Source organism: Dreissena polymorpha, chromosome 3, assembly GCF_020536995.1.
Source record: "Dreissena polymorpha isolate Duluth1 chromosome 3, UMN_Dpol_1.0, whole genome shotgun sequence".
NCBI lineage: Eukaryota > Metazoa > Mollusca > Bivalvia > Myida > Dreissenidae > Dreissena > Dreissena polymorpha.
In genome coordinates this window covers 122440291-122557185 of record NC_068357.1, presented here as the reverse complement: position 1 = coordinate 122557185, position 116895 = coordinate 122440291, and the positions used below count along the sequence as shown (strand labels likewise).

General features: G+C 36.3%; 5 protein-coding genes and 1 non-coding gene across 13 annotated transcripts; 4 read left to right on the top strand and 2 right to left on the bottom strand.

Moving 5' to 3' along the window:
* Positions 1-9469: 9469 nt before the first annotated feature.
* On the bottom strand, positions 9470-18252 carry LOC127871277 (ribonuclease P/MRP protein subunit POP5-like). 3 transcript variants are annotated; one of them, XM_052414035.1, is made up of 5 exons: positions 18182-18252; positions 16296-16444; positions 14018-14155; positions 12844-12927; positions 9470-9971 (listed from the first exon to the last, which is right to left on the bottom strand). In XM_052414035.1, exons 1-5 carry the CDS (start codon positions 18217-18219, stop codon positions 9877-9879), a joined length of 504 nt encoding a protein of 167 aa, XP_052269995.1. In that variant the 5' UTR covers positions 18220-18252; the 3' UTR covers positions 9470-9876. The 3 variants fall into 3 exon arrangements, with proteins under 3 accessions (XP_052269995.1, XP_052269997.1, XP_052269996.1); XM_052414037.1 differs by lacking the exon at positions 18182-18252 and adding an exon at positions 17963-18035; XM_052414036.1 differs by lacking the exon at positions 18182-18252 and adding an exon at positions 17910-17935.
* Positions 18180-25557, top strand: LOC127871275 (ATP synthase subunit s, mitochondrial-like). 2 transcript variants are annotated; one of them, XM_052414033.1, is made up of 6 exons: positions 18180-18302; positions 19876-20029; positions 21528-21582; positions 23254-23474; positions 24013-24175; positions 24749-25557. In XM_052414033.1, the coding sequence occupies exons 1-6, from the start codon at positions 18285-18287 to the stop codon at positions 25065-25067; spliced, it is 930 nt and encodes a 309-aa protein (XP_052269993.1). In that variant the 5' UTR covers positions 18180-18284; the 3' UTR covers positions 25068-25557. The 2 variants fall into 2 exon arrangements, with proteins under 2 accessions (XP_052269993.1, XP_052269994.1); XM_052414034.1 differs by lacking the exon at positions 19876-20029 and having other exon boundaries at positions 18182-18302.
* A 5905-nt stretch (positions 25558-31462) lies between these two features.
* On the bottom strand, positions 31463-57229 carry LOC127871274 (leucine-rich repeat-containing protein 74B-like). Of its 3 annotated transcripts, none has more exons than XM_052414030.1 (10): positions 56762-57223; positions 45888-46069; positions 42034-42141; positions 39580-39673; positions 38383-38432; positions 37921-38002; positions 37021-37106; positions 36379-36573; positions 34626-34721; positions 31463-32682 (listed from the first exon to the last, which is right to left on the bottom strand). In XM_052414030.1, exons 1-10 carry the CDS (start codon positions 56826-56828, stop codon positions 32233-32235), a joined length of 1410 nt encoding a protein of 469 aa, XP_052269990.1. In that variant the 5' UTR covers positions 56829-57223; the 3' UTR covers positions 31463-32232. The 3 variants fall into 3 exon arrangements, with proteins under 3 accessions (XP_052269990.1, XP_052269991.1, XP_052269992.1); XM_052414031.1 differs by lacking the exon at positions 56762-57223 and adding an exon at positions 48069-48268; XM_052414032.1 differs by lacking the exon at positions 36379-36573 and having other exon boundaries at positions 56762-57229.
* A 4400-nt stretch (positions 57230-61629) lies between these two features.
* LOC127871273 (uncharacterized) lies at positions 61630-81159 on the top strand. 3 transcript variants are annotated; one of them, XM_052414029.1, is made up of 3 exons: positions 61630-61852; positions 72609-72718; positions 77259-81159. In XM_052414029.1, the coding sequence occupies exon 3, from the start codon at positions 77268-77270 to the stop codon at positions 78588-78590; it is 1323 nt and encodes a 440-aa protein (XP_052269989.1). In that variant the 5' UTR covers positions 61630-61852; positions 72609-72718; positions 77259-77267; the 3' UTR covers positions 78591-81159. The 3 variants fall into 3 exon arrangements, with proteins under 3 accessions (XP_052269989.1, XP_052269988.1, XP_052269987.1); XM_052414028.1 differs by lacking the exon at positions 61630-61852 and adding an exon at positions 62097-62284; XM_052414027.1 differs by lacking the exon at positions 61630-61852 and adding an exon at positions 63585-63748.
* Positions 81160-95624: 14465 nt separating this feature from the next.
* LOC127873606 (uncharacterized) lies at positions 95625-101216 on the top strand. Its single transcript, XM_052417480.1, has 4 exons — positions 95625-95744; positions 96486-96588; positions 97605-97738; positions 100809-101216. Exons 1-4 carry the CDS (start codon positions 95720-95722, stop codon positions 100991-100993), a joined length of 447 nt encoding a protein of 148 aa, XP_052273440.1. The 5' UTR covers positions 95625-95719; the 3' UTR covers positions 100994-101216.
* A 1661-nt stretch (positions 101217-102877) lies between these two features.
* Trnat-agu (transfer RNA threonine (anticodon AGU)) lies at positions 102878-102959 on the top strand. The gene has a single exon. It is a non-coding gene; the product is annotated as a tRNA-Thr (tRNA).
* The last annotated feature ends 13936 nt before the right edge of the window (positions 102960-116895 follow it).

The window sequence follows — 116895 nt, the reverse complement described above, 5'->3', positions numbered from 1 at the left end:
AAAGGTTGACGATACATTCAGTAGAGCTTATTTACACCAGTTGTAAACGAACCGTTTTCTGGTAAATTCCGCAGTGTACTAGTAACGAGTTAGCAGAGAGATTGGCTGGCCAGTCTTACAGATGTTCAAGTGATTGAAATCCTGGTGACAATTCATACAAACGATATCGTTGTCTGGGTTAAAAATATAGGATGGTACGTACTTTTTATGGCGGGAACTCGATGCTGAATGTTGCGCAAACGGGAAACTATCAGTGCTTCAGCTACCGCCAACGAGTAAGAATCTCAGAACCAAGTACACGTTCCTCTCTAACAGTTGTTCTAACAAAACAAAATCTGACAATAGTATAAAATAGTTATCTTTGTTCTGAAAGGGACCGGTTTTGTGCCTTTTAAAAAGCTAGTTGCCCGGACGGACAACCAAATTTTGAAATTTGCTTGTGCGGAACTTAATACACTTGACCCAGACGAACGGACAACCACTAATTAAATTATTTATATCCCTGATTTTTTACAAATTGATATTCGTTCACTATTGCTAGTAACAAAACGTGGTGTGTTTATGTCGGATGTGTGTGAAGAAAACTTAGTATGTTTAAGTTTAACAATAGTGTGAGGAATATAACGCATAGGTCTATGGCTGCGAACGAGGTTCATATGAATACGATAAGAATCCACATGCTATATGATTTGCAACCTAAAAACCAATATTCGCGAAGACTGTCATTTTAGAGAACACCCTTTGCCATGTATTGTTTATCGCATATTCTTTATCCATAAATTGTAATGAGGCAAGGATTTGACAATTCGTATTTGATTGGTTATTCGTTGCGTAAAAGTCGATCAAAATATTAAATTAACAGTTTTCCTTTAATCCCCCGCCGTCCGTCTGTCACAAAATTTTGAAATTTGGGTGGGATATCAATTCAAAGAATTTGCTTGTTAAAATAAATATTTACAATGATCTGCTCATGATCGAAACTACTAATAATAAACCAGGTTTTCAAAGAAGATGACACTCCTGATTATTATAATGGTGTATGGCGGGAGGGGTTAAGCAGCTGGTTTCCGGGCAATAACTTCAGTTTGCATATTTTTATATTTATTTCATTTGCAAATTTGTTATTCGTACTTAATTTATACTTTGTGTAAATACATCAAAGAATGTTTTCGTTATAAGAAATACGACCGTAGATAACACTGTTTAATAAATTGTATTACCAAATAGACAAAACTTACGTGCTCTTGCCGTGGATTGTATTTATTTGTAGTTATATTCACAAGCTAATCAGGGCTGGCACTTTCCGCTTTTAATGTTTTTTTCGTTTACAGAAAGTCCAGAAAGCACTGCACATGCTAATCTGGGATGACACTTTACGCACATGCATTAAACCCCTTTTTTCACAGAGCACGGCTCCTATAAAAAGTAAGGCCTCAAAAACATCAGTTTAGGATGGAGATATTGCGTTTAAATTGTGTGTATTTGTAGCTTACATGCTTATCAAGCTAGGTATTGCATTTTTGATCAGTGGGTTAAAGGTCACTACTGCTTTAGGAGAAATGTCTGTTCCTGCTCGATTGCTTTAACCCATTTATGCCTAGCGTCTAGAAAAAAGGCATTGGAAAACAGCGTAGACCCAGATGAGACGCCGCATCGGGGTCTGCACTGTTTTCTTAAAGGAATTTCTGTAAGAAATATTCTAAATATAGAAATAAATATACTAGACATCACTAATTTTGGAAATAAATCGATCCAATTTAGAAGGATGGGAGAGTCCACTAGGCATAAATGGGTTAAATCGGATTGAGGTATTAATATGCTGTAGTTGTGTTTGTAGTAGCCTACATGCAGAACTCGGATGGGATTTCACTTGGGGGCCATTTGGTACATAAAAAAGAAGAAAAAAAATCCGCTCAATAACTTGACTTTGGACGAGAAATTGTGCTGTAAGTTTGTGTAGCTTACATGCAGCCATCTGTTTGAAACCCAATTACGTTCAACTAAATTATTTGGTAAATACCTGAATATCTAGTTTCATGGAGTATGCATGTTTATGGTTTTAATTTTAAAACGGTAAGATTGAAGTTGATATATACAATTTAACTACAACAGATATTCATCATCTTAAATGTCTTTGTGGCCATACATAAGGTGACTGCTAGACAATGGTCATTATAATATAGCTTGTGAAAAATCAAGGGCTCTGTCGTGGGGCATCTCGTGTTAAACTTGTGAAAACCACGACGCGGGAAGTAATTGTTCGCTCTAAAGTTGTGAAGAAAAGGTTGTGTGGCCATGTGAAATATAATACATACATGTACTAGTATTCAGTTCATAATGAGAATTTGTAAACGAACAAAAAACTTATAGCTATCGTCAATGTGGTGGCATTGAAAGGTTGTCACGCACATTGAACGACCGTTCTTTACTTACTCACACTTATGCTTAAACAAAGCAATGCGACTCCTGGCCTTTGTAAATTGCAATGTTATGTTAAAATTTTATACATTTCTCTACGACTTCATTATTTTGGAAAGAATTCCTGGTTTGAAAACGGGTTTCTCATATTGTTGCGAAAATTGGTAATTCATTTTGTCTGTAGCGGATTTGTCATGTACTGTTTTAGGACAACATATATGATACACATACGCGAGGTGTTTGACATGCGGTTTAGCCGAACATTGAACTTTAACCCTTTGCATGCTGGGAAATTTGTCGTCTGCTAAAATGCCGTCTGCTGAATTGATAAAATTAGCATTTTCTTCGATTTTTTTTCAAAGAATACTATCAGAATAGCAAACAGTTTGGATCCTGATGAGACGCCACGTTCTGTGGCGTCTCATCTGGATCCAAACTGTTTGCAATGGCCTTAAATATTCGGTTCCCGCATTGTAAGGGTTAATCCGTGAATATTTTTTATCATAAATCTCCTTTTTTCCGCATGGCCTTTAACGCTGCTCAAATTATTGTTAGGTCATTCCTTTCATGGTTTACCTGGCGACAGCATGTTTTGGCAAATGATTTCTTTAAAAACACACAAAAACTGTAAGAATTTGCCGACCACTTACGTCCATATTATCTTTATAATAACCTATTTCTTACCACAATTTTCAATATGTTGTACCTTTCACGATTACATTCGTAGATAATCAGTATGTTTGTTTTGGAAACTTTGTTCACAGCTTAAAGCTCGAGTTCAGTTGTTGGAGACCACGTGTGTATCGAACTTTATTAGGTCCTTCCGGGACTGAGGTCGCATTGTGTGAAGACCAGCAGTGTGTCACTGTTCTTCTACCTGATTTGTTAACTAAACTCAAGAAAGTTTGGAAGAATTTTGAATTATAGCGTTGCTGTCCAGCAATTTAGTTTTTACTGTGATATTTAAGTTTGTATTGGTCTTATGCTTGTGGAGGGTAACCGGAGTGCCCAGATGAAACCCACATGTCCGGTGTGGTGACCACCTACCAAACTCACATGCGCCGGGAACGGGGATTGAACCCGGGTCGAATGGGCGAGAAGAGTGTTTACTAACCACTGCGTTAACCGATCAGCCATTGTTGGTAACCACTTTATTTAATCCGATTTTATAGTCAAATTCGTAATTATCGATTACTTAAAGTGACCATGCTACATTGTTGGTATGTATGTCGTCTGCAAAAGCCATATTAACGCTTTAATCACTAATACATTTTCTTCGCTAGGAAATCAAGCTTCCAAGCGCATTGTAAGTTCTTTTGGGGGACAAAACATTTATCCAGCGTCCGCAGGAATTATCCTAGGGGGGGGGTCAATGGGGTGTTTTCTCCATTAAAGAATATAAATTATAAGGTCAGGTAAGGATGCATCATGAAGAATATCTAGAATGTTACCAGTCGGGATTTGGAATTGATAAATTGACTGTATTGGGACCGATTATACATTTTTTCCATCTGCCTGATCATAGTGATATTTCTCATATAGAATTCTCATCAGTCATCACTGATCATCTGAAGACATTCATTATGTTTAACCCACATTATCTAATGTGATATGTAAGGCGTCATAGGAATCGTTAGGCCCCGTTTTAGGACGGGACCTGTGTATAAGTCATTATTTCGAAGATGTGTTTTATGTACTCATACTTATCTGCTTATAATAGGGATTGTCTTTCCATGCAGTTCCATAAAGGTACCTACGTCATCATGCAGTTTCTATACATTTGTGATAACGCTCCACATAATGGCCAAGTTTTAGTCCATGTTTAGAGCCCATCACACAAGCACTTCGAGCTGTTCAGTAAAGAAGATATAGACTACCAAAAACACGTCGATTATTTGACATCGATGTTCACCGATCATAGAGAAAATGCGGAATCGATTTTCGCGGAAGATATATTCTGTTCGGCATTAATAGCCAATATTAGTGTTACAATGACGACACCACGATAATGTGGCCGTCAAGTAGACCGAAAAAATGTTGGTGGAACAGTGAAAAATACTATTGACTGTTATATCAACTCCATATCCGAACTACATCAAAAATTTTGATCGATCATACTATAAAGATACAGCCCGAACCATCAACGAATTTTATCGAATCGATAATTTGAACAAGAGGCTATAACATGGTACAACATGCGCAAGAAGGAATCCATCGAATAAAATTAGTCTTTGTTTTGGTGACTTGGTGAAATAAATAAACACGTTTTTTGAGTGGGGCGATGATCACAATACTCAGTACTAACCCTGCCGCTTGTTCGGCGGAACGATCATTTAGCACGCTGAGACGAGTCAGGGCATGGCTACGACCCACCATGTCCGACGACAGGCTCTCAGGATTACCGGGTATGGATGATGAGCTATCAAAGGGTTTGGTTCAACACTGACAAGAATATGTTCATACAATTATCAAAAACATCGAGAAATTCAATTATACTTACGTCGCCTTCACTTCCTAATCAGGGACTGAATAAATGTTAATTGATTAAATTCTCCTCTTGATTTCGCACGGGTAATTCATGTTTAAACCAATGGTAAAAAGTAATTTGAGCAATAACCGCATTCATGATTTGTTTACATTTAAATGAGAATTGGTGTTCATGTGAAACTAACCAGGGGTCATGCTGACCCAAATTGTTCAAATCAGGAATCACAACTTTACGCGTTTAGATTTTCCCATATCCTACTAACTTGTCCGCTCACAAGGGGGGGGGGGGGGGGGGGGGGTCAGCTGACCCCATTTGCCCCATATGCGGAAACCCATGGTAGCTATAATTCGCAATGAACGTTGTTTAAGATCGCTAGTATTCGGTATGAACGTTGTTTCAGGTCGCTATTATTCCCCATGACCGTTGTTTAATCTGGCACGTATTCGGAATGACCGTTGTTTAAGATCGCTGGTATTCACTCTGACCGTTAACATCACTGGTATTCGGTATGATCGTTGTTTAAGATCTCTGGTATTCGGAACGATAGATGTTTAAGATCGCTAGTATTCGGCATGACAGTTGTTTTAAATTGCTAGTTTTCGGCATGACCCTTGTTTAATATCACAAGTACGCGGTATGCGGGGTATTTAAGATAGCTAGTATTCGGTATGATCGTTGTTTCAGATCGTTATTATTCGGTATGACCATTATTTCAGATCGCTATTACCGGTATTCGGTATGACCGTTGTGTAGTGACCAAAATGCAAGATCGCTTACGTTAGGTTGGACCATTTCCCGAGGTACCTTGTATGGACCATTTCCAATATAATTACTATTAGATATAGTTATGCGCTCTTTGAGGTCGCTAGTACATATTACGACAGGTTTAACATTAAGAAATAACAAACTGTATCAACTTGTCAAGAACTGTTTTGTGTGTTTTCTGTCACAGCCGGTACTAAATTATCACGTTAACATAAACACAAACGGTAAACAAAAATTGCTAATTGCCGAGTTAATTGCTCATACTGGCATCTGCATGCTGAACACCTGTGTCGATTTATACATATCCGAAGCACTATAATGTTTTAACAGAGTGTTGTTTCTTTTTCTGAAAGACGCAGGTAGCGGCGACCGGTTCAGAACCCTCTTCGATGTTGTGTTTTGCATATTCACTCGGAACTGCGACTTCGCATACTGGCCCAGTATAGGTTTAGGATCCACGTCGCCGGTCGAGTTTAATCGCAGAACTTCCGCTAAGATCACCGGCACTTTGGCATACGAGCGCTCCAACTCGGCATTCTTGGCTGGCTTCAAAATTTTAGTCTTAGCACTTATAGTCTCATTACGTTCCCGTACCGGATCCTCGTTCGTCTGCAGTTGTAATGGATTTTTCATTCTTACACGCGGAGTACGCAGGGAGCCGCGTGAGGCGAGCCCGGCGGTCCGGTGGGAAACCACCGTTTCCGCGCTTTCCGAACGTTTCAAGTTGATAGACAAACCTTGCGGTGATGACGGTCGAACAGTGTTCTCCAATTTTGGCAGCTTTGTCCGTTTATCTTGCCCAGACGGGTTGCGCATGTTCTGCGACGGGGTGTTCCTGACAAACGTCACTTCTCTCGTTGGTGGCGGATCTGTTATTTGACCGCCGTCCATATTATCGTCGTCGAAGATGGTTTTAGGAACGCCGCTGGTGTATATACGTCGGGGATCTAGTGACGTATTTAGGCTGGATCTGTGCCTGAAGATTTCGTCGGCGGTATGAACATCGCGCCGAATTTCCGACGCTGTGTACAGTGGTTCCGGAAACGCGCGCTGCCCAAGGAGCTTCACTTCTGTCATGGGCCGCTGTAGCCCATATTTGTAGCCATAGAACCCCGTTAACACGGCTTCTTTTGTAGACGCGTCTTGCGACCAAAAGAACATCTTTGGCGGTACATAGTGGTACTCCTCCGTCGGCATCTTTTGCCCAGCGACATTTAGTCCGTCAACGCTGTCTGCGTCGTTAATTATAACATTGTCACCGTTTCTCAGTTTACTCGCGGAACGCATCATGACTGATGTTCGTCCAGATTGTTTAATATTATCCTTTTTGTGACTAATCACTTCGTCAACGTTGTTCACGTCCTTATACTTCTTTCCTTGCTGGCGTAAACCTCTTGCGAACCGTTTTGCTGAAAGTATTCGCACCGCAATACGCGTGAGTTCACAATGTCGCTGCTTATCAATCTGCCTCAACGTTTTCTCTAAAATACGTGTTTCTACATTATTTTTCGCCTTTGCCTTTACGTAACTTATGTCCTGCCTTTCTACTTCTTCTGTGTCCATCGCGCTAATCTTTTTTATCGCCTAGGGAAATCTTTTTTGTTCAATACGTCGATAATCCGAATTAATTTATTTATGTTGAAACTTTTAAGAACGGATTAATTGATCGCAGACCCGTGGACAATGTAGATTATCTTAAACCCATTAGCACAACCTTAGTAAAAAATTCCCCCAAAGATTAATAAGGGTCTAGGACATATGTTGATGTCAATATGGCGAAGTCATGCGACATAATAAAACAATCTTCATTAAGCTTTTATTATGCGAATAAGATTTAGATTTCATTACGCTGCTAATACCTATTAGCATAATACCCTTAACATTAACATAAGACGAACAAAATCTGTACAAACTGATTGAAATCATTTTTAAATAGCAGTTGAAATATGTTAATAAAATACAGGATCATGTATATTTGGTCCATATACTGTATCAAGTCCTTCAATAGTGTACCACCGGCACCGACCACACGGTACATACTGTTTTAAGTATTGCAAGGCTTATCACGAGACCATGCAACAATACATACGCTACAGTGATTTTTTTTTTGCTTTACATTTTACAGCCTTTTCCTTTTGGATTGGTGAAAAAAAGCGCGATACCATGAAATTGGGGATAAGAAAGCATTATTAATATGATTATAAATAACAGCATTACAATTGTTTATAAGTGCATGTTTTACTGCATCTTTTGAAATTAATATTACAAAGTGTTATAGAATTGTATCGCTGAATAATAAACTCAATAAACCAATTATTGAGTTTATAGGAAAAGTTTGGCATCTCTTTTGGGAAATTTTGATACGATTTTGGGAACAAATTTTTTATTTTTGCAATTGCGAAAGACATTGTAATAAGTTGTTATTTTGGGTGAAAAAAAACTTTGCTAGAAGTGTACCTTATTTGAACAATTGCACAAGTATATCATGCCCTACGGCCAATTCTTCTAACAACAACTATCATTGGCGTCGCACTGAAGTGCGGCGACTCGTATGTAATACGTTTTTTTCGCTTATGAGAGGAGAAGTTATTTTACGGATCAATCTATATATTTTTGTTGTCAGAATATCTTGCATAGTGGTGATTTTTGTGTAAATTAGTGTAAATAAGTACTGCATTTGTGCCTATTACATTTACGACAACATTTATTGCCAATAATGCAAAGCTAATTCTTTTAATTAATAACTGATCACAGGGACTGGGCAATAATAAAAAATATCACAGGGACTCGGCAAATACGCGAACCGGTGAAACTTTCTGGTTTTGTATAAAAACAAAACATAATCAAAATATATTTATTTTGTGTTTTTTCTAACAATAGCGCAGACTTTTGCTGTTCGAGTTTTTGTTAACGCGTATTTACTTCAATTTTACAAGACGACAGCGATTACACCGTTTATTGCTTTATTGATAACCGTTACACTACAGTCACTTATTAATATCTTAGTTAGAAGCTGATTTTTCAAGCGGTTCCGTAGTGTAGTGGTAACACGCTCGCTTCACATGTGAGAGGCCCAAGGTTCGAGCCCCAGTAGAATTATTTTATTTGTGTTCTATGTGAACTTTTTGTTTTGATGTAGACATTTTATTTTAAATAAATATGCTGTTTTACTGTAATCATTTTTTGTTTTATTATGCCCATGAAATATATGTGTGAGAGGGTGGGGTGAGAGGTTCGTAAACACATTATAACTTTTACAGTGTTTTAATATCAATGAGTACTCAACCCCTATCGTAACTGAGCAACGTAAGAATAAGTTCAGAATCATCTCCCCTTGAAGTTGAGAAAAATATGAAATTACGCTTACAAGATGAAGCAGATTTTTTAAAACCTACACAGTTCTGTTCCATTAATGAAAACTGCACACGGATGCCAGTAAAAAAAGGAAACCAATGTAAATAAAATGAACTATGAAATATTTGGGGGTTACAACACAAAATCATAGATAATGGTTATTAGGGGGTTATAACACAACATCATATTTAATGGTTATTTGGGGTTATAACACAAAATCATAGATAATGGTTATACCAGTATCTTTTTCTATTTTGTTAAAAATAACCGGCAAATATATTAGTATTTACAGTAGAAAAAAATCGTTCCATGTAACTTCATTGAGTGCCTTTTACACTTAAATTCCCGACGCCACTTGATGCTTTGCATGAATACGTAACTTGTTTGGTACTCAAATAAAGCGTGAATGTATGCATGGATAAATTAAGTGTTCCTACAAACAAATGTTATCAAACGTTTAATTCACAAAAACATCATGATGAGGACAAGCTACACATATTCACAAAACTGCCTCTTGTAATACTAGCTTGTGAAAGTTTGTATAAAACATTTGACTTCAGCTGGTTCTGTTGGTTTCCTTTTTACATAAAAACGCAGCAAACAGAATACATCTTCTGACATCTGTCTGGTAATCCTTCCAGACATTGGCTAAAGATAGTAGGAACAAATGCCTTGTCCATAACAAGTACAATAGATAGACTCTCTCTTAAAAGTAAAAGCATACATGATCAGGTCTTGCGTTGGTATCCATATCATACAAGATATTGACCAGGCCCCATGTGCACACCTGATAGCCGGCTGACAATAAGTCTTTAATCCTACGGCTTCCATTACTAACTCCTGTACATGATTCACTGGGATGTAGTTGATCTTTCCAAGAGTCCGAGAGTTCTACCACTGTCTGCACAACTGTCTGTTAACATCTCTTGCACTTTCTTTCGCTCAACTGAAATAATAGACAGGGAATGTTTACCTGTGAAAAAGTCCACAACATTAAACAGAAATGGAAACAGCAGTTGAACTGCATTAAGCATTTATCAATTAGATGTTAAATTGCACTGAACATTTACCAAATAGTGGTTACACTCTTTATCAACATTTACCAAATAGTGGTTACGCTCCACTTAAGATTTACCAAATAGGGGTAACACTCCACTGAACATTTACAAAAAGCTGTTAAATTCAACTCCACATTTGTTGTTATTTAAATTGTGCAGGCAAAAGACGTAAAAATGTAGTTAACATATAATTTCCAATGTTTTGATAAAGGCATTATGCCGAAACGTCAATTTAAGGAGTATAATCAGAGAGATATAATTATTTAATATCCCTTTGGATAATTCAACTGAGTTCAACTCCACATTCAACAAATTTATGTAACACACAGAAAAACTAGCTGTTACACTTAGTTAAACATTTACCAAATAGATTTTACAATCCAGTGAATATTCAACAAGCGGGCACACTTCCAAAAAGCTGTCATATTGCAAGTAACATTTACCAAATGACGGACAAACTGTATTGGAACATTTACCAAAAATCTGATGCGCAGTAAGAACATTAAAACAAGAGGGCCAAGAAGGTCCTAGTTCGCTCCCCTGAGAGGAGTCGGTTCATTCAATCTTTACCTAATGTCAAACTTGACCTAGATATTGACCAGACAAACATCCTGGTCAAGTTTCATCATTATTGTACCAAAACTCTGGCGTAGGGAGTGTTTTTGCTTTTGTAAGATTTGAAATGGTGACCTATCATCAAACTTGACTGAGATCTTTCAGCAACTTTGATAAAGAATGCTTGAGAAATGTGAATGCTAGAGTGTTTACAAACCAAATGTAGACGGACGGACAGCGGACAAAGACCAATCCTAAAACCTCACCTGAGCAATCAGGTGAGCTAAAAAGTGTGTTTCACCGATCTGAGCCATTTTCCAACTTGTCCAAGAAATCAATAAAACCAATGTATTGACTAAGTTTCACGATGATTAGGCAAAATATGCGACATCCATAGTGTTCCATCACAAGGTTTCTCTCTATATAGTCACATAAGGAAAACTGCCCCATCCCCCTGGCAGCCATGTTTATTGACCCATCGGGACCATTTGCAAACTCATCTGAAATATATATAAAACCAATCTTTTCACGAAGTTTCATGATGATTGGGCAAATAATGTGACTTCTAGAGTGTTCACAAGCTTTTTTTTACTATATAAATATAAGAAAACTGCCCCCCCCCCCAGCAGCCATGTTATTCAACTGACCAGAACCATTTTCCAACTCAACTCTCGTATCAAGGAAACAAATGTTCTGACCAAATTACATGAAAATTGGGCAAAAAATGCGACTTCAAGAGTGTTCACATGTTTTCACTACATGTATATACATATAGAGAAAAATGCCCCGCCCACTGGCGGCCATATTTTTTCACCGATCTGGACCATTTTCAAACTCGTCCGAGAAATCAATAAAACCAATGTTTTGACCAACTTTCATGATGATTGGGCAAAAATTGTGACTTCCAGAGTGTTTACAAGGTTTCTCTATGGCAAAATAAGGAAAACTGCCCCGCCCACTGGCGGCCATGTTTTTCAACGGACCGGAACCACTTTTGAACTCAAACAACATATCATTAAGACAAACATTTTGACAAAGTTACATGAAGATTCGGCATGAAATGTGACTTCTACAGTTTTTACAAGTTTTTTCTTTTTTTTGACCTAGTTTTTAACCCGGCACGACCAAGTTTCAAACTCAACCGAGATTTCATTGGGACAAACCTTCTGACCAAGTTTCATGAAGATCGGACAATAAATGTGGCCTCTAGAGTGTTTACGAACAAATGTTAACGGAGGGACGACAGACAAAGACCGGTCACAAAAGCTCACCTGAGCAATCAGGTGAGCTAAAAACAGCTTTTACACTGAGACACTGAGAAATATTATGTAACATACACCATACAGCTGTTATGCCATGTTACTTATTTATATTATGAAGTTTCTTTTCCGCAAGAAACAAATAGTTATCACCAAATGAGATGTGTTCAGGGCAAACTGGGCTAAATTCATCTTTGTGTAATCCCAGATAAGCCTGTGTAGTTTGCACAGTCTAATCAGGTACAATACTTTCTGCTTTTATGGTACTTTTCCTTTAAAGGAGGTCTTTCAAAACAACAAGAGCACCGCATAACAGGTGCCACGCTTGGCTGCGAAAGCTTGTCAGAATGTTGTTTTTTTTTTAGAGGTCACAGTGACCTTGACCTTTGACCTAGTGACCCAAAATGGGTGTGGCGTGTAGAACTCATCAAGGTGCATCTACATATGAAGTTTCAAAGTTGTAGGTGGAAGCACTTTGATTTTCGAGGCAATGTTAAGGTTTTTGTTAAAGTTTTACATTAGAGGTCACAGTGACCTTGATCTTTGACCTAGTGACCCAAAAATGGGTGTGGCATGTAGAACTCATCAAGGTGCAACTACATATGAAGTTTCAAAGTTGTAGGTGGAAGCACTTAGATTTTAGAGCCTATGTTAAAGTTTGATTTAGAGGGTCACAGTGACCTTGACCTTTGACCTAGTGACCCAAAAATGGGTGTGGCATGTAGAACTCATCAAGGTGCATCTACATATGAAGTTTCAAAGTTGTAGGTGGAAGCACTTCGATTTTAGAGCCAATGTTAAGGTTTTAGCACGACGCCTACGGCTGACGTTGGACGAGCTGGCTATGACAATAGCTCGGGTTTTCTCCGAAAACAGCCTCGCTAAAAATCAAATGTAGGCTGCAATTGTCATGCCTAGTTTTACCACAACAAGGCTCATGTCTCACCTGGATTTCTGCATTCACTCATCAGTAAGGGCAGCTGAGACTTGTGGTACCTCACAATAAACTTCATACACGATCGTATAGTACCTGCAAATGTAGCAGTATGTATGATAAAGTAAAATGTGTGAACACGTAAAACCCATTTGTCGAAATAAAGAATTAATTACAATGTTGAATACGCAAAATTAATAAACTTGATCATCACTGTTAACACAGGACAACAATGCATAATTTTTTTAAATAACATATTACTTTCTTTTTAACTAATTGAAAATATGTCACATTGTGTATTTAGTTGAGTTAAAAACTATTTATTTAAGCTCGATATCATAGAAAGCCTAAGGCTTATTTAAACACTCTCGAGTCCGTTTCCTGGGACTAGAACCAGTACTTGGTGTCTTTGGGGGAGATATAATGAACGCTTTTTAATATCATTATATACTTTTTTAAGAGAAAAGGTAGAGGGGTAAATAATCATCACATGGCAAAAAAGGTACTACAGCATTACACCTCTCAACCAGTATTACCTGAGTTTTATTCATTTTTGCTGTGTGTTGTGGTGCTTGTTTAGCTGAGCCACACTGTTTGGCTATAAGTCACTTGCCATAAATAAATGATCTCATGCTATAAACACGTTTCTCTCCTGCAGGTGCATCAAAGTTCAACTTTGCTTATATTTATATGGAACACAAACAGGGTTTAGTGCATGTACATGAAGTGTCGTCCCATATTAGCCTGTGAAAGCCACACAAAGCTTATCAGAAACAACACTTACCACTTTTTATGGAATTTTTCATTTAACCCTTTCAGTGCGGGAACCGAATTTTAAAGGCCTTTGCAAACAGTTTGGATCCAGATGAGACGCCACAGAACATGGCGTCTCATCAGGATCCAAACTGTTTGCTATTCTGATAGTATTCTTTGAAAAAAATAGAAGAAAATGCAAGTTTTAGAAATTCTGCAGGCGACATTTTAGCAGACGACAAATTTCCCAGCATGCAAAGGGTTAAAGGAAATGCCTTCTGAGGTCTTCACATGCTTATCAGAATGACACTTCCCTTTACTGGATTTTCGTTTAGAAGAGGACGACTCTTTGCACATGCATAAAGCCCAATTTTCCACGACTGCGGCTTTTTTATTTTCACAATTCTGGGACAAACTGTTCTATGGTCTGTACCTGCCAGGTGTAGAGTATGGAGGAATACATCTACTTCCCCAATCTTCTTGACAAATGGCAGGCAGGACTGTATCTGTTTACACTGATCTCTTGAACAACGTACCATCACCAAGTTTGTGCTTGGATTCAGGTACTGAACTGAAATAAAGAACAAGTTCTATCAATGAAGGGTGACACATATGATATTATTTCATTTTTCTGTTTTTGATGATGATGACTATATGTCTATATAGTAACTATCCAGAAATATGTGGCACTGCAACACTGAGAGAATCAGAACAATACAGACAATTGATTTTGTTACCCTGCCAACTTGTCAAGGTTAAATCAAACAAGACTATTGCCAAGCAATATATGTCCCCTACCGGCTCCACCATTGTCAGAAATTCCACCATTGTCAGAATTTGTATATATATTCTTTTATATATTTGTTGCCATAGCAACCAGAATTTTTGATGTATGAACAAAATGAAATGACGTGCATAATGTCCATATTGCCATCTATCCATGTTTCAGGTTTCATGAAAAAATATGAAGAACTTTTAAAGTTATCGCAGGATCCAGAAAACCACCATTTTCAGCAGTATTTCTAGTCTATTTGTTGCCATAGCAACCAGAATTTTTGACGTAGGAACAAAATGAAATGACGTGCATAATGTCCATATTGCCATCTATCGATGTTTCAGGTTTCATGAAAAAATATTAAGAGCTTTTAAAGTTATCGCAGGATCCAGAAAAGTGTGACGGACAGAAAGACGGAGCGCAAGCCATAAGTCCCCTCCGGTGAAACCGGTAGGGGACAATAAAGAAGGTATGTAATTAAAGTAAAGAAGTGGTACATTTGCACTTAATAAGTGTGGGTTAAGCAACTGTTATGTAAAGAAATTTTGGAAATAAGAAAAAATGGATGTGTTTAAATGAGCTTTTTGGATTTTGTTAAGTAAGAAGCCTAATATTTCATGCAGAATTTAAAGAATATCCTTTTTTTGGTGTATGCAATATTATGGGTAAAAAACATGATATTTGTCCATTACTGGGATAAGAGTGGGCTCTTAGTACTGGAAAACAAGCTAGTATCCCAGGAAAAGTGTGAGTTGGTAATGTGACTGCGGTGATGTGTCTAAAATAATGTAGAAACCCCCCCCCCCCCCCCCACAATCCAAAATGAAATAAAGTAAAGTGTATTACCGGTACTTTGTGTGTTTTCGATTTAAGATCATCTTACTTTGTTTTCAACTATTAAAAACAAAAGGCCCATGAGGGCCTGAATCGCTCTACTGGCTGGAATCAATAGGGCTCAAGCCCTTGATAGTATGAACAATCTGAGTTTTAAACAAACAGACCCAAAATGGGAAATTCATCTCATAAACAAGAAGAAACGTAAAATTTAAACTTCAAATGGCTCCTTTTCAACAATAAGTTGGACAAATTTTCTCCACTCTCAATGGGGTTCTGGCCCTTGATGATATAAAACATCCGTTGAAGTTTCAAAAGGATAGAACTTTATATGTAAACAAACAAGAAATATGTTTGTCGGAAACACTATGTCCCCTTCTGCGCCGCTTTGATTTTTTTGTTTTTGACCTTTGAACTTGAAGGATGACCTTGACCTTGACCTTTCACCACTCAAAATCTGCAGCTCCATGAGATACACATGCATGCCAAAAATGAAGTTGCTATCTTCAATATTGCAAAAGTAATGGCAAAATGTTAAAGATTTTCATTTTTTTCTCAAATTCAAGGGGAGATCATTCTGGACTTATAACTCTGATATTGCTCATTTTCGATAGGGTTTGACTCATCATTCAGATAAAGACACTGTGCAAGTTGGGAAATGATTGGATCAAACTGTGGACTTAATTGCGTAAACAAGCCTTATTTCACAATTTTCACAAATTCAAGGGGAGATAATTCTGGACTTTTTACTCTGATGTAACCCATTTTTAATAGGGTTCGAGTCCTCATTAAAATCAACACACTGAACAAGTTTGAAAAGAATCGGATGAAAAATGTGGACTTAATCGGATCAACAAGAGAAAGTCTAACGCACACACACACACACAGACAGACAGAAAGACAGACAGACACCATTCCATCCCATAAGCTCTTCTGGCCTATAGCCAGCAGAGCTAACAACAACATAATAGACTGGTACAGCTTTTCACTTAAAATGAAACTTGCAGAACACTAAACACTTGACATGTCTTAACTGGCCCCTTTAGCGAAATGTTAAGCCTATTGGAGTGTAGATCAGGGCATATACAGCATGTTTTCAAACCTGTTAGATTTGGATATTTCCTTGCGCAGGCTGTACCATAGTCTCCATGTAGAACCTGCAGCTCCGTTGCTATGGCTCGATACACAGCATCCTGTGTGAGATCAGGCAAGGTAACACGGCAACCAAACTCCAGCTTACATACAATATACCTGTAACATTATAAAGTAAACAAAACATCATCTATTGAGAAATAGGATCCAGAGTGATTTAAGTGAATTAAAGACCTTTCTTACTAGATTCAAGTTTTAAAGCATAAGGCTTCAATTCCAACCCTTAGATACTGATGAGCAGCAAACAGCATAAATCCTGAACAGACTGCGAGTTCCTCGCAGGCTGTTCTGCTTTTATGCTGTTTGTACATAGCAATTTTAAATTTATTTCTAAGAGGGAAAGGGTTAAGTAATATATATCTTGAATTCATAATTTTTCATAGTCTCCTATGAAAGTGACAAGAAGAAGGACATAATAACATAACAGTAACCTGATATTTGTGAGAGCTGCTTTGTGTATGCAAAACATGCCTTAGTGTATGCAAACCCACAGTACCATAGGATGGTTGTCTTAAAATATAAGCAATAATTATAAATTTATTATTTCCTTAGGGGAACGATTTGTACCCTATTGATGATACTTAATAAACGAAACTAGGAAGTATGTAAAATATACAGTCTGATTAGTGTGTTTCTGATTTTTAAAATAACTCACATGATTTGTAAGTGGATGAAAAAACCTTCTCCCTGTAAACATGAAAATCTTGGTCTGGCCTAACACGCATACTTAAAGAAAACTTAGGCATTAAAAGTGTTCCTGATGTGGAGCCTGTACCAATTAGAATGCCGCTATACCGTCTGAGTTACAAGTCTCCCATTTAACAACTTTCAGGCCCACTCTTGCCTTCTTCTGCTCTCACCATTAAAATTTATAGAAATTTGAGCTGCGTCATGTAAAAATGGGTCTTATGCTATCCCTGTTCGCTGTAAAACCATGAAGGTCTAATGGTCCCCTCTCTCATTACCAAACTGAGCAAATGTGCAGGCAGGTGTGGAGCTATGCAGGCTGCATATGGCATGAGACCAATATAAGCATGACACTTCTCTTTTAGTAACACTGTAAGGAAAAGTAAGAAAAGGGCATTCTAGAGCTCCAACCAACAAGAACCAGAAAACTCATGTGGCGCACTACCATCAGATCAAACGACGAATCTCCATTGCATTGATAACCACACCTTAAAATTTAAATTTCTTACAGAAAAAGCGGAGTACAAAGTACAATCAAGATTTTCAATTTTATAAATGAGACGTTTAATGTGAAAAAATAAAAGAAGTTAATAATATTTGCAAAGGGCCAAACTTATGTTTATGAAGTCTTTTTGATTGGTTTAATGCATTGTCAGTCACAGCATTTCAATCTGTTATTGCTGGACGACTGCTTCTTATCCATGCACAGTACACTTTATCAGTCGAGATGTGTCCACTGTTTATCGATCAACAGTTTACCTTATGTCTAACTTATTATGCAAACCAAAATGCTTGAATGCAAGTAGTCTAGTACTTGCTTCAGAACTCATGATTATGAAAGTTGTTAAGTTATGAAGTTGGTTTAATTTATTCATACCCACATTGCATTCGTATCATTTCATACATGTTCAAATTCAATGAATTTTGTACCTATTCTTGAATCGGACCATGTTATGTTGATGTTTTGATGCACGTGTTTTTAAAATTAACGCTTATATCGCCATCAACTAATAGTAATAAGTGATCAATTATAAGTCTTCATAATTAGGTCCATTTTTTGTAAGCTTCTTCATAATAGTTAATTTCATAAATGATAAATTGATATGGATATATTTTACAAAATAATAAGGAATGTAATATATTATTTACCTGCTAATGACATGAGCGTCATGGTCCTGCAAGGGCATAGTATCGATACGTTATTTTTCTGTCTGTCAGAAGACTCTTATTCGTTGTTTTTATCGCACCAAAAATGACAACAGTTTTAAAGGTATAATACTTGTATATGAGTTGATCAAATATAATAAATCTACCCATAATAATTTAATATGCATTTTAACTAGTGCAATGCATATTCGGATAAGAATGGATTTCGGATGGAACTGAAATCATAATTATTATTACACAGTCTATGTAAATGACTGCTTATTTACCTTACATGAGTCATCGGCGGCACACATTTCCTTCTGATTATCACTAGTTTGAATGAAAGGACTAGTTGCAATAAATCAACTCTTAGCTTTATAACCCAAAGTGCTGCTGAGAGTTACAATTTGCTGTCTATTGTCATAAGGTGCAAAATTTGATCACCACTGCAAGGACGAAAGAACACAGATACTGCAAAAACTGATCAAAGTTTACCCGTCTAAAGCACAAAAACATGCAAATGGTACCATTAAAGCAAGAAATAAGTGTGCTTTATTCTTTTGTACGCACTATCCACCTTATTGGAAGACTGTAGTAATGATGTCGACTTAAAGTGTTGCTTTAGGTAAGGTTGCTGTACAAAAAATTTAAGCACATCGTGTGTTGATGAAGCCTCGATAACGATGTCGAACATTTGCTTTCCTTATTTGGTAATGCAGTTGTGTTTATAGAGGGGTGCATATGGAGTCCGTTTATATGGACTAGGGAAAGGACTTATTCCTCTTGAACGCTTTGAACTGTTATGAGTATATACATACAGCAATCACGCCTGACGGAGGATCAATAGCTGGGAACTGATTATGTCAGCTAGGGAAAAGACCAGTGGTTGGGTTAAATAAGTTAAGAGGGCTATTAAAGCTAGTTATACAGAGAGATTTGATCAGAACTTACCTTAACTAAAATTGTAATCAAAATTAAAATGTTTCTAAACACACCATATTATAACTATGAGGTACAATGTCTTAAGTCAAAATATACATAAAAACACTTGTGTAACCCAGCCAGAAAACCCCCATTCCACAATGGCAGACACTCTACCTCATTAATATAAAAGCCAGCTCATATAGCAAGGCATAATAAGTTCTCCTAAACCTTATACCAAACCCTGCTACACACACCCCTTCAATTGTGAAATTCTTCCACAAATTTCCTACTGCCATGACATCTGTGGGATGTCGGACAAACCACAACCATATATGTTTTTTATGTTAGGCACTAATGTAACCTAGCCAGAAAAATCCCTGACAAAAATAGGGATTGAACCCAGGGCATCCAGGTTCCTATTCAGGCAGACACTCTACAGCGTCACTATAAAAGCTAGCTCATATTGCAAGGCAGTTTCAATTCTCCTTATACAGAACTCTGCTACACTTGAATCAAAACTAAGTTTTTAGAGAACAAGAACAACAGTTTTAACAGTACATAAAAAAGACAAAATTACTAAAAAAAATTGTTAATCGATTCAATGTTTGTTTATTTATTTAATTATTACTGTGAATCATATTATTATCTGTTAACTCAATTATTAATGTAATGTTATATCAAGATTATATCATATTCATAATTGCCAATAGCTCCACTCATTTTATTACAAGATGCCAGTTTATATGTTACTAGTGTTTTTTTAATTATTATAGAGATGCTTGCGAGGTACAATGCAGACACAACTGCACAGTGTATGCTGTCCCAAAGTGTTCTCACTGGAACAGAAACGCCACATCCGGTGGAAGTTCTCTTGGGATGAGAATCACTTATTTTATTTGTGGAAGACCTATAATATTTCACCAACAGGTAAATCTCCATCATTTTTTGGTTCTACATTTTTATACCCCCGTTTAAAAAAAACAGGACGTATCATAGTTTCACCTTGGCGGCGGGCGGGCAGGCAGCGTCCACAGCAGTTTCCGCTCTCTAATTCAAATAGTTTTCATCTGATCTTCACCAAACTTGGTCAGAAGTTTTATCTAGACAATATCTAGGTCAAGTTCGAATATGGGTTATGCCGGGTCAAAAACTAGGTCACAGGGTCAATTAGTGCATTTCAAGCATTTAGCATGGTTTCCGCTCTCTAATTGAAGTAGTTTATATCCGATCTTCACCAAACTTGGTCAGAAGTTGCATCTGGACAATATCTAGGACAAGTTCGAATATGGATCATGCCGTGTCAAAAACTAGGTCACGGGGTCACTTAGTGCATTTCAAGCATTTAGCATGGTGTCCGCTCTGTAATAGAAGTAGTTTTCATCCTATAATCACCATACTTGGTCAAAAGTTGTATCTAGACAATATCTAGGTCAAGTTCGAATATGCGTCATGTCGGGTCAAAAAATAGGTCACAGGGTCAATTAGTGCATTTCAAGCATTTAGCATGGTGTCCGCTCTCTAATTGAAGTAGTTTTCATCCAATCTTCACCAAATTTGGTCAGAAGTTGTGTCTAGACAATATCTAGGTCAAGTTTAAATATGGGTCATGCCGGGTCAAAAACTAGATCACGAGGTCACTTAGTGCATTTCAAGCATTTAGCATGGGGTCCGCTCTCTAATTGAAATTGTTTTCATCTGATCTTCACCAAATTTGGTCAGAAGTTATGTTTAGATGATATGTAGGTCAAGTTCAAATATGGGTCATGGTAAAGTAATCAAGTTGTCCAAAACCTTCAAACGGGCGTATCTTGTGACAGTTTGGCACTCTTGTTATACCTGTGGATTCTTACCATTACTTGGCAATTTATCCATGTGCAGATTTTTTTAGTTAAAGGCCCAAATAAAGCCTCATCCCCAAATATCAAGTTTATTTTCATAATAAAAATTTATTGGCAGCCTAAAATTTTCTTTTGAAGGCTTCCACAATTTTTTTTTATGAATTCATTTTTTTCAGTTCAGCTCCTTGTCAAGGTCTATTGTTCATTCTTAGCAGATATAATGTTACAAACAGTTGTTTTCTAAACAAGTATTTTTATAGGCCAAAAAATACAACTAAATTTCTCAATATAAGTCAAAGCAACACGATTTTTCTGAATCCAAAGGGCCCAAGCCTAATTCTGGAAATGGTAAAAAAACACACTTTGATATGCTCAACATTTTAGCACTCAGAGAGATAGAGAGAGATAGAGAGAGAGAGTTGTAAAAATATAATTAATTGTTTCACAAATTGCAGAGATTTCCTGTGTTGCCCTATCACCTAGTAAGTTATTCTTAGAAATTAGTGGAAAAGGCATGTGAAGAAATTACTTTTATCATTTAAGCTAAGTAAGGATTTATAATTGCAATGATTGTATGTTTATTGCAGGCATAAAAGATACCATGCTCCGTTCAGAAAGAGAAGGCTTCATAAATGAACAGAGGTACATATGAGTCGCGTTCTGAGAAAACTGGGCATAATGCTTGTGCTTAAAGTGTCGTCCCAGATAAGCCTGTGCAGTCCTCACAGGCTAATCTGGGATGACACTTTCTGCTTTTATGACATTTTCGTTTAAATGAAGTCTCTTTTTAGCAAAAATCCAATTTAGGCGGAAGTTTCGTCCCTGCACAGGCTAATCTGGGATGACACTTAAGGCACAATCATTAAGCCCAGTTTTCTCAGTACGCGACTCATATAGTCAGAACTTTGTTTCTTCAGTTGGACTCACCTTCCATTTATTAGGAAACAAATATGGACACAACTGAAGATGGGAATTAATTTTGGAAATAACTTGTTTTGCTTCTCCTCAGTTATGTTTTACAAAGTTTGATAAAAAATATCAAATCATGCAGCAAGATAAATTATAATTAATAATTATGCCCCCCTTCGAAAAAGAGGGGGTATATTGTTTTGCACATGTCGGTCTGTCGGTTGGTCTGTCCGTCCGTCCACCAAATGGTTTCCGTATGATAATTCAAGAACGCTGACGCCTAGGATCATGAAACTTCATAGGTACATTGATCATGACTCGCAGATGACGCCTATGGATATTCAAGTCACTAGGTCAAAGGTCAAGGTCACGGTGACTAGAACCAGTAAAATGGTTTCCGGATGATAAATCAAGAACGCTTACGCCTAGGATCATGAAACTTCATAGGTACATTGATCATGACTGGCAGATGACCCCTATTGATTTTCAGGTCACTAGGTCAAAGGTCAAGGTCATGGTGACTCGAACCAGTAAAATGGTTTCTGGATGATAACTTGGAAGTGCTTTGGCGGATTTCATTGAAACTTGGTATGAGTATATATATGAAAAAGAAGATGATGCACGCCAAATGGCATTGTACACCATCTGTTAACAACGGAGTTATGGCCCTTTGTATCTTGAAAAAATGCTTTTTTGTGTCCGGAGCCATATCTTGAAAATGCTTTGGCGGATTTCATTGAAACTTGGTATGAGTGTATATATGGATAAGAGGATGATGCACGCCAAATGGCATTGTACACAATTGGATAATAACACAGTTATGGCCGACTGCTATTGATTTTCAGGTCACTAGGTAAAAGGTCAAGCTCACAGTGACACAAAACGTATTCACACAATGGCTGCCACTACAACTGACAGCACATATGGGGGGCATGCATGTTTTACAAACAGCCCTTGTTCATATGTATTTAATAACTTTATAGATTTTATTATCTTGTTGTTGTTTTTTGCCATTGTCATTGACAATACGTATTTTAGTCAGAATCCTTGAATATACAATTTTAGATTTGAAAAGTCCTTGAATTTGAATGTTTAACTTTTCTTACAAATTCTGTTTTTTACTCTTTTATCTCCATGTCCTGAAATTAATGAAAATTTGAGAGTTATTATACTACAGCCACATTAATATTAATAATAGAGCAAATTGACTGATAGCTGAAGTGTTAACCATTGAAATTGTTCTTAAAAAATAATTTGGCAATGAGAACAGCTTGTTCTACCTATTTTGATCACCTTTCATAAATGATCTCACAGTATGTACGTTATCTGAAGATTAAAAATATTTTTAATAGCAATCAGTTCAACATTTCAATAGCAAAGATGTGCACAGCTGTATGTTGACAGGTATATCCCGGCCAAGGCGTTACAGCGTGGTCCCGACCTAGCAGCTGCCGATATGATTCTCAATTTCAACGGTCGAGTAAAGTTCAACAATGACGATGTCTGGTACAAGACGTACGAGAAAGGGACCTCGCCCCTGCCTCAGAGCTTCAGGCCGGACCTGAAACTTGAGGCTGTGGATCTGGCAGACTCCAACTGGATGTTGACCGGAATGGACCACTTGCGTATGTGCAGGATTGAGAGTTGATTTTTTTGTATCAGTATAAATTTACCTGCCAGTTTTTTGTTTAAAGTGAATAAGTTTAAGTTCTCATTAAAGTCTTCATAATCGTGTAGTATGTCAACCAAGTAGTGAAAGTGTATTTTAAAATTTCAAACCCTTGGGCTAACAATCTAGGACAGACATAAATATAGGCTGTGCTCTGTGAAAAGGGGGTTTAATGAATGTGCGTAGTGTTGTCCCAGAATAGCCTTGCAGTCTGCACAAAACAAGATTTTTGCTGAAAAGAACAAAAAATACCATATAAGTGGAAAGTGTCCTGGATTAGCCTGTGCGGACTGCTTTACTCACATGCATTAAACACCCTTTTCACAGAGTGCGGCTCATATGGATCAATTAAATATGTATTTCAATTATAATTTATTACAAGCTATTAGGCTAATTGGACAAATGGAATAATATGCTTAGATGACATGTACAGTAACTGTACAGCAATGTGTGTTAGATAACGAAGTTTAAATGTACAGTTGTCTATTTTCCAGATGGCTGTGAGCATGTGGTGTTTGTAAGCCTTGCACGCTGCAAGTATGTCACAGACTGGTTCATCGCGCAACTTGTTCTCCACTGTCCCAATCTCAAGTATCTGGATGTATCCGGGTGTCCAGAAATAACAGATGCTACCATGGAGATGGCATATAAATTCAGGTAACCATAGCAACCCACTGAAGTGTCTTAGATATGTTGTCGGTCCTTGCGATCAGGGGCCCCAGAATTGATCCCAGTTCTCAAGATTTGTTCCAAAGACACCAAGTACTTGTTCTTCCCATGAAAGTGACTCAATAGTGTCCCATTGCACCTTATACTTTGGATGCAATCAAGCTTAAATGAGTATTTTTGTCACAATTTAACTAAGTATGTATTAATTAAATGATTTTCAATGTGATTGCATAGAAATAGGTCCTTGGACTACTGAGTAGCATTTCATATGCCTTGTGTTCCTTTCAGCTTACATGTTTGTATAGTACAAAGTGTTTCTGTAAAAAGTAGACAGCACACGTTACCTAGGTGCCAATGTGATATAATGGTCTAGGCCGATGTTCTGTTTCTGAAACGCATTAAAAAATTCCTTTTGTTTGGGAAGTTTTGCTCTTTTATTTAATTCTTGACATTTTCTTTTAAATACTTATTTTGACTGACTAGTATTCTTGATATGCGATTGTTGATATACAAAAGACTAAAAGTATATCTTAATAATTATACTAATATTTTCTTCTCCAGGCACCTACAGATTCTGAACATCACAGATTGTCAGGGCATAAAGCAAGGCGAGGTGTTCAGTGTTTTCTTGGAAGATTTGTTGCCCGAACTTATCATCATAGGTGTGGACAGCCTTAGTAAAATGGAGCTACCCCTGCATGAATATGAGCAGCAAAACAGCCGCTTCTTGAACCTGGGAATGAGCGCAAGCATTCCTGAACAAATAGTGGGACTTAGAAGTGAAACCTCGGAAAAATCCACTGTAGTCAACTGTAAACTGAATATGTCTGACAGTGTAGAGTTGAAAGTGGAGCCTTTAAAGACTGAGAGTGTTTGCTAGTGTTTTTGTTAGATGTGAAAATATTTAAGCTCTGGGAAAACAGGGCTAAATGCATGTGTATAAAATATTGTCCCAGATTAGCCTGTGCAGTCCACACAGGCTAATCTTGGAGGAAATTTTTTATTTTATGAAATTTTCCCTTTTAACCTCAAATTCAGTCTAAGCAAGTGTCGTCCCATATAAGCTTGTGCAGACTGCCTAATCTGGGATGACTTCACCCAGCAAGTGTCGTCCCATATAAGCTTGTGCAGACTGCCTAATCTGGGATGACTTCACCCAGCAAGTGTCGTCCCATATAAGCTTGTGCAGACTGCCTAATCTGGGATGACTTCACCCAGCAAGTGTCGTCCCATATAAGCTTGTGCAGACTGCCTAATCTGGGATGACTTCACCCACATGCATTAAGCCCATTTTTAATAGAGTGTCGCTCATGTAGTATATTGCTTCATGCAAATGACACTTATGTGCAAATAAAAGTATTTTTAATTGACCTTCGTCTGAGTTGATCTCATTTGACTCTTTATAAGCAATAGTGTTTCTTCTAGTACACACTTAAAGTGTTACCTTAAGTTTCCCCTTATGTATACTTGGAGCATTATTATATATTTCTCCTTATTTGTCACTTAGAGTGTTACAGTTTATTTCCCCCTTATGTACAGGTACATACACACAAACACACACGCAATGTTAAAATAATGATAAGTTATAAAAATGATGTTTTTAGCTCAATTTACAACCTTAGGTTTGTTACAATTTATTCCCTGTTTGTAAACATTCACATACATTAATAGATTTAAATCGAGCAACTTTTTCAAAGCTATAAATATTTGACAGATCAGCAATATAACAACAAATTCTACCAAAAACAAGAAGGGAAGTACATTATGTCTGAAAAGTATGTGAGCCATGCTCTGTGAAAAGGGGGTTTAATGCATGTGCGGACTGTAAAGGCTACCAGTTATCTGGGACAACACTTTCCGCTTAAACTGGATTTTTTGCTAAAAGGATTCTTTCTGTTAATGAAAAATACCATAAAAGTTAAAAGCAGACTGCACAGGCTAATCTGGGACGACACTTTACGCACATGCATTAAACCACTTTTCACAGAGCACGGTCCATTTTTAGCGCACCTGAGCACAACAAAACTTGCTCAGAAGATTGGTCTCAATGATATTTTCAATGACTTCGAAAATGGTTACGTTTGCTTGAAAAACATGGCTGCCAAGGGGTGGGGCATTTTTCCTTATATGGCTATATATCATATGGATATTGTAAAATCTTGTTAACACTCTAGAGACCACATTTATTGTCTGATCTTCATGAAACTTGGTCAGAAGATTCATGCCAATAATATCTTGGATGAGTTCGAAAACGATGCCGGATGGTTGAAAAAATGGCCGCCAGGGGGCGGGGCATTTTCTTATATGGCTATAGTAAAACCTTGTTAACACTCTAGAGGCCACATTTATTTTCCGATCTTCATAAAACTTGCTCAGAAGATTTGTCCCGATCTTCAGAAAACTTGCTCAGAAGATTTGTCCCAATGATATCTTGGATGAGTTTAAAAATGGTAACCTTCGCTTGAAAAACATGGCTGCCAAGGGGCGGGGCATTTTTCCTTATATGGCTACATATGACTATAGTAAAATCTTGGTAACACTCTAGAGGCCACATTTATTGTCCAATCTTCATGAAACTTGGTCAGAAGATTCATCCCAATAATATCTTGGAAGAGTTCGAAAATGATGCCGGTTGGTTGAAAAACATGGCTGCCAGGGGGCGTGGCATTTTTCCTTATATGGTTATAGTAAAACCTTGTTAACACTCTAGAGGCCGCATTTATTTTCCAATCTTCATGAAACTTGGTCAGAAGATTTGTCCCTATGATATCTTGGATGCGTTTGAAAATGGTATTCATTCCTTTAAAAAACATGGCTGCTAAAGGGCGGGTCAATTTTCCTTATATGTTATATATGGCTATAGTAAAATCTTGTTAACACTCTAGAGGCCACATTTATTGTTCTATCTTCATGAAACTTGGTCAGAAGATTCATCCCAATAATATCTTGGACAAGTTAAAAAAAATGATGCCCTTTGGTTGAAAAATATGGCCGCCAGGGGGCGGGGCATTTTTCCTTATATGGCCAGAGGAAAACCTTGTTAACACTCTAGAGGACACATTTATTGTCAAATCTTCATGACATATGGTCAGAAGATTTGTCTTATTGATAACTTGGATGAGTTCAAAAATGGTTATGTTTGCTTGAAAAACATGGCTGTCAAGGGGCGGGGCATTTTGTCTTATATGGCTATATATGGCTATAGTAAAATGTTGTTAACACTCTAGAGGCCACTTTTATTATATCTTGGACGAGTTCAAAACGGATTGTCGGTTGGTTGAAAAACATGGCCACCATGGGGGCGGGGCATTTTTCCTTATATGGCTATAGTAAAACCTTGTTAACACTCTAGAGGTCACATTCGTCATGAAACTTGGTCAGAAGATTTGTCCCAACAATATCTTGGATGAGTTCGAAAATGGCTTTGGTTGCTTTAAAAACATGGCCACCAGGGGCGGGGCATTTGTCCTTATATGGCTATATACGGCTTTAGTAAAACCTTGTTAACACTCTAGAGGCCAAATTTATTGTCCACTCTTCATGAAATTTGGTCAGAAGATTGGTCTCAATGATATCTTGGATGAGTTCGAAAACGATGCCGGATGGTTGAAAAAATGGCCGCCAGGGGGCGGGGCATTTTCTTGTATGGCTATAGTAAAACCTTGTTAACACTAGAGGCCACATTTATTTTCTGATCTTCATAAAACTTGCTCAGAAGATTTGTCCCGATATTTAGAAAACTTGCTCAGAAGATTTGTCCCAATGATATCTTGGATGAGTTTAAAAATGGTAACCTTCGCTTGAAAAACATAGCTGCCAAGGGGCGGGGCATTTTTCCTTATATGGCTACATATGACTATAGTAAAATCTTGGTAACACTCTAGAGGCCACATTTATTGTCTAATCTTCATGAAACTTGGTCAGAAGATTCATCCAAATAATATCTTGGAAGAGTTCGAAAATGATGCCGGTTGGTTGAAAAACATGGCCGCCAGGGAGCGTGGCATTTTTCCTTATATGGTTATAGTAAAACCTTGTTAACACTCTAGAGGCCGCATTTATTTTCCGATCTTCATGAAACTTGGTCAGAAGATTTGTCATTATGATATCTTGGATGCGTTTGAAAATGGTATTCATTCCTTGAAAAACATGGCTGCCAAAGGGCGGGTCAATTTTCCTTATATGTTATATATGGCTATAGTAAAATTTTGTTAAAACATGGCCGCCAGGGGGCGGGGCATTTTTCCTTATATGGCTATAGGAAAACCTTGTTAACACTCTAGAGGACACATTTATTGTCAAATCTTCATGACATATGGTCAGGACTCAGAAGATTTGTCTTATTGATAACTTGGATGAGTTCAAAAATGGTTATGTTTGCTTGAAAAACATGGCTGTCAAGGGGCGGGGCATTTTGTCTTATATGGCTATATATGGCTATAGTAAAATGTTTTTAACACTCTAGAGGCCACTTTTATAATATCTTGGATGAGTTCAAAACGGATTGTCAGTTGGTTGAAAAACATGGCCACCATGGGGGCGGGGCATTTTTCCTTATGGCTATAGTAAAACCTTGTTAACACTCTAAAGGTCACATTTATTTTCCGATCGTCATGAAACTTGGTCAGAAGATTTGTCCCAACGATATCTTGGATGAGTTGGAAAATGGCTTTGGTTGCTTTAAAAACATGGCCACCAGGGGCGGGGCATTTTTCCTTATATGGCTATATACGGCTTTAGTAAAACCTTGTTAACACTCTAGAGGCAAAATTTATTGTCCACTCTTCATGAAATTTGGTCAGAAGATTGGTCTCAATGATATCTTGGATGAGCTCGAAAATAATAATGTTTGCTTGAAAAACATGGCTTCCAAGGGGCGGGGCATTTTTCCTTATATGGCTATAGTAAAATCTTGCTAACACTCTAGAGGCCACATTTACTGTCTGATCTTCATGAAACTTGGTCAGAAAAAAAAAATTTATCCCGATAATATCTTGGAAGAGTTCAAAAATTATGCCGGTTGGTTGAAAAACATGGCTGCCAGGGGGGCGGGGCATTTTTCCTTATTTGGATGCCGGTTGGTTGAAAAACATGGCTGCCAAGGGGGCGGGGCATTTTTCCTTATTTGGTTATAGTAAAACCTTGTTAACACTCTAGAGGCCACATTTATTTTCCGATCTTCATGTAACTTGGTCAGAAGATTTGTCCCAATAATATCTTGTTATCTCAGGTGAGCGACTTTGGGCCTGTCAGGCCCTCTTGTTATTTATGGTCTTCAATGTGAGCTTATAAAAAAATCTAACTGTCTGTCAGTGAAACTTCTATTATATTAATCGTTTATATACAAATGTCCAGTTAGGTGAACACTAGACTCTGTTTGCAATTGGAAATGAACAAAGATTGATAAGTTCAATAGATCATCTCTTAACCCATTTATGCCTAGTGGACTCTCCCGTCCTTCTAAATTGGATCAATTTATTTAAAAAATTAGGGATGTCTAGTATATTTATTGCTAAATTTATTATATTTCTTACAGATATTCCTTTAAGCAAACAGCGCAGACCCTGATGAGACGCCGCATCATGCGGCGTCTCATCTGAGTCTAAGCTGTTTGCCAAGTCCTTTTTTCTAGACGCTAGGCATAAATGGGTTAAGTTAGGTGTTTTGATATTTGGCTCAAGCACCATGTGGTCAGTCTGTCTGGTGTCCTTTGGTGCATAGTCAACTTTTAGCTTGTTATTATTCTAGAGGCCATTTTTTTCCAATCTTGATAAAAGATTGTTAAAACTTGATAAAACTTTGTAAGAATGTTTATCTTGAAAATGTTTAGGTGAAGCTAGAATCCGGGTCCAGAATCGAGGTCACCATGTAAAATCTTGTAAAATGACTCGTTTCCTCTCTTGAGGCCACTTACGGCCTTAATGTTTGTCCTGACAATATCATCGTCTTGTTAAAATGTGGGTGGCGCGAAAAACTAGGTTACCAGGTCAAGTTTTGGATAATCAGTGTACCTTCAACTCAGATAAGAACGTCATGGCCTGCATGACACTCATGTTTTAATGAGCATTTTCCGGAATGTCAAAGATCACAAATGTGAAAACCCCGTGGGACCACACAAAAGAACAAATCATGGTCAGGGTTAGCTATAACACCTACTGTTTCACTGGTGAACTACAACAACAGCCAATGCCTTAAGTCATAATATAGTTGTTACTAAATTGCGAACATATGGAGCAAACAAAATAGTTTCAAAAAAATTGAACACATGAAAAAACTGAGCAGCGCTGTGTGAAAATGGGGCTTAATGCATGTGTGTACAATTTCGTCCCGTATTAGCCTGTTCAGTCTACATAGAATAATCAGGGACGACATATTTAGCTTTTAGGGAACGTTTTGTTTAAAATGAAAATCTGGTTGAGTCGACAAATGTCCCCTATTATCATGTACGGACTGCGCAGGCTAATCTGGAACGACAATAATCACACATGCCTTAACCCATTCATGCCTAGCGTCCTGAAAAAAGGACATTGCAAACAGCGTAAACCCAGATGAGACGCCGCATGATGCGGCGTCTCATCTGGGTCTACGCTGTTTGCCTAAAGGAATTTCTGTAAGAATTGTTCTAAATATAGAAATAATTATACTAGACATCCCTAATTTTGGAAATAAATTGATCCAACTTAGAAGGATGGGAGAGTCCACTGGGCATAAATGGGTTAAGTCCGGTGTTCCCAGAGAGAGGGTCAAATATGATTCATGGTACAAATATCTGTTTTCCATGTGATGGTGGCATACAGGTATCTACTCTTCTTCTGTTAAACTCAGTGCCAGTTTTCAGTAATATGTTGTTGGAAAGTTTGAAGTCCTAACGTGTCTAAGGCTGCATGCATTATGTGAAGACTATCTTAACCCTTTAAGCGCTGGAACCAGATTTTAAAGGCCTTTGCAAACAGTTTGGATCCAGATGAGACGCCACAGAACGTGGCGTCTCATCAGGATCCAAACTGTTTGCTTTTCTGATAGTATTCTTTGAAAACAATCGAAGAAAATGCTAATTTTAGAAATTCAGCAGACGACATTTTAGCAGATGACAAATTTCCCAGCATGCAAAGGGTTAATAAATCAGATGTCATGGAATGGTATGAACTGAGAAAGTTTTAGTACTCCAGAATTAACGTATTTTACTAAAATGCAGATGGACTGCTTTTCAGAGGCGTTTTCTACATAATATATCTGTCACTTCTCACGTGGGTCATATACAGAAATGAACAACCATGACATGACAATGTTTATTGATCACATTTTGATTTTGTATACATGTATTACAAGAATTTAACTCTTCTACCATTCTCTACGAATAGAGGAGTTTAGCTGTATTCACCATGAAAGGATATCCGTCCGTCTTTCTGTCCGTTTGTAGACAGAAACTTGTCGGATAAAGCATTCCTACACTTTTGAATGTCAAACATTCAAACATCCCTAATTGGTCCCTATTTTGACATGAAGTTTTGCAGATTCAATTTATTAGTATACACAGACCAATTGTAAAAGTTTTTTTCCGTTTTAAACTAAGGTTTTCTATAACATGACTATTATAACTAGCTACTGTACTACAATGTGGGATGGGGTGGATGTATTTGCCTACACAAACCGTGAAATGCACACACATACATGACTTTTCAATATAACGTGGACATCCATAGTCGTATTTCTCTCAGCAATTGTATTTCATGCATTAAGGCATGGAGATGAAAAAAGAAATAAACGGTGCTAAACTAAGAACTAGAAATCTATCGCTTTTGGCAACTCGGGAACATACTATCTTATCGGAAATGTTTTGCATTTTTTATATCACTGTTCCTTTTAACACACGGATACGTATGGGCACACTAAGCATACACTTTTTCTACATAATAATCTTTGTTTGTTAGTGGAAAATAGTTCTTGCAAAGAACATATGTTGCAAACTAGCGAGCAATTTTATATTTTATGGCTGTGCAACTTCTTCATAATTACACAACTACTAGCATTCAATTCTAATGATTTCATATATCCGGCGTCTCAGTCACTCCTCCGTCGCGCGCATCCACGAGCGCCACCTGCGTATCCGGTTCGCCTGTCACCGCCGACACTTCCGCGTCCAGTTCGTGTTCATTAAACTCCGTCGCCTCTCCTTCAATCCCCTCTTTCCCTTCACCACCACCCACCGCGTCGGCATCCCCACCGGAAGTCTCATTGTCAACCGCATCTCCGCGATTATCGTCTGCGTCTACAACGTACGTTCTCCCTTTATCGGCTTTCTCGAATTCCGCCACGGCGTCGTCCGGCGTCTCTCCGGAGAACTCCGACAGCGCCTGGTCCGGATTCTCGACAGGGGGCGCCATGCTCTCGTCCAGGTAGACGTTCTGCTCGCGGCCATGGATCACCCTCACGTGGGGGCGCTGCTCCTGAAGTTCCGCCAGCAGCTTGAGGAATCCCTGGTCCACACACGTCGTCTGCAACATACACGAGACCGGAAGTGTAGACTGACTTCCGTGGCATTGAGGCTGGCTAAGATATGCAGAGGGGTTCGGTAATAGTAAGTTTTCAAGGATGTTCGTGAAGATGTACAAGTATAGTTAAGGCGTACCCCATTTAATACAATTCACCATCATTCGGATTATGTTAAAACAAGCAAATTCGTTGAATTGATATACCCGCTAAAAATAAATTGTGTGACGGACGGAGGGACGGACTGACGGACGGAAAACGCCATTTCTATATCTCTTCGCCTTTCATGGGGGATACAAATTATCTTAATATGATTTTACAGTTTTAACACTAAAAATTTATGATTTTTTGTTACTTAAAATTGCCATATACACAATCTTTGTTTAATACATAAGCTGAAAACTTCATGTAATTGTCTCTGGCTTAATCAATTATCCTGTTGTTGCCATGAGGGTACAGCCCCCAGACTGTTTATATCCAATGGTTTATAGGCTTACACAAGGGAGTCTATAATAGGGCCAAAATCTACACAATAAAATCCTCAAGCCGCTTACCTCCAAAGTCTATGCCATTAGCCAACTGTCTTTACTATTAAAACTAGACCTAGATCTACTAACCTTGAAGAAGTCTGAACGGATACCCGGAAGTACATACGCTAGACAGTAGTGTTATACGCTGAAATCGCAGTCATCCTGATGTATATACGCTAACCACGAAATCTAAACGCTTACTCCGAAGTATATACGCTTAGCACAAAGTCTGCAAGCTAACCAAACAGTCTTTATTCTAAATGCGAATTCTATACGGTTATCATGAAGCCTATACGCTTACCCGAAAAACTGTACGTTATTAAACAACACAGTCTGGACGTTCATCACGATGTGTAGACGATAAGACTGCAGCCTTGACTTTTAGCACGGCTTCTATACGCTTATCCGGAAGTATATACACTTACCATAGCGTATATGTGCTAACTTCGACACTAACACGCGTTCCACGAAGTTTGCACGCTTACTTTCAACTATATAAGCTGTGTCTGAAATCTATACTCTGATCTCTGCAATAAATGTGTGTACCTTTAAGCAAAGCCTAACCGCGAAGTCTAAATGCTTGATCCAAATTTTACAAACTTACGCCAAATTGTACATTCTTATTCTAAAATGTATACGCTTATCCTGTCTTCTATGCACCTACGCCGATGTTTGTACGCTCACCCCGTTGTCTATACCTTATAGCGATATTTATACGCTTATCCCTATTTATCCTGTCACATGCCTTTAAATCAGCCCGATAACCAGGTAACCTAATATCCCAAAAGATATTATGCTAGTTGACCACGTGACCTCGAATATCCGTCAGTTGCCATCCGCGGATGCGAAAGACTTTACTATTTTCTAGTAATAAAATATACTTTTTTTTCTATTAATAAAATACCAAATACATGTTAATTACTGTTTGTTTAAACATCATAATTTAAACAGCATAATTTCGTCTTTATTTAATGAAATTTATAACGAGTAACTCGATTTCTGTGTTGTTTAACCAGATGGAAGCTAGCCTAAGCGCTTTGTATGACGTGACGTCACAATGTTTTTGTACGCGCGTGATATATCCCATATTAAATATTTAAACACAAAATACTCGAAAACTAGATATTTTAGAAACATTTCAACAAATAGTGTAAATGTGACTGGATAAATAGAATAATAGGTTGGTGACGTGGATGGAGAATGGTTATCTGGCTCGTCGGAGGATCTTATCGGGTTCGCCTTCAGCCTTCGGCTCACCCGATACATTCCGCCGACTTGCCAGATAACCATTCTTCATCCACGTCACCAACCTATTATTCTCTATATCTTTACGCTTACCCCGTTGTCTCTTCTTTTACCCCGAGGTTTAAAAGCTTGTCCCGATATCTCTTCTCTTAACCCTTGGTCTATAAGCTTACCCCGAAGTCTATGAGCTGGACCGAGGATGTTTCCAGGGCGAGTACGGCCCTCAGGATATCCATGGCCCCCAGCGCGTTAATGAGGTTGTCACCGAGCTGCAACACATAAACATGCACTAGCATTGATACAATGATCGAAATGAGACGCGTTCTTAGAAAGAGGGCTTAGGGAATATGCATAAAATGTCGACCCAGGCTAATCAGTGACGACACTTTCCTCCATAACCCTTTGCATGCTGGGAAATTTGTCGTCTGCTTAAATGTCGTCTGCTGAATTTCTAAAATTAGCATTTTCTTCGATTTTTTTCAAAGAATACTTTCAGAATAGCAAACTGTTTGCAAAGGCCTTTAAAATTCGGTTCCCGCACTGAAAGGGTTAAACGTATAATATCATTTATGCGGAAAGTGTCGTCTTTGATAAGCCTGTGTGGACTGCGCTGGAATATCTTGGACGACACTTTCCGAACATGTAATAAGCCATGTATTTTAGAGCGAGGCTAAATTATTTTTATTTTGATACGTTTAAATTAGGCATAACCACTTAACACCAACATTTGCTTTTTGCAGTATTTTATTTATGTCCTATGTATCATTGGCATTTTAAGAATAACCTTAATCAATATGAATACCAGTATGCTAAACACAATTATTTTCATAAACGTTACTTTCTTTCGCTAGACCATTAAACTGTGAAGTGTTTTTTAAATATCACATTATTGAACGCGACATCCGGATTTTTTTCAATGTGCACAATTATTGTTAAATATGACGATTAAGGTCTACTTAAGCAATTCATTCGAGGATTTTAAAAAGTTACTCTTAAATATATTATGCTATATGTATTAGACTGAAATAATGAAAACACAAATCTAGCGTTATTTTGGTTTTTCAATTGGGCGATTTCTGCTAAGTTATGAATCAAACTATATCGCTTATCATGATTGAGTTATTTTAGAGTAGATACCATGCCGTTCGCATCCAAATATCAAAGCGCTGAAAGCACTGTAGGTGTTCGCTGTTGTAAAATGTCGTCATTGATTAGCTTGTGCGCATTGCAAAGGCTCATCAGTATGCACAGGCTAATCTTACTTGACATGCATTAAGCCCCGTTTTCCCTGAAAGCAGCCAATATGTACAGATTTCAATGATAAACACCAGACTGGCCAATCTCGTTTTACAAGCTGTTAAACACTATTAGTCATAAAAACCCTCTGCAGTGTACCAATACACAGCGGTTCATCACATTCATATTTATGTTGAGGCACGAACGACAACTCTGCTAGGAGAATGGCATTTGTCGTCTGCTGCAACAGGCAGTGGTTGTCTTTCCATACCGTAGCTAAGTCTTCTAAGCACATACTGATTTGCAAAATATGGTCTATAACATAAGTGTGAGCTAACGCTCAAACTAATAATCGGTCTAAATTAATCGACTTTTAGCAGACAGGTTTTTCGGATGCGTTTTGCGGATATGGATTGCGGGCACATGTAGGAAATTATTAACGTGTACAGTTATTATTTCGGATGCGAACCTATAGAAAAACACATCGCATTGAGATTGGTGCTCGACCAAATGGTACTCAAAGGCTGTAGAGCGCCAGTTAAGCATACAGGGCGACCAAATGGTACTCAAAGGCTGTAGAGCGCCAGTTAAGCATACAGGGCGACCAAATGGTACTCAAAGGCTGTAGAGCGCCAGTTAAGCATACTGGTCGTCGGAAGTACCATATGTCTTAAACAAGACGAAACATACCCGCAACACCTGTATGTTATCGTTTTGCGCAAGCTGCTTAGCGAGTATTTTCATGTCGATATTCGTGATCCTGTTTTTAGACATGTCCAGTTCCAGTAAGGACCTGTTGGTTGTCAACGCCTGGCCCATGTACGCCGTGCCCTCAGTGCCGAACCCGTTAAAACTCACGTCTAGCGTCCGTAATCCTACGTTCTCCTGTGAAGTTTGCAAATACACATATGGTTATGGTGATAACGGAGGATCACACTTCTGTTGTTACATGTGAGCCGCGTCGTGCGAAAAGTGGTCTTATGACATATGCGGCCAGCGAAACTCTAGACCAGCCTGGTCATTCGCCAATCTAGTAAGGAGCTACGCTGTCCGCTAATACGACATCTAAACCTTGCGTGACTTTAAAGCGGACAGCATAGCTCCTGTTGCTCGTAGCCCCTAAACAGCGAGAGCGTAGGCTGTTCTAAGGCTACGCTGGCCAAATATGGCGTAAGATCCAGTTTCGCGTGACGCCACACATATTACGTTTTTAATGCTTTCTATAACTGATTTGATGACACACATGATGATGTTGATAATGATATGGATCAGACCGATTATACGACGCAACAAAAATGATGAATGACGTTTACAAGGACAATTATCAAGTACCTTTATGCCCTGTGCAAACTCAAGCGCTCCTCGTTTCCGGATGTGATTCCAGCTGACGTCCAACTTTTCTAAAGTTTCACTTGACGCTGAAATAGTTATATTCCACGAACTATTTCCACCATTAACTTGTGTTTTCAAAATAATTATTGCAGACATTTTACATACAGGGTTGTTTCATTATTATGTAAAAGAGTTTCATATTCGATTACAAATACAATATATTTATATTGTTGAATATAAGCATCTGGTTTCGTCCTACATATGGTGGCCGCCTAACAATCATGAGGTTACGACTGGTTTCGTCCTACATATGGTGGCCGCCTAACAATCATGAGGTTACGACTGGTTTCGTCCTACATATGGTGGCCGCCTAACAATCATGAGGTTACGACTGGTTTCGTCCTACATATGGTGGCCGCCTAACAATCATGAGGTTACGACTGGTTTCGTCCTACATATGGTGGCCGCCTAACAATCATGAGGTTACGACTGGTTTCGTCCTACATATGGTGGCCGCCTAACAATCATGAGGTAACGTGTTCGTCCTACATATGGTGGCCGCCTAACAATCATGAGGTTACGTGTTCGTCCTACATATGGTGGCCGCCTAACAATCATGAGGTTACGACTGGTTTCGTCCTACATATGGTGGCCGCCTAACAATCACGAGGTTACGTGTTCAATCCCCACTCTGTAAACGTTCTCAATATTTCCCTCTAAGACATCCAGCACTGTTTCTACCCGGAAAACGGACCTGATTGTCTCGATCAATACCATAGGCTTTTGATGCAACTGATAAACGGTAAATCAATTAATTAAAACAGTTAAAGCCACTGAAATACATCGGTAACAATTATACATTAAAATAGTCATATACAGTAGTTGGGCACTGTCACGTACCCAGGGCCGCTCCTAAGGCACATCCGGCGCCCTCTTCAAACTCATTACCGGAAATGACCAGTTCCTTGAGAGTTCGGTTGTCCTACATAACAGACATGCGCAGTGGGTATCTATACCATTATTGTTGTAGCCGTGATAAACGTCCACTTAGAAAGAAGTGAGTACATTTCAGGGAAGGATGCAATATCTTGCGTTAAAGGGTTCGCATTAATAATTACTTTTTAATCGTTAAGTTCATATCTTGATACTGCTTGTTTGCCGCAATTCATCGGTCTTTATTAAGAACTCTCTTTAACGATTTACACTGTATGTCACGAGAATATGCAATGAGCATAAGTTCAGTATCATAATCTCTTATAAAATAAATGGTTGTTCTGTGTAACTTTCGGCATCAGCCGGTATATACTTACCTCATTTTATTAATCTTATGTTACACGTGTGTGAACGTTTTCGTGCTTTTACCTTAATGATATTTGCAAATATGGAAGCGTCAGCGTCTGTAAAACCGTTTCCTAGAATAAAGATGATTCAATGTTAAACTTGGTATACATAACTTTGCTATGTATTGTAGGACAACATTGAGAATGAAATGACAAACCAAAGTGCGCGGTAGACTTTCTGAAGAATTAGTAACCATAAGCAGAAAACATTCATTATCGCTGTTATCTATGCGGTGACAGAACCTGGCGTAAGGTCGACGTGGCGTAGTGGATATGGTGTCCGCCTTGCGATCGGGAGGTCACGGCTGTGATCCTCACTGTGTGAGCGTTCTTTAGATCTCCCACACAGACACAAAGTACTGGTTCTACCCAGGCACAAGACTCCTTGAATAGGCAAATTGTGTCGATGCTCCAGAGGATAACTACAATTTATGGGAAGAGGAAGGACACATGTTGTCATTACCACACTCTGCTTGTGTGTAACACTGAACCTATGTGATGATGAACGCTCGCAGTTTCTGTACTCTCTGTGTTGATGTCACGACCGTGACTGCGCTTGTATATCTGGTGAAAACAGCTTGTTGTATATCTATGTGGTTCTGGACAGCAGCGTTTTGTGAATACATGAAGTGATGGGCAGTACCTAATAGTGTACCTAATAGTAACTTATAGTGTACCTACGTGGTGATGGACACTAACTTAGTGTGTATCTTTGCCATCTACCCCACTAACTGCGTTAGTGCCTGTTTGTTGATGAACACTTTTTGCTTGTGTATCTATATGTTGATGAAAACTGGATGTTTCTGTGTATGAGGTGATTAACTCTTACTGGCTGTTTTTATGTGTTCTATGTGCTGGTGAACACTGACTGCTTGTGTGTCTATGTGTTGATGACCGAACATCTACTGCTTTCGTGTCTATCTTGTCATAACGACTTACTGCTTGCGTGCAGGGTGTTTATGCGGTGATGAAGATTTACTGCTTGCGTGCAGAGTGTCTATGCGGTGATGAAGACTTACTGCTTGCGAGTAGAGTGTCTATGTGGTGATGTAGACTTACTGCTTGCGTGCAGGGTGTCTATGTGGTGATGAAGACTTAGTGCTTGCGTGCAAGGTGTTTATGCGGTGATGAAGACTTACTGCTTGCGTGCAGGGTGTCTATGTGGTGATGAAGACTTACTGCTTGCGTGCAGGGTGTTTATGCGGTGATGAAGACTTACTGCTTGCGTGCAGGGTGTCTATGTGGTGATTGGAAAGCATCATCCGTCCAATGAGCTCCGCTCCCCGACTTCCAAGTTTGTTGTCGCTGATATTCTATAAAATATATTTTTAAAGAGATCACTGCGAATTTCATGTATGTAATTTTTTTTCGAATTAAAACACATATAAATAGAATATGGTAAAGATATAACTATTTCGTAAACTGCATTTTGATATAACGATTAGCCCGACATCCAAGCGTAATGAAATCAAACTGGTAAACAAAGCAACAATTTGCATTAATCTTCCAAAATAAAAACATATATCAAACAAGAGCACCGCCTTGCGGGTGCAGACCGCTCATCTATTTTCTTTTTAAAGGTGAAGGGACTCTCATTTTCAATCACAAAGGAGGGAGGGGTGGAGTGAAGAGGGGGGTGTGGACATTTATTACATTATCTTCCAAAAAAGCGAAAAAAAAATGGGGGCGGGGGGGGGGGGTGGGGGGGTGGGGGGGGGGAAGGGCGATGGGGGGGGGATTTTTTGGGTGCGATGGTTGGACGGTATTTCAAACATAACCGTTTAAAAAAAAAATTGGGGGGGGGGTATAGTGTGAGGGTGTGGTGGTAATTTGTGAGATGATCTTAAAAAAAAAATAAAATAAAAAATTAAAAAAAAAAAATTGGTGGGGGGGTGGGGTGGGGTGGGGGGGGTGGGGTGGGGGTATAGTGTGAGGGTGTGGTGGTCATTTGTGAGATGATCTTAAAAAAAAAATAGGGGGGGGAAGGGGGGAGGTGGGGGGGAGGGGGGGGAGGGGGGAGGGGGGGGGGGAGGGCACGGGGGACGGTTTGGGTGGAGTCTATTGTGGTATGTCAGGTAAGAGTAGTTTCGTCAAAGTATCAATCAAATCTAATCATAAATAAAGAAGTTATGGCAATTTTAGCAAAATTTAATAATTTGACCTTGAGAGTCAAGGTCATTCAAAGGTCAAGGTAAAATTCAACTTGCCAGGTACAGTAACCTCATGATAGCATGAAAGTATTTGAAGTTTGAAAGCAATAGCCTTGATACTTAAGAAGTAAAATGGATTGAAACACAAAATTTAACCATATATTAAAAGTTACTAAGTCAAAAAAGGGCCATAATTCCGTTACAATGACAACCAGAGTTATGCAACTTGTCCTTTTACTGTACCCTTATGATAGTTTTTGAGTGTTCCAAGTATGAAAGCAATATCTATGATATTTTAGGGGTAAAGTGGACCAAAACATAAATTTTAACCAAATTTTCAATTTTCTAAGTATAAAGGGCCCATAATTCTGTCCAAATGCCAGTCAGAGTTACATAACTTTGCCTGCACGGTCCCCTTATGATAGTTAATAAGTGTTGCAAGTATGAAAGCAATAGCTTTGATACTGTAGGAATAAAGTGGACCTAAACACAAAACTTAATCAAATTTTCAATTTTCTAAGTATAAAAAGGGCACATAATTCTGTCAAAATGCCAGTCAGAGTTACATTACTTTGCCTGCACAGTCCCCTTATGAAAGTTAGTAAGTGTTGCAAGTATGAAAGCAATAGCTTTGATGCTTAAGGAATAAAATGGACCTAAACACAAAACTTAATCAAAATTTTCAATTTTCTAAGTATAAAAAGGGCACATAATTCTGTCAAAATGCATGCCAGAGTTAACTAACTTTGCCTGCCCAGTCCCCTCATGATAGTAAGTAAGTGTAACAAGTTTGAATGCAATAGCATTGATACTCACTGAGAAAAGTGGACCTAAACGCAAAACTTAACCAAAATTTTCAATTTTCTAAGTATAAAAAGGGCACATAATTCTGTCAAAATGCACGCCAGAGTTATCTAACTTTGCCTGCCCAGTCCCCTCATGATAGTAAGTAAGTGTACCAAGTTTGAATGCAATAGCATTGATACTTTCTGAGAAAAGTGGACCTAAACGCAAAGCTTAACCGGACGCCAACGCCAACGCCAACGCCGACGCCGACGCCAAGGTGATGACAATAGCTCATATTTTTTTTTCAAAAAATAGATGAGCTAAAAACGAATCAAAAATTACAATCGAAAGAAGTAAAGTGATAAAATCGTAGAAATGATGAATAAACATCAATTGAAATACATAAACTGTTGCAGAATGCGTTACACCGGCCGCCTATATTGATTTTGGAAGAAAACTGCTAACTGAAATATTGTTCACAACAGTTTCATTGTAGCCAGAAATGCTATCGAAAGGAACATTATTGTTGAAACCGAAGGTTCAATTCCCAGAAGAGACGAACAAATATCTTAATAAAGTTTTCGTTTCCATTGGGATGTTGTAATGGGAATTGTTAGACTTCACAAAATCATCGAATAACTCGCTTTAAAGGCATTATGTGTAAATTAAATTAAAAAGAAGTCTGCTTAACTCTGCCCTTAAGTCATTTTAAGTGCGTTACGTAGAAATGTACTTACGAGGTAGGTTACGTAGTTTTGATCGCATAGGGCCTCCTTTAGGCTCGCCAAGCCCACCGATGTGATGAAGTTTCCCTCCAGGTCTAGAAAGGACACCACTGTGTCAATCTGCAAAATAAATGACCGTTACGACTTACCAATGTCTTCACATTCGGAAAGAATTATTACAAGCTGCGTCATGCGAAAATGGGTCTTATGTCACATGCGGCCAATAAATGCACAGACTGGTCTGAAGCCCAATGTTGTCTTAAGAGAACACGAAGTCTTTAAAGCGGACAGGGTAGTTTCTGTCTAGACTGTGCGCATGTCCTCAGACATAGGTGGTCTGAAAAATGACTGTCTTGTAAAACAAACATATTAAGTATTAGTTTATTTTATATACACTCAAAATCCCTTCCAACGATAAACTTACATTTTTTAAATAATATTATGATTGCTTATCAACGATTTTGTCAAAATTTGAAGTATGGAGAAATACATAATATTTTAATATATCATAGACATTGTAAACGATTTGACCTATGATTCGATGAGTTATCACTATCAAAAATCACAAATTGTCAAAATCGTTAAATATTTGCTTTCAGTGAAAATAATTAAAAAGTTAAAATCTCAATCGAACTTGCAGTCAATAACTATTCCTGGTTGTTCAGTATCATTCATGTCAACTGTAATAAATGTGTTGCACGATACAAACTTGTTTTCAACAACATGGGTGATTTTACGACCGATTGGTCTGCAATCTTTTTGCATATAAGCGCTTTTAAATGAAATAATAGAACACATAGTTTTTTTTCAATCCTATTGTCATGAAAAAAGATAAATATGTAAAAGAAAATATGCATTGTTCGCAAACATCCGTTCGCATGTGCAGCACAAGAAAACCAAACGCCCACGCGGTCCACAAGTGTAAGAGCTTTATGAACAGAACAGAATTTTATTACACATAAACTTAACAGTTTCTAGTGTTAAACATAATGATAATACAAAATACATGAATATAGTAAGCCGTTGTTGTTTTTTCTTACAGAAATATCATAATTTGGTAATGGATGAACTTTACAGACAATGGCTGAATGATGGTAATGCAACATAGTGGCAGTGTTTTCAAAAATCTATCTGCGATATTTCAAGTTGAGATTTTGAGGCTTATTTAAAAAAATGGAATGATAAAGAGTTGCGTTAGAAGTGCCTCTTAGTTCATGAAAATAAAATTAATGTAAGTAAAGCTCATTTAAGAATTTTTGTGATAATGTCATTTTTTCGCAATTTAATGCGAATACGTATAAACACACGTCTCATATCAAATAAATTATTGGCGTCGCAATGAAATTCGGCGAATCGTATGTAATACGTTTTTTTTGCTTATGGGAGGAGAAGTTATTTTACGGATCAATGTATATATTTTTGTTGTCAGAATATCTTGCATAGTGGTGATTTTTTGTGTAAATTAGTGTAAATAAGTACTGCATTTGTGCCTATTACATTTACTACAACATTTATTGCCAATAATGCAAAGCTAATTGTCTTAATTAATTGCAAATCACAGGGACTGGGCAATAATAAAATATCACAGGGACTGGGCAAATACGCGAACCGGTGAAACTTTCTGGTTTTGTATAAAAACAAAACTTGTTTGTTCCACTATCCTAGTTACTAATAAAGGCGCAAAAGAGCGCGAAGCGCGACACGTATAATTAATTGTACTAATGAGTCTTGATGAAGGAAGCAGCCGCTTATCAATGAGGAACACCATCACAGCACCCCAGTCTCATTACTATCAAGTCCTCCTACAGGTTTTTTTTAAGAACCACATATAGAAGGCCGCAGGCCTGAGCCGTATCTTGCCAGTGGTATGGACCCTTTGGTATGGACCTTTAACCCCGCTCACTATCCAGCGTTTAAACTTCCTGGTTTACATTTTAACCTACTATTTATAGCTTATTAATATCTTAGTTAGAAGGTGATTTTTCAAGCGGTTTCGTAGTGTAGTGGTTACACGCTCGCTTCACGTGTGAGAGGCCCAAGGTTCGAGCCCCAGTAGAATCAAATTATTTTATTTGTGTTCTATGTTAACTTTTTGTTTTGATGTAGACATTTTAGTTTAAATAAATATGCTGTTTTATTGTAACCATTGTTTGTTTTTATAATGTCCATGAAGTATATGTGTGAGAGGGTGGTGGGGGGGGGGGGGTTCGTTCACACATTAAAACTTTTACAGTGTTTTCATATCAATGAGTACTCAACCCCTATCGTAAATGAGCAACGTAAGAATAAGTTCAGAATCATCTCCCCTTGAAGTTGAAAAAAAAGAGTGAAATTACGCTTACAAGATGAAGCAGATTTTTTAAAACCTACACAGTTCTGTTCCATTAATGAAAACTGCACACGGATGCCAGTAAAAAAAGGAAACCAATGTAAATAAAATGAATTATGAAATATTTGGGGGTTACAACACAAAATCATAGATAATGGTTATTTGGGGGTTATACCACAACATCATAGATAATTGTTATTTGGGGGCTATAACACAAAATCATAGATAATGGTTATACCAGTATCTTTTTTTATTTTTTATTTTAAAATTAATCGGCCAATATTACAGAAGAAAACAAGATTGCAAAAGTATTCATAAAATAAGCGATTCGGGCCACATATATTTAACCTCTGACCTGGAAGGATGACCTTGACCTTGACCTTTCACCACTCAAAATGTGCAGCTCCATGAGATACACATGCATGCCAAATATCAAGTTGCTATCTTCAATATTGCAAAAGTATTCATAAAATGAGCGATTTTAGCCACATATATTTGACCTCTGACCATGAAGGATGACATTGACCTTTCACCACTCAAAATGTGCAGCTCCATGAGATACACATGCATGCCAAATATCAAGTTGCTATATTCAATATAGCAAAAGTTATTGCAAAATGTTAAAGTTGGCGCTAACCAACCAACCAACCAACAGACCAACCAACAGACAGGGCAAAAACAATATGTCCCCCACTACTATAGTGGGGGACATAAAAATCGTTCCACGTAACTTCATTGAGTGACACTAAAATTCCCGACGCCCTTTAATGCTTTGCATCAATCGTTATCTTGTTCTTATATGATACACGTTATAGAAACGTTGTGCATCACTACCCGGTAAACATCAGTAAAAGAAGTTATAGGTTCATTTTTATCTATTCCATTTATGCCTAGCGTCTAGAAAAATGCATTGGCAAACAGCGTAGACACAGATGAGACGCCGCATGATGCGGCGTCTTATCAGGGTCTGCGCTGTTTGCTTAAAGGAATTTCTGTAAGAAATCCAAGTATAGAAATAAATATACTAGATATCCTTAATTTGGAAACAAATTGATCCAATTTAGAAGGATGGGAGAGTCCATTAGGCATAAATGGGTTAATTGAAAACTATTTTCTACACATAGTAAAAGCGAAAATATATTCAACTCGGTGTTCATATTGCTATCGGACAATCAAAAGCTCTTCAACTTTCGCCTGTTCGTTTTCTATCGCAAATAAGCAACTTCTTGTCGTTCCTTTGGGTGCACATGTACTTGGCGAACATGAATTATTTAGTTTAAACCTATTTATTTTAGCTGGATTGCTTCGAAAGCCTCAGGCTAATTGAAACGCTACCGAGTCCATTTCCGGCTTAAAATCATTTATTGTTTTCGTAGGGGAATATCTTAAGAACGCTCCCAAAGAGGGAATCTAATCGTGATATCCAGGTTGCTTGGCGGACGCCATATGCGCAATGCCACGGCGTAATAAAAGCAAATACAACTTTGTTGATAAGCCGATTGACACACATACAAGTTATGTTTTACTGTTTTTTTACCATAAGGGCTGCAGCTAGGGCCCGTGCCCCGTTTGGCCCCATGTTGTAGTGCTTGAGTTTGAGCACGCGGCTGTTGGGCGCGCGCAGGAACGCGGACACGGGTATTACGCGCAGGCGCTCACACTCGCGCAGGTAGAGCTTCACCTTGATGTCCTGGGCCTCCATGCACTTCTTTGGAGGGTCTGAATTAGTAATCGTTGTTACATTAATACGGACAAGTTGATTGATTAATAAAAAACGAAATTGAGATTTATATAAGGGCCGTGCTCTGTTAAAAAGGGGTTTAATGCATGTGCGTTCAGTGCCGTCCCATATTAGCTTGTGCAGTTCGCACAGACTAATCAGGAAAACCCTTTCCGCCTAAACTGGATTTTTTTATAAGAAGGGTCTTATAGAAAACGAAAAATACCATGCTAATCTGGCACTACACTGTACGCACATTTATCAAACCCCTTGTTCACAGAGCACGGCTCATATTAAAGCATGTGACGCTAGCCCAAGTTGTCGAGATTAACCTTCTCAACCGGTCAATAGATGATGATGAGTATGATGAATATTATTAATTGGATGACTATGATGATGACGACTACGAAAGAGACGGCGAACGACGACGATGAAGAAACAATATCAGAACATGATAATGATGACGATTATGTTTATTATTATGCAGAAGACGATGCGGATGATTTCGCTGATAGCGATGACGATGATGGTGATGATGATGATTAAAACGTTTGGTATGCAATTTATACAACCTTGTGTCAAATACCACGACGTTACAAACCTTCCAATATACGTATCGTATATATACACTTGGAGACTTTTCTAACGCATCACTTAATCATATCAATAAAGTTCCCTTATTTTTGAACGGCTTGTGTATAAACTTGGACCAATAATGATTCATCGCATATCTGATAATTCCTGAAAATTTAATTGAAATTGAAAAACAACAAAATATAAAACTTAACAAATTAAAAACGTCATTTCAAAAGTCAAATTCGCAAACTCGTACAACGTTAAATAAAAAAATGTGAAAAGTAAAACGCATAAACTTACACGTTTTAATAACTGACTGACTTGCAACATGCCGATTTAGCCGTTTCGCTCCTGAATATTCATACGAACCATATTGTTTTTCTTTAAATAATGTTATATTTTTCTTGTGTAAAAACTTACCTATAATTATGAAATAGAAATTAAATTGGAATAACATGTATATCGCCATTTGCTACACTTGGTGATTTTTCTAACGCAACACTTTTAAAACTTACATATCTCAGTAACGAGTAAATATTTTTATTTAAAATTGCACATGTTATCATTTGACTACAATATGTGCAAGCTAACGATAAAATCATTCATCCGTGACGATCGGACGCTTAAATAGCATGTCGGAAAGGTAGTCTGTAAAAATGCAAAGTGCGCGATTGCGCTCCTGAATATCCATACGAACTATATTGTTTTGTAAATTAATTTTATGTTTTCCTTGTGTAAGAACCCACCTTAAATAATTAAATTGAAATAAAACTAGAATTAAATCGCGTTTCACCATTTCTACGTGCAAAAATATGGAACCACACTTACCCTACGTGCTTAAGCGTCTAATCGTCCCGGATGAATGATTTTATCGTGAGCTTGCATAAAATGTAGTCAAATGATCGTATGTAAATTGTATAATCAATATCTTTACTCATAACTGAGATATTCAAGTTTGAAAAGTGATGCGTTAGAAAAATCCCCAAATGTACACGTTTGTTCACAAAATGACTACGTTTAATACAAATATTTTTCAATAAATGTCGAAATTATTAACGAGAAAAACTATAAGCACATTTTGATACGCGAATATTGCGTATTGTTATACTACACGACAATTCTTGCAGTGATATTATGAAAGCCCAGGAACCAAAATAGTTACGCTTACGATGGTCTACATCGCAATAAGCTCTTCAGTTGTAATTTCATATAGTAAAATTCTTCTTCTTCTTCTTCTTCTTCTTCTTCTTCTTCTTCTTCTTCTTCTTCTTCTTCTTCTTCTTCTTCTTCTTCTTCTTCTTCTTCTTCACCATCATCTTCTTCTTGTTCTGTTGCTGCTGTTGATATGTTGTTCCTGCTGCTGTTTTATTGGTATAATTACTATGCTAATATTGCTGCTATTGCCGTATAATTTATTTTTACCTTCTAGAAGCGTCTCTTCTCGCAGAAACTTTGGCCGGAGACTGAACGTCTCCATCTTTGTGGACATTGTGATGACGTCACAGCGGGATGCAATATCCCGATGACGTCACATGCACGCTTCAGTAGAACTTAACTTGCCTTCAGTATCCGCACTAAATGGATTGTATATAAAATTTGTTTCAGATCACGACATTTTATTCCAGTTACGTCTGTAACATTCGAAAATTAAAGGAAACACTTTTTTTTTTTACAGATTTCATATTATGGCACTGCATGCGTTATTCGTCTGAAAGTATATATTATAACTCATAAACGAAATACATCCTTTTTACAAGTCACGAAATATCCTTTTTACACGTCTGTTAGCACTAAAGTAATCCATATATTCATTTTACATTAGTTTTTAAAATCGTTGTAAAACAATTGTAATAAAACTTAACGAACGACCAGTCAACGAGCTATTCATGACAGTATAAAACCATCGACGATTTTGAACGTTAAGTCTATAATTTGATGTACCTTTGATAACCTGGCATTGTTCGCCTGGTGATCAGGTAATGTGATTCCCTCATTCGATATTGTTTTTATGTGTTGGCCGATTTATTTATCTCTTTTTAATACTGATTCAGGTCGATTTATTGTGGATCTTTAATATCGGGATATACATGTTGTTAAATAACCATGACCCATTTTATTTGTCAATTAAACGTTAATCAATACATTAACTATATTTACCGTAGTTGGAATTATTTGAAAATATTGAATAAAACAAAGTGCTACCATATGGTTGTGCATGATGCAGTCGGGTTCAACGAATTGATGCAAATGGCATGCATATATAATCATGTAGGTTCAACTTATATGTGTTTAATTTCTGACCTGATGATATAAAGAAGATTTTGCCGATTATTTCAATGGTCACGTCGATAATAATGACGGAGAAGATGAAGGTTACGATGATGATGATAACGATGATGATGATGATGATGATGATGATGTTGATGATGATGATGATGATGATGATGATGATGATGATGATGATGATGATGATGATGATGATGATGATGATGTTGATGATGATGATGATGATGATGATGATGATGATGATGATGATGATAATGATGATGAACAGAAACAACTACAAGGTTAATGCGGACCAGAACATATTACTGGTAATAATAACGTTGAAAGATTGAATATTTTCAATTATTATATGTATGAACTCTTACTTAATTAAAAATACATTTTAAGGTATAATTTTTCCATTGTCAAATACTTAGTATTGATGTGCTTTTGACGATAGCCAATTGTGTAGCCAGTCAAACTCGGGACCCCTCGCTATCTCAGCTCTGAATGCTATTATTTGCAATCAACATAAATGCATTTGTTTTAGGCAAGTCTTCGACACATTTTCATGTTTAATGTCCCAATATTCAACTAAGAATATGCACCTTTCAATATAAATACTAATTTGAGCCCAGAAAAGCGAGTAAAATGCGTTTTTATCGAATCTTCCTGCATTTAATTGTCTTAAAGTAGTTGAACATACACTTGCATTTAAATTCCATATCGTTTAATGTCAGTTTTTTGTAATAATTACATTTACAGCATTTGAACATTTATTTCAATATGTGTTAACATTTGCCTCAATGAATAGGCAATTGATGCGTTTTTATAATGTCACTCCGTAATTGATTGCATACAGACACTGATTACTTTTAAACTTTTTTTAAATAAACGGATATTGGCTCTGCAAACAAGAACCTTTGATTGCTGGGTCAAAATTTAAGAAAAATTATATATAAACCTGTGCTACTTTAAAATTTTCAGGGAAACATTTTTGGTCAATGTATTGTTACCAAAAAGTAAAAACCATTATCTGACCTCCGATGTACTTAGTTTCAAGCATGCATGTCCGATCGCATTGTTCTCAGACAAAATACTATCCAATTCTAAGCACAAAATATAAACATAGATTTATATTAAAGATGTGAATTCCGCATAAAGAATTGTTTGGACATTTTATGCCTGGCTCGCTTTAAGTCAGTTACTATTCCCCCTGTTTTGGTGCCCCTAGATGAGGCCAGCAATCCTCTCGACACATCAATCTCGGCCATTTAAGAAGATCCCCGAGTTATAACATTTCATTTAACGATACTGTATTTCAGAAATCATTTAAAAAGCAATGCATACACATGTAAACCGGTGCTCACTTTTGAAATGCAATTGTAATTGTTGTCCGTTAAATTTTGCATTTAACTACAAGCCGAGTTCTTTGAAATGAGAACATTCATATCCATACCAAAAGTATAAAAAAAAAACTCGTTAAACAACTATTTTAAATACGCTTAAAGTAAACATGGTCGTGTTTGAAAAAACACGTGAGGGCAGAAACTCTACGTTACATTGTTTGCGTTATTGCTATTATTAATATATTATATTTCAATATTGATTATCAATTATTGATAGCCTGTAATTATCAATTTTATTTCATTAAACGTTTAACATACACTTGAATTTATATTGCATTTTAATTGAATGCCCGTAATCACAAATGGTTCCACTTTTAACATTCGAACATTAATTGAATGCCCGTAATCACAAATGGTTCTACTTTCAACATTCGAACATTTATTTCAATATTCGTTACAATTGGCCACTAGATAAGTATTGATGCAAAGCATCAAAGGGCGTCGGGTATTTCAGTGTAAAAGGCACTCAATGAAGTTACATGGAACGATTTTTTTCTACTGTAAATATTAATATATTGCAGTTATTTTAAACAAAATAGAAAAAAGTACTGGTATAACCATTATCTATGATTTTGTGTTATAACCCCCAAATAACCATTATCTATGAGGTTGTGTTATAACCCCCAAATAACCATTATCTATGATTTTGTGGTGTAACCCCTAAATATTTCATAGCTCATTTTATTTACATTGGTTTCCTTTTTTACTGGCAGCCATGTGCAGTTTTCATTAATGGAACAACACTGTGTAGGTTTAAAAAAAATAGTACTGTCATATTTTTCTCAACTTCAAGGGGAGATGATTCTGAACTTATTCTAACGGGGTTGAGTACTCATTGATATGAAAACACTGTAACACATATATTTCATGGGCATAATAAAAACAAAAAATGGTTACAATAAAACAGCATATTATTTTAAACTAAAATGTCTACATCAAAACAAAAAGTTAACGTAGAACACAAATAAAATAATTTGATTCTACTGGTGCTCGAACCTTGGACCTCTCACATGTGAAGCGAGCGTATAACCACTACACTACGGAACCGCTTGAAAAATCACCTTCTAACTAAGATATTAATAAGTGACTGTAGTGTAACGGTTATCAATAAAGCAATAAACCGTGTAACCGCTGTCGTCTTGTAAAATTGAAGAAAATTCGCGTTGACCAAAACTCGAACAGCAAAAGTCTGCGCTATTGTTAGAAAAACCACAAAATAAATATATTTTGATTATGTTTTGTTTTTATACAAAACCAGAAAGTTTCACCCGTTCGCGTATTTGCCCAGTCCCTGTGATATTTAATTATTGCCCAGTCCCTGTGATCAGTTATTAATTAAAATAATTAGCTTTGCATTATTGGCAATAAATGTTGTAGTAAATGTAATAGGCACAAATGCAGTACTTATTTACACTAATTTGCACAAAAAATCACCACTATGCAAGATATTCTGACAACAAAAATATATACATTGATCCGTAAAATAACTTCTCCTCCCATAAGCGAAAAAAACCGTATTACATACTAGTCGCCGCACTTCAGTGCGACGCCAATAATGAATTGATAATTAACGTGCTTTTTTATAATGTCACTCTGCTAGCGATTGCATAAAGGCACCAGTTACTTGTGAACATATTCAAATAAACGAATATCGGTTTGCAAACAAGAACCTTTGGTTTAAAAGGGAGAAACGTACTCTTTGTAAAAAACGAATTGTAAGAAATGTGTTTAAATCTTGTATTGACAGAAAACACGTTGAAGATTAGAACAAATGTAGACCGATAATGAGAACATGTCATTTTAATGAAAGATGTACTTTTATTAAAAGCCCGTTAATTCGACCATTCTTTGTATAGACTTGCATATATATTGTTCTCATAAATATATGTGTTTCTTTTTTGTTCAATATCAATTCGTTACATACGATGATTTCTCAATTAAATAAAGTACATGAAGGATGTTATTAAACATCCTATTATTTACACTACGCCTCTCTTCTGTCGTTAGTTAATAAGCTGCTGATTAATACGCAGGTAAAGACAACCAGCTGTACAATTTGTCTCCAAATGTTTAAGAGATTTATACGCAGGTTAAGACAACCAGCTGTACAATTTGTCTCGAAATGTTTAATAGCTTTATACGCAGGTAAAGACAACCAGATGTACAATTTGTCTCGAAATGTTTAAGAGATTTATACGCAGGTTAAGACAACCAGCTGTACAATTTGTCTCCAAATGTTTAATAGCTTTATACGCAGGTAAAGACAACCAGCTGTACAATTTGTCTCCAAATGTTTAAGAGATTTATACGCAGGTTAAGACAACCAGCTGTACAATTTGTCTCGAAATGTTTAATAGCTTTATACGCAGGTAAAGACAACCAGATGTACAATTTGTCTCCAAATGTTTAAGAGATTTATACGCAGGTTAAGACAACCAGCTGTACAATTTGTCTCGAAATGTTTAATAGCTTTATACGCAGGTAAAGACAACCAGATGTACAATTTGTCTCCAAATGTTTAAGAGATTTATACGCAGGTTAAGACAACCAGCTGTACAATTTGTCTCGAAATGTTTAATAGCTTTATACGCAGGTAAAGACAACCAGATGTACAATTTGTCTCGAAATGTTTAATAGATTTATACGCAGGTTAAGACAACCAGCTGTACAATTTGTCTCGAAATGTTTAATAGCTTTATACGCAGGTAAAGACAACCAGATGTACAATTTGTCTCGAAATGTTTAATAGATTTATACGCAGGTAAAGACAACCAGATGTACAATCTGTCTCGTAATGTCAAATAGAATACGCAGGTAAATACAACTAGCTGTACAATCTGTCTCGCAATGTCAAATAGATAATGCAAATAATTAAATAGACTAACTGCAATCAGTTGAAGAGAATGTAGGAAGTAACGGTAAATGAATAATTGATAAGGTATACATAATATTGTAGAGTAGAACGTTATTATAATCGAGCGTCTATTAAACGTTTGTGTGTGAAGACATGGTGAGAATAGACGGATTGCATAAGAAATGGAGAAAATAATAGACAGTAGCCGGAGAGGGCAACGGTTCAAACGTTACAAAGGATACTTGAAAGAAATACCGTTAAAACCTATGACTGCCACGAATGTGTAACTTGACATTTTTAAATTTTGATACATTATTTTCGGCTTTAAGACAGGATAGATGGATTTGCACTGTAATGGGAAGAAAGGAAGGTATTAGATCTACATATAGTTTTTTTGAAATAGAAAGGACACGTGAATAAATAAATAAAGGTATCTTCTAGCTCATATCTACCGTTAGTGGAATCCACGATATTTTGCTCGCAAAAATACTCATTAATGCTGATGCAATGCATCTAAAGGGACTTTTCAATTATCTTTATTCTCTGAGTTCTATTCGTTATAGGTGATGGTCAGAAGGACCGACATACAATTTATTCTTGTTACATGCGATGGAACGAATAATATCAAACTTTCGCAGATGATTAATAGTTCTTTACCGCAACACTGGAAGGGATCAACGAAATCTTTTGTTTTGTAGAGGCTCAAGATGTGTTTAATCGTCAACATTTTGCAATGATGCCAAGCGGTTTCGAGTTTGCCTTTTTTCTTCGGAACTTGCATTGCCTCAGGCAACTTCGGAATATTAATAAATTGATATTATACAAAGTTTGTATAGTTGTATATAAGGGAGTTTAAATCTGGCGTGAATGCATAAGATCTCATTTTGATGATTCTTTTCCAGGCCTTAGTTTTTTTTCTCAAAAAGTTGATAAATACAAAAACTGGAATAAAGGTTCAGAAGAAGTAGTACCAAAAAAGTTTTATTCAAACGCAAAAAATTCGTTACTCTAACGCAGAAGACTATGTCACAAGAATTTTACACTGTTGGGAAATCCCCATTTGTTCAGATTTGTTCATACGACACCATTGAAGTTTTGCAGCAAATTCAAGTAAACGAATCGGTATCGGCGTATACTTTTACGTTATGAATTAAGAACAATATTAGATTGATGGTACCATATTAATATTTGCATTTGATTTTATTAAATATAACATTAATTGTTGATGTTCATATAAAATTGTGATAAACAATAAATGTTGAAATGGACATCGTATATAGTAATATTCTTTATAGGATTTTATCAAGACACCTCAAATGGATGTTATATATTGTAACTCACATCTTAAACAATAGTGAATACATAACACATGCTTATCCAGTTGTTACATTCCCTCATATCTAACGTTATAATGCACTGACATTAAAAGGTAACTGTTTGTTGACATTTGACGGCAAATTGATTTCATCATTAGAAGTTTGTTAATAAAAAGTGAACAAGTACATTTCCATTACATAAGTATTTTAAATGAATATTACGTCATATGGTACAAAGCGCTGAACTCGAAAACTACGTTAAAAATATGACTTTATTGTCTGGTTAATAAGTATATCGACTATCTGGGTTGTGTGTTTTTTTTAACGCTTCTGTTGCATATTCAAGCACAATAAAATTAGACCTGTATGATTTCCACGGCTTAAGAATGTCTTAATAATATAATTAAACTGGTTTTTATTATTAGCGTTATAAAAGATGATGATTCCATACATGTACTAATTAGCAATTTAGGAATTGAATTCAATATTCCATCCATTAGTTAATTATATATTCATAGCCATGTGTGGTAAAGCATGACTGATCAATGGCCCGAAATCAAACGCTTTTGGTTCATTTTTTGTAAATTGGTTCGATTCATACATTAAATAGAAATATTGAAAAGTTATCATTCTATGATAATTGTTTTACTACCATCAAACATTAGCTGTCAAAGAAAGATCTTATTCTTCACCTGTCATGCACACATTAAATAAAAAGTAGTCCAGAAAAGTATGTACGCTTAGGGTAGTATAATGATTAATGGTTTCATAAAGCTGAGGTTTATACGACCCTTGAGTTTTCTAAGAAAATTATTAGTACTATGATTATTCAAAACTACCATCTGGAAACAAAATGCTAATATTATGAACATACTAATGACAACGGCGATTTTGACGATGATGTATGTGATGATGATTACTTCGACGAAGATAATGACGATAAAAACAAGTTAAGTCCCATCTATTTCACAAATATTTACATGCTTCGTACGTGACTCCATTTTTTTATCGGAATCATTTATACGATTTGATGATGAAAAAGAAAATGCGGTGGCCCTTTATCGTTTACCGATCATGTGGAGAGAAACCAAACTATAACGAGAAACAGTAGACTCAACTACAAGATGACTGACTTAACGTACTCTTTAACATATTGAATGTAGTCAATGTATATTCAGAAAAAATCGTATTTTCTGTTATATAAACGATCTTGTATCATCTAATGACACGACTTCAACGGTACGAACCTTCAAACTTTTGTATTATAAAGGTGAATTTTTTATAAGATGACGTTTACATATACCAGTATTTTTCATTTAATAATAACAATAATGATAAAAATAGCAAGCAAATTCGTTGAATTGATATGGATCCCCGGCAAATAAACTTTGTCTTTGGATCGGTGCATATCCGTTAATATTCAGTATAATAATTCAGTGTAGGGTTATAATTAATATGTAATAATTTAGTGTAGAGTAATTGTTTTATGAATTCCAATTCTCCTCCTTCAAATCTGCACACCCAAAAAGTTTAATGGCGAAATCTTGTAGCGTATCTGAGATATAACCTAAAAAAGTTACATCATAAAAACAATAAAGGCCAATAACTCTCTGCTAAGAAAGTGCAGGGTTATGATTCTTGTGCATGGCACTTCTTTTCATTGATTTCTACACACCCACGAAGTTTCATGTTTAAATGTTGTATCATATGTACACAAACAACAAAGGGCAATAACTCATATTTAAGAAAACGAAGGGTTGTGGTTCTTAAGCATGGTACTTCTCCTCATTTATATCAATACACCCATAACGTTTCATGTTGAAATCTTGCATGGTATCTGAGATATAGCCCTGAAAAAGACACATCATACACACACCAAACAAAGGGCAATAACTCTTATTAAAGAACGTGTAGGGTTATGGTTCTTGTGTATTGCACGTCTCCTCATTGATATCTATACCCCTATGAAGTTTCATGTCTTATATAAATCTGATATATAGCCCTACATACGGACGGGCGGACGGACTGACGGACGGAGGGACGGACAAGCCTTTTTCTGTATCCATCCGTCTTTCGCGGGGGATAATAATAATAATAATAATAATAATAATAATAATAATAATTATACCACTACTACTTCTACTATTACTAAGCATTATCATCATTTTTATTATTAATCTGCTGCTGTTGAAATGTTGTTATTGCTCCTGTTTTCATTGTGATAATTCTTATTGATGTTTGTTGTTATTTTCGCATAGAATTGCTGTTTACCTTCTAGGAGCGTCTCCTCTCGCAGAAACTTTGGCCGGAGACTGAACGTCTCCATCTTGATGGACATTGTGATGGCGTCACAACGGGATGCAATATCCGGATGACGTCACTTAAGCGGTTAATTCTAAATTAAAATTGACTTCAATATCCACACTGAATGAACCTTGTATTCAATTTCTGTTTGAGATCATGCAATTTTATTCAATTAATCACTGTAATATTTGAAAATAAAAAAGCATCATAATATTTCGACAAATTTCATATTATGGCATCACACACGCATATTTCCATAAATTCTTTAAATTATGTTATTAACGAAATATCTAGAAATCCGTTTCACATCTGTGAGAATAACATTTATCTAATGCTTCTAAACAACTGTAATAAAACTTTAGCAAACGACCTTCCAGTGAGCTATTCATGACAGTATAATACCATCCACGATTTTTTTTAGACAATCTGCGTTAAGCCTACACTTTGATATATCTACGATAGACCTAGCATTGTTCGCCAGGTAATAAAGTAATGTGATTCCTCATTCGATATTGTTTTAATGTTAAGGCCTACATATTTATCTCTTTTTAATACGGATACACGTCGATTGATTGTGGATCTTCGATATAGGGATATATTTTAATATCTAGTACCCATTTTATCTGTCAAATTAATGCTTATCAATTCATGAAATTTGTTTTTCCATATTTCGAATTCTTAGACATAACATAGTTGCTTAAATATGATGGTGTATCGCTGAGTCCAGTTCAACGAATTGGTACATATTACCTTCATATGCGAACGTTACATATTTTAAGTTTTTGGAGAAATGTGTATTTTTTTTTATAGATTTACTACTTGTGTGTAATTTCGTACCTGATGATATGGAGACGATTCTGCTGCTACTTACAATGATTATGCTAATAATAATAATGGTGACGATGATGATGACGATGATGATGATGACGACGATGATGATGACAACGATGATAATTATGATTATTAATTTTCTGCTGCTGCTTATGATGACGATAAGTTTGTTGGTGATGATGATGCTTCTGATGATGAAGATTATGATGATGGTGAAGAAGAAGATGATGACGATGATGAGTACTACGACGACGATTATGATGTGTTTTATAATGACGATGCTGATGGTATTATGATGTTACTGACGTTATTTTTGGTGTTATTTATGATGCTGCTGCTGGTTATGATGCCTTTAATGGTGATGATGATGGTGGTGGTGGTTTTTGTGATGTTGATGATGATGATAATGATTATAATGATTCTGCTGCTGCTGCTGATGTAAATGATGATGATGATAATGATGATGGTGGTGGTGGTGGTGGTGGAGGTGGTTGTGGTGTCAGTGGTGGTGGCGATGATGCTTATGAAGCCAAACTCCAAATGCTCAAAGTAGATATAATGTCAAGATAAAAGCACAAACAGGTAAATCAGACAAAACTGACCTTACCTGACCGATTAACTTTACCGATAATGATTTCATTGAATGATGTTCATTTATTTATGAACATGTTACTTAACTGAACCATCTTTAGGAATGAGGTTTTTAATGTTAAAAAATAATTTACTTTGATAAAAAAATCTAATCGTTAGTCAAGTATAGGCACATTGAATTTTACGGTATTGTATTTTCTACATTTTTACATTTTTATTTTCAATATTTGTGAAAGCATTCGTCAATTTTCACCGCATTGAGTACGCCAAATTAGTGCTTTGTATAAAATTAGTCTGTCATTTATTGCATATTGACACAAATTAGGTTTGAAAACATTCAAATAAACGTGTATTTCCTTTGCAAACAAGAACTTTTGATTTGAAATATGAAAACGTGCTGTTTGTATAAGGTATAAGTATTAAACCAATGTAGACAACCTATAATGAGAGCATGTCATTTTAATGAAAGATTTAGTTTTATTGACAACGCCCATTAAGTCGACCGATGTTTGTATGGGTTAACATATTTTGAACTTTTGATGTTTATGAGTGTTTTGTTTTAAAGATGAATCTAGTAAACACCATGATTTCTCATTTGAAATAAGAGTGAAGATAGTTTGGCATTAAACAACCACGAAATAAATTCACAATTAACGTTTATGTATGTCCAATTATAAAAGATGTGAGCCTTGTTATGAGAAAACTGGGCTTAATGCATGTGCGTAAAGTGTCATCCCAGATTGGCCTGTGCAGTCCGCACAGGCTAATCAGGAACGACACTTTCCGCCTAAACTTGATTTTCGGTAAGGAGGGACTTCCTTGAAACAAAAAGTACCATAAAACCGTAAAGTGTCGTACCTGATTAGCCTGTGCGGACTGCACAGGCTAATCTGGGATGAGACTAAACGCACAAGCATTATGCCCAGTTTTCTCAGAACGCGGGTCATATTAGTATACGAAACGTGTCCAGTAATATTCGAAATCTTCCCAATCTAGAAAGTTATCGCATATTTAAAGACACCTTAGAGTTTAAAAAGTGTTAAGATGTTGCTGTTATTGCTTAGAGTATCAATGTCCAATGTTTATTTTTCAAATCGTTATCTATAAATTGAAGAAGAAACAAATGAAAATATTTTACTATGTTTAGTGTAAAAGTGTTTAATAACGAATACAACTTTTTAAAAGTAACCAAAAATGTTATAGAAGGTGAAGTTCCTTTACAAAATTTAAAATGCTTTTGTCATCCAAAAATGTACGTACTTTCATCACCCTCGGAACATTTATTCGCCTAGTATTCATGTCGCGAAATAATAATGAGCAATCTAATTCTTTGTTTTTAAAGAAAAATTTTATTTTCGAAAACATATTTATTCCATGTAAATTGTTATTGTTGTGGTATTTATAAAAACAATTTAAACGACCACGTATGCCTACCCTTATAATATATAATATATTTTGTTATAATCCTGAAAAATATTGTAAAACTTTACTGTCATTATTTTAAAGGAATAATCAGAGTAAACAAATATTATATGTATTTATTGTGCGAGTGTTTTTGTGTTTTTATTTGTTCGCCTTAAATACAGTTTCCAAAAAGTAGTAAACTGGTAAAACATATCTCATTCCAGATAACATGTAAGTTCGTTTCGTATAGATAATCCACTGTTAGGGAGTTGGTCAATACATCTCAGTACTTACTTTTTTTATTAAAGTTAAACATTTATATTACTTTTTAATGAAAATGCTAAAAAAAGTTGTGTTCATTTTTGTTAAGTGAAACTTCATAATTGTTGTACTGTATCATTCTAGTGCTCAAAATCTTTTTTCATTTCTAAATTATAATTAATGCGTGTATGATTTCTGACAATGGCATATATACATAATATATATATATATATATATATATATATATATATATATATATATATATATATATATATATATATATATATTAACAATATATGCGATAAACCATTAAGTTTAGGTAATAAGAGAGCTAAAAATAATGTTTTCCATTGTTTGACTGAATATTTCAGGTTTTTATTGTGTTTTTTTTTCATGTGTCAGTCGATAATCCACCGCATAAAAAGTGTATTATGCGTATTTTATATCTAACCCATACAATCTTTAATTGTTTACAAACGTAAGTTTTCAACCTTTATTTTCATACTAAAGATGTACGCCGAATAGCTTTATCATTTTGATAAAACAACAACATATTTTCTTTATTCTGTTGGTTTGCATTAATTCTTTTATACATCCCAGACAAGGATTTGTTTTGCTAGTAATTAATATCATTATACCATTATTTTATGTCTTTTAATAAAATACATTTCGTAATCATGTTCGTCGAAGTTATATTAAGATTGAATTTGTTGCATTTGTCATCTTGTTTAAAAAAGCAAACAGTGTAGACCCTTATGAGACGCCGCATTATGCGGCGTCTCATCTGGGTCTACGCTGTTTGCAATGTCCTTAAAGAAAGAAATGTTAAATTCAGCAAGTATCCACAATGGATGTTCCCTTTTCTGTACTTGTTCAAATTACTTCTGATCTAAGTGACATTTTCATTTCATTCACTTCCTTACAAAGATCAACAAAAAATTATATATGTGCTTTCGTTTATTTTCTTACCTGGAAAGATTTCAAGTTATTATTTTACATGACTTATTTTGATATTGTTAATGAACAAATATTTAATCATCTATAAAATTACCCAAATCTCAATTTTTAAAGCAACAGTACTTGTGGTATATTGAATATTAAGAAATTACGTCCACTGTCGGTGAACAGCATTTTTATTTTATGAATTCTAATTCATTTGATTTCAATATCCACTAATTTTCTATGGATAATTGTGTTAATATTATATATCTAATTAATATAAAAACAAACAAAAAAGTAAACAAAAAAGTATCTGGTCTCACTATATTGGACGGGCTACCAACCGACGCCTATTCACGGGCGCTATCCCACTACTGCTCGACACGGGAACTTTTGCCTGCTGTGTTTCCACCCTGGGCCGGTACGTCCCTCCTTAGACAACCTGGATCCCCAGAGTTCCCTCTAGAGGCCCATATTGATGCCGAGCTTAGTGCGGACGCCCGATCGACATAGAACGCCGGAGAGCAGAACCCCCGCCCTCAAACAATCCCAGACACTGACCTCCAAGTAGCTGGATTACAGGAGCACGCCACAACTCCCAGTCGAATGTAATGGTTCAAAGTTATTACATAACACCTAGCTAAAATGAATGTTTTTTTATTTGCAGATAATAAGTTGGTTGTAATAGGTGATTAAAATTGTTCAAAAACGTACTTTTTATATCTAAATTTTCTTTAAAATTAAGTTAAAAGTAACAATATAATTTCAACACCGGAAATGACGTGCCTACTTTCTGTTCACGATATTTGTGTACATGTATCAGTGATTTTCAGTTCGCTGTAATTCCGTTGTGAACACATCGGTCTTAATTGATACTAACACAGTGTGTGTAGAAGTGTATCCACGCCTGAGGCTGCATTATTTGAGAACACAGAGTGTTTCCCAGCACAACTACTTAACTTAATTTACTTGACTCGCTAAAATTGGGACAGCCAAACGAAACTAACTCAGTGACGTTATCATCTATTTATAGTATGCTTTTGTTCATGGTTCTAAATTATATTTTTGCCCTGAGTTTAACTTATAATTTCTTAGCAATATAATTTAAAGTTAAACCTTTTTAAACATTTGCTCATTTATGTATTACAATTATGATTGTTCGTCAGTAAAAAGAATATGTACGCATGGCCGATTTATTTATGGTAAGTAACTCTTTAAAATCATCTAAAAGTACTCTCCCTTAGTAAGGGTAGAGTGCACTATACCTAATTCTTGAGTTCAATCGGCGAAGGTCCTAACTCATACGTAGCTAGTCGTGGGCTGGTCGTAAGTGATTCCTTCAACTCGTGAGCTCCCGGAAAACGTGTTTAAAAAAATTGGCCTGGACCTCCAAGACTGAATTTAATCGCAGTTGACTCGTAACAGCGTCATAGTGCGTTCTTGGGCGTCGTGATGGAATCGTAGGTAATTCACGACTCAATCGGGAAATCGGTGATCATGTGATCTGTCTACGAATCAGCTACGACTTAGTCAAGACTCTCACGAGTTCACCCCGAGTGAGTTGCGAGCCCGCTTAAATTATCGTGATTTAGATCAAGACTCTCACAATTTCACCCAAAGTGAGTTGCGAACCCGCTAAGATTCTCGCGATTTAGATCAATATCAATAGATATTGGCGCCTAATTCATGGGTGCGTTCGGTGAGGTCCTAGCTAAGTCGTGACCGATATGCATCGTTCGTGGTACAGTCGCAGTAGATTCTTACACATCGTAGTGAAGTCGCGACCCTTTTCGCAAGACGCAACCGAACCCCACGATTCTTCGTAACTGAATCGTAATCTGTCACGAGTCTTCCTGATTCAATAAATGTGATAAATCGTAGCGAATCTTGGGCTTGTTTTCGTAGTGGAATATGGCCATAACAGACGTGTCTTTTACGACACTACTGCGACCTCCTGAGACCCCTTGCGATCCAACAGTGTCCTAGGTCGCAAGTACAACGCAGTAATTAAGAGTGTTAGCCCGGTATGATGGGAGTATAAGCGAATAAATATTTATACTTACTAATGACATACCGGTACTTTCAAATTACAAAAGAAATAGCAATATTTGGCGACGTTGGTTCAATATCAACCCGGCGCTTGTGAGTTTCTTGTGTGGTAACTAGACCGGACTAATTAGGGTTCCAGCGGGCATCCCAGCCCTCCTATAGCATAAAAAGAATACCTTTAAAAATATAACTTAAAATAGACTCCGGGTTTCCACGTTATGCAGTTCGGGCGCGAAAGGACCACACACACATACAAATAGTTATTATACTCACAATTAAACATCTCGGAAAATATCCCAGGTTTAACTTTAAATTCAGTGTTTGATCTTAATTTTTATTGGAGATCCAGGCGCTGATCCAATCTATTACGAATTAAGACTTTTAACGACCAGACATACGTAAATAAGAGTACATTATTGTGCATACACTATTTTATTCAGACCTTCTTTTAACATTTCGAACGTTAAAAAATGACTAGAGCTACCGCACTAATCTGTACTGTAATGTACAGTACATTGTACTTATCTGATTGGTATGTACATACTGCATTTCTATGGTTTGGCCCGAATCAGTGGTCAAACCGATCAAGTTGTTGTTTATAAACCAATTGATTTAGGCATTTGACACTCTGCACAAATATACTTTTTATATCATTCTTATTTTTAGACGTACCCATTACTGTCGTCTGTCAGGTGTTATGTAGCCGATGTGAGATGTTTTCACAACGAAAATAAATTGTGTTTGTCCGTAAAGATGGACGCTGGATGAACCGGGTAGAACAATATTATTTCCTGATCCCAAACACGGCGAAATAAGAAATGAAAACTGTATTATATAAACTGCAGATATTGTTAGCAATACAGGTTTCCACGTGTCAAGGTAATTTTGACAGAATCTTTTGTTTTCTTATTAATTAATTTAATGTAAATACTTTACTGTATTTACGCTTTTTTTGATGATCATGAATTATTGTTTATTCACTAGTGGCCTATTAACGTTAGTTACCGGTGAATTAAGAAAAAGAGTCACCGAATTTCTAAACTTATGCAATCAATGCAACAACAAACGATCAGGCTTCCTGAAAAGTCCAAAAAAGTGCCTGTCAACCAGACAGGCTGATGGAAAAGTTAGCCTGTCCGGACAAAAATTCACCTGACGGAACAGCGTGAGTTTACTGAAGAATAAAGTAAAGTTTTAATTTTCATAAGAATTGCTAAACATAATGAGAACCAACCAACATACCGTACACATACGGCAGCAAATATAAAAAAGTTTGACATTTTAAAAACAAACAGATATTGGTTTATTTTCACAAAAGTAACTTTCTCTTCTCAATTTTCATAAAATGACTTGTACATGTTGCATGAAATCTGAATATAAATTAAGTTTTTTATTGGTCGTTGCACAAGAATATTAACTGTACTCGACACTTGTGTGCAGTCAAAATACAATACAATAATTGTTTCAATAACGAAGGAACTGAAACAGCGTAACAGTAATGATACAGCGTGTTTAAATTACATTTTATTAAGAGGAAATGTCACTTCCGAATAATTCGTGAGATACCCTGGTACTTCAGTTGAAATTTACAACGAAACTGTTAATGGAAATTAAATGATTTCAATGTTGCACCCGCTACAAAATTTTATTTACAAATAAATACACCCACGCCAATTTTCGCGCGTTTTTTATCAAGGCAAAGAAATTCATTTATTTAATCTAGAAGTTGTAACCGAAAATAGCTGTACACGATGCGTGTAAGTGATTTTTTTTGCCCATAATTACTGACGATATAATTCGGAAGCTTCCCAATTCTTTTTTGTTACAACCTTTGTAAGTGGATAGATGGTAATATGTCGGACTAGGGCTGCAACAATATACCGGTATATCGGTATATATCGCAATACGAAATCCGTATATTGTATTGCGATATGATTTTCATCATACCGGTACGAAAATTTTACAAAAATTCATTCACATTTCGTCCAGAAAAGCCATCCGAAATAATGATAAAAAGGTAAACAAAACAAAGCAGTGTAAATTATTTTTTACGTAAAAAAAGCATTCTAAAAAGTGTATTATACGGAGTAGCGTTGTTACATGGGAGCATTCATTCGATCCGTTCGATTCTGATTTGAGCATTATTTGTAATCCGAATTTCGGAAACACGCTTCCAAATTTGAATGCTAACGCGACAATAAAAAATTATAGCGTCAAATAAAAAGTGCTTTATCCTTTGTCTCAATAAAAAGCGCGCGAAAATTATACAGACATGTAGAACGTCGCATGGAAAGTATGGGTGTATTTTGTGTTGTATAAAAACGGGAACATCACGTCAGCTGAATTACGCGTGTTCAGTGGGAAAAACGCCCCGGTTGGACGTTATTTCATCACATCTTTAAATAGTAACAATTGCAAAAATGTATTTGATACTTAAGAAAATTTGCAAATGTTTGTGTTTCTTATTATTCTTGAGCACATTTATAGTAAATATTTACCAGAATTTGCTTTAAAATTGGAATTTATGGGATTATTGGGTAATTGGCAAGTTATAATTTTGGTACAAGTTAGCAATATATTGCGATATATTGCAATACGGGTTTTTGAACTGACAATATATTGCAATACGGTTTTTGGCGTATTGTTGCAGCACTATGTCGGACCAATGAAATTGACGTTTTCAAAAAACAACAAAGGGAGAGCACTCTTAAGGACTAGTGACGCGTAAGCGTTCATAATGACAAAAAGGCTCGAAATTCACGAAAAGAGAGAATAATGGGGGTGTTTGTGTTCTTTTGGCAAGTATTAGACTTTTCGGTATTTAGTCATAATTTTTTTGGCCTGTCACAAGGACCGGTGATATGAGAAACTCCGCCGGACCGTAAAGAATTTTGCCGGACAAGACTGGCGGTCCGGCCTTTTCAGGAAGCCTGAACGATTTTATTTCAAAGAATTATTAAATTATTGTGAAATCTATGTCAAAATTATTTATTTACAGCATATTTAACCACGCAAAGCTGATCATTACATGCACATTTCAATAGCATTCCCGAATTTCATGATTGACCTATTTGCAGTCACATCATCCCATTGTAAAAATTCTTAGAGCTCAAAGTTCTTCCTGATATGACCAAATAAATGTAAAAAAGTTAAGTCGCAAGTTTTTATGCCCCCTTTCAAAGAAAAGGGGGTACATGTATATAGTTTTCGCACTGTCCATCTTTCAGTCTGTCTGTCAGTCTGTCACACTTTTTGTGTCCACTCTCTAATCAGGCCTTGACACTAACTTTTTTGACAGGGTACCCGGAGGGAACCCTACTTTCAACTTTTGGTGGCCCTCACCCAAACTAGGGAGTCCTCTTGTTTCAACACACAGCTACTCTCGGCGTAAGGGCAAATAAGTACAAGAAGCATACTAGTACACATTTTTATTTCCTATATTCAATTCTGTTGCCATTTAAAGCAGACCCATTAAAAGCTCATAACCTTGTCTTGTAAACTTTTGATATCATGTATTTCATCAATATCATCAGCATCGTCATCCTTGTCATAATCATCTTCAGCATTATCATCTTCAGCATTGCCCTTCGCCGCCAGAACTTAGCGTTTCGGAAGTTCTTATTATAAACTTTTAAGAAATAAAAGGTAATTACGCGCATTAAGGGTTTCACTGGCTCAACAAAACTTGTTGCAACTTTTTCGCGCCGTGAAAACTGTCGATTATTCCAACCTGATTAATAAGAACAATCATTTAAAGAAACCTTACTTCATTAATGTCATTGCCTATATTATCACTTTAAAAAGTATATTATTACATAAAAAACAATAAGTACCTTCAAAAGTCATAACTTCATAAGTCTTAATAAGCTTTATTTGTATATAAATACCATTTTTTTAAACTTGATAAACGACACAGATAACCAAAATAATATAACAATGTTAACTTCAATGTATTAAACAGTATGCTGCCTAAATGTTACAAAATTAATTATTTAAACACAAAATCACACCAATTTTCATCATTTGAAAGGGAAAAAGAAATATAAAACATCAGAAAATAAATCATCTCACTTAATTTGTTAAACAGTTATATATGGTCATTTGGACATGTCATACATCAGCTTCTGTTGTTAAAACGTTTTCTGTTAGTGGTGGATGATTTCCACGATCAATTAAATTATAGTTGATCACGCCTATTTCCTGACAGAAAGGCCCAGATAATTACCACCATCTATTCTAGTTGCCTGAAATAACATACAGCATATTTTTTTTACAAACGATATACTTTTTATTTCAGAAATTGTTGGTATCTTAATCAAATTATATCCGTCCAAGGTCATAATAATAATGGAACTATTAAACAGAAATGCTCACAAATACCTGTAGAAAAAAGTGTAGACCGGCATGTGTTTTTGTGGAGAAATTAAATGCTTTTGGCTTGCCAGCCCGATCGCCTATGGTTTTGATTAAAGAAATAGCGGCCCTAATAATTATTATAATTACTGATCGTTGTGACAGTTTGTCCCAATGTTACTTTTTTGGGGGCTCAATATCATAAAGGAGCCATTAATAATCCGATAATCCAATAATAACCCCCATAAAACTTGACAATAGCAGTAAAAACACCGTTTGTAACACTTACACGCTTCAGTGATTTCAATATACTCTCTGCACTGTAGGTCGCTTACATCGTCGAAAATCAATATTTACAACTGACAGACACAGGTGGAAGTAACGTACCCTGGATAGTATTTTTTTGTTATTTAATTTTTTTAAGAGCCCAATATATTCAAATAAATACATAAAATCATGTTTAATCAGAAATAATTGACAAAGAGCCGTGAAAAAAAATCCCCACACTCTGATATTGGAATCATAACAAGGTCATTAACTAGAATTTATCATAGACCTGTCTTCGCGGGCCGCAAAAATGTCAAAAGTAGCTTTAATCAAAAGCATCCATTGATCCTCCTATGGGCAATTGGACAACCTTTCAAAAAAAGTTCACTTTAAAAAAATCTGTCCAGCCGTTAACTCACAGTCGGTCGAAAACCGAGCAATATTTCGAGTCCGTTTGTCAACCCGAATAAATCTTCTACAGACTTTCAAACAATATTTTTTGAGTTTTTGCCCCTTAATCGATAGCTCGCGTCCTATTCCTTTAAAACAACGAGGCGTGTCAAATAATGCATTCACATGCAACCACTTCCCCTTAAAACTTATTCCAATACAATCAGAATGATAAGTATTTTTCATTTATTTACATTTATCAAAACATCGTTGTTGTTGTTGATTGGATATTTATGTGCCTGGCTCTGTCAGTGTAATTCACTGATAAGCCGGGTTCAAGAGCGATGGCTACTTTCGTTTTCAAGTAAATCAAATTTAGAGTTATAACAGTTGTTGCAAAGAAAATATAACATTTTGGAATAAGTTTTTAGGGGTAAGTGGTTGCATATGCATGCATTATTTGACACGCTTCGTTGTTTCAAATGAATAGGACGCGAGCTATCGATTAAGGGGCAAAAACTCAAAAATATTGTTTGAAAGTCTGTAGAAGATTTATTCGGGTTGACAAACGGACTCGAAATATTGCTCGGTTTTCGACCGACTGTGAGTTAACGGCTGGACAGATATTTTTGAAGTAAACTTGTTTTTAAAGGTTGTCCAATGGCCCATAGGAGGATCAAGGGATGCTTTGGATTAAAGCTATTTTTGACATTTTTGCGGCCCGCGAAGACAGGTCTATAATAAAGTCTAGTTAATGACCTTGTTATGATTCCAATATCCGAGGGTGGGGATTTTTTGTTCATGGCTCTTTGTCAATTTTTTTCTCATTAAACATGATTTTATATATTTATTTGAATATATTGGGCTCCTAAAAATATATATATATGAAAAATACTATCCTGGGTACGTTACTTCCACCTGGATGACAGACGCTGGCCGCTAATGCTCAGTCGCGTGCTTTCGATTCGCAGTACATTTTCGGATAAGATTTTACCGATTTTTTTTTTATACGCCGCTCTTTAAAAATGGGAGGCACTTTTAAAAATTCAAATGGTCAATCAAGACAAAGTGGTTCTATAAATTTAGGGTTCCCGGAGGACCACCCAGCTTGAAAGAACTGGTGGTCCTCGCCAAAATCTGGGGGCCTCGGGTCCCCGGACCACAGTTAGTGTCGATGCCTGCTAATTCAAATAGTTTTCATCCGATCTTTACCAAACTTGGTCAGAAGTTGTATCAAGACAATATCTAGTTCAAGTTCCAATATGGGTCTTGCCGGGTCAAAAACTAGGTCATGGGGTCACTTAGTGCATTTCAAGGATTTAGCATGGTGTCCGCTCTCTAGTTTTTGTGACTTTCTGAATAATTTTGATATTCTAAGACATTTTTATGCCCCCTAAAGGAGGGCATATAGTGATTGGCCTGTCCGTCCGTCTGTCCGTCACACTTTGCGTTTAGATTTCGAAAAATGCTCATATTTTCTATGTCGCTTCAGATAGCAATTTCATATTTGGCATGCATGTGTATATGAACAAGGCCTTTCCATGATACAAACACAAATTTTGACCCCTGTGACCTTGACCTTGAACTTAGGATCCACGTTTAAGTTTCGAAATCTGCGTTTAGGTTTCGAAAAAAGCTCATAACTTCTACCAAGCGTTTATAGGGGGCATAAGTCATCCTATGGTGACAGCTCTTGTTCTCTATAAAATCAAATTCAATCAACTCAACATGCTCAAACATGTTAAAAAACACAATGTCCATTACCGTCAACATCAATTTGCATTTTGTTTACGGATAAATGCTCAAAACAAAAAGTTGATGAAAACTCTGTAATCAAACCAACAGCTGAAGTTTTGAATTGGTGATTTAATCAATCTTACAGAGGTTCTGGAGATAGTCAGTGTAAAATGATTTGTTGATTAGACACAGATCTATTTGGCCTTGGATTCCTAGATAATTCTAAGATTTAGTCAAATTATAAATAAGAATATTTTCAATTTAGGATACTCTGCTTTTTCCATTGCATACTTGACACATTTTTGTGAACCGTTTATGTGCTTGAAACATGAATTAATATCATTATTCTGCGAGCACTCAATATCAAGTAAGTTGTTTTAATTTGTGCATAAGGGATATATTTATGATCTTTTTGTGGTTAGTCATGCAAGAAAATAATTTATGTTATTTTACCTATTAAAGGATTCCAGGCGGCAGAGTTTACATTAAAAGTGACGTAACCACTTGCAACTCCCAGCAACTATTATTGCAACTAGGGGTCGTCTGCTTCACTTTATGTGGAAATTTCTAGAAGGGGAATGTTAAATTGTATGGAATATTGATTAATTTTGAATATTTTAGTTGAAGTAATAATTTGAAATGCAGTTAAACACTTTTTCCTCAATTTTGTTGTATTTGTATTTATTTTGAATCATAGTATTGGTTGTTAAACAAAATATTTGGAGCACATGTATGTGATGTAACAACGAGAGTTTCATTTTTAATAGTTACAAAATCACTGGAAATAGGTCTCCACCAATAAAAGGTGACAGTACCATACATAAATATTTAATTAAAAAACAACAACATTTGGTAGATAAAAACTTGCCCCAAATTAAATCATATTGTTCACAGAAAGACATATCTTAGGGTCTTTTTAACTGTATGCCAGTACAAACTATGATAATTGATTGGACTTAAGCCCCATCATCCACAAAGCAAGTGCCTTCCTGGTAATTAAATTAACTGATTTTGTTGCCTCATATTACTGAAAATATTCATCTGTTTCACACTGGCAAAAAGCAACTTTTTTCCAAAAAACTTTCAAAATTTTCCCCCCAAAATACCATAATCTCCCATTAAACCCATTAGATTATGAATATTATTCAGCGATAATTTTGTAGTACATATGCAAACGGAGAATGTGGAGTTTTTTGCCGAACGTATCACAAATGTAGGCTATGTAGCAGATTGTACATTCTTATTAACATCTCTCTACACATGTATACATTTATTATATACCTGTTTAATGCTTTTAACAAAATACAGGTTGGATCAATCGTTGAAATAAAAAATCTCATATTACGCTACTCGCTGTTTCCAATTCCGTATTACCATACTAGCCGGACTTCTTTGACCCATTTAATGACGTCACATTACACGCACGAAAATAGAAATATTTTATATTACAAAATATATTACGTAGTACATCGTGTGACGTCATTTCTGTGACGAAACACAATAGTTTTATCTAAACTTTTTGGAATTTAAGGACATGGCTTGTGTGATGATGTATCACACGAGAGGCGGAGCCTCGATCAGTGTGATGCGAAATAGCACAAGCCACGAGAGTGATACAAACTCTTGGAACAATTGACTAGCGTAATATTCCTTTTATTATATACAACAACTAACGAAAACAGTAAACAAATGTATTTTTTACTTTAACAAAACTGACAAAACAATGGCTAAAACGGTACGCCATAGTTTATTTAAGACGCGTATGAATACAGTTTATGTAAATTAACGTGTAAACATTCGAAACGGGAAAACACAGGTTTCCGACACGCTTACCTTAATGCCATTGTTAATCCAATTTTTATAACAATTAAGTTGACAACTCTTATCCGATGTTTATAACAAAAACGTTTAAACGATATGCACTTCCACTTCTATCTTCCATGTCTTTATCAAAACTTAGTTTTGAACCACACTATTTTATTGTATTCCTATCGAAATATACATTTATGAATGATAAACACACACTCCAAAATACGTTTTTAACACATAGTTTACTGTTAAAAAACACCACGTCCGACATGTCCTTATATTCCAGAGAGTTAAGATAAAACTATTGTGTTTCGTCACAGAAATGATGTCACACAATGTACTACGTAATATATTTCGTAAAATAAAATATTTCTTTTTTCTGTACGTGTAATGTGACGTCATTAAATGGGTCAAAGTAGTCCGGCTAGTATGGTAATACGGAATTGGAAACAGCAAGTAGCGTTATACAGGATTTTTTATTTCAACGATTGATACAACCTGTATTTTGTTAAAAGCATTAAACAGGTATAAAATAATATTCCGTATGTATTGCTTAAGACACCGAAGATAGTCAATGTATCACAATTGTGCAGGCCTAATGATAGGTCATTGTCCAAGATTGCTGAAAATCACAGAAGAAACTATGATGTATGGCGAAAAATACAAATAAAATAAAATTAACAACAGACTTCATATAGTTATTATGGAATAATTAAATGCATGTGTCAATTGACGATGAAGACTACATTTTAAGATAAAAATTATTAATATTCATTAGAATTTTTCGCAGTGAGTGTGTGTAACGCAAACCAGTGTTTTCATATGGTAGTTCAGTTTACTCGCATAGTAAAACATTTTAGAACTGTTTCCTTAAATTGGAAAAAGACCAACATGATATGTATGTTAGTGGATCTGTGTATAATCAGATTATTAATAATACTATGCATATTCTGCTTTATTATGTTTTTCACACTATACAGTTAAGAATAAGGATGCATATTGTCCTTTATTATGTTTTTCACACTATACAGTTTAGGATAAGGTTACCATGCAGCCAAATATTGTAGAAGTTAAAAAAGTTCAAACAATGATGGTAATGCCAGTTGAATGAGTTATGGTTAATTTAATGATACTGTTATTTTCTCCATTTTTATTTAAGTGCTAAATTATTTTAATATCTCAGACATATCCTGGACGTGGTTGTCAGGACAACAGACAGGAAATGGTGTCCAGACCACAGACCAACCATCTGCTAGAAGTGGGGCAGCCTTCTGGCAACAAAAAGACCAACAGGTATCACACACAAAATCTGATGTTATAAATTATTCAATATTTTTTTTTAATATCCTACATGTACAGTTATTGTAGTTATACCAAAATGGTTTGGATGAAAAGTTTGAAATTTCTCAACATTTTCATACTTATATGAGAATTTAAGTACTAAGCAGTCCCTTTATTGATTGTGCGCATAAGTAAGCCAGTACTTCATGAACATATTCATTTATAAACGAAGATTGTAATACTGCTACTACTTTTTGACCAGGGCTTTCTAATATTTTGCCCTTGAACATGTTTTAAAATAATGAAATATTATTCTGAAGGAAAGGATAAGCTTTTAATTGAGCAGGTTAAGGTGAATTCGATTGTGACATAAAACTTCTCTCTGTATAGACCATTTTCATTTTTGTATCTGACAGATATCTAGAGAATGCTTTCAACTATGATAATCCATATTACTTCAGTTGTTCGGTTGATAAAAAGGCTTATCAATCTCGGGTCAAGCAGCTAGTGTAAGTCCACATATGCATGTACTGTGGGGTCAAGCAGCAAGTTTAAGTCAACATATGCATGACATACTGTGGGGTCAAGCAGCAAGTTTAAGTCCACATATGCATGTACTGTGGGGTCAAGCAGCAAGTTTAAGTCCACATATGCATGACATACTGTGGGGTCAAGCAGCAAGTTTAAGTCCACATATGCATGACATACTGCGAGGTCAAGCAGCTAGTTTAAGTCCACATATGTATGTACTGTGGGGTCAAGCAGCAAGTTTAAGTCCACATATGCATGACGTACTGCGAGGTCAAGCAGCTAGTTTAAGTCCACATATGCATGAACTGTGGGGTCAAGCAGCAAGTTTAAGTCCGCATATGCATGACGTACTGCGAGGTCAAGCAGCTAGTTTAAGTCCACATATGCATGTACTGTGGGGTCAAGCAGCAAGTTTAAGTCCACATATACATATACTGTGAGGTCAAGCAGCAAGTTTAAGTCCACATATACATATACTGTGAGGTCAAGCAGCAAGTTTAAGTCCACATATGCATGTACTGTGGGGTCAAGCAGCAAGTTTAAGTCCACATATGCATGACGTACTGCAAGGTCAAGCAGTTAGTTTAAGTTCACATATGCAAGACATGCTGTGGGGTCAAGCAGCAAGTTTAAGTCCACATATACATATACTGTGAGGTCAAGCAGCAAGTTTAAGTCCACATATACATATACTGTGAGGTCAAGCAGCAAGTTTATGTCCCAAGCAGCATGTTTAAGTCCACACATGCATGTACTGTGAGGTCAAGCAACAAAATTATGTCCACATTTGCATGTACTGTGAGGTCAAACAGCAAGTTTAAGTCCACATATGCATGTACTGTTGGGTCAAGCAGCAAGTTTATGTCCCAAGCAGCATGTTAAAGTCCACATATGCATGAACTGTGAGGTCAAACAGCAAGTTTAAGTCCACATATGCATGTACTTTTGGGTCAAACAGCAAGTTTAAGTCCACATATGCATGAACTGTTGGGTCAAACAGCAAGTTTAAGTTCACATATGCATGAACTGTTGGGTCAAACAGCAAGTTTAAGTTCACATATGCATGAACTGTTGGGTCAAACAGCAAGTTTAAGTTCACATATGCATGAACTGTTGGGTCAAACAGCAAGTTCAAGTTCACATATGCATGAACTGTTGGGTCAAACAGCAAGTTCAAGTTCACATATGCATGAACTGTTGGGTCAAACAGCAAGTTTAAGTTCACATATGCATGAACTGTTGGGTCAAACAGCAAGTTTAAGTTCACATATGCATGAACTGTTGGGTCAAGCAGCAAGTTTAAGTCCACATATGCAAGAACTGTTGGGTCAAACAGCAAGTTTAAGTTCACATATGCATGAACTGTTGGGTCAAACAGCAAGTTTAAGTTCACATATGCATGAACTGTTGGGTCAAACAGCAAGTTTAAGTTCACATATGCATGAACTGTTGGGTCAAGCAGCAAGTTTAAGTTCACATATGCATGAACTGTTGGGTCAAGCAGCAAGTTTAAGTCCACATGTGCATGTTCTGTTGGAAAACTTTTAGTTGACACTTACATGTATATAGAGAATCATTAAATCTAGTAGTATGCTGAGTAGTCTTGAGAGAAAATAAACCTTAATATATTATTTCCTGTTCATATTTAAGATAAATCACAACAAATTTGTAGCTGCTAGTTGGGTAGCATAAATATTTTACAAATGTCTGCTCTTTGATAAATATGCTCATGTATAAAATTTATTTTTGCATTGTTAATGAGTGACATGACAAAACGTAATTTTTATGTTTCCTCACACGCATTTCATTATCATTCAGGGTAGTTATCTCTGTAAAATGTGTTGTTTTTAGTCTAAACCAGTCCTATTAATTTTAGCTGGATTGCATCAAAAGCCTAAGGATTATTTGAAACACTCTCGAGTCCATTTTCTGGGACTAGAACCAGTACTTGGTGTCTGTGGGGGAGATCTTCTTCAGAACGCTCCCACAGTGGGGATCGAACCCATGACCTCCCAGTCGCTAGGCGGACAACATTTCCACTACACCACGGCCCATCTGTTTTTGATGATGTCTTTTCCTGATTTTTAGCGAGGCTGTTTTCAGAGAAAACCCGAGCTATTGTCATAGCCAGCTCGTCCGCCGTAGGCGTCATGCTAAAACCTTAACATTGGCTCTAAAATCAAAGTGCTTCCACCTACAACTTTGAAACTTCATATGTAGTTGCACCTTGATGAGTTCTACATGCCACACCCATTTTTGGGTCACTAGGTCAAGGTCAAGGTCACTGTGACCTCTAATATAAAACTTTAACAAAAACCTTAACATTGCCTCTTAAATCAAAGTGCTTCCACCTACAACTTTGAAACTTCATATGTAGATGCACCTTGATGAGTTCTACACGCCACACCCATTTTGGGTCACTAGGTCAAAGGTCAAGGTCACTGTGACCTCTAAAAAAAAAAAAAAAAAAAATTTCTGACAAGCTTTCGCAGCTGAGTGTGGCACAAGTTATGCGGTGCTCTTGTTTAGCTTAGTGTTGTACTCAAAATCCCTACTATCAAAATTTGTCTTGCCGCCTGTCTGTCCAAAGACACAAACTGCTCTACAGCCTTGCTCCTTAATATTTAGATGTACAACATTCAAACTTACAAGCGATGTTCCTTTTGAAGTTTTGCATGTATGATTTTAATAATATTACCTTAAAAATCTCATTTTCAACTTGGAATCTTTGTTATACTATTATTGTTGATAAATACTTCATTAGAAAGAATATATAGCTCTGAAACAACACCATCAAAACCATCCAAGCCTCATGTTCACAAAACTTATCATTGACATCTAAAATTAATTTTAAATTTGGTGGCACTGAAAATTGATTTTAATGAAATTGATTTGATTTAATATGGCTTGTAATTTGGATGCCCTAAATAGTTTTAAGTTTGTTGATGTTGATTTTCATTTTTGAAATTGATATTTTATTTGGGAACACCGCACTTAAAAAAAATTATACACATTTAAATCATTGCCACATGCATTTTAAAATTTTAGATTGCTTTGTTAACCTGGGACCAGATACACATGTATGTTATATTTGGTAACATTGTATATTGGGCCTGTACTTTATTGCATTAAATCATGACCCTGGGGTCATAACTGGCTAAACCCATGGAGTCAAATTAATTAATATACAACACTGTACATGAAGACTTTTGTAGGATTTTTTTTCTGTGAAACCACTAAAGCAAAAGGTTAAATGTATAATGTGTTACATTGTACATGTATTGTGGTTCTCTACAAATTTGAGTTAAAGGCCCCATGTATAACAGCTTGCCCTGCCCCAGTGTCTCGCATTTCATTTTTAGCGCGGCGTTTTTGGAGAAAACCCTAGGTATTGTCAAAGCCAGCTTGTCGTCCGCCGTCCGCGTCCTGCTAAAACCTTAACATTGGCTCTAAAATCAATGTGCTTCCACCTACAACTTTGAAACTTCATGTGTAGATGCACCCTGATGAGTTCTACACGCCACACCCATTTTTGGATCACTAGGTCAAAGGTCAATGTCACTGTGACCTCTAATATAAAACTTTAACATAGGCTCTAAAATCAAAGTGCTTCCACCTACAACTTTGAAACTTAATATATAGTAGCACCTAGATGAGTTCTACATGCCACACCCATTTTTGGGTCACTAGGTCAAAGGTCAAGGTCACTGTAACCTCTAATATAAAACTTTAACATTGGCTCTAAAATCTAAGTGCTTCCACCTACAACTTTGAAACTTCATATGTAGATGCACCTTGATGAGTTCTACACGCCACACTCATTTTGGGGTCACTTGGTCAAAGCTCAAGGTCATTGTGACCTCTAAACAAAATATTCTGACAAGCACCCGTAGCCGAGCATGGCACCCGTTATGTGTTGCTCTTGTTACAAGTTGCTGTATATTACAACATCTGGCATTTATGGTCTTTGACACTGTTGTGACAAGTTCTAGTTTAAACTGATTTAGATTCATTTCATCAGGTTCTCTGGATGTTTGGGGGAGAAAGCCACGTTGAACACAGCAGACCAGAAGTAAAGAATGACCTTTGGCAGTACAAAGAGGGCAAGTGGAAGCTAGAACATAATGGGAGCACAACTGATGCTCCACCCCCACGACATCTGGCAGCGGCGTGTGGAGTGGACAGAGGCTACATGGTCTTGTTTGGAGGGCTAGGGAAAAGCACAGATAATCTTAGCTCCATAGGTGATGACGATATTCCACTTGGGGACACTTGGGTCTTTTATTTTGTTGAAAGTAAGTGGTATACCTTGCACGATTTTTACTCCATGATGGGCTCTCCTGGAAACATATCATTGCTGCCAAGCGCGAGAGGTGATATGGCTTCATGGTGTGTACCTGGTAACAGGTTTACTGTGTTTGGAGGGTTTGGCGACAACAGCACACTGCATCATGATCTGTGGTGGCTGGATCTGATGACACTGACCTGGAGTACATCAAAGCTGTCCAGCTCCTTGCCAAAGAATGGGGACTTTGTGTCTCTCCTGAACTACCCCAATGGGAGATCTGGAGCCATGACATGGGTGAATGAGGGGAAATATTACATGTTTGGTGGAAACACCAGAGCAGACAATGCTAGAAGAAAACATCTCCCTCTAGGGTATGTGAACGACATGTGGTTGTATGATGTGAAAGCAGACATGTGGAACTATCTTTCAGGATCAAGAGACAAATGCTCAATCCCTGGAGCATATGGGAACTTAGGGACTGCAGATAAGAAAAACCTACCAGGCTGTCGCAGAAAATCTTCGGCCTGGGTTGATATCCATGGCAACCTGTGGATGTTTGGAGGAGATGGGGTGGACCAATCCCTAGAGTCCATTAGTGGACACTCTGAGCTGCTTTCAGATGTGTGGTTATTTGATACTGCGAAATTGACTTGGACATGGAAGGGTGGGTCTAACAAGGCTGATGAGAAAGGTGTGTTTGATGAACAAGGAAAGAAATCCAAGGAGGCTCATCCTGGATCAAGATGTGAGTCTGTTGTGTGGATGGACACTAAGTCAGATATGCCCATAGACAAGTGGTACTTTTATTTGTTTGGAGGTGTAGGGCATGATGCTAATGGCCAAGATGGTTATCTGAATGATGTTTGGAGACTTGATGTGAACTTAGATCCCTCCGTCCTGAAGAATGCCCCCTATCCAGCGCCTATTTTTACTGTTATTGTTCTAGCTTTCTCATTAATTATTTTTGTTGTCGTGATTTTTGCATTCAGTCGAAAGTTTTTTCTTACAGAAAGAGTTTCAAAACTAAATATCAAATATTCAAAAATTGAACAAATTGAGGATTAAAGTTCATTGGGGTTTAATTTGACTCTTAAATTTGTGGAAATATGTTTGAATCTTACCGGTAGTTGTTCTGTGTTTGAATTAAAAAAATAATGAAAAAAAAAACAAGAAGAAAAATATGAGACCAATTCAAACAAATCAAAGCTGCAAGTCAGTTTTCACTCTTAATTTTTTTATTTTAAGGAAACCCTGGTATTATAATAATGATATTGTCTATGGAACATTTTAGCATTTTATTATTCTTGTGTCAAGACAATTTTTGTATTATTTAATTAAATTCTAACAATATTTGAAAAAGATATTTTGTTAAAAAGTTCAATCAAATTAAAAATCTGCTCAAACTTATTGTTGCCTGATTCCATTATTTGTTTATGATTTGATTGAAAATTTGAAAATCAAAATAAACAGAAATTTTCCAGTTTCTATGCAAAACATCTCATGTTATTCACTTACACTATAGCTTTGTAATCACTTAACATCATGTGGCACATATTTCATAACTGATTATTGTAATTTTACACAGTTATTCCCATTTGGGATTTATTCTTAAAGGCTTAGTTTATTTTTATTTTTTTTAAATGTTACAGTTTTATTGGAAAACAAAGCAAAAACTAGTTGAAAAAAACTACCAGGGGTATGTGTGGTATTTGTTTGAAACATGCAATATTACTTTCTCATTAACACATGTATTAAATAAAAATATTCATGATAAAACTTAATCATGTATTTTGACAGAGTTATGCCTCTTTTTATTCTCAGTTTAAGGTTTGTTAATACTTACTACAAAACAAGACAAGATAATCATTTACGAGTTTGGAATTTCAATAACTGTTGTTCCCATCCTCAAGATTTCAACCTCAAGGAAAACATTAATCAACATAATATTTAGACGAATTAAGTCCCCTTTCAAACTTTTTTCAGTTATATTGAAAAGTTAAGATGTTTGTTAATGAATGTGATTACTACAAATATGGTAAGTAAACCATTATTTAAACATGAAAGTATGCATTTCTGGATTGTGGACCCAGCTAACAATAATTCCGTGTTTTTATTATAAATATCCAGTACATTCATTCATTTATTCATTATCCATTTCATGATAAAACCATTCTACTGTTACAGGGAGATTATACGATTTCGTCAAATATTTATGAATTTATATAAAATGTGTAAAAAACTTTTATTTAATGCTTTCCAGTGGTTTATAGAGAAATATCAGTAAATTAAAACTGATAATTTCACTGTTTCAAATAGTGAAAATTATCAGTGAAAATTATCGATAATTTTCACTGTTTACTGTGAAAAAATGACGTCATTATTTCCGCGAAATTCTTTAGTTAAACTCTTTAACAATGTATATAAACTGTGAAAAAAAACATAAAATAAAAAGAAAATTTATTGGATTTGGTGGAATGATTTTAATTCACGAGTGATCATAGAAAATATATATTTTCACTCGTGGCTGCTCATCTCGTGAAAATATTATTTTCTATGATCACTCGTGAATTAAAATCGATAATCCACCGAATCCAACAAATATCCTCTATATTATACATATATTTCAAGATAAATTAAAATAAAAGTTAAGAATCTTAATTGAACGGTTCATTTTTTATTCCTGCAACAATATATACTCGTACGACACATGGACACTAACTATGACCCTAATATGCTTCGGTTATTGTAGGAAAATATGTACGACATGTCTTCGTCACAATCTGCTCAAGGCGGTAATTTGTCTTAGCTGAATTTTATGAAATTCGTCTTCAATGTATAATTTTTCTTGCCTTTTTTGTGTTATTGTAACATATTTTATCAATACATGTATATTACAATTTAACACTTATAAAAATCGTATACAAATGTAATCTCCCTTTAACGGTTTACCACCACTGAAGGCAGTTTAATCATTCCGTGTTGTCAGAGTGTTTCTAACCATTCCTTGATGTGTATAATAATGTACTTTACTGTTATAGAATAGATTTTGTCACAATTTTGTAATTTTTCTTGCGATCGTGAATTCAACTGAGAAAACCATGAACAATAGTAGAATTGTAATTAATTTCAGATATTTGCCTATTTGCTGCTAGTTGATTGTTGTGTTTTACAACCTTTTCGCGACATATATGTTATCTTTTCATATTGTACACACTGATTGAACACTGAATCAACACTTATTATATTGTGGATATTGTTTGTACAGATTTTTGAAATATTCAGTATTTTTTTAGCAATTTAATTTTTTGCATTGAACAATTTAAAGAACCCTGACATGGAAAGACTTTTTGTAAATGTATGTGTTTAATTTTATTAAAAATCATTTGCTCAGTCCTGTTTATGTTTGTTTTGTATTTATATAAGCTTTAAAAATGCTGACCACCTTACCACATTCAAACAGCAATTAAATCGAGTTCAAATGTTAATCAGTTTTAAAAACTGTATTAATGTACATTGTACTTGTCCTTTTGTGTTTTCATGTTGTAATCTTGATTTGTATGTAACAATGTTTATATACAGAAATCAAAAGACATTTTTGTATTCAGTTGTTTAAATTACACAAAACATAATCTGACCTATATAGTGTTTGTTATCATTTCATATATTAACATCAACAATCGACCAGTAGACAGTTGTCACTTCTTGAATTAACCATTCACGTGTTTTATTTTATTGGTAAGCTTTATAATCCAGTTTTATTTTATTGGTAAGCTTTATAATTCAATATGAATAACAATTGACAGGTTCGGCTGGAAATTTCTATCCACAGGTTAAGTACGTTTTGTCCAACAATTTGCTGCTACGACTTCACTTGGTCTCTAACATCAATGCACCTTTTCAATAAAGTTAAGCTGGCATGCTATGTTGCAATGTTGCAATAAAAAGTGTTACCGTAACCATACTATTTGGCGACAATGTTGAGTATCCACAGTGCTACGATTGGGCAGCAACATCAAACAGAAAATACCGGTAGCTCCGCTCTCCGAGCACAACGAGAATATGTCATGGGTGTTAACTGAATAAGAATCGTTTATATTGTGATCTTTCAAAATGGCAACAGGGTTTCGGTCCACTGCATACACTGTGTTCAGTTATGACAAGAAACTAAACACATGACAGGACCTGAACTACACAAAGCAACTAAATCAATAAATATAAATTACATTGGGTTTGTGTCGTTGTGCTGTAGTAGTTTATGTTATTTTGATCATTTGTGAGATTTCTGTTTTAAAAGAATATGTATGAATGTCAACATCTTCTAGACAAGATGAAATTTTAAGTTTTCTCCTGTTTATTCAAAGCTTATAAATCATTACAAATTTAAAAACGTAGCATTTATATAGCGAACACAATTAAATTAATATGATTATAGGTGCTACCTAATTTACGGGCAAAAGCTTTTAAAGTTTTTTTTGTTGATAACCATGTATTTTTAATAAATATATGGACATGATTGTGTTCAAAATATTATAATTGTTGCAATAATTAAGTAATGCATAAAAAATCAATCTTAAAACGAGTTACATGTTTTAAGCTTAAAGATCTAGCATCTTATATTTTTGTTGTTTTCTAGCCAAAGGAATTTATAGCTGGTTCGGTGTCTGTGGTATAGTGGATGGGGTGTCTGCTAACTGGCTTAGTCACTGGGAGGTCTCTGTATTGAACCCTTAAGTGGGAGCATTCTTCAGATAACCCTAAAGACATACTATGGCGTACCATTTGGGTTGAAAGTCAAGAAGACCTACAAGTTAAAAAGAGAAATGTACGTCGAAGTACAATAATTGTACGTCGACATAAATATAAAATACACTTCAAAGTATATATTTGTACGTCAAAGTACAATTTGTACTTCGACATACATGTTTGTACTTATACGTACACATTTTCTGAACAGCCAATCAAAACACTAGTCTCTTGAGCCGCTTTTCCTTCAGATTTATTCATAATAAATGTTTAAAATCTCTTTTAATTGAGGACAAAATGAATAAAAATATCAGAATGGCAAAAAAAACAACAAATAAAAGTTTTAAGTATTTAATGCATTAACATAGATTATATACAAATTTGAAGAAGATTCAATTGTTTCCTTTTTAAAATTAAAATTATTCAGCATATTGTGAGTATTTATTGATCATGCGGGGCGGAGTATCACGACCGTCCAGCGCATTACTGTGTAGGAAATTCCCAACGGTAACCAAACAGTTACAAAGCATTAACGGGATAAATAATGTATTATAACCTCCCCGTTGGTCGTATTTTGTGATAACCATAACTTGCATAAGTCAGAGGTTAATTCCGCCACGCCAGGTCAATAAATACGCACAATATCTACGAGTTAGTGGTCGATAGTCGCATAATTTGGTATAAATTATAATAGCTAATAATAATGTTTATTCTAACACGGCACGCGACTTGTTTTCTATAGACAAGGAAGGAAATCAAGTGTTGGTTATTCTGCAATAACTTATGGGCGGAGCTTAATGTTTCGAAAATAGTTCCGAATAAATAAAGAAAATATTGCAGTAAAATGCTCGTGCTAAAACCCGCTCTGAAAGAAATATAATAAATGTAGCATGTATATAAATGTAATGAAACAATAAATTGTATATTTGGTGATAAGTGGCATAACCACGTCTACAAAGAATGTTATTTGTTAGGAAACGTAATTCAGAATACATTTATAGCATGTCAGCTTTTCAGTAGCATCAATAAACGTGACGTCATTACGACTGTTGTTTTCAATGAAATTGACGTCATTTGCAAAATATTTATGAATGAAAATGACGTCATATGTTTGTACAATTCAATGACGTCACTAAATAGTGAACTTTGTACTAAAAAGGGCGGAGTATTGAAAAATATAGTTCACGTCCTAAAGCTTGAATCAATCAGAATCGTGTTAGAATCGAAATAATATTTTTCTATGATAGTTTGTTGTCGAATAACCCACAGTAAGTTGTATAGATGCGTGTTATCAAATCACTCGTGCTTCGCACTCGTGATTTAATTCCTACGCATCTATACTCCTTACTGTGGGTTATTCGACAACAAACCATGCTAGAAAAATATTATTTCTTAAATAAATACGCTCAATATCTATGAGTAAGCGGTCGATAATCGCATAATTCAGTATAAATAATTATAATAATAATGTTCAATGTCAAATATCTCTAAAAGCAACAGACGTAAGGTGTCTTCTGATTGGCTAACACTCGGTGACACTCGGTGAAAATTGTACGTCGAAGTACATTTCTCGTTCTACCCAGTAGGTCTTGTAGACTTTCGACGTCATGGTACGTCATATAGACACTAAGTACTGGTCCTACCCAGGAAACAGTTTGTTTCATCAAATGTCTCAATTCAACTTGACAGCTTGCTAAAGCAGTTGCATTTAGCATACAGTACACTGATTTAACATAATCAAAATCATGTGATGTGTCAAATCAATTTTGATTGACAAATTTGACAGGATTTTTTTAATCCAATACGTTTTAGACTGTCAAATAACACACACTACGTATTGAAAGCCATACCTGGAGCTTTCTTCTGTATATCACTGACTTCATCAGAAGAATGATTTCTACTTTTGGGAAACGTTAACACCACTAATTGTCTTCTTATTTATTATCAATGTATAGTTATGTGTAACAGCATAACAACATACTTGTTTCGCAATTAAAATATTTAATAAATACAGTTATCTTGCAGGTTTCTAATTTTCTTTCGCAAACTATTGTTGAATAGTTTAAATTTTGTCGCCACTAAAAAACTAGCCATTTTTTAGCAATTCTAAAATCACAGTCTAAACTGCATATACTTAGCTCTATAGTTACAATTTGAATGCAAATATTAGAATGCATCATGTTATATCATCCATATTTTTTTATTTAAACATTCAAATAACACATAACACAGTACATATATAAAAAGGTATGTGGTATTGTGTGGAGATCCAAACACTTCACATCATTTATTTGCACATAAAATAATAGTTACAAAATAAGTAAAACTAAAACACTGTCATCAACCTACATTTCAAGAATATTTACGTATATGAAATTACAAAGTAGTGTTATTGTATTACCTTTTACAAAATTAACATTGCTGGTTTTGTACTAGCCATAAAACATTTATCATGGATTGACAAGTAACAACCAATTTATTAATTACACAATAGAATGGAAATCATATTAATTGCATTATGCATTTACTTAACAAGGTATTTGCTACTGTTTAGAATTACACTATCTTACTAAAAATGATTACAGGTACTTAATGCTTTTACATACTTGTGGTAAGTTTTGTATTACTAGTTTGACAACTATCGGCAGACACTTGTCGATATACAGACAAAATTTGCATGGGAACTTTCATATTTTTTCAGCATAATTGCCTTCAAATTGTTAATTTTACAACCCTTTGACATTGTTTGCACATCTGATCTTATTATACCATAGCTGCTTTTTGTTTATAGATAGACATATATAGACTTTTCTATAAAAGTTCTATAAAAGTTCACACATGTTCCATCCAAGTAAACAAACAGAACCAATAAATTATAAAGATCACCACAGATAATAACTGTGTGTATAGCTTGGAAATTTTGATAGTTCAGGAATCCCTCCTTTGTTGATTTCTGTAAACCAAAACTGTCAGTTTTGCTGGATAGAATGACTTGTATGATGCCCAGCTCTTGCCTTGGCAGAAACAGCTTCTAAAAACGGAAAACCAACAAATATCTTAAAATTTGATCAATAACGCAGACAATTTATAAATGTCTTGTTTTTGTTGATTTCGAATCTGGCAGATTTTTTACGCAAGATTGTGGTACGAAAATCCAACGGTATCGGATTTTGTGGTTTGAGGTCTTAACTAATTATAGTGATATGTAACCTTTCGGGATATCGGTAAAGTGCGAGCAGACGAGGTGTAAATACGTTAAAAATTAAAGCTAAACGACTAAAAAGTTAGATCGGAATATCTTTAAATTTTGAAAATAAATGTGTTTCTGGTTGATAACAATGACAACTTACCAGAATATTGCTCATGATCACACGTAAAACTTCTTTCTGAGAGCGAATGGAAAATGCGTCACAAATTCTGACAAATAAACAGTAGGGTGTCATTATTGAAATACCGCGAGAATACTGGAAGAATAGAGATGCCAACTATAATGTTTAAAACAAATATTTTTTAACAAGCGTTTGTGATTTGTCAGGATAATAATAACAATAAGATATCGAAAAGATCAAAGCAAATAAATTCGACAGAAATCTGAGATTCGGCAATATATTAAAGACGGGTTATGTTCACCTAAATTGTGTTTGGTAAAGACTGTTACTATATGTAGTGAACCAGTCTTCGGCTTATACCACTGAAGAAGAGAATTCAGGGGAGATAATTGAGTAATGACTTAATTCTGGAACGGTTGCGAAGAAAAAAAATAATGCGAGAATATTAAGTGCGATTCGCTACACAATTATGATGTCATTGATATAACTTTTCCTGAAGTATGTATTTACATGTGATTTAGCATATGTCAAAGTGTTTTTGATTTGTTCAAGGCCATAAATAGCATCGCGAAAATATATGTCGCGTGGCAATTTTTTTTTAGACGTATCCATATGTGGTATTCTTATGTAATTTTATGTCTAAATTCCCATATGTATGAACGGTCAACGCCCGCTTCGCGGGCTTTTACCCGTATTATCATGTTCAATGCGCTTCACAAATAAATATTAGGCATTAAGACGGAAAATTGTAAGCAATATTCATTAATGTTCATTAACTATAAACAATCAGAATTTATTATTCTAGTTCATAAAAATACAGACTTCATATTAATCCGATTTTTTTCCGACACTCATTTTTTTTTAAACTTATCTATACAGATGTGTTTTTGAAGCCTTAATCTAAAACTGGCTTCAGAGCGACAAACTTTAATATACTCACTTAAATCGTTCTATCATTTTGGGCCGACGGCGGCAATAGATTTACCAGCCAATCGTGTTTGTCGTCTAGGGATGCAAAACTATTTCATTGTGTGGTCATAATTTGTACTGCCCTCCTAAGACATTAAACAGCACACATGCTTCTACTTGAAGCCAGTGTAACAGTGTTAGAGGATCATTGATTAGTTCTTCAAAAGAAACGTTTAATACGTCTTTTGCATGATGATTTTTGACTATCTGTAGCTTCTTGATTTTATAAGCAATAACTTCCATAAAATGATTATTGCAAAAGTCAATATGCGAATGACCTTATCTATGTACTAATGATGCAGAAGACTCTTTTGTAAGAAGTTTTGGTAATTTTTTTAAAATATCAAACTAAACATGTGTCCGTAGGATGCACCAATACAACTTTTGTCTCCGAACTTAATAAAGGTAGAAACAATGCACCAAAATCAAAATCTTTTGATGATGATTAATATCTTTTTAAAATTTCATCACTCGCAAAGAGTTTTTACGCGCGAAACGATTTCAAAGTTGTAATCTATTTAGCTAAAAATAGGCCATAACAACGCTTATGGAAACCAAGAAACAAAAACTACATCAAAATGACAGTTGTACAAGTTGACATACTCATAAACGTGTTCGCATAGTTTCTTAACTCAAGCATAAAAACTTTTCAAGTTGTGCCCGGAACAATTATTTTGTTTAAGATTGCCCTGTTTAGCTGTATGTGGGGCTTGCCAGGTCAAGATCAATTCAACTAAAATATAACAAAGAATCAGTAGAGGCTTCGCAGGTAGAGCTGTACCCCACGCGGCATTGGTAATGTTTTTTTTACAGGTAGAGATCTACCACACTAAACCATGGATAGATTTGAGAACCACTGTTGCCTACGCAGCGGTGGATATTTTGCAGGAAGACCTATACCCCGCACAGTAGTGGATGTTTTGTAGGAAGACCTGTACCCCACGCAGCCATGGTTGGTTTGCAGGAAGACCTATACCACAGGTAGTCATGGGTTGTTTACACAAAGACCTAAAATACCCTACGCAGCCATGGGAGTTTTGCAAGAAGACCTTTTCCCCTCGCAGCAGTGGATGTTTTGCAGAAAGACCAATACCCCACGCAGCAGTGGATAATTTGCATGAAAATATAACACCCACGCATCAGTGGATGTTTTGCAGGACGAACTCTACCTCACGCAGCCATGGGTGTTTTGAAGGAAGATCTATACCCCAGGCAGCCATGGGTGTTTTGAAGGAAGTCCTGTAATATCCCGCGCAGCCATGAGTGTTTTGCAGGAAGACATATTCCGCTCGCAGCAGTGGATGGTTTGCAGGAAGAGCTGTACTTAACGCAGCAGGGGATGTTTTGCAGGAAGAGCTGTTCTACACGCTGCAGTGGATGTTTTGCAGGAAGAGCTGTACTTCACTAAGCAGTGGATGTCTTGCAGGAAGAGCTGTTCATCACGCAGCAGTGGATGTTGTGTAGGAAGAGCTGTACTTCACGCAGCAGTGGATGTCTTGCAGGAAGCGCTGTACACCACGCAGCAGTGGATGTCGTGCAGGAAGAGCTGTACATCACGCAGCATTGGATGTCTTGCAGGAAGAGCTGTACTTCACTAAGCAGTGGATGTTTTGCAGGAAGAGCTGTACTTCACTAAGCAGTGGTTGTCTTGCAGGAAGAGCTGTACTTCACGAAGCAGTGGATGTTTTGTTGGAAAAGCTCTACTTCACGCAGCAGTGAATGTCGTGCAGGAAGCGCTGTACTTCACTAAGCAGTAGATGTTTTGCAGGAAGAGCTGTACATCACGCAGCAGTGGATGTCGTGCAGGAAGAGCTGTACTTCACGCAGCAGTGGATGTTTTGCAGAAAGAGCTGTACTTCACTAAGCAGTGGATGTTTTGCAGGAAGCGCTGTACAACACGCAGCAGTGGATGTCGTGCAGGAAGAGCTGTGCTTCACGCAGCAGTGGATGTTTTGCAGGTAGATCTGTACTTCACGCAGCAGTGGATGTCTTGCAGGAAGAGCTGGTCTTCACGCAGCAGTGGATATTTTGCAGGAAGAGCTGTACTTCACGCAGCAGTGAATGTTTTGCAGGAAGAGCTGTACTTCACGCAGCAGTGGATGTCTTGCAGGAAGAGCTGTACATCACGCAGCAGTGGATGTCTTGCAGGAAGAGCTGTACTTCACTAAGCAGTGTATGTCTTACAGGAAGAGCTGTACTTCACTAAGCAGTGGATGTTTTGCAGGAAGAGCTGTACTTCACGCAGCAGTGGGTGTTTTGCAGGAAGAGCTGTACATCACGCAGCAGTGGATGTTTTACAGGAAGAGCTGTACTTCACGCAGCAGTGGATGTCTTGCAGGAAGAGCTGTACGTCACGCAGCAGTGGATGTTTTGCAAGAAGAGCTGTACTTCACTAAGCAGTGTATGTCTTGCAGGAAGAGCTGTACTTCACTAAGCAGTGGATGTTTTACAGGAAGAGCTGTACTTCACTTAGCAGTGGATGTTTTGCAGGAAGAGCTGTACTTCACTAAGCAGTGGATGTCTTGCAAGAAGAGCTGTATATCACGCAGCAGTGGATGTTTTGAAGGAAGAGCTGTGCTTCACGCAGCAGTGGATGTTTTGCTGGTAGTGCTGTACTTCACGCAGCAGTGGATGTCTTGCAGGAAGAGCTGGTCTTCACGCAGCAGTGGATATTTTGCAGGAAGAGATGTACTTCACGCAGCAGTGGATGTTTTGCAGGAAGAGCTGTACTTCACGCAGCACTGGATGTCTTGCAGGAAGAGCTGTACTTCATGCAGCAGTGGATGTCTTGCGGGAAGAGCTGTACATCACGCAGCAGTGGATGTTGTGCAGGAAGAGCTGTACTTCACGCAGCAGTGGATGTCTTGCAGGAAGAGCTGTACTTCACGCAGCAGTGGTTGTTTTGCAGGAAGAGCTGTACTTCACGCAGTAGTGGATGTTTCGCAGGAAGAGCTGTACTTCACGCAGCAGTGGATGTTTTGCAGGAAGAGCTGTACATTACGCAGCAGTGGATGTCGTGCAGGAAGAGCTGTACTTCACGCAGCAGTGGATGTCTTGCAGGAAGATCTGTACTTCACGCAGCAGTGGGTTTCTGCATGAAAAGCTGTACTTCACTAAGCAGTGGATGTCTTGCAGGAAGCGCTGTACATCACGCAGCAGTGGATGTCGTGCAGGAAGAGCTGTACATCACTAAGCAGTGGATGTTTTGCAGGAAGAGCTGTACTTCACTAAGCAGTGGTTGTCTTGCAGGAAGAGCTGTACTTCACGAAGCAGTGGATGTTTTGTTGGAAAAGCTCTACTTCACGCAACAGTGGATGCTTTTCAGGAAGACATATAACCCACGCAGCAGTGGATGTTTTGCAGAAAGACCTATACCCCACACAGCCATGCGTGGTTTGCAGGAAGAGCTGTACTTTACGCAGCAGTGGATGTTTTGCAGACATAGCTGTACAACACACAGCTCTTGCGTGTTACAGGAAAGGCTGTAACCAAAGCAACTGTGGCTGTTGATTGGCGGGAGCTGTACTCAAAACAGTATTGGAAGTTTCGAAGAAAGATCTTAACCACACCGCACTGCAGTTGATGCTTTGCAAGAAGAGCTGTAATGTTCGTAGCTGTGGATGTTTATCCAAGAGTATAAGTTAACGATAACAGTGGATTTGGACCGCTCTTTTTCGAATTACTCTTCAGCTATTTTGTTGTAGGTAAATTTTATGAGTTCCAGTTTGACACTGTCAAATTGAACAGTAGCGAAATAGAAAAACATAGAAATGACATTATAGGAAAATAAGCCGATCTGAATGTGCCGCCAGAGAACCACTAAATATATTTATGATGTAAACGACAGTGGTTAGACTCAAACCAATATTGTTGAAGAGGTTACTAGTTGTTTACAAATAATGTTACGTTTTGAAATAAGTTTGTTTCTACTTATATAAACGGCTCTTAGTATTGGTTCGATATTAGTTGCAGAGAAGCGAAAACGCACAGGCCGCACAATAGGTCAGACAATCTTTTGGGGTACATCATAATGCTGGGAGTAAAGTATGAAGCAAACATTTTCGATAGAATAGAATCAGATTCTACATAAGATCCAATTTGATACTAAGATGTAGTTTTATTTAAACACTAAAAGCCCCCAAATTAGCAAAAAAATTTTTTTCTAACAATTAAAAATAACACAATTGCTCATAACTTCATGCAAATTGCGTCATTACTTCATACATCGAATTCATTCGCGCTTAAACTGCATAGTAGCAGTTATAATTTATTATATACTTACAAATGGAGTGAACTGCGTGAAAAATAAAAACAACAGGTTACTACTCTTTCATTTGATATATATATATATATATATATATATATATATATATATATATATATATATATATATATATATATATATATATATATATATATATATATATATATATATATATATATATATATATATATATATCGAATCATATTAAAAAACGAAAGGACAGTAACCGGTTTTGAAGCAGGGTGGCGTAAAAGGAGAATTTTACTTTATGAGCTAGCTTTAAGCGACGCGGTAGAGTCTGCCATGTAACCAATTGGTCCAGGGTTCAATCCATCGTGATCGGGTATTTTTCGACATGGGTAACATTTGCGCCAAACGTAAATAACACACATGTGTTAGTCGGTCTGCACGACGTCCCACAGATGTCATAGCAGTAAGAAATTCGTGGAATAATTTCAAAAAGGTATCATTTGTACCTAAACTGCTTTACTATATGAGCTTGCTTTTAAAGCGACGCGGTCGAGTGTTTGTCTTATATCCGAGAGATCACGTGTTCAAGTCGGGGATTTTTCGAGCTGGGTTACACTATTCTCCATATATATTGTATAAGTTAAATGCTCTACAGAACTTTTTGAATGTGCTAATCTGCTTTATGCCTCGGTCACACTGTCACGAATCAGAGCTACGAATGAGCTACGATTCAATCGGCTACGAATGACTACGAAAATGTCAACATTCGTAGGCCGCTACGATTTCAGTACGGAGCACAACGAAAGTACCATCAAAATGTTGGAAAACGAACAAGGAAAGGTACGCACTGCTACTGATCGACGCGATTTAGTACGGAGCGCTACGAATCGGTACGATCAAACTACGAATCCGCTACCGTCTGGTACGATTAAGAACGATGCTACGCGAATCAGTACGATCTAACTACGGATCCGCTCAGTCTAGTACGGGTAAGTACGAACTAGAACGGTCCGCTACGAAGCAGTGGGAATTGCGACGGACTGGTACGGCCAGGTAGGAACGAACTACGATTGAACATTGCGCCCATAGCCTCTTGTATTGTCATACAAAGAATGCCTCCCAAAAAAGGAACATTCAAGCGGCACCAACAGCGCGTAACAGAAATAATGGAATCAGCCGTGTCTGGGGAAGAGTCTTCCTCCTCCTTCCAAAACCAAGAGCTGGGTCGTCTTAAAGGGGCCTTTTCACAGATTTTGGCATTTTTTAAACTATTCATTAAATGCTTTATATCGATAAACGTAAACATTGGTTCGTAAAAGCTCCAGTAAAAAATCAAGAATAAAATTAAAAAAAGGAAAAGAACATTGCCCGGACCAGGTTTCGAACCAGTGACCCCTGGAGTCCTGCCAGAGTCCTGAAGTAAAAACGCATTAGCCTACTGAGCTATTCCGCCGAGTACACATGTTGGACGTATTTTATACCTTATATAAGCAATCTTCGTAGTTTCACAAAATTTAACGACAAAAACAGAACTCTCCAAATTATTCAATCGTTTCGCGTTGCAACGCTTTATAATTTTTAGGTTTTAAAATCGTCAAAAGATGAATATAATGGCTATATTAGACCATGGAAAATGTCCAGTATTACTGTTTCCTCACAAATATCATAACTAAAATGAAAATTTGCGAATCTGAAACAACTTTTTTCAATTTTGTCAATTTACCAAAGCGTGAAAAGATCCCTTTAAAAGCCAGTCTCTTATCCACCACCTCCCTTTTTTTTATCTGACCTGATACAGTATGTAATTATTGATGTACAAATATAGATTAGGAAAGTATGATTAATTTTGTATTTTATTATATCGGATATTAATTTAACAATTATTAAATCATGTAAAAGTAAGAGCAAGATTCAGAAGGCATATGAGGCAGAACTGCAAAAAAAAAAAATGTATGACTAGTAAGTTCAAATTCTAATATTTTCAAAATACGAAACCTTAAGCACAAAGCTATACTAGTTATACAATATTGAATCATTATTACCTCTGTGCATATCGTCAAGCAGATCGACTACGGCCTCTGCTTTTTGTGCCATATCAATATCCAAGTGTAACAAATTTATCGCAAACGCAATTTGCTGGCGGTTCATGATTGTGAACTCAACAAATGCATGTACGGTTGCTTTATAATTTCAATGATGTATTTCAGTAGCAATTTATTGTAGTGGTCTACTAGTGGACCGTACATGTCCGTACTGTTTCGTGCTGAAATGTAGTACATCGTACAAGATCGTGCAAATTCCTGCCTATCCGTAGTACAACGTACTAGAACCGTGGCTTTCCGTAGTATATCCGTGGAATAATCGTAGCTAATACGTAGCGTAACCGTACCGCTCCGTAGTTCTTCGTATCAATCCGTAGAAGTCCTTGAAAATCTCTGGGCCTACGAAAAGGTACGGACGACTACGGTGTCGTTACGAACTAGTACGGATCAGTACGGTTTAGTACGGACTGCTACGGATACGCTACGGTCGATAAATTCGTAGCAATTTTTTGAACATGTTCAAAATTTGTCAAGAGTCGCTACGGACATCAAAAAACTACTACGACTGATCACGGATCAAGTACGGAGAGCCACGGTCCGGTAAGGATAGCTACGAACTGTGCCGAAAAGTATTCGTAGCTCGTTCGTAGCTCTGATTCGTGACAGTGTGACCGAGGCATAACAGATTTACCACCAACGATATAACTAATAGAAGTTCAGTTATGCATGAAATGCATGAAGTTTGAAACGATCATCACTAAGGTTTACAAAAATGTACATTGGCCTTAAGGTTCATGGGGGGGGATAAAATTAATTAAAAATTCGCTTTGGTTTTTCTTCATTCAATGTGGTACAATATGGTCAAACTATATATCATTTTAAAGCTAAAGACGGATAGAATAACATAAACACATTTTTGACATTCAATATTTGTGTGCTTTATTCATATTTTGGTTTAAAACCAATACATTTTTACACTAATTTACAAAATCTCAATCTAAAGTTAGGAAGGATATGCACTACCTTAAGTTGAATAAATACAAAGCTATATACATATACAAGGTCAAGTTAGCAACATTTCACAGAAAATTATTGTCATATAACAACAAATGAGTTTTTATTCAACTGCCTATTTTGGATAAATTTCCTAAACAAAGTTCTAAAAATAACTAAAACGTAACTACTTTTTAAAAATCCAGGTATGGTGGATAGTAAGAGTCACAATTCTTTTTCAAAGGCTTAACAATTTTGTTATTTACCTCTCAACCAAATTGCAAATTTAAACCATCTAAAATTGAAATAGATTGCAGACGACATATAAAATTGTAAAGAATTATAAAGAAATTGGCAAACCGATTGATTTTATATTTCGATTACTTCTACCCATTTTGAAAGCGTGGCCCTCGCTGGGCTCCGTAGAAAAACGTGCAAAACAAATCGGTCGAAACCACGTGCAGTAGTGAGAAAACCGGGTATGTGTATACACATACCTGAGAAAACACAAACATATTTTGACAGTTGGTTCGCAACTAGTAAAACAACTATTAACATTAATCAGCAAGAGATCGCACTCAATAACAGAAATGACCACGTAGAGATATCATCACTTACCCTATTTCAAATATTTTCCAGCTGAAAATTGTCCCCCACACGTCTTTTTTAGTTTATTTGTATTGTTTTTTCTGGAGCCGAAGTGCATCTCACAGAATATCCATCTAACTTCCGTTGTTTTCACTTTCGTTATTAAAAACTTTGTTTAAAACAATTATTTCTCCTTTTAGATTGTTAAAGCGATGTGTTATTATATATTATCAATAGAATAGTATACCGTGATGAATTTAACGGAGTTACGTATCGATCTTTCTGTCAGTCTGTAAGCGTACTATTTTATGCGCAATAATATAAGTATGGTGATTCGACAACAATTGTAAACATTGGTGAAATGCTTCTTACATAGTTATTCTTTTGAGTGTTTATGAGGTCTGATCGTGCAGTTTGCAAACATCAACGGAAAGATTACAATCCAATGCATTTGTCATCGTCAACCGTTTGGAATGTCAATTAGGCGATGAGTTAGTTTTTAGCATTTTTCTTTCTATGTTATGAATTACAAATGGCTGCCCCCATGGTGATGAAATGACATGTGTTCGAGTTTTGATATTTCTAGATATGTAAACTTTTTTTACTATTTAAGCGTAACTTGCCCTCGTCAATGTCGATATTATTCACTAGTTATATAATTTTCCGCCGAAATACGTGAAATAAACATGATTCAGATTTTTGAAAATAATGTATATTTTAGTGTTAAAATCGCTTTGTATTTTGATTGATTTTGTGGATGGTATGATACGTTGATGTACAAAATTGGTAGCAGTTTGAAGGAAAAACATCCTTTAAAGCATATATGTATACATTTTCAATGTGGCACTCTTCCTTTAGTCAAATTTGAGTTCAATGCTTGGGGTCCCATATTTTTCAAAATGAAGCCTCTACATGAACCTTAAATACTGAATTAAGCTCAAAAGTAGAATAGTTCGATCGATAAAGACACCACGAGTAGATTTTTGTTTATCTAAATTATAATGTCACATGCAAACAAAATGAAAAATGTAAAGTTTCGCTTTCTGAGGAACGGTATATTTTTAGTAATTCTACTGTTATTTTTTAACAAATGCGTTAGATTAAAGTGCATGTAAACAAATGCCCGGAGCGGATCACAAGTAATTATGAGTGACAACTTTTCACTGGTTTACATTAGAACACATCACAATCGATTTTAAACCTTAAAAATCAGACCCAAAATTCGCCCTCAGGTTGATTATACCACGATTTTCGTTCAATTAAAACTAGTTCGTTTTAGTCACTATCAATGCAGGGATGATGTATGCCATGTCGCCGTTTGGTAAGTGATTTTTACATGTAAAATATTATTTCAAATTATTTGTCGTGTGATTTAATTTTTGTTTTCTGTTAATGAAATAGCTTTTTACGAATGCCAATACATCATCTAAATAGTAAGTTACGTGCTTTTACGTTATTTGTTATATAAGATTGACGTTTCGATTGTCTGTTGACTATGCTCTCATAAGTTTATAAGCCTCTCTAGATCTAGAATGAAATATGTAGATATGTAAGATATTATTAAACAAATTTACAAAGTATTTCAAGATTCATTTATGTGCTCTAAAATGTTATAAATACCGATAGGTACATTTCCTATTTAAATTGCTTTAATTTCGTTTTTATAAAATGTTATTGATTATATGAATATGAAGATAATATTGAAAATACTTTTGATATTTAACAGATTATTGATATTTAATTTGCTATCGATATTTAACATGTTATTGATATCGAACTTATTAATAATATTAAACATGCTTTTGGTATTTAACAATTTTTGATATCCCAATTTAGCAGATTTGAAAGGAAATTGATTACGAACGCGTTATGATGTTTAACATGTTCTTAATTTATCATTGTTTTGAATATAATACATGTCAACGATAATTAATATTTTATTTAAATAAAAAATGTTATCGATATTAATCAGTTGTGAGCTATTTAACATGGTTTTGATATAAACTAGGTTTTGATATTGAAAATGTTATTGTAAATTTAAATATTATTGACATTTTCACAGTTATACCTACTGGGCAATTCTGCATCACAGACGAGTCCATTCTGAAGTACTGCGAGTGGGGATGCTGTTCTGAACATGGCATCGACAAGTGCTGCGAGTTCACGTAAGAACCTCTAACGGCAAATATATTAAGCATGCAAGAGTTTCTCCCAGTGTAATGGTATAAAATCCATTGCGCGTAGTGCAATTATGTTTAACAGAATAATTCTAGCTTATGAATTATGACGCGTTGGTCTGTATTACATGAACATAATTACCGTTGAATTAATTCAAGACTAATAATTTTTCGTGCGTCCAATTGTTCGGCATGCTGATTTTATAAGATACGTATGTACAGCTTTACAGACAAGCAAGAGTGTCTTGCAGTTTTTAGAAGGGGTTTGAAACTGACAAATTATCGGGACTCCTGGAATCTTTAAACCGAACTTATACTCGAGGATTGATCATTTGAAGCATTATGCATTATAACTCCTAAGTTGCACATGTGCACAATTGGCGATAAGTCGTTTTGTCGCATTATACACTTTAACATATAAGATGTATTTGAAGCAGTTTGCTGCGACCAGTAGCTTTCTGCCAGTGTCCATGTGTATGCCGTTGCCATACAACGAACTAACCATGTAGTAGATTCGGTTCGGGTTGCGACCAAGTGGTTCCATTCGCGACCGAAAGTAGAGGAGCGTTTAAAAGACAAACAAGCAGTGGTAGATGCCAGGAAATGGTATCGACAATGTCTTTATGAGAATGAGAGTTCCAGAGAAAAAAGATATACACGCATTTAAAGTAATATACAAATTTTAAATTGATTTCAAATTCCAGCTCGGTCCCATAACTTTATTGCATACAATTATTTCTCTGTTAATTTTCCTTCCATCTCTAACTGACGCAGGACTGACACGACTTAGGTCATTTAAAGGCAACGTATACTCACTTATTATTGGTTAACCGCGTAGTTAGTCCAAGCATGTCGAGGAAGGGTATGAGTACGTTAACTGGCCGTCATGATATGGCTGGCAAAATGTTAAGCAGTCCAAAACATCAGCATACAATAAAGATACTTGTTATTGCATTTATTTTATAGTCATTGTGATATGTTCATTTTGAGCTTACAACTTTCAGAAGCGTCAGTGAGATTGCAGGAGCTGTGATCGGAGGTGTTGGTCTCCTCGCCATCATCGGCGCCATTGTCGTCTGCTGTCTTTGCTGCGTGTGCAGACAAAGGGTCACGCATGGGCATGTTATCAGAACAACAGGTTAGGAACAACCCTCTGAACAATGCTCACCAATTATATTTAAACATGCATCGAAGCAGGAAAGCGGCATGTGCGTTTAATAAGATGAGTTCTTTGTAAGAATTAATAATTTGTTCTAAAAAATCACGCATCGTGCATATAAGCTTCAAATAGATCCTATAATAAAATAATTTTATTCAACTCAATGCGATAAAGAAATTAGTGATATTTATGTTTACTTGTTAAAAATAGAAATAATCAGATTCTACATAAGATACTAATAATTTACTACGTCGTTTTAAAACTGTTATTTATTAAGTCCAAACTACGGCGACAGTTTGTGTATTAATGTATAGTTATATTATTAAATATGGTTGCTAAAAGGATACTAACGATTGGCATTTGTAACAGACACCTGTAAATCGGATATGTAATATCTCTATTTGATCAAATCGAAAAAGATAAATATTCCATAAGAACACACTAGAATAAGTTAGGAAGAAATGGTATGTAACGTAATGTACATATACTATATATAATATTAAGAATTTATCTCATTGTACATTATGGTATTGTTATTGTCGGGTTATTGTAGTATAAACTAATTTAGGAAATAGAACTTTGAAATTTAGAAATTGATTATGTAGATGTGTAATGTAATGGGTTATAATGAATATATCATTATTATTAACAAACTAATTTAGGAAATAGAACCTAGAAATTTAGAAATTGATTATGTAGATGTATAATATAATTAATATATTATTCGTATGAGTTTATATTTCAGTAATATGTATATGAAAAGTTAAGATGAATGTATACATGCAATGTTAAGATAAAGTCGGAACAATTAATAATACAACTTGGGAGATATTTACAAAACTGACCTGGTTAAGATTTATTTGAAGTAAGAAAGCAAACACACTCAGGGTGGGGTATAATTGGAATCAATAACATAGAAAGTCAGACCTGATTAAATCCAAACAAAAATACATTGAGCCCAGAGTCAGCATATAGATACGAGATTATAAGTAACAATCATGGTCAATAAACAGCACAGATGAAAAGGCCTGCTATTGTCTGGAGTACAAAAGTCATAGTACTGACGAAAGTAACAGAATTACTCTATACCAATAAAAATTGATTAGTACAAATATACATTGATTAAATTTTAGTATATCCGCCAAGCAAGTGAATACATGAAAAAAGTGTTCCTTCTAGAATATTCTGACGAATCAACCAATGAATAATAACCATACTAGCTGAGGACCAATCAAAAGTTTAAAAGAAAAATATGCAAATTAAATTGGGGACAAAATGGGGATGTTTGGAAGGAGAGCGGCACTCTGCGCTTGGGTTAGGAAAATACAACAGATAGACTTAGAAAATAATGTTTAAACTATAAATACAATTTTGATGTTAGAGAATAGAGTAAAATAAAGAAATAATTTAGACATCAGAGACTTGTTTTATCTTCATTACGTGACAGGTACAAAGACATGAATATCATTTGAGTTTTAGACATTTGAACGAATTGTGTTTTTGAATTGAAAACTCAATCATGTATCAATGGCATGTACACTATTGGGAAATCCCTTCTATTATGTGGATATTTGGTTAACGACACATTGTCACACTGTGACGCCCTGCAGTAGCTTTAATTTTTGGATGCATTAATAAATATGTGTCGACTGGTATTTTATAAAATCGTTCATATTAATGTGCTGAGATATGAGTGAGGAAATGTAATTAAACAAGGGCTGTTTGTAAAACATGCATGCCCCCCATATGGGCTGTCCGTTGTAGTGGCAGCCATTGTGTGAATACGATTTTTGTCACTGTGACCTTGACCTTTGACCTAGTGACCTGAAAATCAATAGGGGTCATCTGCGAGTCACGATCAATGTACCTATGAAGTGTCATGATCCTAGGCAAAAGCGTTCTCTAGTTATCATCCGAAAATCATTTTACTATTTCGGGTCACCGTGACCTTAACCTTTGACCTTGTGACCTCAAAAACAATAGGGGTCATCTGCAAGTCATGATTAATCTACCCATGAAGTTTCATGATCCTAGGCGTATGCGTTCTTGAGTTATCATCCGGAAACCATTTTACTATTTCAGGTCACCGTGACCTTGACCTTTAACCTAGTGACCTCAAAATCAATAGGGGTCATCTGCAAGTCATGATCAATCTACCCATGAAGTTTCATGATCCTAGGCGTATGCGTTCTTGAGTTATCATTCAAAAACCGTTTTACTATTTCTGGTCACCGTGACATTGACCTTTGACCTAGTGACCTCAAAATCAATAGGGGTCATCTGCGAGTCATGATCAATGTATCTATGAAGTTTCATGATCCTAGGCCCAAGCGTTCTTGAGTTATCGTCCGACAACCACCTGGTGGACGGACAGACCGACCGACAGACCGACAGACCGACACACCGACATGAGCAAAGCAATATACCCCCTCTTCTTCGAAGGGGGGCATAAATATTACATTTTAATTGTATATTTCCACAGTATCTAACGATGCTATCCGGTTTTAAACGTAAAGAACACGTACGTTGGGACTACATATAACGATTTGACGTCAAAGGGCCAAACAAAGCGAGCCGCTGTATATTTTGTGTATTTTTTCACGGTATGCAAGATCATGGACCATTAGAGCTTAACATTATCATTTATTCCTACGGTTTATAAGAAAAATACAGTAGGTAAGTCAGTTTTCAAAATTGCGAAAAAACAACAACAAAACAATTATCGATACGTCCGGTGTTTCATTTTAACAAATGCTTTCTGAATTTTTAATGAAAGAAGAAAACAAAACGGATCGTCAATAATACTCAACTGAAAATTTCTTGAATTACTTATTTTAATGGGATCGCGCTGTGACGTAATTAATTACAATATTGCTTTCTTCTACATAACAAATATTAATAAAAACTATCGCAACCAAACAATTACGTCAACTTAAATATAAACAACAACAAGATTGATTTCTAGTTCGTTGATACTGTTCCTATAAAGCAAACCTTTGTTTCAGAACTGTGTCTATGCTTAAGCGTGATTTAATATTCTTCACTATAGTTTCAGCATGTGCTCAAAACTACATCTTTCCGAGGACCGAACTTGCAAACTGCCCGCCACTCTACCCACTGCATACCTCTATCATGGCACCTGGGGTAACTATGGGGACTACGATACCATGGCAACCACCCTCGTATGAAGAGGCAACCAAGCTGTCCAGCGATATGCTGATTGTTCATTTGTAAGCAATCTCTTAAAAACTGTTAATGTCATTTCATTATACAGCGACGAAAAATGTGTGAATACAAGTGAAATAAGTGCAAGAGCTAATATATCATATTATAAATGGAAGGATAAGTGTTCTGCTATTAACATAAAGTAAACCAATTATAGAGTGTTATCAACATGTTGTCATAACTTCAAATGTTAATTGGTGTCAAATGAATTGCAATAAATGTGAATCATTTCTGTGAATAGTTTTTGAATAATCTACAAGTTACACAGTTTTAAAGTTGTTTTTGCATTCTTTGCTTGCAAATCACTATTAGAAGCAAAAGAGTAAATAGAGCCATTACGTTCGCATGCATTCATAATCACAATAATCTTCAACTGCTAAAATGTATAAATGTACATCTTCTCTAACAGTGACGACCTTCGTTACTTCTGCTCCTTCTTCGACATGTAGAACTGCATTTCTTTTTGTATTCAGTATTCTTATGCAGCTTGTTCACCAATTTCTCAATCTTTTGTCGGCGCTGACAGATACGTTCATGTTTCATACACATTACCACGCATGAAATTTAAAACGGTCATACCTAATGCATTTAACCAGCAGACAGCCTTAATGTCTTTATTCACAAGTGAAAAGATTCTATTCGTAAACTTGAAAGTATTTTCATGCTAACGAGGAGTCGGTTTCTATCTCGTAAAATCTATTAAACATGACCGTATCCAATTCCATGTGCGCTTATAAATATGATATTTACGTCATGTTTCGTATTCGTGACCGCGAATGCAGTATAACACGGTCACACGCTGCACTTGCAGAGTCTGGAAAATTGCTTCAAAACTACAAGAAGGTGGTTCCGAAATACATTCTGCAAACTTGATCGTTATGTAAGGAAGCGAAATTTTGTATCGATACCTAATTAATACCTTATGTAATGTTTACTGCAGTACGAACACTAAATTTACTTTACAATTCTTCTGCTTGTTTAACGTTACCTTCTTTTCGTAGAGAATCACGGAATAGTAAGATTCGTCTAGATCAAGCGTGTAATTTCATTCTGCAATAAATAAAAAGTGTACGAGGCGAGTCACACACTGGATTTTGTAATTAACCCATTCATGCCTAGCGTCCTGAAAAAAGGACATTGCAAACAGCGTAGACCCAGATGAGACGCCGCATGATGCGGCGTCTCATCTGGGTCTGCGCTGTTTGCTTAAAGGAATTTCAGTAAGTAATATTCTAAATAAAGAAATAAATATACTAGACATCCCTAATTTTGGATATAAATTGATCCAATTTAGAATGATGAGAGAGTCCACTAGGCATAAATGGGTTAATGCTGTACTGATATAAGAATGAAGTTGACGGCGCACTCAAAAAATATTTGGGTGGACTATGCACTTTGTGCAAAATAATGACTAACTCTGTAAAAGTTTAATACCTTTTGCCGTAACTTCACAGATATATAGAAAAAGTAATATATTTGCATTGTGTTTTAAGTTTGATAGATTAAATACACAGTGGGCAATGTGCGATGTTCTTCTGAAGTTCTTACGGTTTACATACCAACACGGCGAACATTTAAGACAAAGAAACATAAGCGGACTTAGTTTGGTTAAACACGCGTTCTTTTCGCCTTTTGTGCAATCCAAAATTAAATCGTACACATGTGTTCTTCACGAAAAATTGTCTTAAACTTACGATATAAAACATTGCAGCTAAATTTTCCTTTACTGCACGATACTTTTTTTACCGTAATCGTGCAAGTAAGGAAGAATCAACCTACAATAAACATGTTAGTTTAAACAAATATATCAGCATTATTCATTAGTCCCATTTAAGGTAGTGCACCTCTAATGACTTCCCGCGATTTCTTCGAAGGTTGAAGAGCCTACTATTAGGTGCCGTAGCCTAGTGGTTAAGGCGATAGACTAGTAATCTTTTGGGATATTCCCGCGCAGGTTCGAATCCTGCCGACGACGTATACTTTTTTTCGACGCGTTTTATTTATTTTCTAACGTAATTTGATTTAATATGGCATATAAGCTATATTTATTGTTAAATATGATGCAATTTTTATGCACATTCTTCAATTATTAAAATTAAAACAACGTTATGGCGAAATTGGGTGATTTACTGTTGAAAATACGAACCATGCATGTTGCATTTTTATTTTTATTTCAAAAAGTAAACGGTAAATCTGTCTACTTCTTGGTATTTTTGCTGTATATAGTGTTTCTATAAAAACTAAGTTTAAAATATGACTTAAATGATACTATTTTGAATTTTATGACACTTTGTTTTTAACCGACCCAATTTTTACTTGGCTGATATCACTTACATTTCATGGCGCTCTTCCATAGATAAAAATTTGTAAAAAATAAATGTCTGTAAAAGAATACTTATTTCATCTTGTTTAAACTTTAAACACCTTTACAGCATCTGTACACACCAACTGCATGCCCATATTTGGAAATTTGAATGAATTATGGAACTTGTATATACCCCAGGGGTGAAAATAAACTGGACAAAAGCCGAGCGTGGGGGTGGTTTTGAAAAAATCGGTATATTTTTTTAAAAAGCATGGAAAGCCTACCTACAAATTTGCATGTAGTTCAGTGAAATGATGCTGATTAAAAAAATAATTAATTAGATTATATTTGGATATGTGCCCATTAGAGGTGCGCTACCTTAAATCCGTGTTGTGATCGGCCTGTTTTGTTGTATTTTAAGGCTACACGGATACGCGGTAGTTTAGTTACCGAAGTAATGTTTACCGTTGCGTAAACTCTTACTATTCACAAATATAAATTTTACTGCTAGCTTATAATAGCTACTTTATGTACGTATCGGGGCTTACATGTTTTATCTGAATTTAAAATAACCTCACTATATTAGCTACTTAGGTAATGGTTCGCTACTCTGAATTTATGTATAGATATCAACCGTTTGTTGAAATTTCATAAGCAAAATGTCGATGTATACATTACAGAGGGTTTTAGTTCTGGCATTTGGAATATACGGTAAGCTACTTTTATTTTTTATTCATATTAAACACTAAAAGGTCTAAAATATAACAATCTGAACTAACAATTTTTGATTTTCTATAGGCATAAATTTTTGTACATCTTTATTTAAATTTTTTCAAAACTGTTATGTTTAGCTCACAACACGTTTGCGCAATGTACTAAATGTTATTTATTTAATAATCGAAATCATTTCACGGTATTGCCATAAACAAAAATTCAGACAATGCTCGTGCTTAAATAAGATAAGATAAGATAGTTTATTAAAGTCTCATCATCATGTACCTAGTAAAACATATATAAAATAGCTTTAAAACATAGTACATAAATGCCACTCACAATTGAGTTATAAGAGACTATACATATTATAAAAATTCAGTTCAGCATCAATAGCCAAAACTTTATGAATATATTTCACTTCAACAAATGAGAATGTTGATCAAGTTTTCAACTTCAAATGTCGGTTTTAATTAATACAAAATATATAAGAGTAAGATAAATCTTAGATCTAATTGCTATGGGTGTTATAAAGATCATTTTGCAAATCTAGTGCCAATATAACTTCTAATTGGAGCAGAAAACTGAATAAAATTTAAGTTGTCAAGATACAAATTATAAAGAAGTGTAATGTCTACAAACAAAATTAAGATGATTAAAGGATGGTTTAGTAAGTATGGTAGTATTAAGCAACAAGAAAGGAGACTATTCTACCCCAGAAATTTCCTGTTATTCTAGCGTGGAATGTCATCATGACTTAAAGGCTGATCTACACATGGGTTTCTATAGTAATATGCATGTTTAAATTGTAAGAATTGTTAAAATACAAAACATTAACAGACTTCCGCACCGGAACGACAACTCTGCGTGGAGATTGCAAAAGACGATGCCCGAAAAATCACCTTGATATTCAGTACAATACAAATCGAGCCTATTCGTCACAGTTTCAGATTTGAAGGGGGGGGGGGCGGCTTTTGCCTTAAATGGCTTCTAATGAACAGGCATTAATCAACAAAATGCTAATTTTTTAAAAGCCTAGATATTATCATGATCGGAAAAATGAAAGCAAACAGTTGTTCTCGAAATGATACAAAACATCATCAACAACAACTGTGACTACATTAAGCATATCTTATTGGTTTTCGTACGAAGATCATAGCAGCTGTGCTACTACATAAAGCTATCAGGTGTAATCGTTACCTGTATCGAATCAATCTCCACGCAGAGTTGTCGTTCCTTGCTCTCACATACAACTCTGCATAAGGCTCAGCACGCCATTTTGTCTACCAAATAGCTAAAACCGAACAAACGCATACAATGTATATTTGAGTGGATACTTATGATCGCATGCATTTAATTAAGAAATATGACTTTTAAATGTACGATAAATCGTGCAAAAACTTGTGAGTTTTAATGCAAATCTTTGGAACTATTTTATTGCCCATTTACACAGATGTAATCATTCCACGCACTTCACAAATGTAAACAATTGTACATATTTTTTATTGAGTGACGTTAGGCATTGCTTCGACGTATTTATGTATGTCGGTTTCTTAACATAAAAAAAACATATCAATTTTATAATAATTAATTAAGACTGATATAAGATATCATGGTATGAGATGGTTTTCTTTAATGCAGTTAATGCAATGTAACCGTCGTGCAAGAGATTGTTTAGTATACTGTAACCTCACTGATGAACGCTTGGAATGATCATGACATGAATGAGACGCTTTCATAACAATAGTCCGTTCTGAGCCCAACACAGAGGTGAATGTAATGTGACCGTCGTGCAAGAGATTGGTATCGAATATACACTGCTATTTACCAAAATAAAGCAAACGTAAGGTTGACTGACGTACGGTATTCATATGCCAGGGTCCGGTTTAATGAGATCGACCATGGTCGGGCGACTATGGTTGTACCAGCGAATAATCGTCGTGCGACGATAACCGGGTTTAATGGAGAGCGACGATCGTCAGTCGACCGCGAGTTGTTCGACATATTGTCGAGCGACCGCAGTCCACCCCTCACACCACGACTGCTCGTCGCTTGACGCTTTGTCGGCACCAAAAACCCGTGCCAAGAGACTCCCAGACAATCTTCGACGGTACCATGATCGTCTGAGCACCTGTAGGACAATTCCAGACAGTCTGCGACGGTTTCAAATGGTCTACCAGACCAGCTGGGCACCTGCAGGAGACTCCAAGAGAGTCTGCGACGGTGCCAAGACCATCTGGGCACCTGCAGAAGACACACAGACAGTCTGCGACGGTGCCAGAAAGTCTTAAGGACCGGCGAGGCACCCGCAGGAGACTCCCAGACAGTGTGCGACGGTGCCAGTCTCCAAGACCGGCGGCGCACCTGCAGGACACTCCCAGACAGTCTACGATGGTGCCAAGACAGTCTGGGCACCTGCAGGAGACTCCCAGACTGTGCCAGAAGTCTCCCAGACCTCCGTGGCACCTGCAAGAGACTCTCAGACAGTCGGCGACGATGCAAAGACCGTCTTGGTACCTGCAGGAGACTCCCAGACGGTGCCAGACGGTCTCCCAGACAGTCGGGGCACCGGCAGGAGACTCCCAGACAGTCTGTGACGGTGGAAAGACCGTCTGGGCGCCGACAGGAGACTCACACACGGTGCCAGACAATATACCAGACCGTCGAGGCACAAGAAGGAGACTCCCAGACAGTCTGCGACGGTGCCAAGACCGTTAGGGCACCTGCAGGAGACTCCCAGACGGTGCAAGAAATTATCCCAGACCTTCGGGGCACCTGCAAGAGACTCTCAGACAGTCTGCGACGATGCCAAGACTGTCTTGGCACCAGCCGAAGACTCCCAGACAGTCTCCCAGACCGTTGGGGCCCCTGCAGTGACTCCAAGACAGTCTTCAACGGTGCCAAGACCGTCTGGGCAGCTGCAGGAGACTCCCAGACAGTATGCATTGTTGCAAAGAACGTTTGGGCACCTGCAATAGACTCCCAGACAGTCTGCGACGGTGCCAAGACCGTCCAGGCACATGCAGGAGACTCCCAGATGGTGTCAGACAGTCTCCCAGACCGTCGGGGCACCTGCAGGAGACTCACAGACAGTCTGCGACGGTGCAAAGGCCGTCTGGGTACCTGCAGGAGATTCAAAAACAGTCTTCGACGGAGCGAGAGACTGTCTGGCACTGTTACAAACTGTCTGGGAGTCTCCTGAAATTGCCCAGACGGTCTTTGCACGTCGTAGAATGTATGGGAGTCTCTTGCATGTGCCCCGCTGGTCTGTGAGGATGTCTGGCACCATCGCAGACAGTCTTGGAATCTCCTGTATGTGTTCTTACGGTCTTGACACCGTCGCAAACTGTCCGGAAGTCTCCTGCAGGTGCTCCTCCGGTCTGACAGACTGTCTGGCAACGTCGCAGACTGTCTTGGGGTCTGCTTAAGGTTTCCCGCTGGTCTGGGAGACTGTCTGGCACCATCGCAGACAGTCTTGGAATCTCCTGTATGTGCTCTTACGGTCTTGACATTGTCGCAGACTGTCTAGGAGTCTCTTGCGGGTGCCTCGCCGGTCTGGGAGATTTTCTTGCAGCGTCGCAGACTGTCTGGGAGGCTCCTGCAGGTGCTCAGACGGCCTTGGTACCGTCACAGACTGTCTGTGAGTCTCCTGCTAGTGCCCAGACGGTCTTGGCACGGTCGCACACTGTCTGGGAGTCTCCTGCAGGTGCCCAGACGGTTTGACACCGTCGCAAATCGTCTAGGAGTCTCCTGCATGTGCATCGCCGGTCTGGTAGACTTTCTGACACCGTCGCAGACTGTCTCGGGGTCTCCTGCAGGTGCCCAGATGGTCTTAGCACCGTCGCAGACTGTCTAGGAGTCTCTTGCAGGTGCCTCGCCTGTCTGAGAGACTGTCTGGCACCGTCGCAGACTTTATGGAAGTCTAGTGCAGGTATCCAGACGGTCTTGACACCGTCGCAGACTGTCTTGGAGTCTCCTGCTGGTGCTCCGCCGGTCTGATAAACTGTCTTGCATCGTCGCAGACTATCTGGGAGTCTACTGCAGGTGTCAATGCGGTCTTGGCACCGTCTCAGACTGTCTGAGAGTCTCCTGCTGGTATCTTGAACGCGAATAGTGGTTGGTCGAGTGCATTCCTCTTTATGTCCGTAGCCTTTTTTACATGTGTCTGCTGTCCTCAAATCCACGCATACGCGTTTATGGCTGCCACGATCTCCTGCCGTTTTTTCCGCTTGTTTGCCTCGGTCACCAAAGGCCCGTGCTTTCCCTCCAGCAGGTTTTTGTTCTCGATAGCACGCTCTAAAAGGATATCAATCTCTTTTTTTGACCACGAATGGCACTGACCCGAATCAGTGCTGTCTTCGTCTTCGAGTTTTCGCGTGTATTTTTGCCGTTGGATGTTGATGGCGGAAGTGGTGAATTTCCTAAAAAATAGCGACTACCACGACCGCAGTCGACTGACCACACCGTCGTTTGACCACAGTCGCGGCAACTTGCTTCTTAAACGCGATGAGTGGTCAGTTGGCGGCCGACGAGCGTCGGTCGACCACACAGTCAACCGACTACAGTCGAGTTTGGTAGTTTTTCATTAAACCGGACCCAGGTTCGATTACCGCTCATCCTATTGTAAAAACACGGGTGTGATATGTCACGGGTTTAACAAGAAAACCGGTTAGTTGAATGCGGATAAAATACAACTGCCTGAAAGTCATTATACTAGGGGAAAATCTGGGTGTCCGTAATATTAAGGGTAACATTAATCATTTGGGTAAACGGAAGGATATAAAGTAAATGAATACTAAAAGAATTAACGATATTGACCATATGTTATAATAACATTCCACTTAAATTATCGATTTATTATAAAAAAAAATAATGCGGAAAAAATACAACATACACGCATATGTGTATATAGCAAAAACTAGTATTTGCCTTAATTTTAAGAATTAATCTAGAACGATTTGATTATAAATCGATCGTTTTGTTTTAGCAGATAAATACAACTTTGGTGTGTACTTGTTTCAGTATAAGTTGAAAATTGTGATTGCTCTTTTCTCCAAGTAATACCCATTCCTGCTTACAACACAAAAATTCGTCCTGTCAAAAGGTGAATGTACCTTATAAATGCAAATAAGCTATTAACATTTATTTATCAGACAAACTTAAATGTCCCATGACATTAAGTACACCTGCATATTTGCGGTATCCATTAAAGTGATGCAAATACTTTACATTCGTCGCAAAACGTTTCATTGCAATAAATATGGATAAAGATAAAATGAATCGACTAAGCTTGCTGATAATGATACGCTTTGTCAGTGATGGGTGAACAGCTCATGTGCGATTCAGGATGTTCTGTTTATGAAGGAAGAACTGTCTATTTAGTACGGAGTAGAAACTCGTGCACTGGGGCAACATTCACGAATTATATCAAGGATATTTAAAAGAGAGAGTGCACTTTTTCATTCAATGTTTTTGGTATCTAAAATCGCATATCTTCCATTTGTCAAAATATTTTTTCTGCATTATTATATGAATGTAGAACAAGTCAGTTTATGTCTCGAGTGTTTTAGAAAGATTGTGTTTACATACCATGGCGACACCAAAAACAGCACAGTGTATTTGAAATGAGCATAATATTTTCATGATTATACATTTTAAATTTTTATTAAAGTATATTGAGTTTAAGCCCAATAAATAACGCACATATATTATGAAATTTACATAAGAGATTATTCATTTACATTACGAAATAATATGTTAGTGCAAGTAAATAATTGTAACCAAAGATGCTGTTTATAAATGTAACCAAATCAATTAATAAAAAACACATATTTTAACGGTAAATTTTAATGTTAATGAATACATGTATTGCCATTATCAGTATTGTTTTCTCAATATGTCAATTTAAAAGTATATAACATGCCTCAAAATATGACACGTCTGTGTCATCTAGATACTGTAATCCTTCCTCGCTTGAACGCATCTAGAATTATTTTTTATGTCACGTGCATTATGAATTTAATGTTCCGATTTTAACGTATCTTGCTTGACGTCTTTAACAGCCTTTAAACATATTTACGACAACGAATGAATTATTTTTGAACATTCCTCTGAAATTGGTTTTACATAATGATCAGGAGTTTTGTCGACACTTATCCGTTGTTGTTTCCTAGTTTAGACAGATGTTAAACTTTACAATATACTTAAAGTCTAATATTTACATCTTTTATAATGTTGTGACAAGGGTGAATGTTTAATTATACACATTGTTTCTCTGTGCATACGATACAAATATACGTGGATAATGTTTTTGTATACTATATTCACAAACAGTTTTAAATATAAAATCAATTGGTTTCAGCATATGTTTAGTTATGTCATGGTTACATAACCCCTACACACTAATCCTCGCTCATACAAATATTATATCATCACAATTCTGCATATCATATAAAGGACCATATATATTATTTCTTGTTTGTTTCCATTATTGCAGTTGAATGGGTCTTCTCATTACCTGTTTTAGATTAAAAAAAACACGTCGTTTTCCTAATAAAAACACAAACATTAAAAGCTTTTCGAAATTTAACAGTTCATATAAGGCCGATTCAACTTTACACTTTCATATTTAAACACGTTGTCTGGAAGCAATGCAATGAAACCTTTCAGCATCGTTCAACCCGCTTGGCGTTATTTGCTTTAAATCGTTTTTGTTTTCATAGCTTATGTTTCAGCAAAATGTTGTCGTCCTTTAGATGCATTTAAAAGAAAAAGGCATACCCGCTCTCATTTTTTTTTAATTTAAATGCATACAAGTGTTTTTTGACAGAGGTTTCTGCCGGTACATGGTGTCGGACACAGAGTTCATTAACGCCGACCTATTGCAGCTTGGGTTGCTGTACCGTCAACGGTCGGACACGATGTTGTGAAGACATGTTGGTATCCAATTAATTATCAATAAAAACAATTCTAACCTATATTTTAATGTAAGATTTCTTTATAGCAATATTAATGTAAAGTAAAGGCTCTCCATGTCGTGAGTTCAAAATAATAATTATATACATCATTTTCGTTGAAAAGGAATGTAAAACATCTTCACTTATCTACTGTACTTCATTTTTTAAACTAACGCGTTCTGTTTCAGTAATATAGGGGTTCTGGTCGGCAGCATAGTTGGAGGTTTGATCGGTCTGATAGTGCTGGTGTCGATAATTGTTGTCTGCTGTTGTATAATGAATCGGAATCGAGCCCGACAGGGGCAGTTCCTTGCTACAACAAGTAAGTTAGGTTTCCTTTTTCACACTTGTTATTTTTTGTAGAACAAAATAACTTACGAACCGAGCTCTTTTTTTTAAAAATTTAGGAAACATAATGTTAGCAACACAGAGGAATAACTTTTTGAATAGTTATTCTAAAGTATGGAATGCACAAAACTTGCATTAAGAAATTAATCAATAAACAATATCATTTTCAGTTTGTTCTCTCCAGCACTAAACACAGCTGATTAATAAGTTTAGTGTTTGTTCAATAAGCTGCAGTTTGAAGATCCTTCAATGACATTTGCAGATAGCCCACCGGGATACGGTACTCCCGGAACACAAATGGGATACGTACAACAACCGTACCAGGCTTACCCCATGCAGACAAACAATATGACTTCCGGATACATGACAACACCTACACAGCCGACAGCACCTTGGCAACCACCTCCATACGAGGAGGCCAACAAAGGATAAAACATTTTAAGTTCATATTCACCATTTACATAGATTGTGTAAATACGTTTACATATGTTGTCATGGCGTCATCGTATAAGTTGTAATTGGTGTGCTTTAACGTTGTTTCTGAGAAAATATGTTTCAGTGTAATAATAAAAATTACAAGGGTAGCTTCTCTTCCTTGACAAAAGGATATCCAATGGTGCAGTAGCAGTATGTTTTTGGGAATTATAAACAGAACTTATTTTAATCGACGGCCATTGGACCAACATTGCTACTGAAATTAATATTGTGCTAAGTTATGAGTGTATTTGTTTTGGTTTAATTAATTTTGTTATATAAATGTAATGGTACTACGTCCTGTGTGCAATATAATAACGTTAACAGTTTTGTCACTGAACATTACCGGTAAACAGATATTTGGACATTTAAGGGTAAAGTAAATTAGAAGCAATGCTGTTGATTTGTTTAATTGTTATATTATATTAACATGTATTTAGTAAATTACATATATTTCTTTCACTGCTTGTTGTGTTATTTGGATTTTAAACTGTTCATCTTCTTTTGACAAGTGCTATGTTTGGAGCTCCTCAACACCTTTATGCTTTGCAGTGATCGTTCCAAGGCGGTGGCCATTGTGTCGTTAATATTTCTGTGTGTTTGCGAATATTTGTGTGTTGTTTCTTCTGCTTTTGTTTCCTTTTTAAGTGCTTGGTAATTGGTAGCTTTCCATGCATAAACGACCACATGCTGGTAAAATCATGTTTGTCTTTGTTCAATGGATTTTAGGGACAATTATTCTTTTTAATAAGATAGATACGTGTTAACAAATTTAGTCGATATTATTTAATCAATCTCGAAATCGTCATTTGTAATCGACTCAGAATATCTTTATTGCTTTTAAACCCAAATCACATAACATATAAGCGTTTTGAGTGATGAACAAATTATAAAGAAATGGATGTAACCGACATCATTTGCAATCATCGGTTTAATAATTTAGGAAAATTATAGGCCAATACAGCTATTAACGATGCCTTCAAGTTTTAAAAATAACTTTGGCGACGTTTAATCAACATCTACAATGTCTGCAAACATTGTTGCTGGAAGTATTGTGAAAATAAGAAATGTTTCCATCGTACACAAATGTAACCGCTATATTCCACTTGACACATAATTGAGTTTTTGGCGAGCAGTCATCATGTGAATGTATTTTACAAAAATAAGTACAATAATTAACAATGGTCTAAAGCTCTAAAAATATGGAATCAAGAGTCAAGTTTCTTGTGCTCTGCACGTTCCGTTAGTTTGATCTACCAACCTATTACGTTTCAATTTGATACCTATTTCAGCTTTTGGTCATGAAATTTTTACAAGAATGATACCGATAATTATTATTCAATAAAACAGAAGTGAACCATAATTTATTTTATTTCTAAATAGAAAACATTATTCATTAAAACCTAGTGTAATTAAACAATCATATTTCTCAAATTTGTGTTGCAAATGTCATCTTAGCATCCCATTTCATTAGAACATAAAATACTGTTACTACAAGGTGATTTTCTGTTTCATTATAGTATTTTATTTCAATACCTTATGTACATTTAAGTGCACTGCTACATAAATCAATGCCAATTTATGAGCCTTAGGCCTTATACTGTTTACTTGCAGGTAGAAATAATGCATTTTTATTGTACTGACTTAAATATAAGCCTAATGATCAATATAGTATAATTATTTTTACAGTTCAATGACACACACTTTTTGAAATCACTTCATGCAATACAAAAATAATAACACATTTATCATTGTTATTGATTCGTAATTGATGCATAAATTATTAATTATAATATGAAATATAATTATAAACACAATTGCATTTACACCAATAACATTTGAATGGAAGCCGACTCTAAAAAAACACGTTTTAAAAGTACACTTGAACAATACTATCTTTTCAAAAAATACTGTCATATTGCTTTTGAATATCGTGAAAGTAAGATTTATAGTAATATGATTAATTTTAAGCCACAGAAGAGTGAGAAGCTGACAGCAACACGCGATTGTCACAGAAAATATCGGGAAAATTATCCTTTGTATACTTTTGTTTTACTTTCCCGGAAGTCCTTTCATATGTGATAATGATATTTGATTATTGAAACAGTTTTTTACATCCATTGTAACGGCGTTTATAAAGGGTAGCTTCTCACCGATTGAGGTTTTAAGGTTCGCCCGGGTATAAGTCACATGGGATATTTTTAAGGATTTTACCTGATGCTATTCAGTCTTGCGAAATGAAGAACACCTGTAAAGGGGGGACATGCAACTAACACGTAGTCATCACTCAAACATGTAGAGGAAAACACTCCCATTATGTATAAGTTTAGACTTATAAAGTACTGAACAACAATCATCTGCTAAATGTTCATTTTTGAAGCAACATTATATTTTATAATTTAGACATACTTCCACTCTGATGAATACATTTTATTTTAAATCAATAAAGTATGGGCAATCGATAAAATATATGAATACAACGAACAAATTATAGTTTACAATAAATAATAATACCAATTTTAATTTTTAAGCACTAGTTTATCTAAATAATACAAAATATTGATAACATTTTGTTTCTCGACAAAACATGATATTAGTATTGCATAAATAATATATTGTTTACTCTCTTTTTGAAGTTAGACAGTTATTTTATACCTCGCGAAATGTTATGAATCTATTTTCATATTCGTTTCGGATAATTTTTGTTAACAGCGTTCATTCATTTTCAAATGCAGAATTAAGTGTGGTGAAATGATTATTGGAAAATGAATCTTTTAGTTGATAGTTCAACACATCTCCTTAACACCATAAAACATAAAATGATCTTACTAGGGGCTTGAAACTCATCAAAAGATTCTTAAATGTCGAATCTAATCTGTACATATTTGAGGTAATGTATTTTAATATTGGTAGGGGTCATTTTAATGCAAATATGTGGGGACTAAACGATTTTTGGTGAAATGTAAACACTTATCAATACAAGAAATAATGAGTTGCATTTAAAAACCGCCGCCTGAAGACAAAGACCGTTTCCTACGTTATAATGATCAAAATGATATCATGACCACGAAGTGTAAATGTGCAAGACATAATTTTAAGGCGTGATGATTTACAACTGTCTGAGTTGGATGACATTTAACTAAGCTCTTTCTGTACAAGAAGCCCACACTGTTTATTAAGCAAACTACAGCTATTTTCAAAAGCTTAACAACTTCAAGTGTATCATCACCATGAAACGTAATTGAGCAGGACACAATATTCATGCGAAGAAATCTTCTTATTTCTGATTTATGTGCTCTTTAACTTAGTTATTGGAATGATTGTCATAAATCATGTTATACATTAAGTAGGCGAACTAGTCGTTCCTTTCTCGTGCGATTTGATTAAAACTTGACATTATTATCGTCATAAAGCGTAGACGTGCGCAGTAATCCGCTTATTTCTAACTTAGCTCTACAACGTAGCCATGACTATGGTCGTCATATAAAATGTTAAAGGTAAGGTGGATCAAAACAAAACGATGCACATAGCTGTTCACTTCAACTGAAGAGTCTTTCTATCTGTGGACGACTGAATATGATGTTTTAAAAAAATTACCACTTTGCATAGAATACTTGAATGTTTTGTAATTGTAAACTCATTGAGGCACATAAAGTCCGCAAAGATAAAACACAAATGGTGTTTTTAACGTTGCAGATGTTCTTAATTTTGGCTGTCGGATTAAACGGTAAGTTGTGTGTTTAATTTATTTGATATTGTTAAAACGAATATTTTAGACATTAAGGGTGTTTGTTTTATATGGCAGATTCTCGATTTTAAATCAAGAAAAATTTGTATTGTGATTTGCACAGTTACGAGTGAAAAATGTATTTTCGCTGATCAGACGTTGAGAGATAGAGAGAGAAAGAGAGAAAGAGATAAAGAGAGGGAGAGGATTTCATTTCAGGATGAAAAACACGGATGACGACCAAGATCATGGACCTCTGCAAAAAAGACGCGTGTTGAGGCTTACGAAGTTAACCACTCTTGATTCTAGGGCAGTGCACCAGAAAACGAAACGGGAGGTGAGAAAGACGGTATAAGAGGCCCATTAGGAGTGTGTTGAGGAGCAATTAATGAAGACTCTGACACAGACCTCCTTACCCGAGAGCTGCACCTCTTTAATTGCCCACTTCAACCAGACCCCAGTCTCCTTCATTATGAAAGAAGATCTTGGAAAAGAAAAAGTGGCCTAAGTGGTGAACCAAGCATCCATTCATACCACTTCCGAAAAAGACAACCTCAAGCTATGCGAGAATTACCGCACCCTCAGCGTAATCAGTCACCCCAGCAAAGTCATAATACGCATTTTCCCTAATCGACTGAAAAGTAAGGCTGATAAACTGCTGGCGAAGGAGCAGGCTGAACTCAGAGCACAGTGGAGAAAATCCCTAACTGCAGAGCCATCTTTGAGACACACCTGCAATACCAACGTGAGATTTTCCACATTCGCATCGACTTTATGAAAGATTTCGAATGCATGTGGCATGATTGCCTATGGTAGGATAAGTCAGAATTCCATGAAACGAAGGAATAGTGTTAATAATCCAAGAAATATATGGAAACAGCGCAGTACCTTTCAATGACATAAGTGAGCGATCGTTAAGGATGCCTTCACTCACCGATCGATTTAGGTCACAATATACCAAAAGATTGCCTACACAAATTTAATGTAAAAGCAATGACTTTAACAAAAAGGAAAGTCAAATTTTTGCGCGTAGACACCTTAAAGAGCATCACAAGCCGCAATGATTTAAACAATACAAAAAATAGGTCATCCAGTATGTAAGAAAGAACTCAATACGAATCAGCGGTCACTGTTTTATGGCCATCTTTTTACCGGCATCTCTCCAGTTGATGATGGTTTCCCGCCAACTGTCAAAGTATCATGTAGTCTCCAACCTAAAAGCAAAACAGTAAATTTGTAGTATACAACAATGTTTTTTCTACCACATGAACACAGAAATATTCAAATATAAAGTCATGGCAAGTGTCCGTACAGAGAATTGTGTCTTCAAATAAATGAAGATTTTGTTTTTAGAGGGTATAGCATTGAAACCAAAAGTATTTAGTGTACT

Excerpts from the sequence above, each read along its gene's own strand:
- LOC127871277 (XM_052414035.1), bottom strand. The coding sequence starts at position 18,219 with ATGCCCTTGCAGGACCATGACGCTCATGTCATTAGCAG. Across the intron at positions 14,156-16,295 it reads GAAATATCCAAATCTAACAG|TTCAGTACCTGAATCCAAGC; the intron begins GTTTGAAAACAT and ends TCTTTATTTCAG. Across the intron at positions 12,928-14,017 it reads CCATACTCTACACCTGGCAG|GTACTATACGATCGTGTATG; the intron begins GTACAGACCATA and ends CTACATTTGCAG.
- LOC127871274 (XM_052414030.1), bottom strand. The coding sequence starts at position 56,828 with ATGTCCATCAAGATGGAGACGTTCAGTCTCCGGCCAAAGTTTCTGCGA. Across the intron at positions 38,433-39,579 it reads AGACACCCTGCACGCAAGCA|GAAACGGTTTTACAGACGCT; the intron begins GTAAGTCTTCAT and ends TCTTTATTCTAG. Across the intron at positions 36,574-37,020 it reads AGTTTGCACAGGGCATAAAG|GAGAACGTAGGATTACGGAC; the intron begins GTACTTGATAAT and ends CAAACTTCACAG.
- LOC127871273 (XM_052414027.1), top strand. The coding sequence starts at position 63,688 with ATGAAAACTGTATTATATAAACTGCAGATATTGTTAGCAATACAGGTT. Across the intron at positions 63,749-72,608 it reads ACAGGTTTCCACGTGTCAAG|ACATATCCTGGACGTGGTTG; the intron begins GTAATTTTGACA and ends TTAATATCTCAG. Across the intron at positions 72,719-77,258 it reads GGCAACAAAAAGACCAACAG|GTTCTCTGGATGTTTGGGGG; the intron begins GTATCACACACA and ends TCATTTCATCAG.
- LOC127871275 (XM_052414033.1), top strand. Across the intron at positions 20,030-21,527 it reads CTATAATATTTCACCAACAG|GCATAAAAGATACCATGCTC; the intron begins GTAAATCTCCAT and ends TGTTTATTGCAG. Across the intron at positions 24,176-24,748 it reads GAGATGGCATATAAATTCAG|GCACCTACAGATTCTGAACA; the intron begins GTAACCATAGCA and ends TTTCTTCTCCAG.
- LOC127873606 (XM_052417480.1), top strand. The coding sequence starts at position 95,720 with ATGATGTATGCCATGTCGCCGTTTG. Across the intron at positions 95,745-96,485 it reads GTATGCCATGTCGCCGTTTG|TTATACCTACTGGGCAATTC; the intron begins GTAAGTGATTTT and ends ACATTTTCACAG. Across the intron at positions 97,739-100,808 it reads GCATGTTATCAGAACAACAG|TTTCAGCATGTGCTCAAAAC; the intron begins GTTAGGAACAAC and ends TCTTCACTATAG.